The sequence below is a fragment of the Thunnus maccoyii genome, chromosome 4, assembly GCF_910596095.1.
Source record: "Thunnus maccoyii chromosome 4, fThuMac1.1, whole genome shotgun sequence".
In the NCBI taxonomy this organism is placed as follows: domain Eukaryota; kingdom Metazoa; phylum Chordata; class Actinopteri; order Scombriformes; family Scombridae; genus Thunnus; species Thunnus maccoyii.
Window position 1 is genome coordinate 10,782,484 of NC_056536.1, and position 144,179 is coordinate 10,926,662.

At 39.7% G+C, this 144,179-nt stretch overlaps 6 protein-coding genes and 5 non-coding genes across 20 annotated transcripts in view; 4 read left to right on the forward strand and 7 right to left on the reverse strand.

Moving 5' to 3' along the window:
• The first annotated feature begins 2,359 nt into the window (after nucleotides 1-2,359).
• On the forward strand, nucleotides 2,360-4,951 carry LOC121895323 (nuclear matrix constituent protein 1a-like). The gene is made up of 4 exons (XM_042408358.1): nucleotides 2,360-2,603; nucleotides 3,377-4,252; nucleotides 4,375-4,404; nucleotides 4,931-4,951. Exons 1-4 carry the CDS (start codon nucleotides 2,574-2,576, stop codon nucleotides 4,949-4,951), a joined length of 957 nt encoding a protein of 318 aa, XP_042264292.1. The 5' UTR covers nucleotides 2,360-2,573.
• Nucleotides 4,952-11,708: 6,757 nt separating this feature from the next.
• LOC121895324 (cytospin-B-like) lies at nucleotides 11,709-20,166 on the forward strand. The gene is made up of 3 exons (XM_042408359.1): nucleotides 11,709-11,938; nucleotides 12,712-13,587; nucleotides 20,107-20,166. Exons 1-3 carry the CDS (start codon nucleotides 11,909-11,911, stop codon nucleotides 20,164-20,166), a joined length of 966 nt encoding a protein of 321 aa, XP_042264293.1. The 5' UTR covers nucleotides 11,709-11,908.
• On the forward strand, nucleotides 18,620-84,245 carry sema3h (sema domain, immunoglobulin domain (Ig), short basic domain, secreted, (semaphorin) 3H). Of its 6 annotated transcripts, XR_006095882.1 has the most exons (22): nucleotides 18,621-18,917; nucleotides 20,107-20,206; nucleotides 20,456-20,697; nucleotides 23,262-23,371; nucleotides 44,558-44,712; nucleotides 49,412-49,474; nucleotides 50,080-50,199; nucleotides 51,801-51,894; nucleotides 52,290-52,409; nucleotides 53,285-53,430; nucleotides 54,018-54,132; nucleotides 70,786-70,855; nucleotides 73,395-73,539; nucleotides 73,825-73,914; nucleotides 74,157-74,286; nucleotides 74,398-74,486; nucleotides 75,981-76,022; nucleotides 76,717-76,874; nucleotides 77,469-77,530; nucleotides 77,926-78,068; nucleotides 78,268-79,175; nucleotides 80,820-84,245. XR_006095882.1 is itself a non-coding variant. In XM_042409517.1 (21 exons), the coding sequence occupies exons 4-21, from the start codon at nucleotides 23,272-23,274 to the stop codon at nucleotides 78,727-78,729; spliced, it is 2,304 nt and encodes a 767-aa protein (XP_042265451.1). In that variant the 5' UTR covers nucleotides 18,620-18,917; nucleotides 20,107-20,206; nucleotides 20,473-20,697; nucleotides 23,262-23,271; the 3' UTR covers nucleotides 78,730-84,245. The 6 variants fall into 6 exon arrangements, 5 of the variants coding, with proteins under 5 accessions (XP_042265451.1, XP_042265452.1, XP_042265448.1 ...); XM_042409517.1 differs by having other exon boundaries at nucleotides 18,620-18,917; nucleotides 20,473-20,697; nucleotides 78,268-84,245; XM_042409518.1 differs by having other exon boundaries at nucleotides 18,620-18,917; nucleotides 20,654-20,697; nucleotides 78,268-84,245.
• On the reverse strand, nucleotides 55,164-55,236 carry trnar-ccu. The gene has a single exon. It is a non-coding gene; the product is annotated as a tRNA-Arg (tRNA).
• trnar-ccu lies at nucleotides 55,693-55,765 on the reverse strand. Its single transcript has one exon. It is a non-coding gene; the product is annotated as a tRNA-Arg (tRNA).
• Nucleotides 56,751-56,823, reverse strand: trnar-ccu. The gene has a single exon. It is a non-coding gene; the product is annotated as a tRNA-Arg (tRNA).
• trnar-ccu lies at nucleotides 57,120-57,192 on the reverse strand. The gene has a single exon. It is a non-coding gene; the product is annotated as a tRNA-Arg (tRNA).
• Nucleotides 57,709-57,781, reverse strand: trnar-ccu. The gene has a single exon. It is a non-coding gene; the product is annotated as a tRNA-Arg (tRNA).
• Nucleotides 84,246-92,020: 7,775 nt separating the features above from the next.
• The window catches only part of borcs6 (BLOC-1 related complex subunit 6), a 72,658-nt gene continuing 20,499 nt past the window's right edge, over nucleotides 92,021-144,179 (forward strand). Inside the window, exons 1-8 of one of the 5 annotated variants that reach the window (XR_006095785.1) lie at nucleotides 92,021-92,094; nucleotides 93,791-94,413; nucleotides 94,709-94,892; nucleotides 95,089-95,271; nucleotides 97,857-98,020; nucleotides 98,250-98,333; nucleotides 99,671-99,894; nucleotides 113,340-113,431. Coding sequence is in view for 2 of the 5 variants with exons in the window: in XM_042408662.1 (XP_042264596.1) it covers nucleotides 93,802-94,413; nucleotides 94,709-94,892; nucleotides 95,089-95,271; nucleotides 97,857-98,020; nucleotides 98,250-98,333; nucleotides 99,671-99,796 (1,353 nt within the window). In the remaining 3 variants the exon portion in view is untranslated. Of the gene's footprint in view, nucleotides 92,095-93,787; nucleotides 94,414-94,708; nucleotides 94,893-95,088; nucleotides 95,272-97,856; nucleotides 98,021-98,249; nucleotides 98,334-99,670; nucleotides 100,733-105,110; nucleotides 105,127-113,339; nucleotides 113,432-144,179 lie in introns of those variants that run through there. The other 4 variants (XR_006095787.1, XR_006095786.1, XM_042408662.1 and 1 more) reach the window with 4 other exon arrangements.
• si:dkey-72l14.3 (Glyco_hydro_56 domain-containing protein) lies at nucleotides 102,311-109,534 on the reverse strand. The gene is made up of 6 exons (XM_042408664.1): nucleotides 108,820-109,534; nucleotides 107,321-107,569; nucleotides 106,538-106,684; nucleotides 105,520-105,606; nucleotides 105,080-105,274; nucleotides 102,311-103,947 (listed from the first exon to the last, which is right to left on the reverse strand). Exons 1-6 carry the CDS (start codon nucleotides 109,435-109,437, stop codon nucleotides 103,573-103,575), a joined length of 1,671 nt encoding a protein of 556 aa, XP_042264598.1. The 5' UTR covers nucleotides 109,438-109,534; the 3' UTR covers nucleotides 102,311-103,572.
• LOC121895325 (deoxyribonuclease-2-beta-like) lies at nucleotides 135,574-144,119 on the reverse strand. Its single transcript, XM_042408360.1, has 7 exons — nucleotides 144,028-144,119; nucleotides 143,126-143,288; nucleotides 140,920-140,998; nucleotides 138,240-138,413; nucleotides 137,967-138,152; nucleotides 137,522-137,599; nucleotides 135,574-135,581 (listed from the first exon to the last, which is right to left on the reverse strand). Exons 1-7 carry the CDS (start codon nucleotides 144,117-144,119, stop codon nucleotides 135,574-135,576), a joined length of 780 nt encoding a protein of 259 aa, XP_042264294.1.

A 144,179-nucleotide genomic window follows, 5' to 3' on the forward strand; every position in this document is an offset into this window, starting at 1 on the left:
TAGTGGTTTTAATTTTTACTAGATTTTCATGAATGACTCTTCTTTTGTTTACTTTGGATTTAATTGATTTATGTGGTCGGGGGACAGACACAGTCTCTATGTGGTTTTGGGTGGGTAACTGCTCTAATGGAAGCGCAGAGAAGCGTGTAGGACTGCAGCTCTGCCTCCTGGTCTCAACTCTGGGTTGTCATGGTTTTGGTCTACTAATAAACTTGGCCATATTTCTAGATATGAGAGCAGCTCCATCCAAAGTGGGATGTATGCCGTCTCTCCTAATCAGACCAGGTCTTCCACAGAAAGTCTGCCAATTATCTATGAAGCCCACATCGTTTGCTGGACACCACCTCGACAACCAGCGGTTGAATTGTGACATGCGGCTGTACATGTCATCACTGGTCAGATTAGGCAGCGGTCCAGAGAAAATTACGGAGTCTGACATTGTTTTTGCAAATGTACACATCGACTCAACATTAATTTTGGTGACCTCCGATCGGCGTAATCGGGAGTCGTTGCCGCCGACATGGATGACAATCGTACCATATTTACGTTTATTCTTAGCCAGCAGTTTTAAATTTGACAATGTCAATGTCGCCTGCTCTGGCCCCAGGAATACATTTAACTATGGCTGCTGGTGTCGCTAACTTCACGTTTCTGACTATGGAGCTGCCAATAATCAGAGTTTGTTTCTCAGCGGGTGTGTCACTGAGTGGGGAGAACCTGTTAGAAACATGAACTGGTTGGTGGTGAACCGTGGGCTTCTGCTTAGGGCTTTGCTTCCTTCGGACAGTCACCCAGCCGCCCTTGCTTCCCGGCTGCTCGGGAGCTACCGGGGGAGTGGGAGCTATGCTAGGTCAGCCCACACCGGATACTGGGGGCTGGCTAACTACATTAGCTGCTGATTGTTTTTCCGTGGTGCGGAGCCGCGCTTCCAATTCACTAAGCCTTGCCTCCAGTACTGCAAATAAACTACACTTATTACACGTACCACTATCACTAAAGGAGGCAGAGGAATAACTAAACATTTGACACACCGAGCAAGAGAGAGCAGGAGAACGAGAGGGAGAGAGAGAGGCCATCGCTAACTGCTTAGTTTACGTTAGCTGCTAATGCTAGCTGCAGAGCTAAAATTCTGCTTTTTATCATCTCAAAAATATGAAATGAATAAATTGAATACAACAGCTCAACCCTAAATTATTTTTCAAATAATATATTTATTGTTTGTTGCCATGGTGAATACTGTTCAGCCTAGAGTCAATAGTAACTTGAAACTTATACAGTATAAATGGCTCATGCATACATGCATAACTCCTGTTAAATTGCATATGTTTAATGATAACATTCATGATACTTGTGTCAAGTGTAATGAGGCAAGAAGGACATTGCACCACTGTGTATGGGAATGTGTGAGAGTGAAATTCTTTTGGCAAGATATTATTAATATGATTGATCAAATGTGATCAAAGACATTACCACTGGATCCTAAGCTTCTCGTTCTGGGTTTATATCCTACCAACCTAAACTTACAAAGTAAAGAGCTCACATTCGTAGACATGCGTATATTACAAGCTAAATGTATAATTGCTATTAATTGGAAAAATGCTGATGGGCCAAGAATCGGAAAGTGGATTAAAGAAATGGCATCAAACATGTCAATGGAAAAGATAACGTACATTATTAGACGTAAACAAAATGTCTTTATATTTGGAGACCTTTTATGTACTTCTTAAGACATGATGTTAATGTTGGTAATCTGCTTCAGCAGGAACAAACTCTGAGGGAGTAAGGTAGCATAACAATCTTGTACACAGACTTGAGGAACACACTTTATTTATTTTAATTTATGTGATTATTATTATTATTACTATTTTGTTTATTTGTTTGTTTGTATGTATGTATTCAGTTGAAAGGGATGGAGGATCCGGGGGGGACAGGGTGAAAAATGTTTGCTATGTTCTATATAACTGCTACAATTTGATGTGTAATGCAAACTGAAAACCAATAAATATATTACTTTCAAAAAAAGTAGACTGCTCCTCTCATATTTCCCACTGAAATGTTATTTTTTTCTCATAATATTAGGAGTTTATTCTCATAGAGCAATGAACCTTTTCAAAGCAATGATATTATTTCCTCAAAATCTCAAAACTATTATATTATCAAAATATTTTTTTCCCCTCATTGTGTCCCTAATACTCCGTTATCATTCAAAATGCCATGTTGGGCTGCACTTGTGTTTTGTGTGCTTTTATTTTTTAAATCGAAAGCATCCAGTCTTGCATTTTATGATGAAAGGTTTAATCTGACCATGTCACATGACAATAAAAAGGTCTAATGATGACATCACATTCTGAATTCCAGTGATGACTCTGTCATGTGTCCTTTGAGATGTCATACAGAATGTTTACATCGTAAAGGACAAACTCAGCCTGTTGCAACTTGGACTCAAACAGAGAGACATCTCTCAGTACAAACAGAGCGCCCACTGAAGAAACGACAGTTCAAGTAGTACGAAAACTGAACTAGCACATCTCCACAAGCAACAAATATCGCTACACTATTTGTGTTAAAGCGTCATGCAGAAAAGCAACATGTCAAGAGTTGAGGTAAGAATTTTTCAGCAAGAAATGCTTTCAGGCAAACTTTTTTCAATTGCTATCTGCTTCATCTTTTATCTAAAGCTCAGACAAAAATCCTTGTGAACATTTCTTGACACAAGGGATTTTTAATAAACAACTCACGTTGCTAGCCTGATGTTCTACTATACACTTGTGTGTTGAGGATATTTAACTTCACTATTGAGTGAGTGTATTTAAGTGAAATACAGAAACTATATTTTAGTGTACTTTGTCACAAGAATGTGAGTGCTTTGGTCAAGGCTTTGGCACATGCATTTAATGTTTTGAGTGACTAATGGCCATTTGCAGCTTAAATGAAGTGCTGTACTGTCATGTGATAATTACACTTAATATTTTGATCATTTTAATGGAAAGAGATAATGAACTGATGGAAGAAAGTGTATCTTGAAAATCATTTACTTGTAGTTGTTAAGGCTTTAGATAAAATATGAAGACTTGAGAGAAATGCTCCATATACATATACTGTGCAGTGCATGTACATGCTGTTGTGAGAATAATGATTATCATTCAGGGCAGCAAATAAAAACAAGTGTAAAGCCATTTCTCACATCCTGTTAGATATATTCAGATATATTTTCACTTACATTTTCTCTTAGGCCAATGAAACAGATTTTTTTATGGCTACAGTACATTCAACTGTATTGATAAATATAATGATGAAAGACCTCTTGTCTTTTTGTATGTATCCAAAGTAAGGATGGGACAGTATTTTTACCTGCATGTACATTTCTGTGTTTCAGACACCTTTCCAAGTGCTGCACCAAGACTCTGCCAGTGGTCCAGACCATGTAAGCCAAGCTGAAACGGCGGAGCAGAACCAGCACACTCCCGGTAGAGTCCTGCAGGCCCTGCGGCGAGCCCTGTTGGACTCCAAAACAGTAAACCAGCAGTTGGCCGCAGAAAATTCTGCTCTGAAGGAGCAGATGGCCTGCAGAGAGATCGACTGGGAGCACAAGTATCAGGAACTGCTGGATGAAAAAGCCATTTTGGTGAAGACTGCCAACAAAAATCACCAGCAGTTTGATGACCATTGCAGGAAGATGGACATGAAACTGAGAGGAAAGGAGGAGGAAGTCCACTCCCTTAGGAAAGATCTGCATCACCATAAAGTAGAGATCAGGAGGGTCATCAAGTATTGGCAGCAAGAATATGAAAAGGTGACGGCCTTCTGGAAGAGCGAAAATGATAAGATATCAAAAGTCTGCCAGGAGGAAAAGGCAGAGCTGGAATGCTCATCCAACAAGACTGTCACTGAGTTGAAGGCAACATGGGAAAGCAAGTGGTCTCAACAGGAGAAGGTCCTCGCTGAACAAAAAACTCTGCAGGAGGACTTAGAGAGGAAGTTGAGCCAAGTCACCCATGAAAAGCAAGACCTGATCTCCGTAGTAAGGGAGAAAAAGAAGGCTCTTGTAGAGAATATGTTCCAGCTGAGCCAAAGAGAAGTAGCCAGCAAACAAAGTGAGGCAGCGTGGAGAAGAAAATATGAATCTCTAGAAGATGGATTCAAAATGGAGATGCAGAGACAAAGACAGCAACTGGAAGAAGAGTGGCGCCATAAGGCCAGCCAGATGGAAGAGGAGATAAAGCTCCTGAATGAAGAAAATGCCCAACTTCAGGTACGTCACATCAGCTGATCATTTTGATTTGAATAATAACCTGTTGGATTTTGTTTCAGTTTGTTTGAGATTGAACCTTCGGACGCAGAAAACACTGAATTGTATGTTGTCTGTCTTTTCAGGAGCTGGCCAAGAAAACAGATAAAGAAAGGGCAAGAATGAAAAAGGAGGAAAAGAAGGCGCAGAAAGAAATAGAGAAGAGACTGAAGAGGGAGAGAAAAGAGGAGGAGGAGAGAATGAAGAAAGAAAAAGCAGAACATGAGAAGATGGAGAAGGAAAGATTGAAGAAAGCAAAGAAAGAGGAGGAGGAGAGGGAGAAGAAAGAGAAGAAGGAGAGGAAGGAGAGGGAAAAAAGAGAGAAAAAAGAAAAGAAAGAGGAGGAGAAGAAGGAGAAGAAGGAGAGGAAGGAGAGGGAAAAAAGAGAGAAGGAAAGGAGAGATGAGTGACATCCTTTCTCCCTTCCTAACCGCCCCCCTTCCCCAACCTCTTCTCTTTCACCCCTACCCGACAAACCATCCCAACCCCTCTACCCCTTTACCCCATAAACCTCTCCCATCTCTTTTCTTCCCGTCCAGACTCTCCCTCGCCTCCCTCTCTCAGGAAATTCTCTCTCTCATCTCGTCTCATCCATCCATCCACCAATTCAGCCTATGTCACCCTCCTTCTCTCCTCTACAAGGGCAACACGGTGGTCCAGTAATTACGTTTGCAGCTTCACAAGAAGAAGAAGCCACTCAGCTTCTTCTTCCTGTGAAGCTTAGTACTGTACTATCAATAAAAAATTAACAGAAAAGGTTTTCAATATCTATCTTATATGACTCTCTGTAAACTGATGATGACTCTTCATTTTCACCCTAACACAATGTAAAAGTAGTTGACACTATAAATTTAGATGACAATGAACTTTTGGTTTTGGTACTTGATTTGCCATTAATGCAGTTGCTCACAAATTTATTTTACACAGACTGAAAGAACACATTGTAGTGTCTGGAAATGTTTTGAACTGGTTTGCCTCTTATCTCTCTGACAGAGAGCTCTTTGCCACAAGTAATGATCATTTCTGATAACACTCTTAAATAATTTGTGGAGTTTCCCAGGGATCAGTGTTGGGGCCACTAATTTTTAATGTATGTATGTTGTCTCAGAAGTAAACTTTAGGGGTCATGTGGGGTCATCAATTCTGCTTTTTATCATCTCAAAAATATGAAATGAATAAATTGAATACAACAGCTCAACCCTAAATTATTTTTCAAATAATATATTTATTGTTTGTTGCCTTGGTGAATACTGTTCAGCTTAGAGTCAACAGTAGCTTGAAACTTATACAGTATAAATGGCTCATGCATACATGCATAACTCCTGTTAAATTGCATATGTTTAATGATAACATTCCTGATACTTGTGTCAAGTGTAATGAGGCAAGAAGGACATTGTACCACTGTGTATGGGAATGTGTGAAAGTGAAATTCTTTTTGCAAGATATTATTAATATGATTGATCACATATTATCAAAGACATTACCACTGGATCCTAAGCTTCTCGTTCTGGGTTTATATCCTACCAACCTAAACTTACAAAGTAAATCAATCAATCAATCAGTCAATTTTTATTTATATAGCGCCATATCACAACAAAAGTCATCTCAAGGCACTTTTCACATAGAGCAGGTCAAGACCGTACTCTTTAATTTACAGAGACCCAACAATTCCCCCATGAGCAAGTACTTGGCGACAGCGGTAAGGAAAAACTCCCCTTTAACGGGTAGAAACCTCAAGCAGACCCCGGCTCTTGGTGGGCGGCCATCTGCTTTGACCGGTTGGGTTGAGAGAGAGAAAGAGAGAGGGAGAGGGGGAGGGGGGACAGAAGAACAACAATCATAACAACAACAATAAGTATAAGTATCAATAGCCAGGGAAGGATGCCATCAGGACTGTGAAGGACCGCGAAGGCTCGGCCCAGGACCCGGGGTTCCTGTGAGATGAGAAAGCACAAAAAACTCCGGGGAAGAAGCAAAGTTAGTGACATGCATTGATGTTACATGAATGCATACAGATGGAGAGGAGGAGGAGGAGAGAGGAGCTCAGTGCATCATGGGGAGTCCCCCAGCAGTCTAGGCCTATAGCAGCATAACTAAGGGCTGATCCAAGGCGAGCCTGGTCGGCCCTAACTATAAGCTTTATCAAAAAGGAAAGTTTTAAGCCTACTCTTAAACATAGAGAGGGTGTCTGCACCCCAGACCGAATCTGGTAGATGGTTCCATAGAAGAGGAGCCTGATAGCTGAAGGCTCTGCCTCCCATTCTACTTTTAAAGACTGTTGGGACCACCAGTAAGCCTGCATACTGGGAGCGCAGTGTTCTAGTGGGATAATACGGTATTATGAGCTCTTCAAGATATGATGGTGCCTGACCGTTAAGGGCTTTGTAAGTTAGGAGAAGGATTTTAAATTCTATTCTAGATTTTACAGGAAGCCAATGTAGCGAAGCTAAAATGGGAGAAATGTGATCTCTTTTTCTAGTTTTAGTCAGTACACGTGCAGCTGCATTCTGGACCAGCTGGAGAGTCTTTACAGACTTGTTTGAGCAGCCTGATAATAAGGAATTGCAATAATCCAGCCTAGAAGTAACAAATGCGTGAACTAGTTTTTCTGCATCTTTTAGGGACAGGATGTGCCTGATTTTTGCGATATTACGTTAGTGAAAAAAGGCCTTTTGAGATTTGTCCTTGAGATTTGATTTATGTGGGAGTTAAAGGACATATCCTGATCAAAGATAACTCCCAGATTCCTTACGGTGGTGCTGGAGGCCAGGGTAATGCCATCCAGAGTAGCTATATCATTAGATAATGTGTTTCTAAGGTGTTTAGGGCCAAGCACAATAACTTCAGTTTTATCTGAATTTAGTAGTAGAAAATTGCAGGGTCATCCAGGTCTTTATGTCGTTAAGGCATGCTTGGAGTTTGTTTAACTGATTGGGTTCATCTGGCTTCATTGATAAATATAATTGGGTGTCATCTGCATAACAATGAAAATTTATGGAGTGTTTCCTAATAATATTACCTAAAGGAAGCATATACAAGGTGAATAGAATTGGTCCAAGTACAGAACCTTGTGGAACTCCGTGTCTAACCCTTGCCTTCACGGAGGATTCATCATTAACATGTACAAACTGAAATCGGTCTGATAAATAGGACTTAAACCAGCTTAATGCAGTTCCTTTAATGCCAATTAAATGTTCCAGTCTCTGCAAAAGGATTTGATGGTCAATTGTGTCGAATGCAGCACTAAGATCTAACAAGACAAGTACAGAGAGAAGTCCTTTGTCCGATGCAATCAGGAGGTCATTTGTGAGTTTCACCAGTGCTGTCTCTGTGCTATGATGCGCTCTAAATCCTGACTGAAAATCCTCAAATAAACTATTGTTATGTAGAAAGTCACATAACTGATTAGAGACTGCTTTCTCAAGGATCTTAGATAGAAAAGGAAGGTTAGATATAGGTCTATAATTGGCTAAAACACCTGAATCAATAGTAGGCTTCTTAAGAAGAGGTTTAATTACAGCTACTTTAAAGGACTGTGGTACATAGCCTGTTACTAAAGACAGATTGATCATATCTAGTAAAGAAGCGCTAACCAAGGGTAAGGCTTCCTTAAGCAGCCTAGTTGGGATGGGGTCTAAGAGACAGGTTGATGGTTTAGCTGAACAAATCATTGAAGTTAGTTCAGGAAAGTCTACTGGAGAAAAACAGTCCAAATATATGTCAGGATTTACAGCTGTTTCTAAGGTGCCTGTGTTTGGGGAGAGAATGGTGCCTGTTTAGGGCAGGAGGTGGTTAATTTTGTCTCTAATAGTTAGAATTTTATCATTAAAGAAGCTCATAAAGTCGTTACTACTGAGAGCTATAGGAATACATGGATCAGTAGAGTTATGACTCTTTGTCAGCCTGGCCAAAGTGCTGAAAAGGAACCTAGGGCTGTTTTTATTCTCTTCTATTAATGCTGAGTAATAGGCGGCTCTGGCATTACAGAGGGCCTTCCTATATGTTATAAGACTATCTTGCCAGACTAAGCGAGATTCTTCTACTTTGGTGGAACGCCAAATCCTTTCCAATTTTCGCGATGTTTGCTTTAATTTGCGGGTTTGGGAGTTATACAATGGAGCTAACCTCTTATGTTTTATTATCTTCTTTTTTAAGGAGGCGATGGAGTCGAGTGTTTTTCTTAATGAGCCTGCAGCACTATCAACAAGATTATCAATTTGGGAGGGACTAAAGTTAACATAAGAGTCCTCTGTAGTATTGAGACATGGCAGTGAATTCAGTACTGATGGAATTGCTTTCTTAAATTTATCTATAACACTATCAGAGAGACATCTAGTGAGGACATTTTTGTCTAATGGTGTGTAGTCCAGTAATAGGAATTCAAAAGTTATTAAAAATGATCTGATAGAATAGGATTTTGTGGAAAAGTTATTAAATGTTCAATTTCAATCCCATAAGTCAGAACAAGGTCTAGGGTGTGGTTAAGACGGTGAGTGGGATTATTTACACACTGAGAGAAGCCAATTGAGTCTAATAATGAGATAAATGCAGTGCTGAGACTGTCACTATCAACGTCCACATGAATATTAAAATCACCTACTATAATTACTTTATCTGTACTAAGGACTAAATACGACAAAAACTCTGAGAATTCAGATAGGAATTCATAGTACGGGCCAGGAGGGCGGTACACTATAACAAATAGAACTGGCTGTAAAGTTTTCCAGGTTGGCTGAGAGAGGCTAAGAACAAGGCTTTCGAATGAGTTATAATTAAATTTAGGTCTAGGGTTGACGACCAGGCTTGAGTTGAAAATGGCTGCAACTCCTCCTCCTCGGCCAGTGTCTCGAGGAATATGAGTATTAATATGACTGGGGGGAGTGGATTCATTTAGGCTGACATATTCTTCATGACACAGCCAGGTTTCAGTGAGACAAAATAAATCAATATGATGATCTGAGATTAAATCGTTTACTAAAACAGCTTTAGATGATAGAGATCTAATGTTCAAGAGTCCACATTTAATTATCTTATTTTGTTGTACTATTGCAGTAGTGGTTTTAATTTTTACTAGATTTTCATGAATGACTCTTCTTTTGTTTACTTTGGATTTAATTGATTTATGTGGTCGGGGGACAGACACAGTCTCTATGTGGTTTTGGGTGGGTAACTGCTCTAATGGAAGCGCAGAGAAGCGTGTAGGACTGCAGCTCTGCCTCCTGGTCTCAACTCTGGGTTGTCATGGTTTTGGTCTACTAATAAACTTGGTCATATTTCTAGATATGAGAGCAGCTCCATCCAAAGTGGGATGTATGCCGTCTCTCCTAATCAGACCAGGTCTTCCCCAGAAAGTCTGCCAATTATCTATGAAGCCCACATCGTTTGCTGGACACCACCTCGACAACCAGCGGTTGAATTGTGACATGCGGCTGTACATGTCATCACTGGTCAGATTAGGCAGTGGTCCAGAGAAAATTACGGAGTCCGACATTGTTTTTGCAAATGTACACACCGACTCAACATTAATTTTGGTGACCTCCGATCGGCGTAATCGGGAGTCGTTGCCGCCGACATGGATGACAATCGTACCATATTTACGTTTATTCTTAGCCAGCAGTTTTAAATTTGACTCAATGTCGCCCGCTCTGGCCCCAGGAATACATTTAACTATGGCTGCTGGTGTCGCTAACTTCACGTTTCTGACTATGGAGCTGCCAATAATCAGAGTTTGTTTCTCAGCGGGTGTGTCACTGAGTGGGGAGAACCTGTTAGAAACATGAACTGGTTGGTGGTGAACCGTGGGCTTCTGCGTAGGGCTATGCTTCCTTCGGACAGTCACCCAGCCGCCCTGGCTTCCCGGCTGCTCGGGAGCTACCGGGGGAGTGGGAGCTATGCTAGGTCGGCCCGCACCGGATACTGGGGGCTGGCTAACTACATTAGCTGCTGATTGTTTTTCCGTGGTGCGGAGCCGCGCTTCCAATTCACTAAGCCTTGCCTCCAGTACTGCAAATAAACTACACTTATTACACGTACCACTATCACTAAAGGAGGCAGAGGAATAACTAAACATTTGACACACCGAGCAAGAGAGAGCAGGAGAACGAGAGGGAGAGAGAGAAGCCATCGCTAACTGCTTAGTTTACGTTAGCTGCTAATGCTAGCTGCAGAGCTAAAATTCTGCTTTTTATCATCTCAAAAATATGAAATGAATAAATTGAATACAATAGCTCAACCCTAAATTATTTTTCAAATAATATATTTATTGTTTGTTGCCTTGGTGAATACTGTTAAGCCTAGAGTCAACAGTAGCTTGAAACTTATACAGTATCAATGGCTCATGCATACATGCATAACTCCTGTTAAATTGCATATGTTTAATGATAACATTCATGATACTTGTGTCAAGTGTAATGAGGCAAGAAGGACATTGTACCACTGTGTATGGGAATGTGTGAGAGTGAAATTCTTTTGGCAAGATATTATTAATATGATTGATCAAATGTGATCAAAGACATTACCACTGGATCCTAAGCTTCTCGTTCTGGGTTTATATCCTACCAACCTAAACTTACAAAGTAAAGAGCTTACATTCGTAGACATGCGTATATTACAAGCTAAATGTATAATTGCTATTAATTGGAAAAATACTGATGGGCCAAGAATCGGAATGTGGATTAAAGAAATGGCATCAAACATGTCAATGGAAAAGATAACGTACATTATTAGACGTAAACAAAATGTCTTTATATTTGGAGAGCTTTTATGTACTTCTTAAGACATGACGTTAATGTTGGTAATCTGCTTCAGCAGGAACAAACTCTGAGGGAGTAAGGTAGCATAACAATCTTGTACACAGACTTGAGGAACACACTTTATTTATTTTAATTTATGTGATTATTATTATTATTACTATTTTGTTTATTTGTTTGTTTGTATGTATGTATTCAGTTGAAAGGGATGGAGGATCCGGGGGGGACAGGGTGAAAAATGTTTGCTATGTTCTATATTACTGCTACAATTTGATGTGTAATGCAAACTGAAAACCAATAAATATATTACTTTCAAAAAAAGTAGACTGCTCCTCTCATATTTCCCACTGAAATGTTATTTTTTTCTCATAATATTAGGAGTTTATTCTCATAGAGCAATGAACCTTTTCAAAGCAATGATATTATTTCCTCAAAATCTCAAAACTATTATATTATCAAAATATTTTTTTCCCTCATTGTGTCCCTAATACTCCGTTATCATTCAAAATGCCATGTTGGGCTGCACTTGTGTTTTGTGTGCTTTTATTTTTTAAATCGAAAGCATCCAGTCTTGCATTTTATGATGAAAGGTTTAATCTGACCATGTCACATGACAATAAAAAGGTCTAATGATGACATCACATTCTGAACTCCAGTGATGACTCTGTCATGTGTCCTTTGAGATGTCATACAGAATGTTTACATCGTAAAGGACAAACTCAGCCTGTTGCAACTTGGACTCAAACAGAGAGACATCTCTCAGTACAAACAGAGCGCCCACTGAAGAAACGACAGTTCAAGTAGTACCAAAACTGAACTAGCACATCTCCACAAGCAACAAATATCGCTACACTATTTGTGTTAAAGCGTCATGCAGAAAAGCAACATGTCAAGAGTTGAGGTAAGAATTTTTCAGCAAGAAATGCTTTCAGGCAAACTTTTTTCAATTGCTATCTGCTTCATCTTTTATCTAAAGCTCAGACAAAAATCCTTGTGAACATTTCTTGACACAAGGGATTTTTAATAAACAACTCACGTTGCTAGCCTGATGTTCTACTATACATTTGTGTGTTGAGGATATTTAACTTCACTATTGAGTGAGTGTATTTAAGTGAAATACAGAAACTATATTTTAGTGTACTTTGTCACAAGAATGTGAGTGTTTTGGTCAAGGCTTTGGCACATGCATTTAATGTTTTGAGTGACTAATGGCCATTTGCAGCTTAAATGAAGTGCTGTGCTGTCATGTGATAATTACACTTAATATTTTGATCATTTTAATGGAAAGAGATAATGAAGTGATGGAAGAAAGTGTATCTTGAAAATCATTTCCTTGTAGTTGTTAAGGCTTTAGATAAAATATGAAGACTTGAGAGAAATGCTCCATATACATATACTGTGCAGTGCATATACATGCAGTTGTGAGAATAATGATTATCATTCAGGGCAGCAAATAAGAACAAGTGTAAAGCCATTTCTCACATCCTGTTAGATATATTCAGATATATTTTCACTTACATTTTCTCTTAGGCCAATGAAACAGATTTTTTTATGGCTACAGTACATTCAACTGTATTGATAAATATAATGATGAAAGACCTCTTGTCTTTTTGTATGTATCCAAAGTAAGGATGGGACAGTATTTTTACCTGCATGTACATTTCTGTGTTTCAGACACCTTTCCAAGTGCTGCACCAAGACTCTGCCAGTGGTCCAGACCATGTAAGCCAAGCTGAAACGGCGGAGCAGAACCAGCACACTCCCGGTAGAGTCCTGCAGGCCCTGCGGCGAGCCCTGTTGGACTCCAAAACAGTAAACCAGCAGTTGGCCGCAGAAAATTCTGCTCTGAAGGAGCAGATGGCCTGCAGAGAGATCGACTGGGAGCACAAGTATCAGGAACTGCTGGATGAAAAAGCCGTTTTGCTGAAGACCGCCAACAAAAATCACCAGCAGTTTGATGATCATTGCAGGAAGATGGACATGAAACTGAGAGGAAAGGAGGAGGAAGTCCACTCCCTTAGGAAAGATCTGCATCACCATAAAGTAGAGATCAGGAGGGTCATCAAGTATTGGCAGCAAGAATATGAAAAGGTGACGGCCTTCTGGAAGAGCGAAAATGATAAGATATCAAAAGTCTGCCAGGAGGAAAAGGCAGAGCTGGAATGCTCATCCAACAAGACTGTCACTGAGTTGAAGGCAACATGGGAAAGCAAGTGGTCTCAACAGGAGAAGGTCCTCGCTGAACTAAAAACTCTGCAGGAGGACTTAGAGAGGAAGTTGAGCCAAGTCACCCATGAAAAGCAAGACCTGATCTCCGTAGTAAGGGAGAAAAAGAAGGCTCTTGTAGAGAATATGTTCCAGCTGAGCCAAAGAGAAGTAGCCAGCAAACAAAGTGAGGCAGCGTGGAGAAGAAAATATGAATCTCTAGAAGATGGATTGAAAATGGAGATGCAGAGACAAAGACAGCAACTGGAAGACGAGTGGCGCCATAAGGCCAGCCAGATGGAAGAGGAGATAAAGCTCCTGAATGAAGAAAATGCCCAACTTCAGGTACGTCACATCAGCTGATCATTTTGATTTGAATAATAACCTGTTGGATTTTGTTTCAGTTTGTTTGAGATTGAACCTTCGGACGCAGAAAACACTGAATTGTATGTTGTCTGTCTTTTCAGGAGCTGGCCAAGAAAACAGATAAAGAAAAGGCAAGAATGAAAAAGGAGGAAAAGAAGGCGCAGAAAGAAATAGAGAAGAGACTGAAGAGGGAGAGAAAAGAGGAGGAGGAGAGAATGAAGAAAGAAAAAGCAGAACATGAGAAGATGGAGAAGGAAAGATTGAAGAAAGCAAAGAAAGAGGAGGAGGAGAGGGAGAAGAAAGAGAAGAAGGAGAGGAAGGAGAGGGAAAAAAGAGAGAAAAAAGAAAAGAAAGAGGAGGAGAAGAAGGAGAAGGAGAGGAAGGAGAGGGAAAAAAGAGAGAAGGAAAGGAGAGATGAGTGACATCCTTTCTCCCTTCCTAACCGCCCCCTTTCCCCAACCTCTTCTCTTTCACCCCTACCCGACAAACCATCCCAACCCCTCTACCCCTTTACCCCATAAACCTCTCCCATCTCTTTTCCTCCCGTCCAGACTCTCCCCCGCCTCCCTCTCTCAGGAAATTCTCTCTCTCATCTCGTCTCATCCATCCATCCACCAATTCAGCCTATGTCACCCTCCTTCTCTCCTCTACAAGGGCAACACGGTGGTCCAGTAATTACGTTTGCAGCTTCACAAGAAGAAGAAGCCACTCAGCTTCTTCTTCCTGTGAAGCTTAGTACTGTACTATCAATAAAAAAATAACAGAAAAGGTTTTCAATATCTATCTTATATGACTCTCTGTAAACTGATGATGACTCTTCATTTTCACCCTAACACAATGTAAAAGTAGTTGACTGTATAAATTTAGATGACAATGAACTTTTGGTTTTGGTACTTGATTTGCCATCAATGCAGTTGCTCACAAATTTATTTTACACAGACTGAAGGAACACATTGTAGTGTCTGGAAATGTTTTTAACTGGTTTGCCTCTTATCTCTCTGACAGAGAGCTCTTTGCCACAAGTAATGATCATTTCTGATAACACTCTTAAATAATTTGTGGGGTTTCCCAGGGATCAGTGTTGGGGCCACTAATTTTTAATGTACATATGTTGTCTCAGAAGTAAACTTTAGGGGTCATGTGGGGTCATCAATTCTGCTTTTTATCATCTCAAAAATATGAAATGAATAAAATGAATACAACAGCTCAACCCTAAATTATTTTTCAAATAATATATTTATTGTTTGTTCCCTTGGTGAATACATAGGTACAAAAGAGTGAAGCTGTGTAAAAAGACAAACAAAAACTACATATAACACTAAGAATAAGTTGTTTTATATCAGTAATTCCTAGAAAATACACACTTCTAATTTGAAAATAGATTATCAGTTTAATTGATTGCACTCAGTTACTGTCACAAGAGCTCACTCAAAATATTAGTCAAGGTTCACATCAAGAAGAATTCATCCCTCTTCCTCTTGATCATTTATCAGGTTCATACAGGTCACAAAAGTAAAGTAAAAGTAAAAATGGTCCTCAAACCTTTTCAAACACATCTTGTTTTCCTTTTGATATATAAGTATTTTTTCTAATGGAAGACTTGATAGCATCTGCCCACTGTGTAATAATTGGTGTGCTCGTCTTTTTCTAGATCAGTGCAATCGGTCTTTTGGCATGCAGAAATGCAAATACTTATCATTATTTGCAATATTTTAGTAAGTTTAAAGTTCCTTGACTATAATACCTGCCCTTTTAACACAGTTTAGTTAAAGTGGCTAATTTTAGCCAAAGTGTGAAGTCCAGGGTAGTGGGGCAAGTTTCCAGAGTGTGAAAGGCAACACCACGCACTCCTTATTTGGACAGTCGTACCTCCAAACAGAAAAATTGGCACTGACCATAACCAGCAACTCGAGGCTTCAAACCAGCTCCATTACAAACCACTGAGTGACATCACACCTCGTTACATCCATCTATATATCACGCAGCACAGCTTGAGGTTGAAACCAATGAGGAAGTACCTTAAAGTGCAATGTCGCCAATGGCTGCTAGATACTGGAGTGCTGCAGCCAATTTCACCTTCAAAATCTCAGTTATATTGTGTGTATGGTCCCATATGAGTTGGGGAAACACATAGTTGACAATGTAGTGAGGCACAGTCACACTAGTGTTGGATCAACACTCAATAGCTAGTACGAAACAAAACAAAACATTAAGTTGAGTCAGTTTCTCACACTCCAGTCCCAATAAGGTCTGGTAAAAAAAAAAAAAAAGACTTCCTTGACTGGCCACCACTTCTCAAACGTTTATAAGATATTTTGTAGAGAACTTCGTGCAAAAGACAAATACAAATGCTTTTGCAATATGTAATTTATGAAGAATGCTAAACGCATGATAGATCCTGTGTACAACATAGAGGTGTGCCTTAATGTTGTTTGCGGTGACTTTATTTGTGGTGAGACTTTATAGACTGTTTAAACATTTAGACGGAAGCATTTTTGATCAGTAAGTGCTGAGAAAAAAAACTAAATCCACAGGTCCACTGTGTGCTGCAGCAAAGAGGATACAATGAGAGTGACGCCTCTCGCCTTGTGCAAGTCATCTTTAAAATAGACGATCTTTGGTGATGACTTTGGACGGACTGGTGGGACTGGTCTCTGTCTGTCTGGTGTACTTTCTCGCTGGACCGCAACATCCGAGTCAGCCCCACAAACGCGTCTGTCCGTGACTGACGTGAGTCATGAAGTTACAGCATTTGTTGGAGTTTCCCCATCGGCCGTTGCTCTTTCAAAAATGCATCGGCGCGAACAGTTTTCTATTACGTCCTAACGTGACGTTTAGCGATTCATTGACTGCAGCTCATTCCCAAATTTATCGCACAGGAGCGCCCTGCAGCCGAGCCAGCAGATGTCCTACCTCGGTCTACACCTGGACTCCTGATTGAGCGACCGTAATGACCCGGCGCGTGAGGTCCGCGGCCTCAAAGCCGGCGGGGAGCGTCATGTTTCTCCTCGGTATGATGTCGGCAGCTCACCCGGTGACGGTGCGCCTGGGGCTGCTGCATATGAGAAACCTCCATGTGGAGAGAAAACAGCTCTCCATGCGCCGGGAGGCATGAGGGAGCGCACAGTTAAAGCACCTCAAATAACCATCAATACAGAGTGAAAAATTAGAGACATCCGCAGAATGAAACAGATGACAGAGCAGAGGGAGTTAACAGATAGCCTAATTAGAATAGATATAATCAGAATTAATAATTATAAGAATTAAAGTTCCCTTTCAAATTAAACATCCCAAGATATGAGTGGAAAGTATTGTTCTTGCAGCTGCATTTATAACCTTTTTTTGATTCAGGCGTAGCTTAACCATGTCATGTGATGCTGCTCCAGTACACTCTGTCAACAAATATCACTGGGACCACGACAGAAAATTGCAAATGAACATTTAATATACAGGAATTCACATTATAGACACAACTACTGACTATCCCTGTAAGAAACTGGCTACAATTTTACACATTGACCATACACGGTCCAGCCAAGGCTCTGACGAGGATTGCCCCATGACTGTGAGTCATCCATACACCCACCTATTCTGTTGTTTCCCAAAGTTTTATTTTTAGCACAGAAACACAACGCCCAGTCACCGTCTGTGTCTGATTCTGCGGCGGGACAGGAGTTTATCTCTATGACACATTTTGCTCAAAAGAAACGCTACCGGCTGGTGCTTCCCACAGTTTGACACATGAATCAACAGTTTAAAAATGTTTACATATCGGCCTCACTGCTCAACCACAGAGCAAACCAGAGGATCCACCTCTGGCTGTTTAGCACCAAGCGCGCTCCCGTCAGCCGCGCCCCCACACAAAAGGTTCCAACACATCATGACGGGTGCGCGCACCACCATCAGACCCACTCCCTCCAAAATACCCAGTCCACCCTGTCATAAACTCCATCACATCTGTTTAAGAGTTTAAATTCAAACGATTTTCTGGGATTGAACCTGATTGGCCAATACTTTTAACATAAGTATTTTAATTACTATAGGAGATTAAAAGCATATATACCTAATTAAATTCACTGCTTGGACCCATAAACGCTTGTCAGTAGTTTCGATAGGGTGGATTAATATGTCATTAGAGAGATATTTTCTTTCTTTAAAAATATTTTGAGCGAGAATGTTGTAGGATTTTAATTATCATCATATAATAATAATAATCATAATAATAATAATAATCATAATAACCTCTATTTATATAGCACTTTTCAAAAACAAGTTTACAAAGTGCTTCACAGACATAAAAACAGAAAATACACAGTATAATTACAAATTAGAATATGTTCAATGCAATCAAGAAATAGAAAGAATGAAAAATATTGAGTATAAATAAATGAGTAACACAACAAAACAAAAAGAAAGACTCCAATTAAAAGCTATTTTACAAGGACGAGTCTTTATAAGAGAGCTTATATAATGTTATATGTTTGTAATTGTATTAGTTAATAATATTATATCAAAATATAATTCGGAGCTCTAAATGTCTATATGTTACCTTTAGTGAAATCTTAGTTTCGGCCTGTGTGATTCACTGCAGGTAGGGAGCCAAAAGTGGGTCATGGGAGGAATAAATTAAGACCTCGGATTAACTCAGGAGATGCTGGTATCAAAAAATTAATTCTAACAGACCTTGTGATGCACCAGTCGCAACTCCGGGCTGAACTGCAGCGTTTTTAATCATTTTTACTCAGTGCTTACATTCTGCTGATGAATATCATTTTTCACATTCAGCTGCAGTTATTTTTTGTTGATACATATTTTGAAATGTCTTTAAACATAGTCTGACTTGATGTAACGTATATGTTTTCTCTCCAACAAGGACAGTATACTAAATTTTACACAATCTCACACTGAGCTCTAGTGGTACAAATATGTCATTACATCATCGGTGCATTGACTCAAATCAGCCAATCAGAGTTTAAAACGGTTGCCTGTCTTTTTCTTTGACGCTGTGTGTTGTCAGGAAAAAAGCTCTTGTTCACGTTTGGACGTGGAAAAAGCTTTAACTTTAAAAGCTTTTAAATTTAATCCGATCACTTTATTTACGAACGAGTCTCGTTAGAAGATTGTTCTCCCCTGCAAAGTCTCGCGGGACTTTGAAGTTTCAGAAGCACGAGATCCCAATTAAGTAAGCAGCGAGCAGAAACGTAAGATGGCAGCAGTGTCCTACCTGTGTGGTGCAAACCCGCCTGTGAGATTCCCAGTCAGTTCTCCACTAAGATGCACAACGAGCCGCGGACCATTACAAGATTTTGGTACGATTTTATGTGTTTGGGGTATTTTTGGTTAACCTAAACGTCTCTCACGACCTCAGTGTGACACTAGAAAATATGAAAAAACAGTTAAGTTACACTCAAACACCTCTGTATTAGTTAACTGTTACAGTAATAGTCTCACCACCGGCCCAAATTATGACTATTTCATGTTTTGTTTTAAAGTAATACGTTATTTATGTGCTGTAAACAGCTACTGCGTCAGTTAGCTCTTTATTAAGCAAGATAAAAATGTTAAAGCACAAAAATACAGCTTCAGCTTCAATGCTGTCTGTGAAGGAGGTGTTGCTGTCACTCCCAGCTCAAATCAAACATGACTTTTAGTGGATTTTGAAGCTTTTAATTGTTCGAAATCTTCACTTTTATTTTAAAGGACCTAGGTTGGGTGGGCTCAAGCTAATCATTACATATAAATCACTTGTTGCTTTGTATGTGAAACTCATGAGGATCTTGTGATATATGAAATAAATAATCCTCTGTCTCTGTTTCCTCCCCGCTTGACAGAGGCTTCAGTTTTGACCTCCAATCCATGAATCTTTAGTATTGAAAAAAAAACCTAATTTATGTTTTGAGAAACAGCTGAATTGACGCTGGTTTCTCTTTATATCTCTTAGTCATATCAGTCATATATCAGTCTGACATGTGTAGCTATGATGGACACTTTGAATTAGTGACATCAAGGTTTCACATCAGCCTTAAAAGGGGACATAAACCTCATGAAACAAAACGAACAGAACATTACAATGAACGCTCATTAACTGTGAGAGAGGATTCTCACTCAACTCATGAAACAGAGGGAATGTGCATGAGTTAATGAGTATGAGTGTCTATGTGGTTTATACAGAATGGCGGCGGTACGTTCTGAGACCAGTAACGATCTCAGCAGCCAGAGCTCACACGCTAATTGACTAATTGATGTCAAAGAGAAATCAGAGGCCTTGTGTTCAAGCTAGCTGGGCGGTCATTACTTGTAATTAAGAGGCCGACTGATCAGCTGAAGAGGAGCCTCAAATTATCTCGTCTTAATGACCCGAGAGTTTAGAAGATCCTACTAAGTGGGTTTTATGGTGAGAGCTTCAAGTGACAAAGGTGGAAGTGACATTTTCAAACTGACAATACCGCGCTTCATCCGCTTCTGTGTCTCTCTGTCACCTCTTGTTTTTTTCTTCAGGGATATGGTGCCCATGGCAACTTCAGCAACATGAGCCCCTTTTGGTTTGATGGCTGTTGATCCGACCCCTCAACCCCCCCAAGAAGAACCTGTATCTGAGGTTTGTGCTTGGGTTTGTACCACAGGATGTTGCTGACAGATCAAATGAAAGATTTATAAGAATCTTACACAATTGCAACTCTTAGTTATTATCCAGTTGATTGAAGAACATGATTCAAGAGGAAGTGAATGGTGATTCATTGACTCACATGTTTAAATGATGACTTCGCTGTCTGCTGTTTCCTGCCTTGTAAAGTTTAAGTGCAAAATGTTGCGTTAAACTGAACTTTTACACTTTTAACCTTTACAGATTTTCCTAATCTGTAGAATCCCCGCAGCCGTTTGGACACAAGAGAAAAGCAAACATCAACAATTTTAAAGAACTTTTGTAGTTCCTAGATTTTATAGCTTCTGAAAGGTCGTCTGTCGTGCAAAATTGATACAGAAAAAGACCTACAGGACCAGGAAACTCAGAGTCACGATACTACCTGCCCTGTTTGATTGACAGGCGATCCCGGGATGACCTGAACACAGACGCCACAGCAATGAGAGGTAACCAGTAAAGATGGAGAAGGACAACTGGCTCATTAAATCATAAAAAAAACATTCCGCCTTTAGGCTATGTTGATGGTTTTCCTGAGCTGCAGAACAGCATTTTGTCGAATGATTAAAAACAACTGAAACATTTAATGTTAATTATTAAAACATGAAGCTTCAGTAGCATCTTCCTCAAGGTCAGTCCAGATGGGCGTAGTGCCATCACAGGAGGAGGTTTATTGAGTCTCTAACTTCTTCTTTTGTTGAACGATTAGATAACTTAATTAACGAGCGTGTTTGTCCAGCTTTGCTCTCAACCAATTAAAAGCGGTTGTGAGGTTGTGTAAACAGCGGGTTACAGGACTTTTAATCATATAATTTAACTAAGCGCTGGGTCATATTAAAAAAAAGATCTCCACTAATTATGCTATAGCAAACAAGTGAGAATAAATCTTTTACGAATCAGAAATCCTTAGAGGGAGTATATACTGTACTTGTTCATTTGCGCGCAACCTAAATTCATTATTTATCTCAGAGAATGAATAAATTGTCCCCGCTAGCCTGTGATTGAACTTGAGCTGGTGAAAAATTCAGCCCTCGCTGCCGTACCCCAGTGAGCAGCTATCTAATGAAAATAACAGAGCAAGAAAGAAGGCGCAGGCTTTAATGATTGCATTTGGGTTAGGAGAGGAAACAGAGAAAATAATGAGAAAGAGGAGAGAGACTTTGGTTTATAGAGAAAGAGAAGGTTTGTTGTAGAATTGATTGTAAGATCTCACTCATTACTTTTAATGACGTAAGAATAAAAGGGGGGCAAAGGGGGACACCTCAAGTCAATGATATGCCTGACTAACTCAGATTTGCAACATCAGTAATTAATTTTAAACTGCCTCTGAAAAACCACTGTCATTGACATTACATAATTACATTTAAACTGGCTAATACATGTTCATGTGTGTGTGTGTGTGTGTGGTGGAAGCCTGGCCAGACGGTCAACGAAGCCGATAAGTAACAGACTCACAAGACTATGTCATTAATACCGTGCCACCAGATCACATTTAACAAAAATGAAAAGAAAACAACAAACAGCTAATTTGGCTGAACTGTTGGAAAACTCAACTCTTACTCAAAGTAACATCAACAATACAAAAAAAACCCACTTAAATATTTCTCACTTTATTGCCAAGAGACCTGCTAGAAACAAACATAGTGATTAACATAACATATTCAACCCCACACCAACCCCCCCCCCCCCCCCCCTTTACCTAGTTCAAGGTGAGTGGGATAGGAAGCGTTTGCAATGCTACAAATAAAGGTGCGGTTGTAGCTAATCAAACAAACCTTTCTGTTTGTTTGATTTGTCAGAACCGCACCTTTATTTGTAGCACTGCAAACGCTTCCTATCCCAGATTTGTGTCTGTTTCTTCCATCCTCACCTTGAACCAGGTAAAGGGGGGGTTGGTGTGGGGTTGAATATGGTATGTTAATCAGTATGTTTGGTCAGAAATACATGAGGTGTAAATGGTACAAATAGTGTGCTCTCACTGACTTTGTCATAGCATATGCTTAAGTTTTGTGGTCCTTCTTATTATTTTTTTATAATCATAGTTTTTCTTCATTTTTGGTCTTTCTAAATGATCTACATTGTTACTTTTTACTTAGTTTGTTTTATTGAATCATTGTGTAAAGTTCTGTGTAATCACTGGGTTTGAAAAGTGCTGAACTTTATCATTATTATTATTATTATCATTAAAAAGAAAAAGAGTGTGAGAGTAAGTGCAAATGGAAAAAGCAGGGAGGAGAAGAGAGGAAGTGAGAGAAAGAGAAAATGAGAGAGAGAGAGATGAGAATAAAGATGATCATTTCCATGTTAACTAGGATCTCCAGTGAATAGCTGTGTGTGTGTGTGTGTCTGTTTTTGTGTGTGTGTGTGTGTGTGCAGGGTGGCCACAATGATTTGGGATTGTGTTCCCTCCGCCTCACGGACAGGGAGACAGAGAAAGAGAGAGAGAGAGGTTAGAGAGAGAGAGAGAGAGAGACAGAGAAAGAGAGAGAGAGAGGTTAGAGAGAGAGAGAGAGAGACAGAGAGAGAGGTTAAAGAGAGAGAGAGAGAGCGCAGTCACATGCGGAGAGGAGCTGGGACGAGAGACAGAACAGAAGAGAGCTGTCAAGCTGAGAGGAGGCAGCGGAGAGACTACTTAGTTTTTCTTGGAATACATTTTCCCTACCATTTCTGAAGCCCACACACACTAAAAAAAACACATAAACACACAAACACACAGATGGTAAAAGTGCGTGTGTGAGTGCTGTCTTGCGAGGAGCAGTGAATTATTTTCAGGATCTGGACTTTCTCAAGCCCTACACACCACTTGGACTGTAAGAGTGTTTGGATTCAGCATCTCTGTGACTTGGACTTACTCTGTAATTTGATTCAGATTGTGTTTTTTAACAGTGCAACACTTTGGACTAAGAGTGTGTGCAGAACTAATACAACCTGAATACAACACTGAGCTTTTGACTCAAACTGTTTGGACACTCACACTCGAGTTCAGTGTGTGTTTGTTTGTGTGTGTTTGGAGGAGGAGGAAGATGTGTTGGCCGGTGACAGCGGTCCTGCTAGCCCACCTCGGGGCCACCTTAACAGGGGCATGGAGAGCATCTCAACCAAGACTGCAGTTCACACACTCTGGTAAGAGACAACATTTCATTTCTTCCCTGTTTTCAGTTTCTTTCCAGTGTTTTAAGTTTTTAATCACTCTTACTGTCTAATACATCTGTCGCTTTCACTCTTTCTTCACACCCACTCACACACACACACGCACAGACGCAGGTGACGAAATCAGACACAGCTTCTTATTTTTCACTTTTCTTTCTTTCCTCCCTCTGTTAAAGCCCACACACTGTTAAACGATATGTGTAGCACAATTATATCTTTATTATATATAATAATTATATGCCTTTTTACCTCTCCACCTGTCCATATCTGCCGTTTTGTCTTTCTTTCCCACACTGTCTCACTTCCTCTGCGTCTGTAATCACCTGTATGATCTAGTTTGGGTGTGAAAGACTCGTCTTAAACTCCTGCCCATCTCACTTTCTCCTCTTACTGTGAGATCTGTTAATAGGTGGCATCATTTAAGTGCTAATTTAGTCTCACCAGCACAGTTGTAAAGTCAGAAATAGAGTAAATGATATAATTAAAAAATGCTTGCAGCATATTCACAGCTGTGGTCAACTTTATAAGACGCCTTAAAGAAAGACTAGTTTATTATAACTTGGGGCTTATTTTCATAGTTTTAAGATAGCAGCAAGAAAGCTGTCAAATGCATATAAGAAGCCATTGTATTGCCTTTAGATTTACTTTATATAGGAATCTCTCGCCATCATCTTGGAAACAATTTACCAATTCATCTTCACACCCAAAGACATCCTCCCTGTTACAAACTGACTCCTTGACAGCACAAACACCCCCTCGGGATTTTCAATCAAGTGTCCATGTCTATTGGTTTCAGCATGTCTAACAAAGAAATAATTATCTGATGGCAGGAATCCCAGATCCAGATCACCACCAAATTGATCATTTCTTGGCCTCAGGCTGATCTGTCCACCACTGTCAAATCCATACAGAGGTTGCTGGAAAAAGCTGAAGACAGGCACAACAAAAATCTCCTTAAAAGGGGAAAGGAAATGCCATAACTCTTATAAACTAAAATATGACATTTCAGCTATTTAATAAGCATGCAGATGTGGAAAGCTGAATCGTTCATCGCTCCGCTAGTGTCTTTTTCTCCAAGCTCTTGTGCCACAGTGTGCATGTTGCGTAAACACATGTTGTTGAATCAACATGCCAGCGTTGAACAAGAGCGCAGACTGTGCTGTCAGTAGGTTGATGAATGGTTGAATTGGAGTCGACGGCTCCCCTTAACGTGTGCGACGGTGCTGCACAAACCTCTAATAGTTGTTGGCGTTTGTTTTAACCTCGTGGGCGCAGCAGAGGGGTGAGGGTTTTGGCTCACTTGAGAGAAGAAGCGAGATTCGATGGTGTTTGTTTGACAGAGAATGTATTTGATGCTCTCTGAGTTGTGCTGAAGCCTTCAGCCCCACCCGTCTGCACCTACAATGCAGGAGGAGAGGATTTAACACTTCCACCCATGTTGTGTGGTTTAAGGATAACAAACAAACGTGACGGTCAAAAGTAATGAGAAAACAAAGATCTGCATCTTCTAATTAAAACCAGATTCGCATTTCGATCTTTTGCCCTCTCAGCTCTATTTATGGTGAATCACCTTTATAATTAAAAGCCTTTTTTGGGGCGTCCTGGCCTTTAGTTACAGCGAGATAAACTCATCTCCCTTTAATCATGTTTACCAGAGACACTGTAGAATAAGAAACCAAGTGATTACACGTTCTTACATAAGCCAAAAACACAAAGGGTCTGTGAAGTAGATGTGATAAAGCAGGAGTCGACCAATCGTGACCTAGAAAGTACAGCAAGAGGGAGAAGGAAAACCTTGCTGGATTCTCCCAGGTGGGAATTTAACTCTAATGAAATCTGAATGTGAAAGTGTGAAGAGCTACTAAAGTAGCCCCGTGTGTGTATGTGTGTCTTCATGAGGAAAGGCACTCATGGACTGTATGCCCGTGCATGTGTGTCCTTGAGTACGTGCGTGTGCTTTATGTGGTTGCATGTGTGTTTGGAGTGCATGAAAGTATGTGTGAGTGTTGGTGCACATCTGCGTAGTTCTGTTTATGTCACTTTGAAGATATGAGCTCGTGTGCATGCACTTAAATAGAGCTGTTTCAGTTCCAGGATCTCTGCCCACCTTTCTCTTTGTTGTGTATTCTGCTGAGTGAACCCTCATGCCTTTGAACAGCAGAGGTTTATGTGTGTGTGTGTGTGTGTGTGTGTGTGTGTGTGTTACTGTGTATGTTTTATATCTACAGTGGCCGGTATGCTCGTCCTTTGGAAAGAAAACAATAAAAAATGTGTGATGTGATGTGTGGAGGGATTTTGATGTTCACCACCGTGTGTGCTTGTGCTGTTTTCTCCCTCTCTGTGGGAGCTTCATGCTGTGGTTCTCCCCTTCTCATCACCACTGAGGTTTTTCACAGACAGATGGAGGAGATTTTCACCATGGAATCACTGTAATTAGAAAAAGATCTCAGCTCCACTTAAACACTTTGACACCGAGGTTGTTTGGCAGTTCAGAGACGCTGTACACTTTGATTTTTCTTCATCTGTGTAAGTCATAGCTAAAAACTAATTGAAAAAGCAGCAGAGTCTGACATTTAAGTGAAGTATTTCACCCCACGCTTGAAGAAAATTGGCTTCTGTAAAGAGCTATGAAGCAGAAACCCAACACATCCTGGTGATTTGACGGGAGTGTTGCAGCAGCAAAATAATGATAGAGAAGAGCAAGAAAAATAGACAACAAGAAAAGATGAAAAAAATGAAACCGAGTTAATATTAGAATCTACCAACCAAATGATAGAGAATACTGTATATGCAGATTTAATCATTGTCATTCAGTAGACCTGTTAATATACAAGTGCAAGTAAAGAATAGAATATAAATAAAAAGAAAATCTGAAGCCTGAATTACCTGTTAATGTTTTATAAACGGAACAATTTAGCAAGCAAAGATGCTAATCTGACTCAAAACTGTAACAGTGCTCATTTGCTGCCATAGTAGCAACATTTATTTATGTGTGATATTGGAAGAAAACCAGCTGTGCGCCTGTACACTTCTGCAGACTAAAAACCTAGTAATTTAGATGATTTTCATATTTTAATTTCCTCTGCTGGCTGAGAAACTACTCCAGCCACTACGCTTTTGAAACATGTTCAAAACCACACTTGGAGAAACTCTGAAATCCATCAAGCTGAAAATGAGACAGAATGATTTCACCTGGCAGCAGCAGTCAACTATTTTACTCAACCCAACAGTTGGAACGGTAGGTTCTCATCAGACTGAAGCTGAACTACAAACTGTTTCTGACTGGGCTTTGCTTGTACATAGTGCATCTCTGCTTTAGATGGATGCTTTTGGCCCACAATGCAATGCACATGGGGGAGCAATGTTTTGCTTTTTTAAAGAAATTGTGCATGGTGGTGAGGAAAAAAGACTGCAAAACAGATCTTGGAAAACAAAAGATGAAGTACTAAATCTTGAGGAAAACATTTTCTTTTTCTTTATCTACAGTACACAGCAAGAAATATTTCCATCTGCTGGCCTTTAAGAGAGTGTGAACTGTGGTCTGGGTGATGGTTAAAATACTTAAATCACAGCCAGACTGTCCATCTGAAAATCCAAAATACTCCAATTTTAGCACCGTTAGTCCTTTCACTGCCTGAGAGTTTTGTCCTGATTGGTGGAGCGTAATCAGACTGACTGACCAGACAGCTTCATGTGTCTGAAAAAAAAACAGCTTTAAATACTTAAACACATGCCTGATTACCTCCTAACCCCACATCTCGCTCTTAATGACTAAATTATTCCAGTAATTCACTCAAACTTCATGTCGCCCAAATGCAGGAGTGGGCTAAAACACACATGCACATACACACACACACACACACACACACACACACACACACACACACACACACACTTGAGTGTAATGAGTACATTATCCCAGCCATTCACTGAATGGTAGTGTGATTTTCTAAATGATAGATGGCAGTTAGAGATACCATTTCTGTACCACACACACACACACACACACACACACACACACACACACACACACACACAAAAGGGACATGTTCCTGCGCACACACAAGCACTGTATACCTGAACAAACACAACCACACAGAAGCAAGATCATTCAAACGACTGAAGTTACACACACAAACACACGCAGAGAGATATGCAAGTATGTTACAGTAACATTTTTGAGGAAGTCCTTTACCTTTGTGTGCTCAGTACACACATACTGTACACACAAATTCACACAGCCACCATAGCTGCTGTCATACATACATCTGCAACTTCTTTCAAACTCATAACTGTCACACGAGAATTAATCGTTACAATCACAGAATAAAACTCCATCAATGCTTCAGAGGAGGGTTGGAAGATTTATTAAGTCAGTGTGAATCTATTTCCTCACATGCAGAGTAGGAGAGGATTCAGAATCATGTTTTATTCATACAGCATTCACTTAGTAAATTGCTTTGCTGTAGACATTTAATGTTAAACAGTAACTGGAGAATATTCAGTTGAATCATATGAGTTTGTTTGGTATGATTGAGGACATCGGCTTTGACCTTTGACCCCTGTACTTCTGATTGCATTCAAACTGATCCTGCTGTTTCTTCCTGGACAAATGCCCGAATTGTAATGTAAATGTAAATGAGTCCTTTCAGTAATTCCATGCTATTAGCATGCAAATTGCTTGGTTATAATACAAGGAAGATTAGTTCATCAGTGTCCAGATGCATGTTTGTTCATGCGTGTTTGTAAAAATCAATTTAGGTTTCTCCAGAGAAACATATGTGTAGCACAAATGAAAGCTGCAGTTACAATATATCCTTGAATACTTCAGTTTTTATCTTTATGTTGTGTATGTTCATTATTTTTATGAAGGTGAAAATCAGTATTTCTAAAACACAATGTAGGTGTTGCCCAATGATCCACACTGACAAAAATGCTGAAGAAATTCAAGGAATCCTAAACAGCTGCTTTCATACAAAACCCAGACAGGCTGGCTGTTTTCAGTAAAGTAGAGGGATGTTATGTAGCAGCATCGTCTGTGACAGAGACAAGCCGACAGACACACAAACCAGCAGCTGTCTATGTAGTCTGTGTCAACACAACATTTTTGCTGTTCTGGTTTGTTACAGCATCTTGGGTTAGTTAGCTAAAACGTACCTTCAGCGACAAAAAACTCTTATATTTGAAGACGGAGCTCAGAGAAACAGGACCTTGTGGTTTCTTTTCCTGAGAAAATAATCTTTCTTTGAGCAATATTTGTTAGCAATATCTAATTTAACAACTTAAACTAGCAATTTAGCAACTTTTTAAGCAATGCTTTGCTGAAGTTAAAGATGTATTTTGTGGTTTGTGAACAACACTAAAAGCAATATTAACTTGACAGGCCATTCCTTCTCATTTTATGTAGAAAAGTAGAAACTTTCATCTTTCCATCATCACAGGAATGCAGCATTATGTCTTCTCACAATCACTTACTGTAATTATACAGTATTTAAGATTGACTAATTTAAAGATCTTTTTTGTTTCCTAGTCTAGGAATAAGTCAGAGATGTTTGTTGTGACTCACTTAAGTTTCCTGCACTCAGGTGAAACTAAAATCTTTGGTGAAATTCTTAATAGATGAAAGGTGCATGATGTCTATATTAAGCCCAAGTTTTATTTGATCAGTTTCATTGTGGTTTTCAGAGGAGAAACCTGGCTCTTGGTGTACAGTCAAAAGTTTGGACACATTTCCTCTTTCAAGTGAATAGTAAGGTGTGTTCAAACTTTTGACTGGTACTGTATGTTACACATCTTCCTCCTCTTTCTCCACTTTCTCACCTTTCTCATCCCTCTGTGCTCTAACAAAGCACAAAAGCCTTCACAGCGATATTAAAAATCAAGAGATATTTCATTATTCATTTATTCTTTCAGATCTGTTTCTATCTAGGCCAGAGCTTTCCAGGCTCTGGGCTGGGGATGTTGCTGAGATGTGGATTTCACTGGGACGGTTATCTGGCACAGAATCAGGCTATTCTCCATTATTAATTTTAATGGAAGCAGTCCCCAACGGTGACGCTACCACTGCTTGTCACTAATCAAGTCAAACGCAGCTGTTTGCTCGTCCCACACTTCAGAAAAGACTCCTGTCAGGCAGACGTTTTCTCTGGAAGCCCTCCACGTAAAGGAGACCTGATTTTTCAGGTTGTTTGCATGTTTAATTCTTGTCAGGTTCTTGAAAAGGCCCCAGAATATATGAAGGACTCCATTAAATTTTCTTGCAGCCAAACTTTAAGTCCTTCCTAGGACATTAAAAGCCCTGATTAAGGGTCTCGATGCTTGAGGGTTTTCTGCTCTCTTTGGACAGAGGCACTGAAAGGAGTCTAATTACACCCTTGCTTTGGCAACAACAGCCCCTGACAACAGTGGACATGCTGTAAATTTACCCTCGAGAGGTTTCTGGCGTTAATATCAGAGGCTATCTTTAGCCTGAAGCCTGTAATTAAGCTAAAAAACCCACAAGTTTCATATTTCTTCCATTTCCCTCAAGTATTAATTTGCTCCAATCTGCCCTTCTGTCAATAATCTAGAGCAGAGTCTCTCACCTCTCCTCCCTGGTTCTTACTGTATATCAGCATTTCTTTCCTATATATCATTCAAGAAATGCAATAAAAGTTTTACTCATAGTACTCAGGTGCTGTGCACAAGTGACCAGGGGATTTAACTGTAGTCTACTGTTCTCTGTAAGTCGAACTCTATGAAAATTTAAGTATAAATGCAAAACTGAAACCAGAAAAAGAAGCCAACAGCTCTTTTAAAGATCTGAGGCCGATATATTCATATTTTTTGTCATATTGGCTGGAAAAAGTTTTAGTTATCCTCGTCTGCGTGGGTTGTTTCTTTCTTTCAGCTTTGTATGAACATGTTTTCTGACAGCATTCCTTCTACTTTAGCTCCATGAGGGAATTTAATCCACAAAGTCACACTTGACTTGTTGGTCAGCGGGAAGCCAGAAGCGAACAGGATCAACAGTGCTAAGAGCAACTCGAACGAGTTTACCTCATTAGCTGTAGATTAGGGCAGGCTGGAGGGCCAGCAGAGTAGTAGTGGATACTCAGTGAGTCATTTTCACATGAAATATCAAGCTGTCACTTCTATAATAACTGTTCCAAGGAAAGTCAATCATAGCACATGTCTACTTTTGGACATTTGTATTCAAAATATATGTATTTCTGAGGGTAAAGTCATTTTGGGAGGTTGATTAGTGATCAAGACAGTTTACCTTTTCTACTAACAAGTACATTCAATAATTACTTTAATGACATATTGCCCTTAGTGGACAACACAAAAGAGACAGATTAAAAAAGAGAGATGACATTTTGAAGTTCCAAACCTGTGATCTCTGTTAGTAGATTAAATTTCTTTCTCAAAAGCACTTCTGCTGAGTTTATTGTTCCTGTCACTGGGGTTTGAATCTTGTTGAATGGCAGTTTTTTTTTAAACTAAAAGCCAACAAATGCCCTTCCACTTTACAGCAGAATAAATTCCTGATTTGACTGTGAAGAAAGTGAACTAATGGATTATAAAATGACTTTAAAGAAAATGGCAGGTAGGAGAATCCAGTCAAGCCTCAGATTAATGTACATCGCCACAAAACATCTGATCTTTAACCCTTGGCGTTACCGATCTGACATTCCCATGGCTGCGTAAACAAGACGAAACCACAAGAATTTGATTCTCCCTCTTTTGTCAGTGATGGGAAGATCAGACAAGTGCCACAAAAGGTTGGAAGTCGGACTTCCTTTTCCTGTTTAAACAGAGCCGGGACTTATCAGAAAATAGGGTGTACAGTGACAGATAGTGTTTTTTTTATCTTCTGGGATTCATCATAAATGAAACCCTGAAAGCTGATTGTAAAGTCAAAGCAGACTAGACTACCCATAATCTCCATGAGGAAGCTACCTTTTTTATGGCCGCTCATTTTTAAGATGTAGAGATATGAGCCATTTGCGCAAAGCAAATATCCATGAAACATTCAGCCTGTCCAGCGTGCTTTGAGGCTGAGCCAAGAAGTAGAAACCACAGACAATTTAAAGACTGCAGTGATTTTTCACTCTGATGGGTGTGGACATACATAATCTGTAGCTAAGTGTTGACTGCATAGAGTAGTCACAAGTCTGTGGAGGGAACATTGGGGGGATTTATGTTTTACACTTTTTCATTATAAATGGATTTCAATGAAACATGGTGGACACATTTTTTAAGGAATAGGGACATGACTTTAAATCCTAAATTAAATACAAAAAATACATTTTTTTGAACTGCGGTTTTTGTCTGGGGAGGTTTTTGCTCTCAGCGCAACAAGTCGTCATACCTAAATGAGAAAGTAGCATGAAAAATGACCTCCATGGTTTAAGGAAACCAGCGTTGACTATGAGTAGGAGTCTTTTCTCCTTGTGGTTTTCTTTAGGATTATGACTACATATTTTATCTTGCAAATTGTTTTGGAGGATCAGGATAAGAAAAGGTGACTCCCTGTGGCTTTCACTGGTAAAGGTTTAGCCAACATTGTTCTGCACTGGGCAGCTCCCACACGAGACTGTGTGTAACTGTGTGAAGCAGAGAAAATAGTGAATGTTCTCAGTGAACCTTCTCTTAGAGAAACAAAGATGAAAAAATAAATTAGATTAAAAAGTAAACAGCGAATTGGCTCTAATGTGTTTATGTAGCAGCACGGCGACCCGGCCGAACAGTCTGATGATGATGAATAATCATACGAGCTGAGGTCGAAGGTCAAGCTGTCCACGTGGGTCTGGTCTTTCTTTGACACAGTCCAGACGTAGTGTGTGTGTGTGTGCGTTTGGTTATAATTTTGCTTTGGTATGTGTGTTTGTGTGTGTGGGCGCATATATTTAAATGTGTGAGAAGATTTTAGCCCATGTGGAACAGTAGGAAACAGGGAGTAAAGAATTAGTTTGTGTGGCGTGACTGATGAATGAATTAATGTATGTCTATGTTTATTTTATAGGGACAGATACTTCATCAGTCTCCACATTATCGTCTCAATTTGATCTACAGACATGGGGCGTCTGGAATGAAAATTAGCAGTGGGCATGACAAATTTTCGTTTTATCCTGTGTGACGTAGCGGTAGACATCTAATTCTGCATCTAGTACATCTCATGAGGCCCTGATGGAAAAACAAGCATGTCAGTCTGTCTCTGTCCCCTCCTGCCCGATCACCTTTTTCATATTACGAAAGTTGTGAAAGACCACAAGCTATGATCGGTCAGGTTCAGTGTGTATTCTGACATGTCTCACGGCCAAGCACGGCAGGAATTTAAGGCACCAACACACCTGATCTGACGTAGCGATCATGTCCAAATACATAAATGTAGTAGGACAGGCAGACAATGAGATTTTATAACTGCTTCATGCATGTGTTAGAAATGATTTTACGCGTGTGCATGTTTTCACATGAGTGCCCATCTGTGTGCCTGTAGGCTTTGTTCCCAGGCTTCTGCAGGCCTCCCGTTGTAATTGCACCAGTAATTGGTGAAGTGATAACCCCATTTCCACAGGAAATGTGCCCCGGTTTCCTCGCCCCCGCCACCACCACTCCCCTGTGGTGGCGCAGCCAACAAAGTCCTCCCCCAGGGAGTGTTGCACCAGACAACTAAAGTTCCCTGGGGCTCAGCGAGTAGACGAACAGACGGACAAAGACAATCACAGACACAGAGACAAAACCACACGTATGTGTAGCTTATAAAAACACTCACATGGACAATGCTGTAGGCTGTGAGAGAGTAATTTGACAGATTAATGATTAGTGCAGCTTGTGTGTGTGTGTGTGTGTGTGTGTGTAGAATCAAGGTGAACTCACTGTAAAACACCAGGAAAATAACAAAGTTTGACTCCCATGTGTGATAATTGAAAGAGACTTCTTTCATCATTCTTTCTTTTATATGAATCTTAGATGTCACTCAAATTTCAGTGTGCCAACTCCTGCAAGACTTACACAACTATTCTTATATTTCACTTTTTAAAGTTATCATTTCTATTGAAGTGGAGAAATGTTCTGCAAGTCCTCCACTCAGTTGGGAAGTTTCCTCCCTAAAATTTTTCACTGTTCATAAACTGTGGTATTCCTCAGTTTATCAACAGTGACTGCTTGCTTGCTTACCAAATTAGGAAACATCCCTCTTGTCTAGCAGCGTACAGGTCAGGTCGTCATCTCAGCCCTGATGTCTTCTTGTGATGCCAGCATGGAAAAGCAGTGCTGACGTTCACTGTACGCTTAATGGATTCTCAGCTGAGTCGTTCTGTCTCGCTGCTTTCCCACATTGTTGCTGTGACGTCCCTGCAGCTTGGCCGCCAGCCTCACCTTGACAGTCAGAGCTGAGCTCAAAGCTGGTTTGGCCACAGGAAGATATCTCAAACATCGCTGAAAGAAAGATCTTGAAGCCAACTGAGTGGAACTGGAACACACACAGCGTTTGGTGCATATTCAATTCAGAAGTTGTTATTTCTGGGTAATAAACCTGCTGCTTCACGTGCCAAGAATTCACATTTTTGCAAACACTTTGTAAATACAACAGCAAACACCAAAATTACTTGCTGTAACTTATGGAAGTAGCACAAACCTAATTGTAGGAAAGAGTGCACATTTGTTCTATGAATATCCAAAATTTGTGGCATCCCACAGCCAATAACCATTTTAGTGAGAATCTTTGCTTTCTCTTTAGTGCTGTTGCTATGGTTACTTGCAGCCTAATATAGGCTGAGCACTGATTTAAAACTTTGATGAAACTGTTGACTGGAACTATGTTTGAGGCCTATTGACAAACAATATTAGGAACCTCTTGCTAGCCAACAGCTGCAAATGTATTTTAATAGCGAGATCTTATTTATTAGACCAGCAGTTACCTTTAATTGAAATGAGGAAATATTTTAAACACATTTATCAAGATGAATCTGTTCTTTGTCTGTCAGTGACTTCCCCATCAGAGCCGCTGGTGTTTACAAACTGAGATTCAACTTCATTGTGTCTGAAATGATCCTTACAGTGTAGCCATGAATCTGTAGATGTTAAACTAATTATGTAAATTAAATTAGCATGTAATTGATTTATTTGAAATGTCACTGTTTAGTATCATATGATTAATGTATTCACAACATGCCGTGTAGTAATTGTGATAATGCACACAACGCTGATCATTCATTTCATTCATTTAATCAGTCTTGGTTTTCCAAATCAGGGTATAATCTGAGATAATGACAAGTCTGCTGTATGTTTTCCTGTTGGTAGAAAAGTGTCAATGTGAAAATGTTTTTACTGCAAGGCTTCAAACTGGGAGTAACTGCCTTGTGACTTAAAGACAAGAGACAAAGACGACACAAAACAGAAATTTCATCTTGGATTGGCGTCCAGGAGCGTTTACCTACATCCTTGTACCTTTTTTGCTTGTGTGCATGAGAATACCGGCACACAGATGCATTACATCGCGTACATGTGTATGGGTTTGCGTGTATGTGTGTGTGTCTGAGTGAATGTGGTGCAATGCAGGAATGTTCTTAGCTGTATCACACGCCACACATTTGCTCTAATCACATCGAGGTCCATCAGAGCTCCCATGACCAGCAGCCTTTAATCTAATGTTCACCATGGATAAAAATACCTACCACTGACACACACACACAGATAAATGCGCAAGCGCTATATAAACAAAAACAGACACTCTCAGAGATAAATATGGACATGCAGACGCTGGCACTTATATAAAGGAACCATTCATCCGGGGACATTTTCGCTGTGTGTGTCCGTGTGTGTCCGTGTGTGTGCTTGCGTGCACCGGTAGGATTATGTCTCAGCGTTTCTGTTCTTTTGCATCTTAACTTTTTCTGTCTTTGATTCCCAGTGACAGGAGTCAGAGGCCAATTGGCTCGGGTCGGAGGTCATGACCCTCGTTGACCCCCGCTGTCAACTTGATGCTGATAAGAATGTCCGCACTCAGTAGGCGTGTGTGTGTGTGTGTGTGTGCGTGTGCGTGTACTGTAAGTGTGTGTGTGGAGAATGAGCAGATGGCGTTGCTTTCATAGAACAAACAAGTTCTTTTCTCTGTTAAATATACTTATTTTATACTTTTTATCAAGCTAAACATGCAAGTCAGTGAATGATACAGAGGTTTTTTTTTTTGACTGTGACAAAATAAAATTAAAATTCAGGCTACAGGATAGTTTGAGGATGAAATTGTCGTAGTTCTGAAGAAATATTGGAAAGTAAAGTAGCCACATTTCACCCAGCCTCTTTGTAGAACGCGATTATAGTCGATATTTAATCTTAAACCAGCTTTAACCACGTTATATAGTAGCTACTGTTATTGTCCTGATATTCTTTGCTTCACGTCTCTCTGTGCCACAGCGTGATCAACTCCCCCGTTTTGGTATCAGGTTGTTCTTCCAGCTTCCAATGTAATTTGAAGGCATCTGGGAGCTGAGGGTCATTTAAAAAATCAATTTTAATTCAGAGTTTCTGAAAAGACTGCAGACTTGAGGAACAGATTGCCTCTGGGTCGATAGTCATCACAAACCGCCACAGATGAATGCTGAAAACTTTCACCAGCACTTTCACTTCTCAAAGCATCTATTCAGAAGTTATGGTAGACTGTGAGGTGGATTGGTTGACCTTTCGTGACCATGTTGGATTGATAATGGTAGAGGATTTAATTTAGTGTTGGCAGGTGTGTGTGTGTGTGTGTGTGTGTGTGTGTGTGTGTGTTAACATCCTGTTGAATGTTGGCAGTGACAGATAGGCTGCATGGCACATTTGACTCTTTTCGTATCTTTGAATATCTGTAAATGTGTTGATGGTATGTGTGTGTGTGTGTGTGTGTGCCCTCCCATTAACTAAATGGCTTTGATGTCTTGGAAAATCACCCCATTATTCCAAACTGCCCTCTGTGTTTTAGCCAAACTGTTGATGAGAGGTGAGGGCCAAATCATTCATCTCAGCTGTGTGTGTGTGTGTGTGTGTGTGTGTGTGTGTTTGACGTTGGGGAGGTGGGGAGGCAAGGCCAACAGACACCCCTCGACCCACCACACATACACACACCCTCACAAATTATGTCGGCATGGTTGCTGTTGCCAAGGCAACTGTCCCAAGTGTAAGGGCGGGGTGGGTGCAGCTGGTGTTTCACGACTGAGTCAGGGGTGTGTGTGTGTGTGTATGTGTGTGTGTGTGTGGGGTGGAGAAAAGAATGTGGGTTTTTTTTCATACTGAATACGAGCCATTCATCATTATGAGCTTAAAATGGGACATTTGATGGGTAGAATTTTTTAAAAATTCTGAGCATGCGTGTGTGTGACGGTGTGTTTAGGATAAAGAAAGCCACACGGTTTGTAACCAAACAGAAAGATTGAGTTGGTGTGTGTGTGTGTGTGTGTGTGCATGTGGTCGTTAAATCTAAATTTGTTGCAATATTGCACATGTGCTGCTGACTCACTGATTACACCCACTTTCTATCTTTGCACATGTATATATATCTGAATATATACGCGCGTGTGAGTATGTGTGAGTGTGAGTGTGTGTGTGTGTGTGTGTGTGTGTGTGTTGACAAAGCCACTCTCACTTCCCTCTAATGCATATGAGTGTCATCCTCTTTGCCACAATGCTGATATAATGAACTCCAAAGTGAGGATGTGAGCTGGATTTCAGCCTGTCTGACACAATACAGATCTTGTGACGGTAACAGATGCTGAATGTCGTTGGTGTTTCCACTGCAGAGGTGGTGTCACATTCAATTACACTGAGGTTTTCCTTTTATATTGAATTAAGCAAAGTCATGACACTCTTGCGGCACACACACTGTAACTCAGAAGTGCCGGATGCTTGAGTAGGCGGAGCGAGGCATGAATTCAACCAGACTTAGATTCCCTGTGAAGAGGGTGACTCTCAATCAGGGCCACATGTTGAAACACAATATGATGGGACACTTCGGTTAGTTTAAACCATGAAAACATTGTTAGGCAGCAAACAGCAGAAATCACCTTGTTCAAGTTTCATGGAATGAGTGATTTAGTGTTCACGATTCAATACAATGACACCAAAAGCCACATCAGCTGGTCATTCAAATGGAAAACAGTAAATACAACCTTACTTGAAAACACCATAGATTTTCATTACAGACATTTTATTGTGTTTTTAATGACAGTGATTATCTCTGCATTCAAATTATTCGTACTGTTTCGGAGCCTGGTATTGTGCATGCTGGCTCACTGGGACACCTAAATGGAATGGAGCCATCATTAATGTAATTAGTTACACCTGCAATTTTCCAGCTGTAACATCACAACATTTCTGTGATGAGAAGGTCTATTGTAGCATATGTTAATGTTGGATGACAATAATTTTCCATTCCAGGATGGTAAACTATTAGTAATAAGATATGAATGACAGTGATGTTAAGAAGAAAGTCAATGGACCGTAAGTATGAACAGCAAATCCATGGCAGTTATACTGCAGGGTGCACAGCAGAGAGGCCCCGGTGGAAACAGTGAACCAGGTGAAGTGAAAGATTACGTTTTGCCAGAGTTAATGACAACTTCACAAGTAAAAAGTCAATATGTTTTTTTTTTATCAAAACATCTGTTCAACAAGCATTAACATGTAGAAAAGTGATATTTTCATCTCCTTTGTCCGCAGTCTCCCATCCATCGCCGACATGTTTTACACGACCACAACACAATCGTTAGGCTAATGGTGAAGTGTTATGAACGAGCTAAAAAGCTAGAAAGCTGTCTGTATGTAGCCCAACTGTCTGTTTAGCTTAGTTTCTAACATATATTCAAATTATTCAAATTCTTGTAAACTTAGCCACTGCCCCCCCCCCCTCACGTTTCCTCTACCAGCAGTACCTGCAGGCAGTGAATCACATCAGCAGCAGAGGGAGGAAGGCAGAGGACAAGATGAATGACTGATACTGACTGATGTCTGTGTTCTTCATTCTTTCTAATCTTCACTCAGCATCATCTCAGAAATATTATTCATTTTATTGACATTTTAGATTTGTTTCCAGTGAGATATTATTGAGTTTATATAGCGACTTTCTGAGGTAAAGGTTACTGTTGCCGCTGTAGAAACAATGTTTTGTCATATTTAAAATAGAAATTTATTCTAATCCTAATCTGAATTTATTTTATTTTTGGATAGTAATTTAAAAAAACACAATTCTTTAGTATTGAAAAAGAAGCAGTAAGAGTATTGATAAAGAACTGGACCGTGGGAGTATGGATAAGATGAAGATAACATTCTAGTCATACCCGTCCTGCTGGTTAGTGGCTGCAGCCTGACCATGGGAGGGTGAGAAAATTGCACTTCAAACAGCTTCACTGTAAGCCTGTTTTACTAATGTTATTTTGTGATTTTTTTTTCAAATACAATAAGATTTTCTTTGATGAGGACCCCCAAACCCACCGATCAAACAATCCCCCCCCAATACCACCACCACAGCACCTAAACCCTCCAGAAACCTGGGAAAACCCTGAACTGTACCAACATGTTGTAGCATACACTTCCTCAGGGCAAATTCGCAATTTTAACCAAAATGGTAGCTAATATGTTTAGCTTAGCTTGCATAGAATAGCATATTAGCTAGTTTGAACAGGCACAATCTTCAATCAATGTTCCTGATTGCCTTCAGTTACTTGGCTTGAGTTAATGAACACATCCTCCCATTTGATTTCTCTGGCAAGTATCCGTGTTATGATTGATATATACTTAGTAGAGGAAACCTTTGTCGAAATAGGTCTTTGCATCGTAGCATTCCCTGGAAACTCAAAAGTAGTTTTATCATTGTTAAAATTCATTGCTAAGATGAGGGAACGTGCTGATCCTGTTGCTTTACTCAGAGGTGAAAACAGAGGTGACCTCTCTTTGTAAAGTGTCCAGTATTTCATGTTTGACGCACTGCTGCTGCAGTAATTGCCTGGAAAAATATTTCACATGAATTATTTGGACCTGAGTCTCACTATATCCAAACCTTGAACAAGACGAAAAGAAAAGCCACAATTCTGTTGAATTTATTGTGCTGCTGATGCACCCACTGTGATTAATGAAGCCAAGAGCAGTGTGAAGCAAAAACAATTTACCTCTCCGGCCATTTGCTGAATACTAACAAAGCACCTGGTGAGATTTCCGTCTGAGCTAAAGTATAAGTTTCTATCTGTCTTTCCTCTCCTACTGTGACTGTTTCTCTGTTTCAGATTATCTCTCCATTTCCATGGAGTCACGTCTTCCTCTGTTTTTTCTGCTCATTTCCTCTCTGCTCATCCATCTTTTTGTCTTTTCGCCCGACTGTCAGCATGTTGTGGTTCCTCTCATTTCTGCCTTCAGCATCAGTCTTTCTTTCTCCTCCTCCTCCTCCTTTTTTTTCACCTTCGCTCTGCTCTCTTAGCCTTTTTTCTCTGTTTCCATGAGTCTTCACCTTTCATTTTTTTTCCATTTCTGTCTTTGCCATTATTTTACTCTTCTGTTCTCCCGCAGTCTCTCTGTCTTCCCTGCTCTTTCTCTCACCCGTCATCCATCCAATCATCATTTTTCAGCCTGTCATCATATCATTTTTTCTCTCTCTCTCTCATCTCGCCTTTTGCCTTTTTTCATCTGCCTTTCTCACCCCTCCTCCTCCTCCTCCTACTCAATCCATCTATCTATCCATCATTTTTTACTCTGTTATTACACTATAATATTCCCTCACGCTTTTGCCTACTCTTCCGCTTCATCCTCCTTTCTCACTTGGTTCAACTTCCTCTTCAATCCACCCATCTGCCCATCATTCCCCCATCCTGTCATCACTACATGATTTTTACTGGCGCTCTCTCTTCTACCCTCATCAACCTTTTTCTGCCCAATCACCGCCTGTCTTTTCCCATATCTCTTCTTCCCCCTCATTCCCATCCATCAATATTTATTAATTTCTTCCATCAGGATTTCTTTCACTCTGCTCCCCTCCTCCTTCCTCTTGCCTCACCTCCTCATCTGTCTATCATGGTGTCATGTTTTGACATTTTTCCCATTCTCATCTCGTAACTGTCTTCACCCATCAGGCCGTTTTCATCTTGTTGTCACTTTGCCATGTCATTTTTCTTATCTTTTCTCTCTGCTGCTCCTCCTCCCCATCACCTCCTCCTCTTTTTTTGACTTTATGTGCTATTTTACCTTCTCACATTTACTGTGTGGTTTATGAGCACAGTGAGAAATACAGATGTGAAGTGTTTTTAAAATGCAGCAATGAAATACAACCATCAATTCAACAAATTCCTCATTTTTGTACAATCACACGAGATCCAAAATAGAAGTTGACTCATGAATTTTTTTTAAATATTTGGCTCTGTTAGGATGACATAATGACATGGCAGCCAGTAACTGTAAACAAAAGTCGCATGAGCTCACAGCGTGTAGCTTGTTAATTGGACAGAGTTGTGGAAATCTGTCATCCCGCCATGTTAGACATTTTGATGACTTTGGACAGGGTCCAGACAAATCCGATTAAAGTTCCTGCAAACTTAGTTAAGCATGATGGACTTCTCTTTGTCTGGTTGTGCATACTAGTTAAAAGCACATTAAAAAATAGCTCAATATAAAAAAAAAATATGTCGTTGTAGCACCTGTGATGTCACACGAAGGTTTCTGTAGAGACGTCTGAAGCGTGGGGTCGACTGCTCACCGGCGTCTTTAGTTAATAGAGCGAGAAAATCCTAATTTGTGCGACTGTGTGGAGCTAAAATAGGTTGAGTAAGCAGCACCTGCCGTGCCTGAGTATGATAGATGGAGCGAGTTGTTAATCAAGCAACCCCGTCACTGTCCGGCCTGCAGGACGCCGGCACTTTGCGGAACCTTTGCAGACTCTCATCTTTCTTTTCATTGAGGTGTTTTAAGAAATCAAAAACGAAATGAACACTCTATAAAGGTAGGTGCAGGATGAGCCCAGGCGTCCGTCTACCCAGCTGTATCTTCCAGCTCTTCCTGGGGGATCCAGAGGCGTTTCCAAATCAATATATAATCCCTCCTGTATTCTCTGGGTCTGCCCCGAGGTTTCCTTCTAGTTAGATGTGCCCAGAATGTCTTCACAGGACAGATTTTTTGGGAGTCATCCTGTTCAAATACAACTGAGAAAGACAACTGACAACTTAATTGGAAACAGCGTCTCATGGCCATTAGAATTTCATCACCTCTTCTGTATTTCTTTTAATATTTTGCTACTCGGGGCCGACTGTTCTTTAAGTAAGTTTCAGCTAGTTTGGCATCATGAGGAACTGTTGGCTTTCAGACGTCAACATCCATCATCCAAAAGTTTGTATTGCAGAGATGTTTTCCACAGTTTGTTGAGATTACATTCTCAGTCCTAACAAAGACTACCACAGTTATCTCAAAAAAAGGACAAAAACCTAATGGTCTCGTTTTCACTTGAACAAACAAATCATAATTTGAGCAAGCTGCTACACGAATACGACCTGTCTCTCACCCCAGTCTGCCGCTCGCCATCTCTTCATCTATCCTCGCATTTAATATCCAGTCTGTCATCATTTCGTGGCCTTTCTCAGTCTCATTTCTTTCTCAGTGGTTCGGATCGATCTCGCCCATTTCCACGGTGTCTGTCAGTCTCTCCATTTGTCTTTCCTCATTCACTTCCCCTCTTCACTCTTCAACACATTTCATTCGTCTATAATGAAGTCTTTTCATCTTTTCCTTACTTCTCAAACCACTTATTTTTTTTCTCTCTTTTTCCGTTAAACCCAAATACCAACTAATATGATGTATAGCAACTAAATAACAGATACAGCAGTGTTGACGGTATTCAGAGTCATTCATCACGTCTATCTTAGATCTCACATCTGCTCCAGTCTCCTGTAGTTTAGATAATTGGCATGTGTTTCGAGAGCCACGGCTATTTTGGCAATTTTTAAAGATTAACGGGCAGGCACAGTAATGTGTCAGCAAATGGATTGATGTTTTGATGGATATATTTACATTTGTGGGGTTTTTTTGGAGTGTGAATGTGGTGGGCACAGTAGATGTACTGATTCCAAGGTTTTGCTTATAGGACAGTATAAATCATAAACTTTCCACCAGGCTTTTTACTGTTTTATCTTTGTTTTTTGTCCTACAACAAGATGCACTGCTCAAATTACACCTTCTTTATCATTTCTATCCAAAACACACCTGAGAACACCTCAAATTAACAAAACAGATGGTGACATAAGAAGTAGGAAGAAGTAAAACAGGTTTTGATCAGATTGGATTGAAATCTGATCGAGACAGATGCGTCAACCGTCATGTCTGTGCAAACAAAAAAACATTTGTTGTTGATACTTACCAATATTGACATTAGTAGAAAAACTGTGTCTCCTGAGTGATTCAGGTAGGTGTTGCGCACTAAAACCGCCAGGTTTGAATGATTAATTCTCACAGAAGCTGCCCGTGCTGGGAGTTAACACCCTCGTGATCCTGTAAGGAATATTAAGAAGATTATATTCTGCATGATACACTTCAGATCTCTGTGTCAGTTCAGATTCAGCTGCTTGAAGAAACACAGACTGTGTTGAGAGGTGTTATCCATCACTGCAGAGGAAGAAGCACTACATTAACGCTCACCACTCGTACAATCCAAAAACTATACAAGTTGTTTTTCTTTAATAAGAGTTTGCTGAGTTTGCTGCTGCCATGAAAGACGGTAAATTATTCATTTCTTCTTTAAATCTTCCCCTGGGTGAACCGATATTGTGTGTTAAAGCTACAGTGGGAAACAATTCATGTTAATCAGAAGCTGTATTACTATCCTATGTGTCCTATTTCTCTGTAGGGCTTGATATATATACTTAGATTGGAAAGTTTGCTCTTCTGATTCTTGTCCTTTTGGTATCATTTGGTACCAAGCATCACCGATTGGCTAAACAAGAGTATGCTGTGTACAGTTTACTAACTTTATGGGCTCCATTTTCTGGGTTTTGAAGTTCACACAGTTTTTTTAATAAGCCGTCTCTGCCTCTCACTGCTATATGGAGCTGCCAGTGTGTGAAGCCATGCCTGGTGCTGCTTTAAAGCCTATATGTTTATGCGTTTAGCTTGTGAATCGACGCCAAGTCCAGTCCGCCGAGGAACACTTGGCAGCCGAAATAGGAAAGTTAACACAAGACAGACGGACGTGCGATTCTTGTCCTCGCTCAGTTATCGGCTGATCTGCCACACCATAGTTCTCATAGTTTACATGGCGCAAGAATGTAATCATTTAAAAAACATTGAATCCGTACGCTCGTTATCTGGAGTTTCATAATCGCTCGCTATCTGAAAACAATCTGTCTGGAGATGTAGTTCAGGTACAGTGTGTCTGTGTGTAGGTGTGTGTGTGTCACTGTTTGTTTATTCACAAATGATACACTACAGTTTCTTTGTTTGACCCAAGTGTCCAGTGTGATAAGAGAAATGAAGATACAAGACAAACAACTGACAATTGCGTGTGATAGATAGATGACAGGTGTGGGAACTTTTGTGTCTTTGTCCTTCATCTCAGTTTATCTGATTTTTCCTGTTAAGAAAATAATTCGCTTCATTTCTGGCCTCAAAAACTTTGACCATCTGTCACTTTCACAGATCCCAATGGTTAGGCCAGCACCTGGCATTGTAGCTTGCTGCTACTGGTGTGTGAGTGTGTTTGTGCATGGGTGAAAGGAGGCCCGCTGTGAAGCACCTTTTATAAAAGTGCTATAGAAATGTGGTCCAATTAATATTTACCCATTATTTCCCTTTATTTCTCATTGGTTAAGGAGGAAATGTATTATGGATGTCAGGTTTGTTAAGATCATTTGAAAAAAGAAAACAACAGAAAATTTTATTTATTTATAGAATATTTTTGTTAAATGGTCAAACCCTTAATAGCTGAAGGGAAATTCCTTCTTTGTGATCACTGATTGGGAAGTAAAAATTTCAACATTTCAACCGTTTCACGTGTGTGTGCACTTTTGCAACTGAAGCCAAATTATCCTTTTCACCTAACTTCACCTCTAATTTCTTTCTCTTCCTCTTCTCTCCTCATACATTTTCAAAACCACACCAGCCATTTGTAAATCTCCAGGGACTCGAATCCCTAATGTCATTTTTTATTTTCCTTCTCCTCCTCCTCTTGGTCAGAACTGATCCAGAACGGCCGCCTGCTGATGCTGCCTCTAGTGGCGGGAGACCTGCACTCCCTGCTGCCTGACGAAGACGGGAGGCGTCTGTACGTGGCCATGAAAGATAACCTGCTGTCTACCAGTCTGGACGACATAACGCAGAACCCACGCAAGGTTAGAACTGGAGGAGACACACAAACACATTCACGTACCATCCGAGGCAAGATGCGATATAAACATACCGCAGACACACACATAGAGACACACACAGTCAAATGACAGCAGACTGAGATAACAAATGTATCAGAGCTTTGATGGGACTAATTAGTGATGACATGCGGAAGAGGGAAGTCACGACCCACTGACTAATATCTGTGATTGCCTATCTTACTCTAATTCCTCACTCTCATTATAGAAACACGCATCTTTTTTTCTTCCCTGGTCAGTAGTTTAGTCGTACTCTGCTTTCTACCTCCATAAACTCTCTTTTAATCTCCAATCTTCCACATAGACAGGAACACAATAAAATTACAGTTTCCTTCACAGTTTCATCTTTCCACTGTGTTCCAACTTGGCTGCCGCTCAGTTTAAGCTGCAGTATTGCTGCTGTTTGATAAAACATCACCTTTTCAGGAAAAAGGGACATTTGGCCTGATGACAGAGCATTCTTTCGTGTATCCAGTGATGTTTGGAAAGTTTTCAAAGCCTGAAGGCCTGTGTTAGTTGTAGAACTTAAGGCTGATATGTGCTGTAAAAAAGTGCTATTTGGACAACCTGGAAGTGGTAAAAAAGCTCATTTGTTGCCAAAGCTTTCTAACTTTTTCCAAAACAGACAAACAGATAACAACATAATGAGTTCTAGTCAGGCCACAAATAATTTCTTTAAAATTTCTCACATTCCTTCTTTCTTCACTGTCCATGTTAGCAGCTCAACTGCACCAATAACCTCTGTATTGGCTGTGGAAATGTGGTGTGGGAACATCTGCAGAAAGAGATCTGTGCTGATATGTGGCCTCTCCCTTCACCTCCACTCCTTCTTTTTGACTCATCAGGAAACACGGCTACCTGCGTGCAGCCTGTAAATGCAGTGTTTCACTTTCTACAGCCTAGTTATTGTCTCCTTGTATCAGTGAGTGCTTCTCTTACTCTTTTTGAGTTTATTTGAACATTTTAAAGACCAAGATTTCCACATGACATCAGTGATATGAAACTCGACACCCTGAGGCAGAAGTGTACCATCAGCTGCGTGCTTTCCTGATTCAGCTGGTCAAGTTCCCACCCTGACACATTTCACTCATCCTAGTGAGGCTGAACTAAAATGTATGTCACCACGCACCAAGTTTATGTTATGGTACAAACCAGTGGTGCAAACAACAAAATGTGTCCCACATCAGTAATAAAGTAAACTGTAAAAAAAACAGTATTCATACTCAAAGCAAACCAAGATTTGCAGCGAGAAACACGACATCTTTTGGTTCAGTTTAAACTGATCTTTTCACAAGCAGTAAACGATGACTGTTAGACAACAGTTACGGGTTTGTTAGAGTATCTATAGCTTTAACATCCAGACAGACATGCTGATGATTTGCCAGCCAGTCAGCTTGAGTTTAGGTTCACCGCAAGGACAGCGACAGGGCTGCCTTTTCATAACTCTTCCCTGCCGGAACAAATCAATACTTTCATCAGTCAGATGTAAAAACAAGCTATCACAGAGCCAAACAGGTAGGTAAGCAGACAAACAACCAGTGAGAAAGACAGACAGACAGCAGTCAAGCTGGCCAGCCACCCACTCAGCCAGGCAGTCAGCCAACAAAAGGATAGATAGTCATAGTCAACTCATAACTCAGCTCCATGCTGGCTGTAAAGTCATATATTTGTACATACAGTATTTATAGTCTGTTTATACCGTTCCAGCTTGTGTGCAGTTTTTTCCCATGGTGTTAAAACCACTCACAGTGCCATATTCTCTACATTTCTGTTTATTTTCTCTGCTACTGACATCCAGGGCTTCTTATCAGCTCAGGCCCGATTCCTACTTTTATTTATTTTTTCTTTCCACCACTTGTGCAATCTTACTAGTTCATAAAAAATGATTTTGATACAAAGAGATGGACATGTACCCAATTAATCCAGTCCATCTCTGTTCAGGGCAAAGTGCCCAATGTGACGCTGTTGCCTTCAGATGCATTTTTCCTTGTTCAGGCTGAAACCCTCGAGGCATTCCTTCTGTGTGAGTCTACAGCTGGTAACCCACATTACACAAAGGGTCACCAAGGCTTTGAGTGACTTTTTCTTGCATTGTGCTCTTTATTCATTCTCACTACCTCCATTGTTTCCATTGTTTCTTTCTTTCCTTTTCAGCACTGGTATTCAGTATCACTACAAAAGTACAGAAATGTCACACTATCAACATTTATTTTCCCCAGTTTGATCGTGTAGTTCCCTTTTTGCATAAACCCACATTCTCCTTTTATGTTATACAAGCTGACAACCAGCAAGCTTTTCACACAGAAGTAAATTTCCATTAAATGAAATCTTTACCTGGTGAAAATCCTTTAGTGGTGGTCCATGTTCCTGTCAGTGTGTGGTATTTCGAGATAAGGGGGACCGCGGTCTCTAATCTAATCTGATCATCTCGGCTCCCCACCGGGCTCTGCGGGAATGACTGCATCAGGGAACTATTACTGAGCATCCAGAGATTGTTTCCTGAAAGCATCATCATTTGTCATTAATCACTTTCAAATAGTTGGTGTCACATTTTCTAGATTGAAGCAAATTCAGATTTACAAGGCAAATAAACAGCAGCTCAGTAATTTTCTGTTAAGGCCGCGGTCGAGAGTTTGTTTTAAGTGTTCATCCCTGAAAAGCCACAAATGAACAGAACAACAAATGCTGGTTTCAAGCTAATTCCTGCAGCATGTTCAAAGTAGCCATATATTCTCAATATTTACTACAATCTGTCAACTCTGCACAGAAAACTAAAATGTTTTTGACATATTGTTCCCGAAGTTCAAGAATAACATCCATGCAAATCATTTTATTTTATGTCTTTCATTATTATCTTTGTAAAATTAGAGAGAATCAATAATATTTTACCATTTTCGTCCCAAACTGATGTGAACTTAAAAACATAAGTAAAGATCCTTCAGTTTCTTCAGTAAACTGTGCAGTTTTGCAATATGTAGAGATAAGAAGACGATCACTTATCGTACCAATTCAATCTCAGCTTCGCCGCTCTGGTCTCTGAGGAAATGACAGACTCAAGGAAATATTTAGATTAGTCATGTAGCTGCCATCTGATACCATGCCTCACCTCTCGCTCTCTCGATTTCTATGACTCTATTATTTCCTCTCCTATTGGCTTCACATGAAAGCCATGAAATACTCCCCACTTTGCCAGTGTATTTATTATACACTGATTACGTTTATATGCACACAAACAATGCAGCTATAAATTAATTAAGACGGCAGATACGAGACTCATATAAACACACTTGTTTTGATTATATTACTTCCATTGAGCTATTAGTCTGTTTTTGAGAAGTTACTCCACCGGTGAAGTCATTTATTTTCTGCTTAGAAGTGTCTTTTCATGGGTGATTATTTTCTCTGAACCCAAGATGAACTCATCCACTTAAAGAACCCACAGAACCAAACCTGAAGACCTGAACCTGAAGAGGTCCGATTCTGACCCAATTCTGAGGAAACTTGTGATTTTATGCAGATATCGTGATTTAGACTCAAGTTTTAAATTGGATAAACACTTAGCATTTGTTCTGGCTTCAATTCGTTTCAGGCTCCCACAAAATAATGACATGTTACATTCTTCATATCTGCCCCTGCAGCAAAGTCAGAACAATTTTCACTTTGCTTCTAATATTTCACAGGTTCTTCTGCTTGGAAAAAGAATGAAAAAAAAGTCTATTTTGTTGCAAGTGTGATTCATTTTCTTCTATGATGGTGATGCACGCGATAGAGAGCCTACATTACACCATGAAGAACAGAACTTGTAATATAGTGAACTGGCCTGTGGGCTGACTGATGTCAGAAAAACACACCAGACTTCTGTGTGGGCAAACTCTCCAACCAAAACAAATTAGCAACATATTTGCTTTCTAGCCAGCTTTTCTTTTATAATAACAGGGACACAATTTCTTCTTAGCAGCTGTCGGGTCCAATAAAAACTCAATCTCCATTAGACGCACTTGAAACTTCTGGCAAAGACAGAGCAGAAAAAAAACAAACAAAAACGGACATGACCTAGAACCAAGTTAGAGGAGCAAATCTAGAGCTGGAGTCTTGCTTGGGTCAGGTCGGGTCCTTTGATGGTCAACGGGTGCTCTCACATGTTCTCTTTGACCAGGAATACATAGCTTCATAACCATAAAGTCTTCAGTATCACCACCCTATATCATATGATTAGATTATACAGTTAGAGGAAATACTACCAGCTGTGTGTTAATTAAAGCAACAAACCTGATTGTTTATTCAAATTAACAACAATAGTTGCATTATCGTGCACATGTATCTGTAACCAGTGACTCTACAGTCATAAACAGTAGATTAATTAGTCATGTAGGCACCAACACTGCTGCTCTGACAGCTTGGCTCATCGCCAGGACTCAGCGGTGCTGCCAGTTGGTTTTTATTTTCTCCTCCCTGAAGCCGCCTCACGTGAGATATTAAATTCTGTCTCCTCTCCTCCTGCCGTCTTTCTTCTAGTCTCGTTATGCTGACTCTCCCTTCCTCGCTGCCTCGTAAAGCACCTGCTAATGCCGAAAGCCTTTTATCAGAAATGTAGAGTGAGCAATAAAAACTTTTGAATCTCTTTCTCTCCCTCTTTGTTTTTCTTTATCTCTCTCTCTCTTTGTAGCTTTATTGGCCAGCCAGTCCAGACCGTGTCCAAGAATGCCTCATGGCTGGGAAGGATCCAGAGGTGATTCAACACACAAACACGCACACACAGAGACACAAACGCACACTAGATTGCATAAGCAAAGCAACATGTATCAAAGTAACTACTGTGTGTTACCGTGAATGGAGGTAATTGGTTTGAAAGTCACACAGGGAATAAAGAACATTTACACATTAAATGCTCCACAGATATGGATCAGTGGCTTAAAGATCAGGGTCATTTCTGCTTTTTTTAGCCTTTCCTTTTAATTTTATATGACCAAACATGAAACTGTCTAAAGACGTCTGTAATGATTAAGCAAGACAGATGCTCGAGAGATTACAATCTCAAGTGGAACTAAAGTTGAATGAATCTGATTCATTTGGGAACAGTAAACAAACGAGAGCTGCGATGCTGACAGAGATATCAAGATTCAGGTTAGCAACATTTATTCAGATAGAAAAACAACATGTGAACTACTGTCGGTGTAGATGGCAGCAGGATGGTCATTGATGTAATTTTAATAAAATTCAACTTGGCTTATTTGCTGCTTTCCCAATATTCATAATGTAACCACTGCCTTATATATAAACAGAAGAGACTCACTATTTCTCACATTGTGCCCCCCTACCTCTCTCTCTGTCCAGCTTGAGTGTGCTAACTTCCTGCGAGTTCTGCAGCCTTATAACCAGACTCACCTGTACGTGTGTGGCACCGGGGCTTTCAACCCTCGATGTGCCTTCATAGCTACCAACGTCTTCCAACAGGTACTGCTGCAAACACTCAAACACACATTTTCCTTTTGTGTAGCCACATAACCAGCTAGAAAGTTCTGTCACAGTGACTGGCAGGGAAATTACTGTATACAAATCATTGCATGTCTATTCTGTCTTCTCTATTGTATTTAACCTTTGCAAATTACACCTGTGGCCAATTAGACATAATTTTTGTTTACTGTCAGTGAAGAATAAGAATAGGCATCAACACAAGCAAAGAAATGATAGATGGTAAAGTGAACCAGACCAACTCAAATGCAGCTGGTGTAATGGTTTCATTATAAACTAATCATGTGTGGTTCTAAAATCTTTAATATTTCTGCTGTAGACTCACCTCCTAATTGAAATTTTTTTATGCATAATGGTTTTTATCTCCCTAAGTACACTTCCCAATATAAGATTTGTGCAGTAGGATTTCCCATCAGATGTAATTTTTTAAATGAGAACCCAGTTTTGAACCCCATACACTCCATCACATCCAAACTATACTACTACTACTAAGCTATAGCCCCTTAACTAGCTAGCTTCCAGCTGGTTTCAAACTTTCTCAGACATATGATCATACAGTATTATATATATATTGACCAAATTTAAATGAATAAAATGATAAAATACAGAAAAATCTCTATGCAATCAAGTTGACCAGAGCACACTTTTTTTAATAGGGAAGCGATATGCTGTTACTACCACACACCATACTGTGTGTGTTCTGAACCTCCAGTCCCAACCCCTATACACGGGCCTATCAGCGTGTGGTGTCTGCCCCTATACCCATATATCTACAAGGTTTTCTCCTGTCTCATCTGTCTGTAATATATACAATGTACCTTTTGTCATTTTGGCTGCACTCTGGGGGCTACTGGACACTGACGATTTTTTATTTGACATTTGTATGTCAAATATAATGTAAATATAAAGTTAGAGCCCCAGTGTGTCTCCTTTTTTTCTTTTCATATGTCTGCACTGGCTGGTTGGGAACATTTCATATTTAAGACACATGTGGGTTATCGTCTCGCCAGAAATAGGTTATTGGTTCTAAATTCTCTCAGTTATGGGTGTCTGTGTGTGTGTTTCTGTGTGCATGTATGTGAGGTTTAAACCTATGTCAGTTGTGTGGGTGTGGGTATGTGCATTCCTGCATTTGTGTTTTTTTTAGGTTAAATGCATGCCTTTCAGCAGTGTGTGAGTGTGTGTGTCAGGGACCAGCTAATCCCATGAAAGGCCATGAAAGATCTGAGCAAAGGTTCAGACGTGGTGCTTAGAGGAGCCGGTGGTGCTGACTGGTTTAAGATTGGACTTCACACATTTTAAAATCCCTCCACTTAGCCCGATAACCTTCAATTAGCCACTCACTGTGTGTGTGTGTGTGTGTGTGTGTGTGTGTGTGTGTGTGTGTGTGTGTGTGTGTGTGTGGCAGACTAGTTCAGCAGTCTGAAAAAGTGTTTCTGCTGATTTGACTGAATCAGTGGATGAATAAAAGAATCAGTGAATGCAAGAATAAATTAAGTCTGTTTTACTTATTCTCTCCCATCTGTCCAGCTGATTTTCTCTCTTTCTATCAAAGTGACCTCTGTCTCTGTTTTCTTCACCAGTCAGAGCATCAGACTCTCTCCTACAGCCAGACAGAGTGTGGGAAGGGGAAATGTCCCTACGATCCATTCCAAAAAACGGCGTCAGCTGTTGTTGGTAATTTGACCGTTGTTTCCTCAAATGACATAATCATCAAGAAACTATTAGAACACCACTGACCAAAATTTCAGGAACATATGTGAGGAAGGATTTGGTCGTCACATTGAATTTATAGTTATTGTCCCAGTAGAAGTAATGTAAATTCTTGGCATGATATGTTATGAATCATATGTACTCAAACAGGCAGAATTTTGGCTTAAAACTAATTGTAACTATGACCAAAACCTATTTTAACCATCACCTAAATAAGTATTGTCACAGGGAATGTGTAAATTATTTACAGTATGCCTGCAATAAAAGACTCATATTAAATATCTCTAAACCTAAAATCCATCAAAAACATCATCCATTCTGTCTTACAAAGTATCTAAACTTTTTGTTATTCTGTGTAGATGGAGAGCTGTATGCTGGCATCACCTCAGACTTCATGAGCCGGGACTCGGCCTTTTTCCGTAGTCTTGGTAAACGTCATGTCATCCGCACCGAACAGTACGACTCCACCTGGCTGCAGGGTAAGTGCAAAGAAATGTCAAAGAAAACCAGAAACAACTGTAAAACTCCTTACTTTTGAAAACCGATCTCTAACCTGCAGTAGGTGGATGTCAGGCATCTGCTTTTGTTCAGTTTTAGTACTGCAGGATTTACTGGTGTGGAGTCCTTTTAGAAATCTGCAAAATCTGGAATTTCATTTGATATCTGAGAAATGTTTCAAATAATACAGTGAGTATGCTACCCAGCTACTCAGTGTCACTTTTAGAGTGAACAAACCTCATATTAGAGATTTGTCTTGCTTGTCTTATGTTAATGCTATCAAATCACTGATGTAATGCATTCATGGTCTCCCAGTTAACCAGCTAACATGCAAACAGTAAGTTTCCACTGACTCTTGTGGAAAAAAAATCAAATAAAGATATATCACAAGTAACATTTAAATTTCTATACAAAGCATCTATGTTTCTATTCTCTACTTATATACTTATATACTTAGTCTCTTTGGTGTCAAGTCATTAGGCTACTATAAATACATACTTTAAACAGCTATTCTCTTCACTTCTTGCTTTGTAAACTGCATAACCAGAGTTACACTGAACATCTTTTGCTCTAAATCAACATCACTGAAACCATCTCCAGAACGCCCGGTTGGTGTTTTATCAGGACAGCGTGTCGACGTCTGCTGCTGATAACAACGTGATACATGTTGACTCTCTCTGCTGTTTGTAAACTCAATTGTACATCTATCGTCCCTCTGCTTCGCTCTATCTCTACTCCTCGTACGCTCTTACATGCACGTTACGTGCTTCTCAGCAGAGATGGATTGCGTTACTGTGATTTATGATTTACCTATCTTTCTTTTTCACTCTGTCTCTCCCTCTCCCTCGCTCTCCAGATGCCCAGTTTGTGCGGGTTGCGCCGCTGTCTGAAACTGATAATCCAGAAGACGATAAGGTCTACGTGTTCTTCACCGAGCGCGCTCAGGAGGCAGAGGGGGCTGCTGGGAAGGTGCTCTACTCCCGAGTGGCACGTGTGTGCAAGGTATGGAGTGTGTTTGTTAGAGACAGATAGGGACCAGGTTTGTGTCCTTGTATCAGACCTCAGAACTGTCTGGATGTAGCTTATGTAAGCATGTTCGCCTGCACAGGTAGAGTACGTGCCGGTCAGCGCGTGTGTGTGTGTGTGTGTCTGAGCCTGCAGACGTGTGTGTTTATGTAAGAAGTGACCGTGTGATTGGATGTTCCTGTCGCCTCATATAGATAAGCATTTTGAGGTCTGTGTATAAGGGGATGTTTATTTTTGTCACTATCACTGTGTCTTCTGCTCCACTGTGATAGACTGTGAATGTTTGTGTTTGTTTGTATTTATTGATACTGTGTGCCTTTTGTGTGTATAGACAGTTATAGTGCTGCATGACTGTGTGTGTGTTTCATCAAGGATTTGTATATTAAATGATGTTTTGAATTTCACAATTCAGTTGTGAGATAAAATTGAACTAATTTGAGGTATCATAATCATTGCAAATTATAGCCACCTTGACTAATTTAGTCAAATTACAATATAACTAAATAAAATTAACCTAAAATTGGAAATAGTTTTTATTTAGATTTTTTTCTGTGTGTGTGTAGAATGACATTGGAGGCCAGAGGAGTTTAGTCAATAAGTGGAGCACCTTCCAGAAGGCTCGTATGGTGTGTTCAGTCCCAGGACCAGATGGCCTACAGACACATTTCGACCAACTGCGTGAGTACACACACAAACATCACGACACGATAACCCGCCTAACACATTATATGCACAGTAAAACTAATCACATTAGACAGGCCTGAACCACTGGTCTCATCAACAGCTGGAGCACTGCCACTGAATGCTTCCTAAAAGAGAAATTAAGTTCAGATACTCAGTCGGTATGTGTGCGCTTGTGTTTATGAGTGCGAAACATGAGGAGTTGGAACTTCTTGTTCAAATATTTTGAGGTGACGAAGGGGAGTTTGCAGACAGAGGAAACTTAGAAGTGCTCACCCACAGCCTTGGTGTATGTATGTGTCTGAATGGTTCCACCGTTACCACGGTGATCAACAGCCCTGACGGTCACCTTGGGTTCGTCTTCGTGCCTCAGCCTTGGTAACCACGGCAACTGGCCTCAACATTCAGTTGCTGTGGGTTTATACATTATTAAGGATGTACTCTGGTTGGCTCAGTGTGTGTATGTGTTCAGGAGCAGGTCTATGTTGGCGTGCATCTGTATTTTGAATGAAGCAGGATGTTAGCCTCTGTTCGCTCTCTGTGTTGGTACGTCTGGACTTGATTTTGCAGATGTACATGTCACAAGATTTTTCTGCATTGAACTGTGAACTAGTGGCGTTGTCTTCGAAATTAGTAACCTCCTACATCAGTGGTGAATATACTGTTAATGTACGAAGGGCAATGTATTGTTGTGTAGCATTTGAAAGGCCCTGCACACCCACACAGGTATCTTTAGTTACTGTATGCAGGGAATTATGTGAGTTCACCAAATGTCCGGTATTAATAAAAATGACTGCCTCATTTTGTACCAGGATTTTATATAGCTGGTTCACACTGACCCAGGGAGCTATGCTGATGTGGAACACATAGTAAGAGCTTTGTGGGTTATCTAAAATCCAGTGCATTTGGAGCACTTCTTTAAGGCCAACCAGCCATCAAAAAAATAATATTAGCAGAGGATGGTTTCGATCCATCGACCTCTGGGTTATGGGCCCAGCACGCTTCCGCTGCGCCACTCTGCTGTAAATCACCCCAGATGGGACTCGAACCCACAATCCCTGGCTTAGGAGGCCAGTGCCTTATCCATTAGGCCACTGGGGCTTCATTGATGTCACCTCTAGATACACAATATAGAGAGGGACATAAATATATAATAAATATCAAAACAAAGCAGTGAAAACACGAGGAAAACAAGACAAAAGCAGTGATTCAGTAATCCTGTAGTTGGTGCAAATGGTCTACAAGTAGAGTTTGTGTGGACCCTTGCTGCCATGGGTAGATTATGACCCTTCAGCTGTGCTGACATGTAGCACATACTTTAACATTCATGGGAATTGCAACATCCAGTGTTTTTGGAGGTTGAACCATGAGGACTGATACTGAGGATATCTGTCTTCTATCTTTATGGAAACTAAATTGCTAGAGTACTTTAATAACTGACATGTGTTTACAGCCAACTAGCTTCCACTAAAACAATGTTAGCAGAGGATGGTTTCGATCCATCGACCTCTGGGTTATGGGCCCAGCACGCTTCCGCTGCGCCACTCTGCTGTCAATCACCCCAGATGGGACTCGAACCCACAATCCCTGGCTTAGGAGGCCAGTGCCTTATCCATTAGGCCACTGGGGCTTTGCATCATAGGGCTGACCAGTGTGATTGACTAGACACAACAACAATGGGGAAAGCACAAACATTGGTTTTAAGTAATGCAGCAATGGCCGGTGAGTTCATCATAGCAGTGCATTGCAAATTGGCGGCGTGCAGTTTGAAAGACATGGATTTTTACCCGATAGAGAGGGTCTAATGAAAAGATGCTATCTGGTTGTATCAAATGCTAGAAGAACTCCAAAGCTGATGTAGTTGAAGACAACAGGGCAGACAGCTGATGGACATGCAGACTAAATTGCTGAAGTACCTCTCTAAATAACGGACATGTCCTTAATGCCAACTAGCTGCTACTAAATGACTGATAGCAGAGGATGGTTTCGATCCATCGACCTCTGGGTTATGGGCCCAGCACGCTTCAGCTGCGCCACTCTGCTGTCAGTCACCCCAGATGGGACTCGAACCAACAATCCCTGGCTTAGGAGGCCAGTGCCTCATCCATTAGGCCACTGGGGCTTTGCATCCTAGGGTTGACCAGTGTTATTGACTAGACACAACAACAATGTGAAAAGCACAAACATTGGTTTTAAATAAGCTAACGCAGCAATGGCCGGTGAGTTCATTGTAGCAGTAACAGAGAGACAACATTAAATTCTGATAAAATGATTGCAGTGATGTCATAAAGGTTGTGTTGGCCTCAGCTCGAGTTGCAAATTGGGGTCATGGAGTTTGAAAGACATGCATTTTTACCTGACAGAGAGGGTCTAATGAAAAGATGCTATCCGGTTGTATTAAAGGCTGGAAGGACTCAAAAGCTGACATAGTTGACAATAGGGCAGACAGCTGATGGACGTGCAGACTAAATCGCTGAAGTGCCTCTCTAAATAACTGACTTGTCTTTAAGGCCAACCAGCCACCCTGAAAACAGTGTTAGCAGAGGATGGTTTCGATCCATCGACCTCTGGGTTATGGGCCCAGCACGCTTCCGCTGCGCCACTCTGCTGTAAATCACCCCAGATGGGACTCGAACCCACAATCCCTGGCTTAGGAGGCCAGTGCCTTATCCATTAGGCCACTGGGGCTTTAGTGATGTCACCTGCGGATGGACAATCTAGAGAGGTACATAAATATGGAGAAAACATTTATGGGAATTGCATCATCCAGTGTTTTTGGAGGTTGGCCCAGGAGGACTGAAACTCAAGATATCTGTCTTCCAACCATATGGAAACTAAATTGCTGAAGTACCTCTCTAAATAACGGACATGTCCTTAATGCCAACTAGCTGCTACTAAATGACTGATAGCAGAGGATGGTTTCGATCCATCGACCTCTGGGTTATGGGCCCAGCACGCTTCCGCTGCGCCACTCTGCTGTCAGTCACCCCAGATGGGACTCGAACCCACAATCCCTGGCTTAGGAGGCCAGTGCCTTATCCATTAGGCCACTGGGGCTTCACACATTAGATGCTGACCAGTGTGATTGACTAGACAGCAACAATGTGAAAAGCACAAACATTGGTTTTAAATAATGCAGCAATGGCTGGTGAGTTCATCCTAGCAGTAACAGAGAGACAATATTAAACTCTGATAAAATAAATGCAGTGATGTAACAAGGGTTGTGTTGGCCTCGGCTCGAGACTACAAAACTTTAACCAAATGCACGTTGCAAATCGGAGGTGTGGAGTATGAAAGACATGGATTTTTACCTGACAGAGAGGGCCTAATGAAAAGATGCTATCTGGTTGTCTTAAAGGCTGGAAGGACTACAGAGATGACAAAGTTGAAGACAACAGGGCAGACAGCTGATGGACATGCAGACTAAATCGCTGAAGTACCTCTCTAAATAACGGACATGTCTTTAAGGCCAACCAGCCACCCTGAAAACAATGTTAGCAGAGGATGGTTTCGATCCATCGACCTCTGGGTTATGGGCCCAGCACGCTTCCGCTGCGCCACTCTGCTGTCAGTCACCCCAGATGGGACTCGAACCCACAATCCCTGGCTTAGGAGGCCAGTGCCTTATCCATTAGGCCACTGGGGCTTCACACACTAGTTGCTGACCAGTGTGATTGACTAGACACAACATCGATGGGGAAAGCACAAACATTGGTTTTAAATAATGCAGCAATGGCCGGTGAGTTCATCATAGCAGTGTGTTGCAAATTGGCGGTGTGGAGTTTGAAAGACATGGATTTTTACCTGACAGAGAGGGTCTAATGAAAAGATGCTCTCTGGTTGTATTATTGTCTTCCAACTTTATGGAAACTAAATTGCTGGAGTACTTCTTTAATAACTGACAATGTAGAGAGGGACATAAAAAGGGAGTATGCTGGGTTATTGGCCCAGTAAGCTTCCAGTCATGTAGTGAACCATCAATACTTGTGTTCAGCAGTCTTTGTCTGCAGCACAGTCTGTTTTCCTTACATCTACTGTCTGTTGCTGACATCCCCAATTCATGACAAACAAAAAAAAAACTGCTGTAACTACTGTAAGTAATAGTTTACAGAAAGAAGAAACAATATATATCCTTACCCCCTCTAAAAGTCTTATACAGTGCATTACCATAAATGTCAGGAATATAGCTTATTATCCATTCAGTTAAATAGGTCATGAAAAATATAGATCAATAGATTATCTATTGATCTGCTGCTCTGTTATCAGAGACATCAGAAGAGGCTTGATCTCGTAATGTTTAGGAGGCCAGTGCCTTATTTATTAGGCCATCGAGGAATCAGATTTTGCACTAAAAAATGCATTGGAGCCATGCAGATAGAGAACATAGAAACAGGGAGAGCATTGTCGAGACACGACTGGTTTCTTATCTGCTGTTTTCGTAAACTGAAGATTCTCGGAGTAAACGACATGATTGCTCTGTTTGCTGAACACACACACACACACACAATTATCATTTGTGTGAACACACACATGCACAGCTTTTGAGCTGTTACACACGTACTCTAGCCTCAGCCTGTCTGTGTACACAGGACAGTTGTGACTTGTCAAGAGCATAAATATTTCTACCCAGCATGCCTGTGGCCACGTTTTACACATCTGATAAGGGTGCCTACAGATTTGTTTGTGAATACACTTCTGCAACACACACACACACACACACACACAGAGAAAACCACAAACCCATATACAGGAGATTAAGCCATCAGGTTAAGAATGCTGTCAGTGTTGTGTTTATGCCACGCTTCGCCACACAGAAACACTACAAATCCCATAAAACCTTGAGGGTGTACGGGTCCCTCATGGCAGCAGGGCAGTGGATACCACCTGGCTGTGTGTGTGTATGAGTATGTGTGTGTTTGTGTCTGTTTATGTGAGAGTTTTAACTATATTTGTAGTTTTTGAGGTAAAGAAAACACTAGAAAGAAAGAAATCAATCAACTGCATTCAAAAGAAACCTGAGTGAGTCTTCTCTTTTTCAGCAGTAAAGAAGCAGCAATATTTGGGTTCAGCTCCTGTCTGCTGTGACACTGTTGTTGTTTTTCCAGGTGAAAAGGATTCAATACTATGTGGGACAAATCCATCTTAGTGGATGTCACAGCATGGTGAAAAATAACAATAAACATCTTCAAATAAAATGTGATAAATATACTTTTAAAATACTAAACATTGAATAACTATTTATCATTAGTAATGTCAATATGTTAATGCTGTGTATGTTAAAAGAATATGTTATAGTAACCCAAAAACTTAAAGCTAACATATGTAGGAATTGAAAAATTCTTACTTTGGTGCCATCCAGTGGTAGTATGAAGAATTGCACTGTTTCAGACAGCCATGCACACTTTGTTTTTTCTTTTTACACAAAAGGTAACACAGCACAGCAAGCAGGTCGTGAGTTTGAATCCTGTGGTTGGCTACAACTTTTCTATGTCGAGTTCTCTGATTTCTCCCCACAGCCCAAAGGCATACCGATCAGGTTAACTGATAACTTCAAATTATTCACAGATCTGAATTTGAGCATGAATGTTTGTCTGGGTTTCAGAGCTGCAACTAACAACTATTTTCATTATCAATTAAACTGCGGGTTATTTTTGCAATCAATCGACTGATTGTTTAGTCCATGAAAGGTCAGAAAGATGTGAAAAATGCTCCTCACAACTCTCAGAGCCCAAAGTGAAGTTTTTTTTATCCGACCAAAATCAAAGAATATTTAATATACTATCATGTATGATTAAAAAACAAGCAGCACATCCTCATCGTTGAGAAGCTGAAAGCAGAAAATACATGGCATTTTTGTTGGAAAATAGACTGACATGATGAATCGATTATCAAAATAGTTTCCAAAGAATTTTCTTTGGATTGACTAATTGTTTCAGCTCTGCTGGGTTTTTGTGTCAACCTATCCCCCATCCAAGACTGTGATAATATGTACAACGGAACCCGAACATTTCAGTCTTGGAGCGGTTTATAAAATTTCTTACATGAAGAAAGTTAAAAATATCAACTCACCTGATAGCAAATCTTCTAAGCAACCTATAATTTGGAAAAAAACGCTGTTAGTCGGGTAATCCCACCAAGAAAGGTCTCTTCTATAATGTACAACAGTGAAATCAAGATAGCGATGCAGGACCGTAACACATAGTATGATGGACCTGGATGTAGAGCCCTCTGATAGACTGGCGACATGTCCAGGGTTCCCAGATTAAGTGAGTGTAGATAACAGATGGATGGATGTTCACACAATTCCAGGCATTTCATTAAATAGTTTCAGTCACCTCTGTTTCCTTTAGTGTATTTTAGTAGTTGTTGACTCACATATATAAGTTTTTGAACGCCCTCACTGTTGGCATTGTTTTGAATAGAGCATCTGGTCTGAGATCACCACACTGACTGACTCATGAGACGGGATTGCTGTGAGTTTATTGTTCAGTTGTTTTTTTGTCTGGAGACGCAGAGGTTGCGTTCTATGTCATAAGATTTACTGTTAATATGTCCTGCTGTTGTTGTTGATGTCACTTGTGTCAACTTGGGAGTCAAGCCTCATTGAACCATAATTATTCTAAAAGCAAACAGTCGGGTGGAAGTGGTTCATGTTTACTGTTTTCTCTCTCAAGGAAGACCTGCTGTCTTTTCAAACTGAAACAGCTCCTTCTGGTGAACATTTTCAGAGCCCAGCACACAGGAAAGATTCTCTGCTGTTTACTGCTGATGTCCCTGTTGTGGTTGTCGTTGTTGTGGCGGAGAGTCATTCCATGAGGTTTTAGAGTTTGAGACAGACAGCCCTCTGTGGCTGGACTCAGTGTCATGACACCAGAGGTATTTTCAGACATTTTCCGTCATCATTTTTTTGCTGTGTGTGAGAGATTCAGTGTTCCAGACAAAAGACAGCACCCATATTCCTGTCACTACATCACCCACTATGCTGGAAAGGAAGTTTGGAAAGTCTTCCCTGGAACAGTCTGTAGATAGGGCTGAGAGTTTGAGCTGAATAAAACAGAGGTCAAGACAAAGGAGAAGAAGACAAAATTAAATGTTTTAGAGTCCAAAGGACAAATATGACAGATGGGGGGAGAAGAGAAAAAAACTCATATTGACAAACTCTTAGTATGATGAGGAGAAGTTTGCGGCCAGAAAGAAAGAATTTAGTAAAACAATTGAAAAAGAGCGTGCAGTGAGGAAGGAGGAAAGACTGGTTAGGAAACACGGGGGTTACAGACGGCGGAAGAGAGACAAAAATAAAATTAACTAGGTACCTAAATTTGTTTTGTCTCAAGAAATTAACTCATCGCCAGAAGATGCCTGAAAGTAGGATGTAGGAAGTAAGAAAGCAAAATTAGGTTTGAAAGCTGAATGTGATACAAAGCTGAGTTGAGATCAACAATGAGAGAAATAGAAGAGATTTTCAATAATTGATTAGTATCGGGCATGTTCTTGTTGTTCAGTGTCAGTAATGTCCACATATTTCATTTATTTCAAATTAAATGCACTCGGTAGAACTCCAATGCTCCAACTATTGACCTTACTTCCCTGATGAATGGGGGTAAATTTGAGGGACAGCTGTTGTGACATTTCTGGGGGGCATCAGTTGCCATTTTATAGGCAACATTTTCATCCAAAGCCACTTTTGAACCATTTTAGCTGAGAATGAACCTTTCTTTGGGTCGATTGTATCTTCTTTGGGACCCCTTGTCTTTGTTGGATGATGGAGAGACATAAAAAGGTCAAGAGAGGGAGCAGAGGGGGAGTCAAATGTCCATATATGAACCGAGACCAGAACAGTTATGTATATGACTGACCCACCACGACGCCTTATCCTGCCAGATGCATTTTCAACACTATTTACTGCTTAATTACCTCACCAACAAAAATCCTGTCCGGGTGAGAGTGTAAGAAAACATGTTTTGTTATACTGAGGCAAATTAATCATGTTTTGAGGCCTCTATTCAGCTTTTCTAATCCATCACTGTTCGTGTGAAAGTACTTGAATTGACGCCCAGTTTATCAGAAGGAGAAACAGAGGGGCAAGATAGAGGAGGAGAGGAGGGAGGAGAGGGGCTGCTGGCCAGAGGAGGATGTGGTAAACCATCAGGCTTCAAAAGAGGGGGAGAGGGAGAAGATAAAGTAGGACAAGTAGGAAGAGGGCAGAGGGTATAGTACGAGGTGTTGGCCGGACAAGTGGTGAGAGGGAGGAAGATGAGGAGGAGAGTAAGTTGTTGTTTAGGGGAGGAATAGCTGATTAGGAGGAGGATTGGAAATAAAATTTGGCTTGAGAATTAGAAGGGGAGGGATGGAGGATGAAGAAGTGGGTGATGAATAAAGGATGGCCAAAAGAAAGATGTTCCTCAGAAGGAGCAGAAAAAGCGAGAACAGGATAAATTAAGAGAATATTTTAGATGTGCGTGGTATTTAAAGGTTATTTATTAACATCTAAAGGCTGAGTGGAAATAGCATAGGCATAGAATTTCCCTGCTGCTATGTGTCTGCATATGTGTATGTGGCCTGAAAGTGACACAAGAGAGGTGACATTTTCACTATACAGAGTGGAATAAGATAGCTAGTTGGTGCAGGAATACAGGAGAGAAGGCATGAAAAAGTTTGGAAAGTAAAAAAGATCCTCACTGATCATCAGCGGTCCTTTTTTCTTACATCTTTACAGTGTATGTTTAGTTTAAGAGCTGCTGCTTCCAAGAATGTAAAATTTAAAAAAAAACTGAATGCAATGGATAGACAGAAAAGGAGGAGAAGGACCAAATCAGCAGGAGAGATAAGAGATAGGGGAGATACTAACGTACCAGGATATACTATAGCCCAGGCAGAAGGTGTTTTTCCTCAAAGGACACGGAGGGGATGAATGAGGTGAAGTGAAGCTAAAAGGGTGTGAGGGTTGATGGGAGGGAGGGAGGGAGGAAGGGAAGGAGGGGAACTAGGTTAATAGGGAAGGATGGAGCAGACAGTAAGGTGCGAAAGTGAGGGGAGGGAAGGGGAGGAAGGAGGAAATACTTGGCGAAGGAGAAAACGACTCATGCACTGCTGAGTTAACAGCAAAAACGTAAAGCAGATAGTAAGACTTTCAGTTGATTCTATCCTTTAAAAAAGGACATATTTTATGTCTGGACCTAACTATTAAAATTGAGAGAGACATCAAGATGAGGATAACAGCAGTCGCTGGAGGGGAAAAAATTGCGTCATGGAGAAACATGATGGATCGAAGGAAGGAGCACGGCCAATAGCCCAGGGGGTTAAAGGACTAGACAAGATGGAAGCAAGGTTATTAGTGGCAAATTAAGACGGCGAGGAGGAAATAAAGACCGGGAGTGCAGTCAGAAAGGTGACGAGGGGGAGGAGGTGGATGTTGGCATTCAGGGTCACTGGGCAGGGAGGGAGGGAAAGAGGGAACAGCAGAGAAATAAGGAGGATAGGGGTGTTTGTCCGGGGGGCTATGGCTAGACAATTAGGAGGAGGAGGAGGAAGATAGGGGCTGAAGCTGAACGTCTGCGGGCTAGACAAGACTATCTTCCCTCAGGGGGAAAGAACCTCTTTTTGTTTAGAGAAGAAGACACAAGAACAATCATCTGGGGAAAATAGGCCAGACAGACAGATGGACGGGGAGATGGAGGGATGGAGAGATAGCAGGAGGGAGGGATGGAGACTAAGAGGGACGGCGAAAGTGAAAAACAAAGAGATTGAGAGCCGCCCAGAGGGATCCTGGGAAGCCCAGGTGGATTTGAACAGAAAGGGAGGGGAAGATGAGCACCTGATGAAAAGATAAAGAGACAAAGAAAAGGAGAGAGGATTCAGAAAGAAGAAAGAAAAGCAGCTCAGAACGAGGGATTATTGTTTGTATAAGATGGTGGCTGACTGTCTGACACCAAAAAAGGAAGAAGAGAAAAGAAAAAACGACATAAAGATGTTTCCTATGAGAGCGACATGATTAAATGCAACATTTAACATGTTTTAAAACTTTAAGTCAGCTCTCCTTCCTGCTTCAACTTGAAAAATGATCAGACATTAACCTTCACTCAACTGGTCAGATAATTACATATACATATAACATAATTACATATAACAGACTGACCTAATATTTTGTGCACTGCACTTTTTCTGTGTTTGTGATGAATGTGTGTGTGTTTTGCTTTCCCTCCCCTGTTAAAGATTGATGACATTAAATCCACTACAGTTTAATAAATCAGACGAGAGATGCAGAAGCAAGGTAGAACGGCACTAAATCAACTTTGACTTAAACTTGTCGCAGAGCGATAACAGGGAATTTTTGCCAAGCCGAGCTGTAAATAACAGACGTCATCTTCAAAGTCTGAAAAAGAGAAATGTTCTGGCTTTGTCTTCCTAAGTTTAACTAAGTTTTATGTGAAGCTGAATGCACAGCGAGGTGCTGAGAAGAAAGAGACTGACTTTGAAGCAGAAGGAAGGGATTCAGAGTTTTTCCTTACAGGGATTACCAAAGTTTGTATTAAGTTTAAACAGTATTTTTTCAGTATTAAACTGTCTATGTTTACTTTGACATGGCCTCCTTCCACCAGGCTTTAAAATATATCTGTGTTATACACAATAAAATGAGATTTCTTATTCCCTTGCCTTACTGCCCTTATTTCCAGGTGGTGGACCTTTACATCCACACCTGGTTCTTACTTGTATTTTTAAACAGACAATCCACTACTTTTACACATGAAAATCAGTTTAGTCATCACAGGGAGTATAGTCTCTTAATGGCCTGGAGGAGCTTAAGTCTGACAACAACCCGATGATGTCACAGTGATGTCATTAGGGTTATCTCAGTTTGGGCTCGGAGACTATAAATTTTTAACCAAAAGCCTGCGTGTGCATTTACAGGTAGGGAGGGTCTCATGAAAAATGCACTGTGGAGTTATGGAAAGTGTAGGATGCAACATTTTTGGAGTTTGACCCATACTAGGGACTAAGACCATCACCGCACTAAGCCAGCTAAACGCATCTTTTTCTCTCCGTTTTGGCCCTCCGTCCAGACATTTTTCTTTTCCAAAACGGCTTCGCGGGTTTTCTGCGGCTGACTTGCCCGCCTGTCCTCCATGCCTAGTGGGAGGAGAATTACCGGTTTTGGGATTTTAATGTGGACGGAGGTATTTGCAAAAAACATGCTGAAACTCCTGTTGTTATTTTTGTATGAAAACAGTTTTAGAATTTAGCCGGCTTAATGCAGACATAGTCTGAAAGTCTGGATATCTGAGCCTCTGCTGTTGTAATTTTTAATCTATATCTTGCAAGTGCCCTAATATTATGGAAATGCTAAATACTAATCCTAAATCACTGCAGTACCCCTTTTAATGTTTTTGCACATATTAAAGTTTTGTCTGCAAATTCCTTACGTTCAAGGTTTTGATGAACCAGAATATGAAGAAATCAAAATATTGTGGCCTGTAAATACCTTGTAGAGTTTTACTGGTGCATGTGTATCTTTTAGGAGACATATAGGAGGAGACAGGAGACATGTAGCCTTGTAGTCTAGTAAACACAACAGTGCTCAGAAGTGCAACAGTGTAAAGCTTTGCAGAAGGAGACATTTTTCTATAAAAAAAACAAACAAACTTAAAGACATTCCCATAAATGAAACACTGGAAAAACTTAGAGTGATAAAGAATCTGAATTTGATGTTCCTGTGATGGAAAAGTAAATGACTTTGTGGCTTATAAAGGAGAAAGATTGGACTGTCTGCTCTATAGGTTTGTACGTGATAGATTACAGGACTGAAGGTAGATTTCCTACCTTGTACTGTAGACTAGACCAGGTCATGGTGGAAAGGTTTAAAGAACTACAAAAAAAAACATAGCTAAAAGGGTTTTCCTGCAACTTGGTGGTCCAAGGTGCATACCATGTGATCACAACCTCCCTGACTCGGAGCTGGAGACCTCTGCGTGTCACCCCTCCCCCCGAGAGTCCTGGATTTCTCTGCCATCAGACAAAGGCATAAAAGCACCCCATAAAATAGTTCTTATCAAAGCTACTTTTGATCATTTTATGCTGTATTAGCTGTAAAGTTGTCACCACATGCTGACCCCCGTAGAAGATGCTGGTAACAATGTTTACTGGTTCACGCAACGTCTCGTGTGAATATCAGGTGCTGAAAATGTTCAGATACAGTATAAGACTCATAATTGTGATGTTTTGTTCAGTAACATTTGGAACTGTTTTGCTTTACAGTAATTGGGGTCACTTATCTAACAGTAATGTGATTTTGTCTTAGAAAAGGCTTTGTTCTATTGAGTAAACTGTGACTATCTTTTGTGTACTTTTCAGTGGAGGTCTGCCGTGGAGAATCAGTTAAAGCTTCTAATTTTATAGTGACATAAAATTGACTTCAGATAATCTCTAGAATGGTTTGATTTTCATGATGTTTTGCACCTAGACATCTTAAAAAACGTCCAGTTTTCAAACATATGTAGCCCAGTTTTAAGCCATATATCAAGATTTATTTTGGCCTTCAAATCACAAATTCACTGCTTACTTGGCTGTAAAGCGTTTCTGGAAAATTTGCATTCCTTTACAGCAAACACCTTTGTTCTGTTTATTACCTTATGGCTGTTTATGTCACAGTTTACTCTACAAGTATCTGTCTAAACAGGCCGCCACTTGTTGACCTGTGTTGTTATTTACCATTCCGCAGTTCAAGCATGTAGAAAATAAACACGAACAGTGTTGTTAACATGGCCAAATATGAACACCTCTGCAGATCCAACTTGGCTTATCAGAGGTTGAGTGCATATTTGGGTGCACTTCCAAATGGATTTCATCTGTTCTTTTCTCTATCTCATCACCACCCAATCACCCAGTAAACATGTTCCCACCAGGTTTAAAGAGAGTCTGTCTTTCATCTGAACTGAAATGGCTTCCACCGGGCTGACTGGGTGGCTATAAAAGTCAGCTGTGCAGGTTTAGATATAAATCATCCGCTGCCCTTCTTTTGACTCTGGCTCATCCCCTCTTTGAGGAAACTTTGAGGTAGTCTGGATGAAAGCGTCCACCCATAACATATATATATATCATCCAGACTAATAAAGCAGAACTGCCATAAGAAAAACTTTAAGACAAGTAGAAAGGGTAGAGAAAGAAAAGAAACTGGAGAGATGATAAAAGATTTGATTAATGAAAGAAGGAAAGGGTATACTTTGGAAGATGTGAGCATAAAAGAAAATGAGTAACTAGCTAGAGATAATGAGAAAAGTGGGAAGCAGGAGTGAGAGAAGATGCAGGGATGATATCCAGTATGAGTAAAATATTGTGAGGAGGAATTGAGGTCAGGAAGAGAAGAAAAAAGATGGACAACTGCTCAAACAAGACGTCTGCATCGTGATTTAAGCTGAAAGGGAAAAATGCTAAAGAAAACTTATTAATGAAGGATATGTTAAATAAAGGATGGAGGGAGTGAGCAATGTGTACGCCGCAGGCTGCAGACTACCCATAGTCCTCCCTGCTCTCCCCCGAGGGGCCTACTGATTGTGTGTGTCTGTGTGTGAGCAACTTTGTGTCCCTGCAGTTTTACATTTGAGTGTGTGGGTGCACGCATGCTTTTATTTCTCTCTCTTTGATGCGTATGTGCTCCTGAGTCAGTCACTGTGTGTGGCAAGTGTGTGTGCGTGTGTGTGCGTGTGTGTGCGTGTGTGTGTGATGAGATGAGATTAGACGTCCTGCAGGGCTGTAGTTCCGCGGAGGCCACCTGAAGCAGCAGGAACGACAGGAATGTGGGAACAGTGATACGCTTCGTTGTCTCCATCACCACAACAACATCTCTGCCTCACCATGGGAGAGGAGGAAAAATGAGAGGAGGGGAGAGGAGAGGAGAGGAGAGGGAGAAATGAAAGGAGAGGAGCAGAGAGGAGAAGAAGAAATAACATAAGAGCTGAGGAGAGGAGCGGAGAAGAAGAAATAGAAGAGAGTAGAGGAAACAGAGAGAGGAGGGGGATGACAGGAGAGGAGAGGAAATGAAGAAAGAGGAGAGGAAAGCAAACATTATTTCAAACAAGTAATCCAGCCTTTATTGCTGCAAAGATTGCTAAACTCTTTGTGTCCCAACATCACGACATCAGCCGGAGTTCTTTTAGGGTAAAACTTTTTATAGACCGACCGTACCCTCGGAGCCAAGTCAAGTCACGTATTTATAGATTATCACAGCAAGCCACCCAGAAAACAAAAGGGTCTATTCTCTACAGTTGTGATAGGATGATAAAAAAACATTCTTAAGTTTTATCTTAGACTAAAGAGCAAAACAGAAAACCTTTGATTTATTGTGATTTAAACACACTGAGAAAACCAAGGCCTTGTTTTGTCTTGTCCGTTGACAACTGAATTATAAAATGATGAACGAGTCATGAAATATGGCTGCAAAAATGTTGGAAATATGGTTTATTTTAATGAGCATGAGCCAAAAATCCAACTGTTGAATATTATGCATCAGTGTAATGTTTTTAAACACAAGTGAAAGTTGGACCAGTGGTGTCGGATATATCACACAGTTAAAGAGCCTCCGTTTAAACAATCAGTGGGTTTTGTGGACTTGAAAGAAAGAAATGATTCCTTTTCAAAGTCAGGCACTTCGAAGGTACCCTGTGGTGTTTTCTTTTAAACAAACAGTTACATATGTTGAACAATTTTTATTCAGTAATTTATTTTGTTTTTTGGGATTTTCGCATTAAATTGATTAAATTATTTTTTTTGACATTTTCAGAATTACATTGATTGGCCTAAGGCTTGATGTTCCTCCTTTAGCAGAGTACACTATTTGGTCTCATGACTCTTGCCATCTGTTTCTTTGTTTGTCTGTTTTTCTTTAAATCTGCGTGGCATGCTATTGTGATTAGGGATTGAGAGTGATTAGAGACATAATTTGCTGTTTATATGGAACAGCAGCTTTGTTTGTTGTCTGTTCCTTTTATTACACACAATATCTCAGATGCCCCTTAAAACATTTTACAGAACTTGGAAACACTACAACCAGTGTTGTAGTTGATGCTGGCCTTCAGTGCTGCGTGTTGCTATTTTGCCAAGTTATTACAAAGAGCTTTGATGGGCCAGTCAGTCATTTTTCCAAGCTACAATGAAAAGATGCACTATCATCTCTCTCCGTTGAAAGATCAGAAAAATGATGTGTTGTGTACGGTTTGTGTATTCATCCCGAACCATTCGATACAGGATGTTTGCTTCAGTACGCAACTTTTCTTGGTTCGGTGACCCAAACAATTGCTGTCAAAATAGTTTAATAATCCACTTACTCCGATGTGCAGAACAATAATTCTCACGCTTGAGTTCCACCCAGAAAATCACTTAGATGTAGCATGCGCGTTGTTTTTTTCCCACCCACTTTCCGCAAAGACCCACTTCCTCTGATTGGCTCTGACCCTGATGTTTTTTTCTAACCCTAACCGTCTCACTCCTCATCAACCAAACCGATGACGGAAACAAACACTAGCCAATCAGAGGCAGAGTAGGGCGGGTCTTTACAGAATGCAGGTGGGGAAGAAAATCAAGTGTAGCAAGCTAGCTGGCTTAGCCAAGTTAGCCGGTTACCCTGGTTACCCTGGTTACCATCGCTCATGTAATGTCGCTGCCATCATTATTATTAATATATGTGCCGTTAACAATATCATGTCTCCCCCTCCCCTCTCTGTGACGGTCAGCTTTTCACTCCACCTTTGAGTGAAGTCAGAATGACTACAAACACATTTGATTTCTGACGTGGTCAGACAGCACGTCATGAGAACCAGTTCTGAGCAACCATAAATCATCATAAAACGGCTGTCAGCAGCTGTCATGACTCCTTGCAAGAAACAGAAAGGCTGTTTTCCTTTTCCACTACGGCACAACCAAACTGTTTCAGTAATAGTTACAAATTTTGTGTGCACGCCTATGTCCAATTGATCTTGTTCAAATTAAAAACTTCCCCGCTGAGCCAAATCTGTGCACATTTTCAAACGCTAGAACAGGATAAAAATGTCTGTTATTACTAAGCTTTGTCAAAATCGGACCAGTGGTGTCTGAGATATCAGGTTTTAAAGCCAGACAGATGGAATGAGCGAAAATCCACACTACACCTGATTGCGCCGCATGAGGGACAACAGTCGGAGCAACACCAGAGTGAGAAAAACATCAAATCTTGCGATCCGCTGTGTTTGAAATGAAGAGCGAACACTGATGCATGGTGTTAGTTGTGTGTGACAGCAGGTGTTGTTCTCCTGTGGTGGACCCAGCGCTTAGCTCTCCCACTGTGGCTGGTTATTAATGGCTACAGATTCATTACAAGCAACCAGTCAGCCATGCTGCCAGCACGCCTGACGCCATTAGTCACACAGTCAGACCGATAGATGCACACACAGGCCTTCACATAATGAATACCAAATACCAACCACACAAACAAACACACACACACACATAAACAGTTTCACACACACGCGTACATCCAAACACACAGTTTACACAAACTTGTCCAGTAATTAAGACACTGTTCTGAGTTTTACCTCAGTATAACAAATGTTTATCTCTTTCTCTCTTTCTTTTTCCCCTCCCTTCTCATCTCTTGATCTCTCCTTTCTTGTTCTCTCAATCCAGAGGACATCTTTATCCTCCAAGGGAAAGACAAGAAAAACCCTCTCATCTACGGCCTGTTTACTACTTCAAGGTATGTACAGCTGAGCAACAGAAAACATGGGAGTAGCTTTAAAAGGTATTTTGTAATCTGCCAACCCTTTTTAAGCCGTTGAGAATGCCAGCATGCTGGTGGATGAGAGGCGCTGGGAAATTACACTGGGTGGGGAGGTTTTGGTTGCAGTGAGTCATTGATATTGATCAATCCCAGCAGATATATATTTAGGCTCAGCTGTTTTGTGCTACAGTACAAAGCAGCAAAAACCTTCAATATTTTGAGAGTCAAGTAAAGGAAAGAAATGTAGAGTGCAGGAGAATGGAAACGAAGAGGTGGGAAGTTAGAAAAATCGACTCCTCATTTGATTTTATATTCAAACACATTCAAATACTTTATCTTGCACATGATGTGATTTACTGTGGGAGTCACCCAGGCAGCAGGGTCTTATGCCACTCTGACTCATGAATGAAACACAGTCATTCATGTCAAGAAAATGGAGACTCAGAGGCTCATATGAGTCTTCATCATCATAACATCATCATCATTCTAGCTGTGACACAGCAAGTGTTTTGTGTGTATCAGCTTCTAATTGAGATCACTTCTTAAAGAGACTTCAACCAATTTTGAGACCTCAAAAAATAAAATCATAAAGGGAAAATACATATAAAAATATAGTTGACTTATGTTCCAGAGGTCAATCCAGAACAGCAACATGCTGTACAGCTTCAAACTTTATTAAAAACTATGACAAAACATCATGGAAAATGTGAAGCAACACTGAAATGTGTTTGATTACAGCCCATAGACAATATGCTTTGTGTTAGTGTCTACAGAATGGTAATTTGCTCGCATGTGAGTAAAACACAGTCATAACAGAGAGCAAGAAAAAACATCTATCTGCTCCTTCTGGGACAAAGCGATGACACAATCACATAAAACTTCAGACACTTAAAGACACACAGACGGATGAGAGAGAAGGCCGATACGAGACAGGCTATCATAAAGAAAGACACTCTGAAAGACTGATAACAGGTGAACAGCTACAGAACGCAGACCAGACACTGGCTGAAAAAAGTATGTGACAAAAAAGTGAAGAAAATCCAGACCAAATGAGCGAGTGAGTAACAGACTAAAAAAGCTTCTGACGGCACCACACGTTCTGAGAATAAACTGGTTTCTGAGGTGGACGCCCGAGCTCTACAGTAGCAGCCGAAGTATGACAACATTTGGCACGGCGGAGCAGGGAGTTGGTCTGGTTCTGGGTTTCGGAAAAAGTGTCTGGAATCTCAGCGGGGAACGGACAGGATTCCAAAGCATCACTCAGGGTGGGGTCCCAACCACAGAACTGCAGAGCGCAGAAAGGTCATTCCTGCTGAATGGAAAACGTCTCTCCCTTGGAGCTCTCATGCTTGCACACACAGAGGTTTTTGTCCCCTGTGATGAAGTCTGTGCATCAGTCTTCTGTTCTCTGCTTTTATTATTCGGCTTTTCTTTTTTTTTTTTCATTTCGTAATTCAATTGTCCATCCAGCACATGCAGTATATCACACAGAGCTGATCTGGTCTCCTTCCAACTGTTTATTTCTTTCTTTGTTGGCTTGTTTGTTCATTCATTCTTTCATATTTATGTTGCTTTGTTAATTTACATGCTTATTCATTCATACATCCTCATACCCTTCTTTCGTTCGTTAGGAGTTTTATGGAGTAGCAGCTAAATTCTTGACCTCCTTTTGTCCACATGTTGGTTCTTGCTCGTGGCACATGGCCACCAGTGATACTTCTACCAAAAATGAAGATCTGGCTGCTGTGTTTTGTAACTTCAGACACAACTGAGGAGAAAAAATGCAGCATTGTTTGGCATTTTCAAAAAAAAAAACACACTGATACTACAGTATATTGCATTTTGTAAAATTGGCATGTGGGTTTCTCGTGTTCATTGACTCCACATTCACCAGGATTTCATAGTGAGTAAGCTGCTTTAGTGGGAGCACCAGGGCTTTAAGCTGAACAACTTTGGCCCCACTGAAGTGCCCTTAAGCAAGACACTAAACACCACAGCAGCTACAGGGACTCTGTGAAGGAGAGAAAAGAGAACTTCCCTCCAGAGGAAGTTGACTAAACATACTGTATGTGTCAACCATCTGAACTGAAGGAAACCACCCTGATCCATCACAGCGCGGCCTTTCTAGCTGTTCTGGTTCTAGCTGCTGGAATCTTAAGCTCTGATAAACTTTGCCAAAAATTTTAACCATGATCTTAACTGCAGTGCAAGAGACATGTTGTGGTGAGGACTGGTGTGCTGAAAGCAGAGCATTCATCCAAGCTGGACTTTGTGGTAGGAGCACATTTAGTGAATTGATGCGTTTAAGCTGAAAACCCACAATGACTCACAGCTCCACATACAGTACATCTCTTTTTTTATTTAATCTACTGCTTAAAGACCATCAGAACTCATTGAGTGAAACCATCAAAGCCGTACTCAGCTTATGTTTTTATTCATGAAGGCTGATGGAAGAAGATTATCTGAATCTGCGATGAATGACAGTTTTCTTTCTCTCTCTCTCCCCTGTCCTCAGTGATATTCTGAATGGTTCAGCAGTCTGCGTTTACCGAATGGAGGATGTGGTTCGGGCTTTTAAGGGAAACTTCCTACATAAGGAAGGGCCTCTGTACAAGTGGGCAGAGTTTACGGGCAAAGTGCCCTACCCGCGACCTGGCACCGTAAGTTAATGCCCAAAACCCTTTTCCTTCTGGCAAATGTTTCCGTTTTCTAAATTAGTAATCATGCTCACAATCTAGTGAGGTGACTGTGTGTAGTTAAACAGTATTAAAGGAATAGTTCACAAAAAACAAGAGGCATAAAGGATACCTTATTTTCATACCACCATGAGGATGAAAAGTTATTTTTTAAGTTAAATGACAAGGATTTAATAAAGATCTGTGTCTTCTAAACATTCTCACTTCATTCTTTCCTTTTCTATTTCTTCATTTCTCTCTCTCTCTCAGTGTCCCAGCAGTACATATGGAAGCTACAGCTCGACCAGAGAGTATCCTGACGACGTCATCTTCTTCAGCAGGACTCACCCACTGCTGCAGGTTCAGCTGATATTCACTTTATTCAATTACATCAATCTAATTCAGTTAGATTTAACTATTTAACAGTATTCCTTTATTTTTATCTGAAATCTTAAGTGAGAAATTAAATTAGCCAACAGCTCTCACCAAAGGGACGCCACTCCAACACTGAGAGCGTCAATATATCAATGATGAACAACATGATTAACACCATTGCGTTTTTGTGATAAAATGCAAAACCCTAAAAGTTCACATTGTTTCAGGAGAACGTGCTGCCACTGGGGGAGCGTCCCCTTCTTGTCCGAGTGGGCGTTCACTACAAGTTCAGCAAACTGCTGGTGGACAGAGTGGAGGCCATCGACGGCACCTACGACGTCCTGTTCATCGGCACAGGTAGAGCGTCTGCTTAGAACCATTTCTTAACTGTAGAACTGGGTCATTGGCTTGCTAAGCTCCATGTTTTTTTCTCAATTCATTTCTTTAAATGTACTGTTTTTGCTGCAGACTCTGGTCTGGTGCTGAAGGCCATCCATCTGCCCAGAGAACACGGTCAGAGTCAGGAGGTCACTTTAGAGCAGCTGCAGGTCTTCCAGGTACAGCAAACGGTTACTGTACAAATACATGATGTCATCTTAAAGGTTCATGTTTCAGTGCATTTATTACAATTCAAGTACTGTGTACTTTGCATTACAGCTGATCATTATACCAATTAAGTGGTTGGGTTTCAAATTTTAAGATGTATTTTTTTGCAGTTTGAGAATCAAATAACACACTCTTCAAACTTGATTTAAGAGTTATTATTGTATGTAAGAGGTAATGCAGCACAGACTTTGCAAATCAGTCCGCACTTACAACAACAAAAGGGAACTTTGACAAAAATAAATGCAGACACGATGTTGATGATGATCTGCAGCGAGTTTTTCATTCATTCCGTCATACATAAAAGATTGGAAAGCAGTGGCTTAAACAATCTGAAAAACAACAGCAGGCATTTAATGAAAATTCATTTGAAAATGTCAGCAGTAACATAAAGCATGCATGGTTCTTGCAGTTAAGGAGATACGAGTGTCAAAAAAAAGACCAGCTCTAGACATATTTTAATATGAATATAAAACATATAAAAAATACATTTTTAATAATAATTTGTGAATAACAATAATATTTTTTCCACAACAAAGTTCACTTACATGGTTAGAAATTCTTAAAATTAAATAGACTTAAAATCACTTCCACTCATTTTCCCTTATTGAAAAACATTTAATATCTAAATATGCAAAAGTTGAACTACTTAGACACAAGATGTCTCCTACTTCACTGAAAAGTCTTTACTCAGTGTTTGTGCACTGCAGGCTTCAAGTTTCCACATAACACTTGTGTAAGTTGTATCCTGGACCACGATTGGCTCGAAACTAGTTGTGATGTCACAAATAACGCTCGTATGTACGTGCCTTAAACTCAGATGAACGTGAAAACAGCCTTCTAGTGTCAAACTCTGCAAATACATCATCCTGCACACAGTGAATGTCAAACAGCCAACTTCCATAACAATAAACAAAACACATGTTTGAGTTGAGGAGGACTTTAATCACCTCACATATGTGCTGTATAAATTACACATTAAATATAGTAAATGTTTTTATCCAAAGCCCATTACTGTAGCATGACTCTAAACACATTAACACAATAACTACTGCAGCTGCACATAGTTATCAGACTGTAAAAAAGCCTTTTCATCCAACCACAGTTCATGATATCAACAATTCAGCCCAATAAAAGCTGTAAAGCTGTTATCTGTTCTGTGTCTGACACAGTGTTATGAGCTTCCCTGTATGCTGTACCGAAGGTCATTAAATGATTGATTGATTGATTGATATTAATTCCACTGGAGGCTCAAATTCAAAATGCAAAAATAACTCTGTATTCAGTCTGATTGGTTTAGTTGAGATCTATCTATCTATCTATCTATCTATCTGTCTATCTATCTATCTATCTATCTATCTATCTATCTAGTGCAATGGTTTCTTTTTCTGTCTTTTTCTGTTTGTCTCAATTTAAACTCGATGTTTTCCTTTCTGTCTTCTTCACAGCACAAATCACCTGTGACAGCTCTGACACTCTCAAAGAAAAAGGTAACAAATGAGAAAGACAGAAACTCACTTTCAAACTTCCAAACTCCTCTTCACACACACACACACCCACACACACACACACTTATCACTCATCTCTCCACCTTGTATCTCCAAGGACAGCTTCATCACCAGTTGCTATGGTTACCCGACCTCAGTCACAGCTATAATGAAGAGATACCCTATACGCACACACACACACACACACACACACAGCGAGAGAAATACATCTTGCATTATTAAAATAGTCTGGGTTTCATGAAAAAAAAATCCGAAGCCTGCTTACACAACCAGACACACATTCACACAGACTTTAAAAACCGAGCATCATCATGTTTCTCGCTCTCTCTCTCACCAACACACACACACACACACACACTCCCTGTGGCCACTCAGTGACATTGTTACACTGTGAGTTGGATGTGTTATTGAGTGAAGATGAGTCTGGTTTAACTGTTGATTGTCAAAGTGTCTCTCTCTGTCTTACGGGAGAAAACTGAATGCCCTCTCTCTCTCTCTCTATCTCTCTCTCTCTCTCTCTGCTCTCCTTCAATTATTACTCTCTTCTCCTTCCATTCCCCTTTCCTTCTTCCCTCGCCCCGTTGTCAACATTGTTTTCTCCCTCATCTTGTTTTCTCCCTCTGTCTATTTCTATCTTTCTTTCACTCCCCCCCCCCCCCTCCTCTTCCTCCTCCAGCAGTGGTTGTTTGTGGGCTCCAGTGAGGGTGTGTCCCAGCTGGCTCTGTACCAGTGTGAGCTATACGGTCAGGCCTGCGCTGAGTGCTGCCTGGCCAGAGATCCCTACTGTACCTGGGACGGACACGCCTGCAGCCCCTACATGCCCACCGTGCGCAGGTATGGACGATGAATTAGATCTTTATATGTTTATCCAAACAACACTAATCTAATTATTACATTCAAGTAGGATACTTTTTCTGAACACCAAAGGAGAAGCACATGGAACTAATCTTCTCAAATCAGACTTAAACCACATTTGTTGATAGTTTGAAATGTGGCTCAAATTATATCTCGACTCTGATTCAATTTTCAGCATTTTTTCACTTGACCAACACATGGTTCCATTAAAAATGGACAGATTTCCATGACATTTTCAACTATTAATATTTTGGGTGACCATTTGACCTTTCCTCTACTGCCGCCATCATCACACAAAATCTAATAATGCAAACAAGCAATTGCCGTAAAATTTGCTGAGCAAACTGATGCTCTCAAGTGGATTAACCCTGTTTATTCCAATGTCCCCATGGTCTTTCCTCTAGCACCACCCTTAGGACAAAAATTGTTAGCCCCACTCCTGTTCAAGTAAAACTGTCAGCACATCGTTTGTTACGTCTAACACTTTCACATTACAGGCTGAAATGAGTTGTGGCCTCTTAGAGCGACTAGGAGAATGTAATTCTTTTCTTCATTTCATGACTTTCTCTACAGGAGGAATGCACGTCATTTAGGGGAGGACGAGGACCCGTTAACTCAGTGTGTCAGACAAGGAGGTGAGGAGTTATATCATCCACCACACATATGATTTGTTTATTTGAAGGACAGACAGAAACACAGTGGTGAAACATTTGGCAGGCAGTTAACACATGAGCTTTAATAATGCTTTAGCTATAGTAGGTTTACTCATGTATTATTGCATGTCATATATATGCTTTATATTTTGTAAATTTGGTATAAATATGCAGTATTTTATGTTTTAATAAAGTATTATACAGATAAAGTTTCACTCTTTGACTCTAAAATAAACCTAAAACCTTAAATATGAATAGTACATGGTGTCATTTCTTTTGGTTTAGATACAAATATAAACTGAATAAAAATATTTAATAATAGTAAAAAAAAACAACAGATCTTTAACTTTTTACATCTTTTCCTTGATCTCTTTTAGCCGGGCTGCAGGTGGAGGCAGAGCAGAGGGTGATGATGGTTGCCGAGGGTAACAGCACCTACCTGGAGTGTCTGCCCCGATCCAGACATGCTGCTGTCACCTGGTACAAACAGGCCGGAGAGAACAGTCCTGAACTAAACCAGGTACACACATTCATTTTACCCTTTTATTGATGTTCTCATTTTTAAAATATTACAAAGGAATAAAAATACTGGAAGATGTAAACTTTGCCTGGCACTTAAACATTGTGTCAAGTTTCCAGTACCACCCTCAACTTCAATTACCCAGAATTCCCAGTATGAACACAAGTCTTGAGCATCTGATCTCTCTCTCTCTCTCCAGCTGGTAACAGGTGACCAGCTGATTGTGATCGAGCGGGGTGTCCTGATTCGTCGAGCCGAGCTGTCTCACGGCGGTGTCTACCACTGCCAGGTGGAAGAGCATGGCTACCACTGGACCGCCGTCACCATCCGCCTCGCCGTCTGGAGCCCCTCGGCCAACCGCCTCCTCGCTTCCTGGTCCAGCCCGTCCTATCAGAGCCCGGGAACGCAGCCCTGGTCCGAAGACGTGATGCCGCTGATTAATCCGAGAAACCTCGGCCAGCACTGCCGCTCTCTGGGATATCGGCCCCCGCGCAACCACCGTCGCCACGGTGATATCATGGTGGAGCCTAACAAGGAGAAAGAGAAGGGGGAGAGGCACAAGCATGGAGGAGGAAGAGGAGGAGGAGGAGGAGGGGGAGCAAGAGCAGCGGGCAGGAAGAGCAGGAGCAAGCCGCAGCAGAGAGCACCGAGGAGCGCTTGAATGTGTCGTAGAGCAGGAGGGCGGATTTTCAGTGACTTTAACACTCACACACACACATTTATGATAACATACACACTAAGACACACACACACATACACACACACTTAACTTATACACTGAGACACACACATACTGTATGTACAGAGACTTAGACATGCGCATGCACTTATATACAAACAAAAAAAAAAGCATCCTTTAATTACATTATAGTGACAAACTAAGCTACACATGAACAACTGAAGTATGTACAGTACAGGAGGATGTGGACAGCAAGGACTGTTTCACCTGGACAAAAGACTTTGTGAATAAAAAAGCGAAAGCAGAAAATCTTAGGTTGCAAAGCATGTTGAATGAAGGAAGAACGGCATGTCCAGATCACTCAGTTTGACTGACTCTGTGTCGTAACAGGGACATTTTGAATTTGGAGTTTCTGCAGAGAAAAAAATGTGAGTCTCTTTCCAAAAAGTAGACATTCAGAATTTTTTGAAAAAGCATTCAACCCCTGTGAAATGATTGCTGCCTCAAGGATCATTTCTGTAGCTGTGCATGTTTTTGCCCATTAACTACAAATCCTGCATACAATATTTTACATCACTGACAATAATCCTCCAAAGCAGAACGGATGTTTTTAGATTGATTTCCTACCTTCCAGGCGGACACCGGTTTCCATTAATTTCAGTACACTGTGAAAATCATTTTGCAGGAACATGAAATATGTTGCCTTTTTTTTCAAAGTTATGCTATTACAGTAGCAAGCAGCATTTTTCAAACTTTTCCTTGATGATGTGTTCACATTTCAAGGACACTCCATCCTTGGCCTTCTGAGAATTGAGGTTGAACTGCTCAAATTTCATTGACAATGTGCTATGTTGTCTAAAAGTAAGAAACAAGAAAGCAAACAAGCAATCATAAATGCGGTGAAAGGGATTCGGTTGCCGTTTGGCAGCCTGTTGTCAAATCGCAGATGTTGGAGCACCCTCGAACACATCTGCAGAGAAAGCCTGTGTTTTTAACAGCTAAACTTAGACAAAAAAAGAAATATATACTCTCTGTGATGGAGTACCTATCAATCTAAAAACCTATGCTATGCTTTGGAATATAATCAGTGATGATAGTTACTTAAAGGGCTAAAACATTCAAAGCCAACTTACAAACAGTAAATCTCTTACAGTAAACTACTGCAGCAGCAGCTTTGAGGAGTAATGACAGGCAGGAAGTAGCACTGAAGAGTTTTATGCATCTTTCCCCCACATGAATCTATAACATGTTGGGATGTAATCCTTCAAACAGTTCACCTGCAGTGAGAGTTTTGTTGGTTTCTTCAGAAAGGTGGGGTCTGACCGCGAGATGATGACTGACCATGACCACAAAGATGAAAGGCAGAGAAAAGCTCGAGCATCGCTTTGATGAGGTTTCAGATCTACTTTTTCAGGACGTTAGCGTTCTGTGTTGCAGCTGTACAGCCACACTGCAGGAGATTTTTCCATTATGTTCTCCTCAAAGTTTGGTTCAGTAATGTTAGCTGGTAAAGTTCACAGGCATATCTGGCACTGATGTTATGCCACAACGACAGAGCAGCACGGACAGCTGTTTAGTATAGGTGTGGGAAAAACAGAAACAAGACACAGTGGGTCTGGTGCATTTTATAATGTCTAGTTTGGAGTGTTTGTTCGGTTTTTCTGGTGTCTCACATGAGTGCAGTGTACAGATTTACGGAATATGTTTTTACGTAGGAAAAAAAGACAACATCTCCACATCAACTCCAGTTTGCAGACAAATGTCATTTTTGTTACCACTGGGATAAAATTGTTTTGCTGCTATGAGATGAGGCTCAATCGAGCCTTTCAGTAACTAAACGAAAAAACAACTTTAAATTTCCTCTTGACATGATTAAATGGGTTTAATGAGTCTGAGGGTTATAACCTGGGTCAGTACTACCAGACATTTTTGGAAAAACACAGAGGGATTTCAATTGATAGTATTCAAAATCATATTTCAAGCAAGTTAAAACTTTAAGTGTTTGGTAAATTGTAAGGTTGTGTATCTATTGGACAAAAAATGATTTTTTATGATAACTCTTGTCATGACAGTGAACTCAGCACGCCGAACTGTGGAAAATATAAAGATGCATCTAAAAAGTGGTGTTTGATGAAACATGGAGAAGAAAACAAGTTTCGAAGAGGACGTGACTATGGACTGAACTGCCAAGAGACTCTGTACAGAAAAATGCATGTTTCTCAAACTACAGCTCTGGACCCAAAATGGGCCATCTAGTGACTTTCAGTGCGTTCCAGCCAACAAAAGAAGTAATATATTGCTGGTCCTGCAGCTCCAGCTGGAAATGAAATCTGGCTGTAAATTATGAAGCAGGCCCAACGTAAAATAAAGAAGTCTTTATCATACGATGTTGGAACTTGAGAGAGTACTGAACAGGACTGGCGTCAAGTGGACTCTGGTCTGCAGGAGTTGAGTGACTTTAGTGACTTTGCAAGGCAGTAAATTGTGATTTGTTCTTACTATTAAGATGTTAAACCAACACAGTTTATTCCATTTCTATTTAACTTTCTTCTTAGTAGTATTTATTTGTTTTATCTGGAGTGAAACTGCTTGTTTCGTAAGTTGTGTGATATTTTTGGGAAAGGCTTTATGCTCTTCCTTAGGTCCTCTTCACTAGTCTCACATACTGGACGCTTATTTGACATGTGAGTGTGTCTGTTGGTCTGTCTTTGTATGCATGTACTGTATGTTTGTGTGCTCACACATAGAGATCCGCACAGAACTTTCTTTTTCTCTTGTCTTCTCTTTCTTTATTTATGGAAAGATTTTCAATTGTTATCATCCAAATCTGTTGATGCACATCCCCACTCCCAACCAAGGAAATTCAAATCACTCCTGCCTGTGGCTATTTTGTTTTTTAGAAATGCTAATAAAGTCACCAACTCATTAATATGACATGCTTAGAAGACTTAAATAAATGTAAAAGTAAAAACTGCTTCAGCTCGCGGCAGTGAGAACTAAAGGTATATTAAAAGTACAATGTTTTGTTTTCCTCTTTCTCCTGAACAAGAGACACAAACTAAATGTTGCGACATCGGACTTGAGCTCAGTAGCGATAATACTGTTGTTTACAGAGCAGATTGCATTTGGGATGAACTACCATTTAAACTAAATTCATGCAAGATGATGGCGTGAGTGAAGGAGAGAGCCAGACAGACCAACTGAATTAAAACTTAATATTATTTTGTAAGGCTTGCAAGAAGAAGATACATGCATCATTAAGTCCAATAACATAATAACAGCCTCTCATATTTTCATATATTTAATTTCATCCCACAATGATGATTCTGAGCACGCAATCCTGTCTATATCAGAGTAGATACCGTACATCCAATGCTTGGTCTTGCAGAATCCCTTTGCTCTTCTGGCTGAATGTGTTTCTGTATGTGTGTGTGTGTGTGCTTGTTCAGTACAGATCTATGTGTGTTTGTCACTCAGATCAGAGTGAGAGGAGATGAAACAAAAGTTCAGAGGCCAAACCAGTAAATCTGCTTAATGGGAAACTCAGCAACAGATCGGAGACACTTTTGATGCTGTAAGTAAAACAAACTGTCCGACTGAGAGAAGGCAGAGCTTAGAGAAAATTAACATGCGGTTGGCCTCTTATGGCTTCTTGGCTTTGGCCACATGACAGAACTAACCAGCGTTGATCTACTTCTGAATGTGTGTGTTTGAGTAAAAAGTAAGAAGGAGAGATTGTGTGTGACTCTGAGCTGAGCTGTTTTGTGTCTGCTGGCATGTGAATGTACAAAGTGTGTAAGTGTCGGATACACGTCTTAAAAATGAAATGATGTGTGGGTGAGTGTGAAGCCGGCAGTGTAATCCAAATGAAATCAGATTTGGCCTGTTCGCAGACTGCTGTCAGATACGACACTCAGGGTAAATACATCTAAACAGTGTGACTGCAGGTGTGCTTATGAGGTTCACACACCAGATGAAGCCTGTGAGTCAACAAGTTCATGTTTAGAGGGCTTGATGTCTTTCTAAAAAGCTGAAACGTGGTCCTGAAGTTTTCACTTCATGTTTGATGCTGAATTTAAACTTTGAACACCAACATTTATGATCATCTTACGATATAGCGACTGGCAAACTGTTGAAGTCTCATGGAAGCTGTTGAATGCTAACAACACAATCATTGCTACATTTTGTTGTTATGTATTTATAGTCCTACAGTATTTTAAGTACACACTTAAAAATATATAGAAAGTCAAAGTCCAGCCCCCTACTAGCATTTGTAACTTAACAGGTTTTTTCATAGTATCCTTCTGAAGGCTGAAACATGATGCTGGTGTTTTCTGTCCATAATATAAGATGTCTACCCATTAGTGTAAGAAAACATGAACACGTCATTTTATCCAAGCTAAAATAACAGTTACTTTGTTAGCATTCAATACAGCATGAATCCCAGAGTTTAGCCCATCACATGGTCTCATGAAAGCTGTGAAATGCTAACCAAATTATTGCTGTTATATCCTGGTGGTGAATGATGAAGCTACAGTGGCTACCACAGTGGTAGATACATAACTAGCCTAAAATAGTTGGACATTTTGGGAAATACCCTGATTGGCTTTCTTTTAGATGATTCATAGATTAAGAGACTCTCATGTCTGTATCCGGTGAAACACCGCCAGCATCTGGTTAGCTTAAAAGTGAAAACAGAGAATGCAGCTAGTATGTGGAACTATTCCTTTAAAAGCTGATATAAAACCTCAAGAGCATTTAAGTTTTTTAGAAAAGCAGATAAAAGAAACCTTCTAGCCTTTGCATTAAGCTGTTAAGAAGCTTAGAGACGGCAAGGAGAGGTGACAAGACTTCATCTCTCTATGTGGCCCAACACCAATCAAACCAATATGACATTGTTAACCAGTTTTCAGGCAAGTGTTGGTGAGTTTAAAATGCAGGCTGTGCAAAACCTCAGGCAAACAAGCTAAATCTAACGCCTCTTTTAAGTCTCTAAACTTCATTTTGCCTGTGAAAGGACGCCAACTTTGGAGAAATTTGGATTATGGTGCCAGTTTTAACAGCACTTTGCCCTTTTTTGCTCTCACGGAAATATGATCCAATAACCTAATAAATAGGCTATGAAAATAATCAAGCTGTATGGACTCCGGCTTGTGGATGTTGTGTGTATGAGTGTGTAATGTGTGTATATTTGTGTCAGATCCAAACACCACACAAGTCGGAGGCAGAACTCCTACAAGACATTTTTATGGTGGACCGTTTTAAACATTTAGTGTTTCCCTCAAAGATTGTGGTGCAGAGCTGCTCCTCATTCATTGCAAAAGCCTCGTGTGTTTCACTCTGTTATGCTATATTTACATCTCAGTGCCAATGCTTTTGTGATTTTTCCAGAACGACTTCTTTGCAGACGGAATGAAACTGTCTTCAGCTGATCTCCTCTCGTGTATGGAGACATTTTTCTTTTTGTAAATATGTATAAAGGTCTGCTTTCAAATGAGTGTGTGTGTATTTTGTGGCTTATTTTGCCAATTAGAAATATATGCAGACACTGAACACTAACACACATACATAGAGACACATTCACTGACATAAAGCCAGTGTCCAGTGAAAACCATATTGTATTATTACTTTTTTTTGTTAAGTTGAAGTATTACATGTATTAAGACAAAACTTTACCTTTAAAATTTTACCTTGTTAAAATCCTTAAAATGATATCTACTCCTTTCCCCTCATCAATAAAAACAGGATCTGTGAATTTGCAAATATTATTCATTTCAAAAGTTTTCCTACTGGACGCGAGAGTAAGCTGCAAACTGAAACATGATTGGCTTCCAAACTACTTGTGATGTCACAAATAATGCTCATAGTTACGCATCTTCAAGTCAGATTTATGGTGAGCACAGAGACACTTTTCTCCTTCAGCAGATGAATTTGAAAACATCCTTGTAGTGTCAAACTCTGCACATACATACATCATTCTGCACAGTGAAGGTCAAAGATCCAACTTAACAATAAACAAAACATTTTTGAGTGGAGGGAGACTTAAACCTCTTAACATCCACCGGTTTGCCGGCAACCTGTTTACGCCAGTTGTAAGTGGAAGCATCACACAGTAATTGGCACAATTTGACCAATTGGAGATAATTGGAGAGGTTCGGGACACCAGTGACACCACAAACTAAAAACTCCCTAGCTCCCATAAGGTTTGGCCTAGAGGTCTGGCATTTTATACAGGGTGACAAGATGTAGAAGGTATGTGGTGATTTGCATGGTTCTGGCATAAAGCATGTCCTAATTATTGTTATTCAAATATGACTCATTGTAAACGAGGACCAAAAACATGAGCCTTATTTGAACTGATGTAGTTTTGTTTGTGTTTTAGCCACATGCTAAACAAACACATTTCCAGAAACTAGAAGATGTCACTTGTCAAATGAAGCCTAATACATTCGCATCGTAGCCTTACAGTTCTTCTGTTATAAGCTTTTCCATTTGGGTGTGCCAAATAGGTGAAAATTCTATAAAAAGGGTGGATGTTAAAAGGTTAAGAATGTGAAATCACCAAGTATCTTTTTTATATTTAGGAGCATTTTATGCCTTTACAAAAGAACTGATAGTAGACATATGACAGGAAATGAGAGAGATGGGGAATGATATGCAAGAAAGTTAACCAGCTAGAGGAACATTGCAGTTCATGCTCGACTTAACCCTGAGGCCACCAGGGTGCTGAACAAGCAGCGCCCTTTTGTGTGCACAAGCCTGACAATGACATACCCAAAATGAAAAGGTTGAACCATATCGGTCATGATCTTGGTCTCTTCTGGAGGGTAACTCTTTGTAGTTCATTGTCAAAAGGTCAGAATTAGTGATACTGGACCAAATTTGGGCACAAACATGGTAAAAATGCAGGATTTTTCTCTATTTCGTATGTGACTATTCTGTTTTGTATGCACTCATGTTGCAAGATAAGCAACTGATGTTGCAGTGATATTAGGATCTTAAAATGATTTATACAGACTCATCTGCTTTCAAAGGATGAGTAGTTTGTCGTGGTGAAGATTCAATAATGCCAAATAGTGTAAACCCTCTCCCAGCTCATAGTCAGGGCTTTTTTTTAGTATAAAACAACATTTTGGAGATACATGGTTTTCAGCGAGGTAGACCATCTCATATATCCAACATTTATATTTCTACACACACAAATGCACACAACCAGGTTTGGACACACATCATTGCACAGTTGTATTCCAGGGATTCACTCCATTCCAGCTACATTATTCTTCATGCACACTGTCCATCACTGTCTTCACTCCATAACAGTTACATACCATACAAACCACCATCTGTCTCTGCCAAAGTGACCACATGCAGTACTTTCTCATTAAATGTCAAACAACTGGTATGTTTTGCTGAGCAATGTGATGGTTGAAAGATACGTTCCAATCGTGCCGGATACCCGACAACCTTCACTTTACATGCTTCACTGTTTCCAAACCCTTGAGGTAACGAGAGCGTCTGCAGTTATTATACTGCTCTTTGTTTATATTGCTATGAATGTGCGCTACGATACTTTCCAATCGGGACAGACTCCGGTCAAGCTAGCAACAGTGGCTTTAAGTTTTTCTTTTTTTTATATACCTCTGAGATGCACTTTGTAAGCATAATCATGGACAAGCATCTCCTTGAGGGGATGATTGGTCAGAATATCAGAGCAAAAAAGAAAACCATGCATTAAAAGTAAATTAGTGTTTTGCTGTGGTGTATTTTGTTAGGAATGAGACATCCCTTCTCCAGTGTTTCCTACAAGCTTCTGCTGTCCAACAAAGTAAAGATGGGATTCCATAATTATAATTATAATGTATAGACTTTCCCATTATACTGTAATATGACCCATGGGTACGACCCAGCTCTGCAAACTCATTTCAATAAATACACTGTCTTTTTGATTGATTGGCCAACTGAGGCCATGCAAAATATATAAAATACTCTGGAAGTTTTAGAGTAGTGGAAACTTGTTCTAAGCATTAACATTCACATGCTCGCCACAGACGGAAACATTTTGATGTTCTTGTATGTACTGACAAAAATGAAGAAAATCCTCTGGTTTATAGAGGATTTTCTAAAATAAATTGTGAATAAATTGTAAATTAAGTTTGGGTTTCAAAATGTCTGTGCCTTGTGTGTAAGTAATGAGAACACAGATGTAAAAATCATTAAAGTGCACAGTTTGGTTCCCTGACTTAAAGGATTTATCTGACAATTTTCTATATTTTTCTTACTGTCAACAATCTTGTGTACAGAGCCAAACCAAAAATGAACTGATCCTACCTAAAAGTATTGTGTGTGATTCCAAAGCCTGATATATTTTATTCCTCTGTGGCCTCAACTGCTGTTTTTTCCCCCAAAAAACTACTAAAAACATGTCAATGAGCCACACTGTTGCTCTAGTTGATGTTTGTTCACCACAAAGATTACAGCTGTTAAAATAGTTTGTTTACAAATGGCTCCAGAGACTAATAGCAGCGATTTTCGGTCTCTGGACAGTAGTTCAGTGTAAGGCAGATGCCACTGCACTTGTGCAGGAACGCTATTCTGTTTACAGAGCTTTGCAAGCTTGTTGAACATATCACAACTTCTTGACTTGTACTGAAGTTCTTTAATGAATTAACAATGTAGCACAATGTCAAGAGGTTGTAATATATATACATATATGTATATATATATATAAACATCCTGCTGACACACTAAACTAATAAGGTGAACATGTTAAACATCAGCATGTTTACCGAGTATTTAGCTCAGTGCACCGCTGCGTCCAAGTACAGCCGCTAGCAAGGATAAAGACTCTTCATCTTGTTTTTTAGGTGAAGCATGACACAACAAAATCACTTGACACACGTAGTGTTATCACTAGTCTTGCAGGGCCAGTCATATACAATTTAATTTCAATTCAATTCAATTTTATTTATATAGCACCAAATCATAACAAAAGTTATCTCAGGGCACTTTTCACACGGAGCAGGTCAAGACCATACTCTTTGATTTACAGAGACCCAAATATACAGTGTGGGTAGTCTGAGGACTGCTGTGGTGAGTTTGGGTGCAAACAACTAAATGGAAAGCTAGTTTGAAATTTCTACATCAATCTTTCACCTCATGAAGATGATGAGGGAGTGAGTCAAACCACAAATTGCAATGAAATTTGAATGAAACCCTAAAGAGCCTGAAACTGTCAGTAGTGAGAAAGTCTGTCATTTGTTGTGGTGGAGTAAACATCAACTCTGGTGTCACCTCAGGATCTCTGATCTCGCATGACGTCTCAGTTGGCTGAAGATTTGGTGATTGGGAGGGCCGCGATAAATAGTTTATGGTTTTTTTTAATGATCATCAAACTGATCTGCTATTAGCTCTGCTCTGGGGTTGAAGGTCTTCTCATTCTGGAAGATTTCACTCAAAGCGGGAAAGAAATACTTCAACAAGTAAACATGGTGACTCAAAATGGCGTTATATTTATGGGCATTTTCCGTTCCCTCTGAAAGACTCAAAGGAAAAGAAACACATACAGCATGTTAGTAAAATGCCCCAAACACCATCACAGAGCTGCCAAACACTTTAGCGTAGGAAACAAGCACTCAGGAAGAGACGCTTTTGGCATTTGCCACAGAATGACTCATCTACCCATTTGACTTTTTTTCCCACTGCTCAGTAGACCAGAAAGTCTTATTTTCACCAATTTGCTTATAAAAGCGCCTTTTAGGTGTAATAAAAGGTTTCAGGGCTTCACCACAGTGTCCCTTTCAGTAAAATTCTCATACTGGATTAAGCGGCCTGCTCAGGTTTAAGATCATTTACAGCTAACTGCCCCAGACACTTCTCTGATTCTTAAACTAATCTCAGGAAATCATAGCTGTTGTACATGCATGTATCCCAACAGATGCTTTTCCCTCATGATGTCTTGCCTCTGACTTCTAACCACTGGATCTTCCGGTTGAGCATCCTGGATGAAAACATTTTCTTCTAAACCTGCTGCAACAATTTTTCAGACATTTCAAAGCCCATCATTTTCTCCTTGACGTAAGCACAAGACTGTAAATATCTAAAAATATAAATGATGAAGCATGTCTTGGTTTTCGAAATACCCACAGAAGTATATTTTTATAAAACCAAATCTCGGAGTTCCAATCAAAATAAAATAAGATAATATATTAAAATAAACTAGTAGCTATGACTGTGAGGGCCAAAGCAGACTTCAGTCTAGTCTAGTTGAGTCTAATCTAATCTAGTCTTGTCTATTCTTGTCTAGTCGAGTGAAAAATTACTTTGAGGCAATGAGAAAGCCAGTTGTTAATGAGAGAAACATAATTCCTACTGTTTATTGGCAGCCTGAACATGTTCATTGCATGAACTTTACTATTGAAAGATATGTTTGGATTTCTTTTTTCAAGTCTCTCATAATACAATACTCACATGCCTTACTCATGATGAAAGTTATTGATTACTCTGATCATTCTTCCTCTCCATACTGACCTGAAGAGATACCTTTGTAGTGTGACTCCAATATAAACAATAGTGGATAAAATCCACAGTCCTTGTTCCACACAAATATACTTTTTAAAGTTAATATGAGGCTTAAATAATCTGAGTTAGACAAATCGAGAAGCACACAAATGTAGCATCACTTCTGGTTTCTGTGAAGATAAACTGTCTCATTTGAGGAGGAAGAGAGGGCTTTTGTTCAGCTCATGTCCTCTGAAGCACACGGCCGACCTGCTACTGAACTGGGATACAAGTCACATACAGTATGTGATTTATCGGGGTGCTCGTTGTCATTTTGGTTGCCAGTGTGCATCATGAAGTCACCAGCTTTTACGATCAAAAAACCACATCTGTATGGAGGCACGTGCTTTCAATTTGCTTTGTATCCTTCATTTTCCTAAATGTTGCCTTTATCGTGGCAGTTACTTGTCATTTAAAATAACTTCTCTCTGACAGTAATCTCCTTAGAAAGAAAAGGAAAATATGGTGAGGGTCATGGTGGTTATTGAGTCCTCTATTGGGATACTGTGGAAACTACTGGCTTACTTCAGAGGTCTAATTGTCTTTAGGTAAATGTCTCAGGCTTTGATGTTTGGCAGAGAGTTGGAGGGGGAACAAATGAGATAAAACAGCCGATTCCCCAACGAGAGAGAGGGAGCAGCTGGCCTGGAAGGCTGGCGTAGATTAGAGATTTTACACAATCTTTAGATGTGGTGATGGTGTGGTTTTGAATCCTCTCTCCTCCTCTGCAGCAGTGTTTGTCATTTACTGACCACATTCAAGGGTTTTAAAAGCCACAGACGCTGGCCCGGCTTCCACTGTAGAGGCAATGTTATACCGAGGCCTTCTCATTATTTAAGCCTCCTCTCTAGTCCTTTCACCATCAGTTTAAATAATTTCCAAAACACATTTTCTCAAATTAATTCATGAGTCAAAAGAGGAACAGCAGCTCAGCAGCTAATTAAAACAGACACAAGTGTGTGAATCTTGTCCTGATTTCAATTTTGCACACACATTTATTTAGACGAGGACTGGAAATGATGGCAATTATGAGTCAACAGTCGGAGTCAACAATCTGACGATGATAATGTCAAAAGAAGGGATCTTATGTTTATATCACTATCATTCAGATCATTATCCTTCCCCAAACCAAAAACTGTGGGAAATTGATTGATATCATGTTGCCAACAGAACTGATTCACTAGTTTGTTTACGGAGTATTTCATGGCTTGAACCTTGCCATAATTACATTTGAATGTCCATAAAAACTTTGGATAATTGTTGTTATTTATATTTATATTGATTCTAAGGCAACTGATGCATTTTGCAGAATTGCAGTTTTGTTTAATCGTAACTTCAATGCCTCGTACTTAAGTGTCTGAATTTAATTCTGAACATGTGCTTGTTTTATTAGTTTTATTAGTGAAATTTCGTTTTGTCATCCTAAAAGACTGATAAATAGCAAAAAAACAAACAAATCTAAAACAAAACAATGTAATCACTGAGACCTCAAAGTTGAGCACAAGAATGATTGGTGTGTGCAGTATTATTAAGTGAAACAAATAGTTTTCCATCCAGAGATTCCATTGTTTTCTGATGTTCAGATGAAATACCACTATTTTATAACAAAGTGCAAAGTGGCTGCATGAGGCCAATAAAGATTATACACAAAGTCAAACCACCGCACTCTGACTCTTGGGTCTTATGTGGTTTCTGTAAAAGTTGTACAAAAGAAACAGCTTCTAGTCAAACTGTGTTTTTATTTAACATGAAAGACAGAGAATATCTCCAACGTTGACAAACACTTACAGTATTTCATGACTTGTTTGAGGAAATTCTTCTGTTGCCTTTTCATTCTCCTACCAGGAGGTCAGAGGTCAGACTCAGCTGCCTGCCTGAAAGGGGTTTAGTGTCTAGCTCAAGGAACCCTTCAGGCTTGCCTGCTACCAAGGGGTCCTGAACCCTGATCATCCTGTGTCTTTGCCCACCAGGATGCTCTGCCTCCACCAGAATGCAACTTGTATTCATCTTTATAGCCTAAGGGGCTGCGGTGTTTGTCTCCATCTGTGGGAGAACAGAGATACATGCAGCATGGACTGTGATGATGTAAGTGGAGAAAAAAACAATCAATCAGCTCAATATGCAGAAAGCAAAAACCATAAAGTTCAATGGTCTGTCAATCTATTAATTTCACTGGGAAAATTTAATATCCATAAAAAGTTCTAGTGTGAACTTTTGATGACTGAATTTAGAAAGAATTTTGAGTCTTATTTTAGTCAACTTATAAACAATAAGAAATGTGCACAAACAGTTAGTATGCTCCAAGATTTAAAAAAAAAATCTGATTTATTGCCTGTCTTTTATTTTTCTATTTATTTATTATTATTAGCTTTGCACTTTGTCCAGTTACCACGTTGACGGTATCAACAAACTGAAAGTGAAGTCATGTCCTTTATGTTATCTTTATTTCATTATGATGCCTAATTGTTTTCTGTTATTGTATTATTGTCACACATGTTATAAGTGACGATTTCTATATGTTGGTTATAGTTATAATACAAACAGCATGCACTGTTTTCAAATTTAAAAAAAACGAGCAACAAGGAGTTTTTTTTAAACTTATTTAAATACATCTATTGCTCTATTACATATCATTATGTCATCAGAGAAAAGCTCATTAATGTTTTTAGTAACTTATCTTGAGACGATTTTATTTTTGCAATGCGGAACTTTTCTGTTGGGTTTCGCACGGAAGGATTTTCAGGTCGGACTCGGTTGTTGCTTGCATCTTTCAGGACAGAAACTGCACTGGTGAGTGTTTCTTTCATAAATTTGAGCTCAATAACACCTTTAATGTGAATCTATCAGTAGATGAGTATATATATGACATTAAATAGCCTTCGTGAAGTAACCGTGTCACAGCATAAAACGCATTGTGAGCCAGAGGCCTGGATGCTAACGTTAGCCTGCTGCGCTAACATCAGTCAACAAGGCGGCTAATGACAAGACCACATCCACTTCCTCAACGCTGACAAGCAGTTATTTATCTATTCTTCATTTCTTTTTATGCTGTTTGTCTCTTTTATGCAGCGTACTCTGTGTTCACGGACTTCTGCATCAAGTCTTGTGACTACAAGCTAGCGCTAACAAAGTTAGCCAAGTGTTGAAGCTAGTGTTAACCTAATATTACGTCATTTCACGCTTTAGGAAAAATAACAATAACAATAAATATCACAGCTGTCCCATACAACAGCAGATATTATGAGCTCAATAGCAAATATTTTCGAAAGATACAAAGGCTTGTACTGAGTACATATTTAGCTTCAATTACAGTCTTCACATTAACACCCTCAAGGTGAAGACTTCAGGTTCAGATGTGGAGACTGAGGATGAAACATTCAAATTCAATATCCAGATCTTCATATGAGGCTGTGAAATTGAGTTGTACATCTGCTTTACAATCATTTTTGAGCCCAGTCAACTCCTTTAAGAGACATCCACAGTATTCTTGTTTGTTGATGGTTTGATGAGAAATTAGATATCCGTGGTTAGGGTTGGGCAACAGATAATAAACATTTGTAATGAAATAATATACCACAGTAGTTCTCCCTTTAACATCTCTGCTTGTAATATTCAACTATAGTTGGAAATGTTGCATATCAGTGAGCAGGACTGCTTCATGGTAAAAATGGATTTACAGGATTTTTGCATCAATGTGAAGATGTACCTCACCGAGGGCTCTGTATTAAATCCCAATACCTGAGTATCAGTACTTTGTTATTAGAGTACTGATTATTAAATGTTTGCATTGAATGCAAACAAATTATATTCTTCTGATCTAAATCAGGAAAACATTCTAACTTTAAAGCCCCCAAAATGCTGTTTAAAATACATCGGAGGTGTAATATTCTCTATAATATTTACTATCCATCCCAAAATGTTTTAAACCAAAGTTTGGAAAAAAGTTAAATCCTGATGCACAGACATTTGTGGGTTGAAGGAGAGCAATTAACACACATCACAGATCTTCATCAGGTCAAATGGATAGGACAGAAATGTGTCCTAACTGATTACATTTTGTGGCTTGGAATAAACGTGCAGCATTTCTACTTATTTCATTAATGCACGTACGTTTGTGACATCACTTTTTTTTCCAGTGGAGCCCCACCTACCCACTCAAACCAGTCTGAGCACAGACAAAAACAAAAAGTTCAACATTTCTCATGTGAAATTATGAAAACCTTTTGAATGTTGGCAGAATTTTTTATTTTCATGTCAACCTGATATCTCATTGTAAGAAGAAAGTTTTCAGGGTCTGAAGATATATATTTTATTAAGGGCAAAGTTCCTTATTAAACATAGTTTCATCTATAGTAAGCAGTAGTATATGTTAAAACCCTGTGGGTATATGATGAAACAGTCTAAATTAATGAAGGATTAAATATGGGTTTAGAAAGAGTCACTTCCTCTAATAGGTTTCCTGTAACATCCTCTCTTCCTTCAGCAGCAGGTGGAGGGATGAGTCTCTCCCCTGTGATTGGCACAGAAGTGCCAGAAACAGCTAACGGGCTTGTGACACCCGTCTCCTCGGAAAACGGCCCTCACGTTCCAGTCTCAGTTAAATGTGGGGGGAGCAGAGTGCCCTGTCCTGGGGAGGCATCAGAGGACGAGTCCCTCGGACACACAGAGAACCATGTAGGCGGGGAAAACAGAGTTTACGATGGCGAAGGCTGCTTGGACACAGACATGGACAATAATGAGAGAACAACTAGTTTATCATCACACACCCCTTGTGTGACAGACCCCTCCCTCCCTGCAGCTACATGCACAGCAGACTCTGAATCAGGCTCCAAAGACACAGACTTTCCTGAGGCCTCTAACACTGTCGAGCCTCCTGGTGCAGCTCTGCTGTGGGACTCACCACACCAAGCACACGCCAAAGACCTATCTCAGCAAGGGGGCCCTGCCGCCGCATACAGGCAGCTGACAGAAGCGGAGATTCAGGATGGAGGCACTGAAAGCCGAGATGATGAGGAAGATGGAGAGAAGGAGAAACAAGATGAGGAGGAGGATGAGAAGAATGAAAAAAAGTGGAGGCATCAGCATGCAGAAGGGAGAAAAGAGGTGGAGGTGAGAGGACAGTAAACATTATTAGCTTTATTAGGCTGTATTTATAGTAGAAGGCGTGATGGGAATAACCGTGTTCAGACAGAACGCAAGGCATATTTTAGAGGCAGCAGGATTGCATACAAAGTCAACGGAGAGACGATGCGAATGACGTAAAGATACGACACCCAAGTTGATGAGCTCTCAGGCTGGTTTCATAATGATTTGTTGATATGATTGAATAAGCAGTAATTTAACCTCTCCTCTTCCCTTCATCTTCTCCCCCATTCTTCATTCACCCCCTCACCTACTTTTTTAGTCTTTACGACACTACTCCTCCTCAGCGCCAGGTCCCAGCACCTCCTCTTCCTCTCCTCTACCTCCTCTTCTTCCCTCAGATGACGCCCCCTGCCCTCCCCATGTCATGGCCCAGGTTTGGGTCCGCAACGTCCGAGGGATGCAGGACAGCAAAAGCCTGGATGAAATCAGCCAAGCATGTGGAGGTCGAACAGATTTTTATTGCAGTTTGTCTCATTCGTCCTCTCCTTTCTTGCCTGAATTGATAAATACACATAATATGTAAAGTAATAAAAAAATGAATTGTATCTACATAAAGGAGGACCTCCATATTTAAATTGTCAGTAATCACTGGCAGTATTTTATGACCTTATTTAGCTGATGTTGCCATGCTCTCCACAGGTGGTTCGGGGGCCCGGGGAGGGGGCAGAGGAGGCCAATCAGAGGGTCGACGGGCCACAATCTCCTCCGCTCTGGAGCTAGAGGGGACGGTCAGCCACGAGGGAGACCTGACTAACTTCATCACCAAGAACCTGGAGCAGAAGATCAAGATGAGCTCTAAGCCCAGTCTGGACTGCAGTGACTGTGAGTAAGAAGTTGAAGCAAACTTCAACATATCAATTGAATTTTCTTTTATAAATACTGCAAGTCACGACACGATGAGTAGAAGTTTCACTCAACATTTAAAGTGAAATTTACCACAGTCCTTAACTGGATTTGTGTGTGTGTGTGTGTGTGTTTTTGTGTGTGCTGATACAGAGTATGTGCAAACAGAGTGCATCCATGTAGACTGCTTTCGTGACTGCGTTATATTTGAGGGTCAGGACGCTCTAACAGATGGGCTGTTTGTATTTTTCCTCTGCATGAAGAGGTTTAGGAATTTCAGCAGGTTAGTAGCCTTGTTATGTGCAGTGGTGGTGAAACTGCAGTGCAAGCTGTCTGACTCGCAGTCAGATTCACAGCCAGTTTTTCCCCTGCAGAGGCTAACGGGCCCAGACAGCCGCTACTCATCATTTATGCATAGCTTCGGTCATGTCCAAATAAAAAGTAATGGAGTGCACTATCTTTAGCAAATTAATTGCTTTGTCTGTTGTTCTATGATGAACTGATGGAAGCTTTCATACGTCATCTAACAACCTGCAGTTTTACTCTGATCTGGGCAAGATTCACTTTATTTTATTTAAGTTTAAAATAGTTTTTCATCTGATTTTTCTCATTTCGTGTTTATCCATTTCTACTGTTTGTGGTTTCATTTGTGTTTTAATAGTTTCACAGCTTAAGTTGACTATATAATATATTAATACAGTATATTTTAACTTGATTACAGTTTATGTTTGTAGTGAGGACAAGTCGGATTCTTTAATTTCTTTGATTTCTTTATTGTAGCATGTGGAAGCTCTGAAAACATGATTAACATAAATAATTGTGGTACAAGTCAAGTTTATCATATTTTGTCATTGTTTCATCATTATTTGGTTGAATATATTGAAGGAAAATGACTCTTAAGGTTTTTAGTTCAGTTGTTGCTGCAGCAAATAATAGCATACGAAGATATAAAATAGTGATAATGTAAATGGCAGTGTAAACATAATGCAACCAGTAGTTTCAACACTACTACTTAATGAACATATAGTTCATGATATATAAACACAATATCCAAGTTTCTGAACTGCGTCTTTTATCTGCTCAGGAATCGGTCACACAAGGGACGTAGCAGTCGGCCACAAAAGCAAAAATGCTGATCAGCAACCTTTTCAATAGCTATCTGACAGGTTATCTGGTGTCATGTTTGCTCTCAATCCAATCTTTTTCTTGCTGTTCTGGTTTTAGTTTTAACTCTCATTTTGCAAAGACTGGTTGCGGAGCCACTGTTGTAGTAAAGCTACATTATAATCACGGCTATATTTCTGTTTCCCTACATCATTATTTTTAAAATGAGCTGATTTTCCCGTATAGTGCGGTGCACTTTGGAGGATGTGTGAAGGTGAATTAGAAAGTCACAGGTATGTTCACTGAATCCCAACCAGCTGTCTCATTTCTCTCCGGGTGAGATTTTTAAATAATTAAAATGTGATGAAGACTCACACTTTGGCTCTGTCCATCGTCCAACTCGTTCACGGCTGATTAAATTAACCTCAGACTCAGACAGTGTTTTAACGACACAGCAGAGACTTTGCTGAAAGACCCCACTGAAACTGAAATAGAGCTCTTTTCTTAAAGGTTACATGAATACAACTATTAAAGAAAGTAAATCATCTCTTAAAGTTCAGCAGGGTGACCTAATCCATCCAAGAAAAACAACGTCCAGTGTTTGCATTGGCAGCCATCTGTCTTGCCAAATTTTCCTGAACTGCTGCTGTTCACTCAAGAGATAAACCCCTCCGGATTACAGTGTCAGCTAAACTGGCAACTCAATTTAAACACAGGAACAGAGTCAATACGCCCTTTGTGGCAGCTCATTCCCTCTACCTGCTGATTCAATTAGGATGGATGACTCACAGACTTTGTTTAGACTGAAAGAATTTATAACTGAGGTCCTGCTGCAGCTTAACAGGAATCATTTTCAGAGATGGAAACTTGTTTCTTTTGGACCACCAGCCAGCCGTCTTTTGTATATTTCAAGATTTAATGACTTGAGGCACAAGTGTGCTTTTGGTGAAGTGCCATAATTTGTTTAAATTTGTGCAGACTGTCTTTTTAATGGAGGACGTGTTTCTTCAAATGAGAATAATTCTTCAGTTACTCTTGTATATATTGTGTGTTTTATTTAGTTTGCTTTCTTCTTTTCACAATTACCACAGTTTCTTAGCTTGTGCATAAAGAGCAAAGTTTGCATCACTCTGACTGTTTGGGTGGTCTGTCTGAACATGTGTGTGTTTGTTGGTGCTCAAATAGTTTGTCTTTTAGTCATTGCACAGAAAACCAACCATTTTGACGACTCATTTCTCATTAATCAAGAAAAAATACAAACATTAGCTGGTTCCAGTTTCTCAAATGTGAATATTTGCTGCTTTATCCGTTTTAAATTATTTAAATATAATCTATGCACTTTGTTTAATGTATTATACTATTAATAGATTAACCAGAAGAATAATCAATAGAAAATAACCATTAGTTGCAGCCTTACTATTATATATTATCCATCTAATCTCAGAAGTATTTCTTGCCAGCGGACTGTTCAGGTCCCATCTACGGTGGCCGGGGGTTGTCACGGAGACCAGCGGATATCCCACCCATTGATCCTGCCGTCCTATTGGACCTTCAGAGACACACCCAGGAAGTGGCGCACAGTGTGGAGATGATGATGCGGAGCCTCAATGGGACCATCCAGAATGTGAGTCTTGAATCAGTTCTTTCTGTTTTTAACTGCCACAGTTTATGATCCACGTTCAGGTGTATCATGTCACTGAGCGCATTATGCTGATGTAAATGCATGTATGCACACACCACCTCTTACTGTCTGACACTAGCAGTCTCTTCTTGCTCTCTTGCTGTCTCTCTCACTTCCACTGTTTTACTCACCCATATTTTATTATTCTCTGTCCATCTGTCCATTCATCCAGATGACAGCTCTGAGTGTGGGCTACATCCAGACCTACAGAGACTCAGTTGACAGTCTGGGAGAGTCTGTGGACATGAGTATAAAGGTGACACCTGTGTGTGTGTGTGTTTGTGTTCCTTTGACAGCAACAAGTTCATGTCCATTCTCTGGACGTTGTTGGTGGTAATTCTGGGAAATGTAGGAAATCATAAAACATTAAGAGCAGGTTACGTGAGCCCACCAGAACATGAATTAGAAACTTCTACCTGAACATGGGTTACAGATTCCACTTTTCAGTTTGTCCAAATTTTGTGTTTTGTGTCAACTATAACATCCTCTTGGATACATATATTACCTTAAAGTTTGTCTACTACAGCATACATATCTGCTCTGTAACTCACTGTTCTGTGTTCTCCTTTCAGAAAAAATCAGAAACCAAAATGGAGAAATGTATATTTTAAATTCTTTGATTTCATGATTGTGCCCCCTAGTCCAATATTTCGATGAAATACCGTTCCTTCATCCACTCAGGTAGATGGAGTCCTTGTGAGATACGGCAAATCAAATCTTGAATAAAGCAATAACAGAGCGTTCTATCATAGGCCGAACAGCTGGTCACACTGAGCCTGACAGCATCCTGCTACACAACACAAGAGCAACAGACTCTGAACAACAACCCATATTAGCTTTCCTGCTAAAGTCTCCTTCTTATCTAACTTACAAACATGAGCACACATCTTGTCCTGCACCTCAGCTTGTTGAACGAGCCACCAAACAAACATTCACGGGGGGAAAGTGCACCGCTAACGTCAGATAGCAGGCTAGATAGCTAATTAGCTGTTCAGCTGCAGCACATTAAGCTGCATGTAATACCTGAAAATGTCACTTCAGTCTGGTTAGATGCTGGTTTGATCGTTGCTCTTCAAAATCCCTGTTAGTGACACACTATCTGTTCATGACTTATAGCTACAGCAGTTTGTTTACTTCATCTCCGTCCTGCATGATGTAGCACCAGTAGCCTGCCAGCTAATGTCAATCAAACAAACCTCCGACAAAAAGGAGTATTTGTGATATTTGTGACCACTTTTCTTCATTCTAATAATACAAAACTATTGACAATACATTTAAAAACATTATTTTTGACTTTTTGATTAAATGTGATTTCAGTTGGACTTTGATTATTTTGAATATTATAATCATTTTATGAAGGGGTAATTTTACTGGAATACAAGCTACCAGAATGTGTTTCACAACTTGTAAACTTGAAACCAGACTGTTAACACTTTGTAGAAAAAACCAAAGCATTTCAGCTAGATTATGAGAAGAAATCTTGCATCAAGGCCACAGTGGGCTTATCATATCATATTATTTATTCACCTCTTACTTAGCCGAGGTCCATATGATCAGCTTTTTCAGTGCCTGCCTTATATTTTTCTCTCACAGGGCATGTACACACTCATGGCTCGTTGCGAGGAGTTGGATCGTTCCATGCAGCCCATACACACCCTGGCTGCACAAATCCGTGACATCAAACGAACCCTGGATGCTCTGGAGGCGATCTGCAAGTAACCCCGGCTTTGCGGTACGAACACACATCCCAGCTGCAAAGATCCGACATCAAGCACATCCCACGAGGCTGTCTGCAAGTAAACCCCACCCTTCTGCAGGTAGCGCACACACACTGCAGCGAAGATTAAGTGCACCTCCGGATTCCTGGAAACATTGCGACTAGGCATGCTGGGTGATTGGCGCTCATAGTCCCTCTGCTTGTTCATCATCTGAAGATGACCGTGTTTGTGTAGTGAGATCTCAGATTAATTGCGCTTGATTCGCTCTCGGGGCTGAGCTTGTTTTTTTTTTTTTTTTTTAAAGCAATCTCACTTCCTCTAATGAAGTTGTCGTGTAATAAAATCTCACAGATTAACTCTTTTTGGAGACACTTGGTCAAGTGCCCCGAACACACAGACACACACAGATCTCCGACGGTGTCAATAGACGCCCTCTTCTTCTACTTTGCAGACAAAGGAGGAAATGTGTGGTGTTATCCGTCCAGCCCGCTTGGTTCAGATTGCACTAATCTCTCCTCACCACATGTGGGCGATGTTTCTCTCTCTGTCTCTCTCTTCGCTTATGGAGCTGTCTGTATGAACTGCTCAGAAGATGGTGACTTTTGGACAGGAACAGAAAGTCTATTTTTTAATCTTATGCAACAAAGATCAGATTCTTTCACTGCAGGCTAAACGAGGGGACGGGAGAATCGTGTGTCAGTCTGTCTGTCTTTTTTTGTGTTTATTTATTTCATTTTTGCAGCATGCATACATTCTGCGTCACTGGGAACTGACCTGTACAACCAGATTTTTGGTCACCGAATAGTTTAAGCACAATGTTTACAAGTTTAAACATGTTGCTCAAATGCTGCTTGAAGGTACTTGTTGAAGGAAATTGGAGTGTTTCACTTTTTCTACTCTTTCAGACTGTCCATCAATTTAAAATTTCAAACTTTCACTCACAGGTCTGCTTCTCTACTTTTATTTCTCTACCATCAGCCATGCGTTATTCAGGCTAAAATCTCACTTGCTTCCTCTGTGTCAGTGCAGTCCAAGATGTTGTCGAGAAAATGGTTTAATTTCCAGGCATGTAAGTAGCAGACAAACTGCTCAAAGTGTCATTAAATGGATTGTTTTGGTTCTGTTTCTGTTCAGCATATTTAAAGAAATGAAATCTGTATTACACGGACTCAGTTTAAAAACATATTATGAATCCATTAAACTATTCTAGAAGAACAGTTGTTGGCATTTTGCCAGCAGAGGACTTAAGAGAGCTGCTAATCTTCAACCACACATGAATATATTCAAGGTCCTGGTTGTAAATGTAAATATTACTCTTGGGAAATGGTGGATACCGTAATTTAGAACAAAACTCTTCACTTATTCTGCATTGACTACATTCCTTCCTGGAGGAGAAAAATCCTCTAAATTGGATCCAAATAAGTTAAGGTTTGCTTCTCAGAGAAATTACACAGTTAACAGTTAAATTGCTGTGCAGCATGTCCTCGTTTTTCTGCCTTCATCATGAAAAAGATTGGACACTTTGTATAAACCGAGGAGAATTAAATCTGGGAGACATTGCTGGATGCACTCTGCCCTTGGATGTGAACTGAGGTGGACTCATACAACATTTAATTGATGATGAAGCGAGTATTTATTAATTTACTGAAGAGTAAAAGCACCAAACACTGAATGACTGCAGTGTAACTTGATACCAACCTAAAGCCATTTGCTCTCATGGAGCATTTTACTTAATTTAATGAGGAGACTGTGGTACTACTGTTGTTGCACTGGTGGGTAGCCTTGTAGTAGATCATTGTACGTGTACTAGATTTTTATGCTATTACCCGTACATGTACCTATTACTGACGGCAGGCAATATGTTAGTAGGCTTGAGTAGTGTTGATGGTGTTGTGATCTGTTTCTTGATTCGGACACTTCAGACTTGTCCAGCACTCTATTTTATGATACATCCAAACCAACTACTGAAGTGGATTTTGAGATATTTTGTCTGGAGCAATACTGCAAGCAGTTAAGTACAAATTTTAATTTTGGCTGCAATATTGATGCTTAAATCTGATATAAAGTTTTTAAAAGTCTTTTGAAAGTATCATCTGGCAGTAGTGTGTAATTGTAATGATTCTGGTCCCCGTGGTGATACTGAACTTTACTTGTACTTTTACATGGCTGAAAAGGGTTAAATACTCTTTTAGGGATGAATTTGGCCTCACATTTCCAAACAACAAACATTTGGGAGTCTTGGTAGATTGTCGAGGTAAGGAAGGATCCTCGACATGGAGATATGAGAGGAAATGTCACTTTGTTGTTCATAATATATATAATTGTTTGATTCATTTTCTGTTGTACAATCAGATGCACCTGTGTACATACGATCTCTTTCTGTAACTAAAAAATGATTTAGATACCCTTCGTCTTGAGTGTATATTTTAATGAAAAATAACAAATAAATTTACATCAGCTGCAAATACGAACATTTCAGTCTTTTTTCTTTTTCTTTTTTTTTTTTTTTTTTACAGTATACTGCCTCAAGGAGGACTGAAGTAGTTGGACAGGGAAAAAAGCAAATATAAACCACATTGACTTATAAAAATGCCTATCATGGACCAAAGTACTGTGTTCTCTGAACACGTTTCTTCAGAGTCATTTGAATGAGCTCATGTTCAACAGTGCAGTTTACCCGGGACACAGGTAGAGGGTACCAGAGAGCTCAGACACAATGTGCTCTAGTTCAGTAGATATGCTTTTTGAAGGATGATATTAACATTTTGGATAGAAGACATCAATGTAAATCCTGGATTTCTTTGCCAGTAAGCAATGTGTATGCCAAACAAAAATCTCAGAGATCACAAGTATTCAAAGTTTGTCCCAAAACTGTATTCTCAGCATGTCCGAAATAACATTTATATGATGTTATTCTAAAACTTTTAACTGAGACTGATTAATAAAAAGTAACTTTACAGTCAACAGCTCTTTAAGGCAGATTAAAGAGTCGGTCCACCCACATTACAAAAAAATAAAAAACAGTTAGATACCACTACTGGTATCTAACCATACGGAGGTATTTGTTTTGTTTAATGTTGATTCATTCATGGTGCTCACAGCATTGAAAAATTACATCTCGTTCCACAAAGTGTCCTGCTTACTCTGAGTAATCAACTTCACTGTCAACAATTTTCATTGAAACTAGTTTCTACTGAAATAGTAACCATGAATTTGCTATTTCTGTAATTTGGGTAAACCGACACTTTAACCCAAATGCAAATATTTAATGGAAGGGGAAACTTTTGGGTTCATTAGGCCTTCAAATAAAGAAGTAATTTCCACAAAACAAAGCACTGACAAGTAAATGACTAAACAAAATGTGCAAAAAAAACAAACCTCATTGCAGGTTTTACAAACTGATTTTCTGGAACCTCTATAGTATGGTTTGTGCTGTCTTTTCTGTTCTTTTAAAGCTCACTCTTAAAAGGTTTAAACACAGCCAGTAGAAACTGAAAAAGTGACAAGTGTTTGTACCGCTGTCTCTTGGCACATCCAGTGAAAAGTTTTGGACTTCCAGTGCTGGAAATAGTTTGTTGTCCTGTCTTTTTCTCTGATACTCCATTGATCCCCACATGACAGTATGTTCATAAGGAGGTCAAAGGTCATGTTCAGCTACAGAGCAGCACTCCCACAAGCTAGCAGGGATTCAATGTCTTGCTCAAGGGCACTTCAGTAGGGTGCATAACTGCAGTTATAGGTCCGACCTTGCAGGTGAAGGCTGGTTTAGCTCATATTTTAAGGTTCCAGGCAGAAACTTGCAGCCATCAGCAACAGCAGGACAGTTAGGTTTGGGGAACTCAGCAGACTTGTAGCACAGTCTGTAGGTACTGCCAGTGTAGGCGTTGGACTTCCCCTCAACTCAGTCCCAGAGGCACCTTTAGTCATTGAAGCTATTGTAGAGGCTGTTGTAGTCCCCACTACATCACCAGCATTTTCTTCTACTGTTCCCCCAACAGAAGCCCCGTCCTTGGGGGACTGCTGATCTGAAGCGTCCCTGTCTGCAGTCTTGTACCACTGGCACTGGAAGTCTTTCTTCCAGATCTCAGCTGGGTCTGGTTCAGCTGGTTTGGCATCTGTGTCCGGCTGATCTGTGGCTTTTGCTGCCTCTGCCTGAGAGGGAAGAAAATAATGTTGATATTGACAAATGCTGTTGTCTTAATTTTCATAGGATATATTAAAACAATTTATAATATCAGTTTGAAAACTTCAGATTAGATAATATTGCTAAAATTCAAACTGTTGCTGTTAACAGCATCAAACAGTGTTTTTTGTACTTTTATACGACATCTAAATATTACCAAAGCCCCATACTGAGATTTGCAAAAACTAATGAGTGTTTCCAGAGAAGCACAGCGTTCCTGTGTACACTGGCAGAGGATCAAACTCCACTGGATCCCTCTCTGTTGTGTCTTAACTATAGTTTTCCTCTCTGCTTTCTTGCTGTCTAAACACAGAAGATCCTCAGGCAACTGGACTCCATGCTGTTTTCTTTTCTTTCCTGTTTTATAAAGTCACACCTGGTTGTCTTTATCAGTCATGACTCAAACTGAGTTGTTCTCTTTTCAACTTTCCACACAGAGAAATCATAAGTTGAGAACTTTTGTGAATCAGTAGCAGAAAAGGGGGAAAGTCAAAGAGGCAATCAGACAAGTTTTGCAGAGCATTGATCTTTTCAGCCCACCGTAGGAGCCTTTTATATCTCAACAGTCTCACTTGTTTATTAACCTTTCTACAAGCATGTACATCTTGTTTCTCAGATAATGCACACATACACATAGCTAAAACCTCAGTTTTGTTCAATTTATGTCAATGAGAGTATATATTTTAAAGGTGCCAGAAACACCAGCCTCCAAAATGAGGATTAAGCTGAATCAACACCTATCAAAAGCAGAACCAAAGTTAAACATTATAATCCTCATGAAGGGTAGGATGTGTTGCAGGGCAGTTGTGTTAGACTGCATTAGTTTTAGCCAGGTGTACCTAATAAAATGATAAGTTAGACCTGTGTCATCTGTCCCTACATTCTTCAGGCTTTGCATTATGACTAAAAGCTGTTTTGATGATGTTGAGATTGCTAGATGAAGGACAGAACAAGTCCTTCTGACCAAGGTTAAACAGGTTTATTTATGGTTAATAGTAGAAGTGGTTGTGCTGTTGCACAATAATTTTGTAATAATAACAGTAAAACACTAAATCCAGCACATATGAATCTTGATATCTACTTAAAATTACATTCTCTCACCTTTTCTGTCACCTTCTCCACCACTTCTGAGGGGGGCGGGAGGTGGAGGTAGGCAGAACTTCCTGGATTTTGACGGACACATCGACCTTTTCCCTGGCACAGGGAGGCTGAGCAGAGTCGAGTTGCCGTGGTTACGTTGATGGAGTAAGGTCCCAGGACTTTACGGACAAACTCTGCCAGATCCTGACACTCCCGCTGTGAAATGGACAGACAGTATGATATAAAATAGACAGTTTACATTTCCTTTGTAAAGTTAAGATGACGCTTTTCTTTCTTATGTTGAAGAAGAAAATGTTTTCCATCATAAACTAACATTTTGAGATTTAATCAGGGCCAGAAAGTAAAATAATAAGCTATGTTTATAAAGTAAAAAAAGTGTGATTAAATGTGCAGACTGATTCATGGGTGTAGGCAATTTATGCAAATTTATAGCTGTGTACCTCTGTCTTAGTTTCACTTCTCTCCCAGATGACAACTCCGGCTGTTCCCATGGCAGCACTCTCTCCGATGGTGCTGACCAGGTCTGCCTGTAAATAGATAATGTACAAAGAAAGTATAAAAAAGTGATCATTGTTTTTGAAGGTGTCTCTTGATGTGTCTCATAGTATGATACAATATACACTATTACAATTTTTATATGAAACCTCGGTATGTTTCACCACAAATCATACATCTGATCGTGCAAACGTGGACCGAGCAGTAGCAAGAAAAACACATTTCAACCTTTATAATTATTCCCTTCTCCGAATAAAACCTCAAAATAAGACTTAGGAACTAGGATATAATCAGTGCTAAAATACAACAAGAGCTCTTTCAGTCTCTTCTGTCTTTCCTCTTTGCTTGTTATACCTTATCATCAAGTCTTTTCAACATTTTTAAGATGTAATGATAAAAATAAGAAAAACTCCGGCACACTGTCTCACTTACTGCTGGAATATTTATTAGTTTACGATCTTTCAGTCTGTCCGATCTTCAACTATATGCTATGAGCTAACCCAAAGCATTCGCATTGCAATACAGGTTAGTAACTGAAGAAAACATAGTGAAAGATTAAAAAAATAGAAAATGACACAAGAGCAAAAATGCTAATTCATCATAAATCTTACAATGTTGTCATACATAAAATATTATAGTCACATCCATATTGCCCCAAACTATCAGAAGGTCAAAAATAGAAAATGACAACAAGTAAATTTAAGGCAAAAGTACTGATGTATCATAAGTCTCACACTATTTTCATAGATATTTCAGCAAAAACCTTAGTACCCCCAAACTATCAACAATTCAAAAATGGAAAAAGTTAATAAAGGAAAAAATGTGCCAATTTATTTTTAATTTAACTATTATTGTACATTAAACATTATAGGTACATCCACATTGTACCAGTCTGTCATTTCTAAGTTGAAATATGTTTGTAATACATCTAACTGGAATACCAGACATATGTTTATATCTCACCTGTGACAGGAAAGTATTAGTTGAGGTGTAGACGCTCTTGACCAGTGGGAACACAGGAAGATCAAATGCTGTTCCAGCCAGAGATGATACTCGTTGTGCTTCTCTGATTTGACTGGACAAATAAAGCCTGGCGCCAGAGGTTCCACCCTGTAAAAATACCAACTCTGTTTGGTTTACAGTGAAGTGCTACAATCAACTCATTATTTTTTTGTACTTTGAAGCAACTTGAAACAGAATTTAAACTGGATTTTCTGTCAGATACAAGCAACTCTGTTGTTTTTTTTGGATGTTTTGTAACTTTTAACTAACTTAACTTTTAACTTTTTGTTTTGTAACTACTAAACCAGACATGGCATTTTTCATTTCACTTGATTTTCAGTGTTAAACTGAGAGTTGTTTTCCTGCAGTTTTGTAGATGTTGTGAGCTGCTCAAGGGACAAGCTTGAGTTTGACAATACTTTTCACAACTTTCTGTGATTTGATCTCACTTTCCTCAGCACAGTTTCAGTTTCTGTTTATATCCTGCTAAGTACTTTTGAGGACATTGACTTTTAAAAAGACCATTTTTTCTTTGTCTTATGATTGGTTTACTATTCTCCCAATGTAGCTATATTAGTATAGTAGGTTTAGCTTTATTTTATTTGCACAAATTAATTATGATAAACAGAAGAAGGTGTAGGGTATGGACAGATGATACAGTTAAGGCAAACTCTTAGAATGCTTATAACCCAAAACAAAAATGTGAAAAGAAACACGAAAGAACAACAGATTGGCGTAACTCACCTGCAGCTTCTCCAGCGTGAGGAGAGGGTAGAGGGCAGAGCATCGTTTCCATAGCCACAGGAGCTCATCGTTAAGGGCCATCTCTGCAGCAGGGCACTGGCCGGTGTAATTGGCTAACATGGTTTGGGTGGGGTCGCCGGTGTAGCAGCTGGGGTAAGGGGAGACGCCCCATAATGCTTTGGGCCTTAACCTTTTGACCTCCCTTAGAGTCTCCATCATTACTGACTGGGCTGCCGCCTCAAAGTCCACCTGTGATGAGATCAATAGGTCAGCTTTCAGTCCCCCCCGAACATTTCTTATTTCTGTGATCTAAAAACCTGAAATTTTCAGTGAATAGTTTATGTATTGACCAAATAATCACACTTGGGGAATATAACGATAGTGAGAGAGTAAGTGAGCTCTGGTTAAAATGACACCATTGGGAATATTGTGACAAATCAGTGAGCAGGGCTTCACTGACAGGCACTATGTAGAGCTACAATTAGTTGATTAATTGATTAGTCGATTGAAAGAAAATTAATCTGCAACTATTTTCATAATCAATTAATCATTTAAGCAAATTTAAAGCAAAAATGCCAAACATTTGAAGCTTCCAGGTTTTCAAACGTGATAATTTACTGCTTTTCTTGGTCTTACATTATAGTGAGGTATGTCAGGTATGTAACGCACGGCATTAGTTGAAACCAGACATTACTATCTGGTTATTTTATCTATAAATGTTTTCTCAACTGAATTTTCCCACAAATTATATACAATAGATATCCATGCCCATATCCTGAGATAGAAGATTTTATTCATATTCCACACCTGTACTTTAGTGTAACACAGTCCAATCAAATCGCAAATCAACAATCTCTGTTTATCTTGGCCCTCTTATTCCATCTCTTCCAAATCACCTGAATTCACATTTATCATCAGTTTTGTGTTTGCATACTATACATATACTGTATATAACTCTTCTTGTTCCTCACCCTCTGCTGTAGAGTCCTCATATTCCCCCTGCCTGCCATACTGCTTCCTTATTTTCCCGCCACCTATTTCTTCCTTTGGTACCTCTCTAAATATGCTCATGTCATAACTTCTAAATATCGTTGGCAATATACTATAAGTACTATTTTTTTGATGTAATACTTCAAAGTAAATGGGACCATAGTGGTGCTTTTAGTGATCACATTTAAGTCCTTGTAAAAAGTGGATATTTGCATTTACCATCAAAGATTTTCTCTTGACTAAAGAAGAAAAACATTTTAGAAGTGTTTTTTCCCCTTCAGCACCTTGTGCACTCCACCATCTGTCAGCAACTTTGAAAGTTTTCTTTCCATCTCATCCATGCTCCCTCAACCTTTCCCTTATCCCCCTCTCCTTTTCATGTTTGGTCATTTATCTTCTTTCTTTTAATTTCTTGCAGACTTGTTTTCTCCCTTGTTTCTTCTTCCATAGCTGTTCTTTCCTGCTACCATCTACCTTGTTTATCCCCTCTATCCCTGAACCTTTCTTACCTGTGACCACTTCTCCACCTCTTCCGGGGTCCAGCTAGGAAAGAAAGCCTTCAGCAGGTTCCTTGATGCCTCAAGATACATCGCCTGCTTCTCTCGGTTTCTTGACCACTGGGGGACCCACTCTGACCAGCGTAGGACCCCTAACCCAAGGTACCTTGGGGCAGGTAAAGCTGTCTCCAAGTCCTGCTGCGTCTTCTGAAGGTGGCTCTCCAGCCGTGTGTGCTGTGGTAGACCCCTATTGACTGCTGTGTCTCGGTCTACAAAATATGGGTAGTTCCCCAGTGTGTCCTCATAAAAGACCATCACACGGCCCTCCCGTTCCATCCCAAAAGATCCAGGATCAGGCCGACTGGAGCAGGAAGAGTCAGGAATACCCCAGAAGATGATAAAAGGCTGTCCAGACAGGAGAGGGGGGCGAGCTGGTTGTGGTGGACCAGCTGTACCAAGGTCAGCAAAGGCAGCAAATAGAAGGAGGAGGAGGGGAAGTAAAACCGGAGGGTGGGCTTTAATACTGGCTGATGAAAAAGTTGTGGCTGATGTGTGAGTCCTGAGATTATAAAGTGTCAGTTTTGGTTCTGGATTTGGGTGTGGATGCGGCCGTGGCTTGGTCCACGCCATTGGAGCAGCCACCTCTCAGGCTCTCACCCCTTCAGGCCTTCACAGCCAATCATGTTCCTGAAAAAAAACAGCAGGAATCAAAACCTCATCGGTCTGTTATGTGATATGGTCCAAGTCATGATCAAGGGTATATAATTTGCTGCTGATGTCATTTAACAAAACATCAAGAGGTCAGTACATATAATTACAAAAACATATTTTCTCATTTTGTGCTCATTGGAGCCACTTTCTAATGAAGAAATGGTCCTTATGTAAACTTTTTAGCATGAAGTGTGTGGATTATCCTGAGTTACTGGGATATTGTATCTCAAAAAACCACCACAAACAAAATTCAAACAAAAGCCCCATGATTTAGTTTGCCATTGTTTTACTGTAAGCCTGCAAGAGTTAATTAGAGTCTCCTGATAATTTACTCTTTTACTCAACCAGACTCTGTTTTGTCATTTCACTGTCTTTTTTAAAAGCTTAAAATTCTTTCTTAAAATGTTCTTATCTTCTCTACCAGCCTTCAGCGGGTGTAGATCACTGATTTCTCATGGGTTCCCTCGGTCGCACATTTCATGAAGAAAGCTGGTGTAGTTATGAATATTTGATACACTCAGTGATGCACGATACGGACGACGCAGTTGAGGTCGGGGTTTTTAAATGGTTATGGATTGTTTACAGGGCTGTACACAATAGTAAAGATAGATGTTTTAATGCTAATCATCATTTGTAAGCCTTCATCTAAGGCAAATACAAATAGTTTCATATGTTGTCAGAGAAAGAAACACATCAATATTCTCCTTGTTTTTCTCAGTACCAGCCACTTCTTGGCAGTTTTTCTGTGTCGCACTAAACCATAGGGAGTAGATGAAGAAATGACTCACAGTGGATTTTAGGAGTTTAAACAAAACAACAATTAGTTAGACCACCTACAACTTTAAAATACTGCCTCAGGTTGCATCAATAATTTAACACCCAATTACATCAGCAGAGGCAGGAAAACTGACAGAGAGGCACTTTGAAGATGATTTGTGAAGTTTATTCCACTGCGGATCATCCAACTTTAATTTAGAGATGATGGAAAACATGCAAATTGGGGGATAACAGTATCAAGGCACTGCAGAAGGGGTTTAGTTTTGAAGAATAATAAAAATAATAAAAACAATAATAAAATTGAGAATGTCAGGGTATATTTTTGATGTGTTACATGCAACGGACAGGTACCTAACATTGTAAGAGAAAAGAAGACGAAAATATTATCTCTTGTAGCCTTTTGTTAAGTTTGAATAAATCATAGACTGAAAAAACTTCTGACATATCAACTTATTTATTCAGATTAGGAGTTTGGCCATTTTGTGTCGTTGCCTGTATTATTATTCGGCTCGTTTCATTGCAGGGGTTTTTTTTTAGCTAAGAATTTTCAGCCTAAATAAGAAGTCTTCCTAACAGAGAAACAGCAGTTAAAGGCTAATTTAACCAACAGACTAGTCTCATAGACTCATCTAAATTCATGGTGTAAGACCTTGAACTGTAGTGTAACATATGAAAACCGAAACATAAATCCTGCTGTCCCCATCTCACTCTGACAGACACACAGATCCACTGATATCTACAGATGGGTGACAACTTAAAGGAAGAACGTCAACAACATCAGTGCTCCTAGGCATAGATCCTCCAAGTCTTTGAACCCAGCTGGATGCATGAACACCATTTTTCCAAAAGATATTCCTCATTTGGTATTTTTATCATGGCAGTAAAAGAGCACTGTCCATTACTAGGCTCCAAAATCTACTCATACTCTTCAGTGACCCTATGTGCCCTGTTTGGAAGTGTCTGTGTTTTTTATGTTTCTCAGCTTGTTTTTTCAGTTTTTCTTTTTCTGTGCATCTCATCTTCTTTACAGATTACATTATTACTTTTTGTAGATTGATTACAGTCGTATTTACTACTGTATCATATTGTTTCACATTCCTCTGGTGTTAACAAGGGGCTGTAGCATTCATGTTTTCCAAAAAAAAAGTCCAGCAATTGCTTGTTAGCAGTGGCAACTGATCTAAACAGCAGAGATAGCTGCATGCGCTCTAACAAGCCATTAAAAGTTGCGCTATGTGAAGTGTCCAGTGTCTGGTGGAGACAAAGTACAATTCAAAATGGAGAGGGATTCATATAACACTGAATAGACTAAAATACACAACTGTGAAAAGACATTTAACCACCATAAACAAGGGCAACATAACTGACAGGAGAAAGACGGATGTCAATGAAATGTCCTCTGTACACGCCCACGCAGTCCTGAGAAGATTTCTAATCAGGCACCAGTGAAGTGAAAACACCAGCGTGGGTGGAGCATGGATGTGCAGAGACATTCAATTTAAACAAATAACATGCTGATAAAGTTTGACACATGAACTGCCAGTGACTACAATAGAACTACAATATGTAAACAAGACAGACTATTTCACACAACAATTTGATTTAAATGTTCATTTAAATTTAGTTAATTTGCCTTGTGACATAACATCGAGACAGAGGGATAAAACATGTCAGAGTAATTATGAGTCCTACATAAAAAGTCATCTCAAATAAGAGCTATTTAACTCTAATTATATCTTAATACATGAACGACTCATTGACTGTAACACAGCCTGAGTGATATTGATTACTTTTCCCATTCCCTCTGAAATCTGTCAGAAAACATTAGAGATACCTGCCACCTTCAACTTCCACATTTAACAACTTCAACCAGACTGTTGAGGTTTTCAAAGAGGAAAACGACTTTCTCCACTCTGTAAATTCACATTCATCCATCAGACTGCTACCTCAGTTAATTTTAAGCATTGAACTGATGTTCTTATGCACAGTGTGTTCCCAGGAGCAGCTGAATAAGCTCCCAGATCACCAACATTATAAGCCACTAATACTAAGGAGGTCAAAGGTCACAGAATGCACAGTGTCCTGCTAATATCACTGTGTTTCTAAGAAGATCACAAAGCACATGCGCACGAAATAAAGGGGAAAAATGCTGTTGATGCTGGCAGAATACATTTCATATACTTCAGCTCTTATTTGTACAATAAGGTGATTTATAGCTTATAATCTTATTTCTGTATTTGCCATCATGTTTAAGCAGAGAATCAACGTTATTGTCCACTCAGTTAGAAATGGAAGTTGGCCTCAAAGAAAATTTTAATATACAAGAAAGAGGTGAGTCAAAATCTATTGTTGCGTAGAAAAATTACACTAAAATATAATGATGCTTTTAAAACTTGGGTCCCAAAAGTCAAAAAGAAGTAGAGAACATGTGAAGTCCAAGTCCTATAAATCTTATTTTAAATCTCCAGTTAGTTATTTCATTTTCTTAATAGTGTCTGTAATCTGATTTCTGGTCTTTAATTAACAATTACCTTTTTATTTCAGTAGCTGTTATCCCTCAAACTGTATGTAATCCCTCACTACACTGGTAGTAGTGAATGGTAAACGTGATAGGTGACTAATCTGTTCAGACTAAGCCTCCGGTCTGTGTTTACTTGTCTGTCTGGGCAGAGGCTGATCCTGAGCCCACCGCCTCCGCAGCTCCGCAAATAAAGACATCATTATATTAGGAAGCCTGTATGTGTCTCCCTGTATGTCACACATTCATTAAGAGGTTAACTTTTTTTAAAAATCTGTTAATTGAATAAAAGTTTATGAAAAAAAAGGTAAAAGAAATATTAAGTTCACATTTAGTTGATTGTTAACACAATTAGGAAAATGTTAATTACATGTATCCATAATTCATTTCATTACTATGCCCTTCAGCCAAGAAGGGATTAATTAATAATTAGAAGCATTTCTAATTTTTTATCTTTTTTTATCTAATGGTTTTTTCTCTTCATTTTTATCTCGCAGTTCGTTTTTCTGCTTCTCTCCCATGACAGCCACCACGCTGTGCCAATTACACAAGGAGAGGAAATCTGTTATTTTAACCTGCTGGGACTCTGATTTGATCTCATCATCAAACAGAGTTAAAAAGTCGGATTTTTGCACTGGAGGAGAAACGTTTCCATTACAGTGAGAAAACCCTGCTTATTATGTTAAATTTAAACCTGCTGCTTTCTATCGTTGACATTGACTACCGAACGCCGGTACATTACAGAGCAACAGGTTTTCTTCTTCTATTTTATATTTAGTAGAATTCTTGAACCAGAGACTGTCTTGAGGTATTTCCAGACATTTCTAGAGTGAGATTTGGGGAAACACTTTCATGTTTCCAGTAAATGAAGCTGCTCTTTGTGCTGCTCAATGAACGACAAGGAAACTCTGGTAGGATCCAATCAGGAGGGGAAATCAGCTGAGATTAGGACGATACATGCGTCACTTCAATCTGATGCCCAGAAAAGAAGCAGCACAGCCATCCTACAGCAAGTCACTGTTCAACATCACATACCGCAGGTGGCTTAAGTGTTTAGGAGTTATAGTGCATTTATCATCATAGTCAAGTCCAAAATATGCTTGTCTAAAGTTTTTGTTTGGGACTCGTTTGTATCTTTTACATGTCATCCGGCAAAGCTGTTGCTGCTGGAGGTTTTGCCCGTCCTTTTTTCAGCAGCTCTGACACAAAGCAGCAGTCTTCCTGAACAGTGTATGGAGAGTATCTGTATTATATGCTCATGTTAACTCCATTGTTAAACCGTTTGGACATAGTTAGGCAGGTGATAGTTGCTTCTGTTTACTCAGAATAAGAGTGACTGTCAAAATATTAGGAATCACTATTGTTCCTACTTTCACTCACTGAAACTATGTTTTTGCACAGAGGAGCCAAAGAACGACGATGTCAGTCGATGTGTCAGTCGGGTCACCGTCATCTCATAATTTCTCTTTGTCTAGCACTTTGAGCTTTGACAAGCTGCTGCAGTTTCCCTGGTTTCCACAGACCCCTGACCTCTCCTGAGCTGTCACCACCAGGAGGACACATTTTTCCACACATCAAAATCATTTTCATACCACAAAGTTTATATCCGATATAGAACTGCAACGATTAGTCAATTAATTGATAAGTCGATGGACAGAAAATTTATCGCAACTATTTTGATAGTCCGTGGTTGCAGCTTCTCAGATGTGAGAATCTTTTCTGTGTCAATTATGATAGTAAACTGACTATGTTCGGATTTTGGACTATTCTGTTGATCTGACAAGACAAAAAACATTTGAAGACGTCACCTTGAGCTTTATGAAATTATAACAGATATTTTTCTCTATTTCCTGACATTTTATAGACAAAGCAATCGATTCATAAATAAAATAATCATCAGATTAATCTATAAAGAAAATAATCATTAGTTTATCAAATATTTGTGACTATTGTTCTCCATTATTTTTTTAGAATTGTTTTCCCACCTGTATACTCCCAGCTGTCATCCTGATATCAACAACATGTTGTGGTGTTATAAAAGATTCAATACCAAACATGTTTTATGGTTTCAATCATATTTTTACACAATTCAATAAAACAACATCACAAAATATTGCCTCAAACATAACCAGAGTTAAATCAAAACTCTTTTGACCTGTTCTGAATAAAAATATAACATTATAAAATTCACACAAGGTGTCATCATCTTTGATGAATCAGACGTGTCGGTTGTGTCTGCAAATTTTGCAAATCACTGGAAAACAATTTCCAACATTTTCAGAACTGCCTGCTGTAGCTACAGAAAAGGTTTCATGTCAAAATATTCTGCAGTTACATACATGCCTTCATTTTCAATATTTAGTACTTCAGTATCTGTAAATAATTATGTCAAATATTATGCAATATTTTGAAGAAATATTCACATTCATTTCATTAAAAATGAATGATTTGCTTTAATTAATTATGATTTTTTGTATCTATTTCCAAATATTGAACTTGACTAACAACAAATGCCAAAAGTATCTTTAACATTTCAGTAAGTTGTGATGAACAGTATCTATTTACATAAACATGGTGTTTGTCTCTGCATCAGAGGGTAATTGTCAAAAAGTAAAAATAAATGTATAATTTCCCGCAAACTCCTACTGCTATCCATATCCATGCACAGTGTTTAAGTTTTATATGCTGAGGTTTTAAAATGTTCGCAGCTGTCTCACACAACAATGGAGGTAAATAGAATTTCATGGATGCTCAAAGCAGTGAACCCCGTCTGTTTATTGGCTAAACATGCAAAATTTAGCTTTTTTCTTGAGCCATAACAACTCATCCAGCTACCAGTTATATTTTAGGATTAGTATTTTAGGATTTTTATACAGTTATGTGCAATTATAGTCTCAGGACTTGAGAAATCTTCTTTTTCCATGTTGGAGACAATAATTACTGATTTCTTTAGAAAAAAAGAAAAAAGAAAAGGGATTTTTCCATTCTTCCCTTTTTATTAATAGCACTGACTGGCCTGATTCCAGACCTCTGAACTGCTGACTCTATATCACATTTCCTCAGTGAATAATGGTGTGAAATAAAATGGTAATTCAGTTGAATTATCAGGCTAGTCCTTGACCAGACGTCATGAATAAAACAGAACAACAATACCATCGTGTTTGATTTAATTAGAGAGATCCATTCTGTTGTTTTGTCATCAACAACTAATTAAATTGTAAATCTATTGAGTGTCTACCTATTAACATTGTATTTTGTACTTTATACTTACTTATGCTGAATATACAGTATTTGTCTTTTCTTTATCACTTATTTTATTCACTGACTCTATTACTTATACTGCTTATAAATGCTAAATAGGTTTAAATTTATACTTATATATATTTTCACTGTGTGAATGAAATTAAACCAAACAAAAAAATGACTCAAATTGAATTAATATTATATTAACTACTGCCATACCAGTCAGGACAATCAAACTTACCGAGGCCGAGGTTGCTCCTGTATCTACTCCTCACAGTCTGGACATTATCAGAGTTTCTGCTCCTGATATTAAGATATTTTATTCCTCTGTCTTCTGTTTTATTCTTTACTCTTCCAGACAGAAAAATATAGGAATCCTCCTGGATTTGCGAGGACATGGATAAGCTGAGCATGTATAACATGCAGCGAGAAGGAGCCTAACATCCGGAAGAGAGAGATAGAGAAAGAGAGGGAGGGAGGGAGATGAAGAGACAGAAATAGATGAGAGACTTAAAAAGAGAGATGAAGGCTGACAAAAAGAGAGAAAGAGTGGGAAAGTTGGGAAGAAAAGAGGGAAAAGGCAGAAAAAAAGGCTTAAAAAGGTGGCTAAAGTGAGATAGAGGAGGCGTCTAAAGTCTGTCCAGGAGATAGAAAGATGGGTGGGCAGGTGTGTGTGTCTGTGTGGGAGGGTGTGGGGGGGGTGACCTTACCTTCACAGCCAAGCTAAGCTTCCTTACTGTGAGAAGGTAAGCGGGGTCAGTGTCGACCACGCCAGCTCACATGACCAACGACACTGACCGTAATCCCATAATCCTCTGCTCTACCACTGCTGCTCTTATCTAAACAAACACCCAAGCTGTGGAGGATCACACCTGTCCTCCTCTTCCTCCTCCTCCTCCTCCTCCTCCAGCCTCTCTCTTCCTCCTCTTTTGTTTCCTCTCATCTTCCTCTGCGTCTCAGTCACCTCTCTTCCCATCGCTTATCTCTAATATTTTAAATTAGCTGTAATTTTTTTAATTCTTCATTTTAAGTCCCTTTTCCTCATCTTTGCCCTCCTCCCCCTTCTGCTCCTTTCCTCCCTCCCAAATCCCTCTCTCCTTAATCTCTTTTCTTTCACACCTGACTCTCCGTTGTTTTCTTTTTGACCTTTCTTTCAAGGATTCAGCCACAAAAAACACCAGCGTCGACTGGCTTGACTGTTCCCTCTTTATCCTTATTCTTTTTCTCCTTCTGCTCTCTTCTTTTACACTCATCTATCCTTCATTTTTCCTTGTTGTTGGATCACCAGTACGTTTTTCTGCATAGCTTCCTGTCCCTCCTATATTACTTTCTTGAATACTTTTCTGATATACAGTATGTTAGTTTTCTATCTTGTTTAAAATAACAATTAACCAGGTTTGCAACAGTTTTGGCTCTTCAGTCACCATCCGAATCTACCAAGTATTAAAATAACTGAAAGATTAGACACAGGATCATAACTTTTTATTTCACTGTCTTTAATCCTGCTCTGTGCTGCAGAATGTTTGCACAATATGTTTGTTGTTATGTTTGCTGTTCAGCTTGAGCGCCGTGTGACCTGTAGAGCACAACAACCTGAAACTGAAATATTAGATTTATTAAAGTGCCCCTCTAGTCAAAAATGTGTTTTTCTTCTTGGTCCTACAGTCGGATGTCTGAGCTTCAATGTGCAGAATGATGTATGTGCAGAGTTTGACACTAAAAGACTTTATTCACATTCATCTGCTAAAGGGGGAAAGTTTCTCTGTGCTAATTGAAAATCTGATTTTTAAGGGAGGCTTGAGCCTGATTTGTGACATCACAACTAGTATGGAGCCAATCCTGGACCAAAATTCAACTTACACAAGTGTGATGTAGAAACCTGAAACCTCCCGTGCACAAACACTGAGAATGGACTTTACAGTTAAGTAGGAGACATGTTGTGTCCAGCAATTAAACTTCTGAAATTAAAAATATTTACATATTCACAGATTCTTGAATTTTTGATAAGGGAGAAGTAGTGGATGATTATGGAATTTAAAGTGGTAATTATACTTTTTTGTGTGTGTAAAAACCATATCAGACACACATTACTGTTCCAAGCAGAGTATTTTATGTGTATTAATCGATGTCTGGCAGGGATCTTTAACTTAAAGCTGTTGTAGCTAAGTTTAGTTGGGCAGTAATGTATTCATCAGTGATTTTTTTTTTTTTTTTACCAGAACACACTATTCCATCACCAATACTGAGAAAGTGCCTGATAATTTATTTAACAGGACATTACTTTTGTTTTATATTGACAAAAATATTTTATCAAAATTAACTCCACAGTTGTCACAAATTCTTATATTTTTACTTTTATCATGTTCATGGCCTACTGTCACTCAGCATAACTCTACAGTGTTATGTTATATTTGTGTTGGGTAAAACTTAAATATTGTTCGTACATTATATTTGTCTCAGAGGCTGGTAAAACTTACACTTGTGAATATAGAAAAATACAAATATGCAGCTTCACCATGTCTGGCTTCTGTGCAACAAATTACATATTTATATTCTCAATCTACAGCACTCATTTCTGCCCATATTCTATTCCTCACTACATCATCTTTACCTTCATTGTTTTTGTCTTTTTTCATTTTGTCTCTTATATTTCCACCCCAGTGCTGTATTTTGTCTCCATACCTTTCACATTCAATCTCTCTCCGTTAAGTTCCTTGTCATTTTTCCCATTAGAGCTGTCTCTGCACACAATAGCTAATAACATGGTCAAAGAATCACACCTGTGCTCTCGTGCTTTTTTTCTATAAATTCCCTCTTTTTTCCCCTTTTGTCACCGCTGTGTTTTCTTTAGATTTTTACCTTGTAGCCGTTACAGTCTTGTTTCTCAAAATTAAGACCTTTGTTGTGACTGTCTCTGTCTGTTTTAGGTTATAATAACAATATAATGTGGCAATGGTTTACTACAGTTAAAATGTTACATATGTAGTCTTTTATATTGAGCATCCTTTCTTTGTTCCCCATGTGTGTCAGCTGTTCAATATTCATATCTGTGTGTACTTTTTCGGAGTTTGGTGCATTCCTCACAGTATCCGCATCTGACTAATGCTCATGTATCATTTTATGACCTCTTATTTTATTCCTGCTGAGGCCTTCTGCACTAAAATTAAATGCATCACAGCACTGCAGGGAGTTCATGATAAAAAGCATCCACCACATGCCACGTGGCTGTACACTGCATGAATACTGCATATCTTTATGTCTGTGTTTGTGTTGTATTTGTGTGCTTGTGTGTGTTTTCAAGTGTGTTTCCTCTGCACGCATCAGTGTTTTTGTACAGTATGTTTTGTATTGCAGTCCAGATGTATTTCATGTATCTCTTTGCATACCTTTGTGCATCCGGTTTATTTGCAGTTCTATTTGTTTCCTGGTAATGACCAGACTAGATGCTACACACTGTAGGGTAAAGTCCCTGCATGTTTCGAAGGCAGACAGCATAAGCCTCAAACAACCAACCAGCTCCTCCTTCAATGCCCCAGGAATGCTGGCCAATAATATATAACTAAGAGTCCCAAACTCCTCACTGACCAGACCGTCTAAACAACCTTGTGGAAACAAAGGATCAGATAAGGAACCCCTCTCTCCTGCATGGTCACCAAACCAGACCACTGATACAAAACCACCTTTGATCCTTCAAGCTACAAGAGCCAGCAAGATGGGAAGACCAATTCACACCCCAGTGTGAATTGATAGTACCATTTGTATGAATGACCCCGACCACTGGCTATTATAACTCACCTTTAAGAGCCAGTCACACACAGAGACAAGCTGGCACCAACTTTAATCCCACTGTGGATTTTGACTTTCAGGACTTGAATGACCAACCCAAGAGCTGATCACTGGGCAAACCAGCATAAGGCACAAGACATGCTGCACAATATGCCGTGCTCCAGTGACATACAGACACTCGTAGACATTTACCTGGACACACACAATCAAATGGCATGGACCCCTACCGTTTACAGTCAGAGCAAAGAGAACAGAGGACTGTAAAACCCATGGACTTACAAATGTAGTTTTAGATTTTGTCTAAGGACAATTAATATTGCAGGTTGTGTATATCACAATTTGTGTTGTTATGTACTTTGATTATACTTTTATTCCACTGCCTCAAAGCCAAGAAATGTACCACTAACATAATCCCATCATCCATGATAACACATACTTGGATTAAAAGAATAACCACATTCAGGAAATGTACCCATCTGTCCGTGGACAGGAGGGGACTGACTCTGCTCCCCCAGAACTCTGCAACGCCTGGATGCACCTTCTGGGCAGGCAGACCGAAACTTTAAAACAGTGTCTTATCTGAGACTCTGAGCTGCTTTTTTGGGCTGCTGCTTGCTTTTGCCTTCTTGCTTTCTGCCATGCCGGTGGAAAACTTGCATTTTGCTAGTTTGAAGATGTGATTCAGAACAATTGGAGCTGAAACCTCAAAAGTCTAGAGTCATGAGTTGAGGATCAAGCCTAGAAGAGCACGAACCAGCTCTCCTCCAATGGGAACTTTTCAACTCCGGATCAGCCGACTTACTCATCATTACAAGATCTAGACTCCAGCTTCTCACCCCAGCACATCGGACTCCATTCTCCACAAGAAGTCACCCCAGGGAGCAAGCAAGTTTGTACAAAACCTTCATTGTCTTACTTAAACCCTGGTGCTTTCATAATTTGTAACTTCAATTGGCAATTCAGAACTAAGCCGTTGTACCATTGATTTGACTCACTGCTTCTCAGGTAACATCTCATCTGTTTATCAGGTTTCTCATACCAACTACCCAATAGATAACTCTGCATCATGCATTCGAATCATTCACTAGTCATAGCCTTGTGTACCAGTTTCCCTTTCCCTCTTGTGTCTTGTTTGTAAAATGTTGTAGTGTTTAGTACTTGTAGCTGTAGTATTAGAAATAAATGTGTATGTAATTAAAGTGGACTTGTTTGTTTTTTCTTGTGCTTACATCTAAGTCACTTAACCTCAAAAGATCTGTACCCTCGGAAAATCATAATTACAATTAATAACAATCATAATTTTAATTGACCTCTCTTGTGTTGCCAACAAGGAGGACTATTTCCCTATAATTATACCTACTCTAATATGAGTTATGTAGCTGGACAAATAATTTAATGTTGGAGTTGTGCATATTAATAACTCATAAAATCATAAAGTTATTTGAATGCATAAGTTCCTACAACACTCAAACAGCTTCACACATTCACACCTGGAAGCTGCTCAGTACAGCCACTGTGTGATATTCTGGCCACTGATCAGCTGCACTGGAGCAGGTGGAGGTTAGGTGTCTTGCCCAAGGGCACTACAGCAGCAGTAATGAGGAAATGCATTTGTTCCTTATAAAAGAAACATGTGAAATTCAGGTATTTACAAGTAAAATGTTATTATTTCAATGTGAAATTGAAATAAAAGACCACATGTGCCTATATGTGGGTTTTTAACACGTTCCACATGCAATAAATATGTGAAATGTGTTTCACAAATGCTTTTTTCAAAATTGACGATTAAACCAGCGGTGACCTTCACATATGAAAACATTCAACACTCATTCCGTACTTGAGTTATTATTTATTATACTGTAGGTGATCTTTATGTGTGAACTTGCATGCATGTATCCGTGTGTTTGCTTGTGTATAAATAGTGTATAAATGGTCTGGTGTGTTGCTGGTTGAGGTGTTTTTCCTTGTACTGCATTTTGAACACACCTGTGTTATGTTGGCGTGAGGAGGTCTTCTGCCCTCTTCAAGGCAGAGCAGACGGAGCACATGGAGTACGCGGATTATACAGAGGTCACCAACAATACTTTCAGGTTAAACACACATGTACAATTAGAGGCACACATACACACCAGTGCATCAGTCAGATTAAATGTATTCAGTACCTCCAGGTCATCCGCTTTGGTCTGACACCATGTCTACCTGGAAATGGATCAGCAGGGGATGATGATGATGGTGATATCAAAAGTAGTAACATATAGACTCACAGACTCCGTTTCAGTTTCACGTCAATTTCAGGGATCTGTTCGGCCCCAGCATGTCAGTGTGAGGTTGCCTCAAAGCAACATGTCCATGTTTCCCCCTTCAATCCCCCAAACCACTTCAATATACAGAACATTTAGTTACATGTTTTACTTTTCTACTTCACTACAATTCAGAAATAAATATTGTACTTTTTACTCCCTTACATTTTTGACAACTGTAGTTATTGGAAACTTTACAGATTTCAGATTTTATGCACAAAACATGTGTTGATCTTATAAAATATGATGCATTGTTATAGATTTGATTGGTCAACAGTGTATTAAAAAATCAAAATGAATTCCACCTCAATCAGCTGCGACATTAAAATGCATACAGTCTAAAGCAGCTATACCTTTGATATTTAACCACATTTTGCTGTTAATACCTCTTAATAATACACATCAATTCATCAGTAATAATCCAATAATACATAATAGTGGATGACTGAAAGGAGAAATTCTTCTTCATTATCATTACCTCTACATTTGATTACCCACTCAAAATACCTTTTACTTTCTACTTACAGTTTACTTACTTACAATAATAATTAGATTTTAAATGCTAAATGTATGAATTTGACTTGTAACAGAATATTTTTATATGGCGCTATTAGGCGCTGCCTTACAGGCTAAAGTCAGGGAACAATAGTCTCCTTTTCGCCATCAACACATGAAAGACTGTTGCATCACATGATGTGCACTGATATGTATCTGGAGCTATTTTTACTGTAGATATAAAGTAAATCTCCTTGTCCAGACTACAGTATGTATCACCACTGTACTACATATCAGAAACATACTGTACGTACATATTAGACGTTCATAAAATATGTAAAGAATGTTGAAAATATCAACTCAAACAGAAAGCAGTGCAGCCTCGTGTTTGTGTCTCATCTGGAGACACTTTTCTTTTTAAATTTACAACAATGGACGATGGCATTTCCATGCACTGCACTCTGGGAAAACGCAGTGGATAAAATTGTCTTTATGAGTCTCCTATGAAATTTATGAACCTCCCCTATGTTCTTGACAAAGTGTGGGCCTCCAGTAAGTTGGTGAAATCCCAGTGGATGTTTCTGGAGGCTCAAAACAGCAAAGCATTTACAGAAATAGTGCAGTATGGAGACACATTCATTTACAGTAAAAATTACTATTAAAAGTTACTATTAGAATTGTAATAGTATGCTGTAATTTATGCTCAGTGTGAATGCTCTCTTTTATTTCAGTTACTTACTTTTGTAGTGCTCAATACAACCGCAGTGTTAGTGTGTTCAGTGATTAGCAGGCACTTCATGCGTAGTGGTTGTGGGAGGTGATTGCAGGGCTAAAATGCAGCTATTAGACCTCAGTTCTTGGTTCAGCCATTATTGGATGTTGGTTCTTACAGGATGTAAAATGTGACATAAACTGAACTTTTGACTGACTTGATTAAAAAGAGAACCTCTGCATTGGGTCAGTCTGTTCACTCCACTTTCCCTGCACAGATTTCAGTCTTACGCCCTTTTCAGACACACTGTTCATCCTGAGATTTAATGTGCATCATGTGTCCTCAGAGATAATTAAATAACAATTAAATTTGTCTTTTATCATCATCATCTAAACAATCTAAACAATCCCTGAAATATTGGAAATTTAAAGTTGTACAGGAGATTCTTCTCATGTCAGATCTGTGTATAAAAATGTCTTTTCATTTATTTATTTCCTGCTTGCAGTGTGGCACAAAAGAATGAAAAAACCCTTGTAAAGCCAAAAATAATCATCAGATTATCAGTCACCCTTTCAGCTTTCAGTCATGCCAACTGCTTACAGTATAAATATCCAGCAAACATACATAGCATACATACAGCATGTGAGCAAATATGCAATAAATGAGAGTCACAACCTAACATCTTGTTATTTTTAACTATGTTTGGTTACTGTTGGATTGTCAGTTAATAGGGAACAGAAAATTCTCTGTATCATCTCATAAATGATGGCAGTGATATGAAAATTTATCACTGATGTGCAATGCTGATGAGACTTCTGAGTAGCGGTGGTCCCTCATACTGATGATGGTCATTAATTAAGCTATAAACAGTCGTTGAACTGCAGCGGTTTTGAAGCCATCACTGTTGCAAACTGTCAGACAGCAGAAAACATTCTTCTTCCTTTTGTATCATTATTTTTGATCTCGCCACTGTTTTCCAGCAGTGCTGCAAGTCCCTCATGTGCATTAGCTGCCAAATATTGTGCATCTAAGTCCATAATGGTCTTGTCATGTTTACATAGAGCCATCACAGACAGTTTGAATGCCAGTAAGCCATTTTAACTAAAGAAACCAGAATTGTTGCAGATTCTAGGTCTGAAAATGAAGTTTTTAAAGTCAGCTCACTCTTGAGCCTTTAGGCTGCTACATGCATACATTTTGCAGAACTGTAAAGACACACGATTTCATTTCTGAGATGACATTCAGGTGTATCACATGGAGTGATCTGGTTGCATGAGAGCTCCCTCTGATGGACAGAGAGAGCAAATGGAGGAGCAGGGACACACACACACACACACAAACACAAACACACACACACGCACACACAAACACACCAGAGTGAGTGGTATTACAGTTTGGCTGATGTTGCGGCTCTGAACTAAAAGATTTGCAGTGTGAAAGCACCTCTATTGTGCTCTTTAGCGTGACAGTATCGAGTAGGAATGTGAAGCTAACTGGTCTTTTTACACACAATAGATACCAGCGAGTTCAGCGGGGACACCAGCTGCACAGTTTAGAGCCGATGTACAAAAAAAAAAAAAAAAAACCTAGAAAAGAGAGAAACTGGAGGGTGGAAATTGCAAATTGTGTGTTTTTATCTCAACCAACAAGAATCAAGATTCGAGACAAAAAACTGTACTGACTACAGTTCCATGGCAGCAGGTTTTATTTCAAATGAGACACTCGCTGAATATATTTTTGCTTGAAGGTTTCTGCCACAATGAAATGATTGTGTGTTTTCCATTAAAATCTTCAGTAATTCAAGATTGGTTTTGAGGAGGACAAAAAGCTTACTTTTTAATTCAACTTGAATTAAATCTGCAAACCATAATTGCAAAAAAACCAAAAAAAAAAAACAGATTGCAGATTGAAAGGTGATAACTCGAAGGCAAATATCTTAAACTCTTAATCCCTGATGAGTTAAATTTTACTGTTGGATATATATGCTGTAACAGTAAATCTCTCTTTTGTCACATCTCATCTTGTAAGTAAACTCTGAGGGTGCAATCTGTGTATTATGTGTGTGGTGGGGGGGTTTCTTCCGAAGAGTTAAAGAGAAAAAGCTCTTGACACTGTTTGAACTGGCCCGTTAATCCTCAGCACTCTTCAGGTGGCTCGTCCCCATGGAAGCAGTGTGTGCACTTCTGTGTGTGCGTGCGTGTGTGTGTGTTGTTACTTCTTAAAGTAAGGTTAAGGTTAGGGTTTGTCTTAGGCTGTCCACAATGAATGGAAGTCAATGCAATGACCTAACAAGGATAGCTACACAAACTTGTGTGTGTTTGTGTGTGTGTGTCTGTCTGTCATGGAGGTAGGGCTGCTGTGGAGCTGAATGACAATGGAGGCGGATGTGGACACAATGTGAAACTGGAACACAGCTCTTCAAAAAGAAAGAAAGGAAGCAAAAGAAGGAAAGGAGGAGAAGAAATTAAAGAAAAAAGAAAATGAGAGCAAGATGGCAAAAAAGAGAGGAAGAAGAAAAGAGGTAGAAGTGAAAGAAAAAGAGGAAGGGTGGAAGGAGGAAGAGGAGGGAGGAAAAACCGTTAAGGTACATTTACAGAATTGGAGGAGTGAAAGCAAGATGGAGGGAGGGAACAGAGGAGGAGCCAGTGAAATGGTCTTTGATCTCTCTCTCGTTTAAGGGGAAAAAGGAAAGGAATTAGTGTGTGTGTATGTGTGTATGTGTGTGTGGCGGGATAATTATGTTTGCCACATAAGATTAAGTGATTGTATGAGTTCAGTTCTGCAATACACGCCAACTTTTATTGCAATTAATGCAGGAAGTAATGATATTAATATGGCAGAATAAAAAGTATAATTGTGGATGAACGATTCTCATTCACATCCCATCTCCTACCAGCAGTCAGTGTTGGCTTTTCTAAAAAATATTTAACCATGAAATAATTTAGTAACCTTTGCCTAAACCCAACTATTCTGTAGTTGCCCTGCATGGGTTTTGTAAGAATAATCCATTGTACAATATTATCAAAGAACATAGTAACCCCTTGGTTTATAGGTTTAATGGCTGCTGTGTGGAAAACAAAGCAAACATTCTACATTATTTTGAACAGGTCTACTGCAATGAGACTGCTGCTATTGTCACTGTGACTTCAATCGTTGAGTCCAGTCAAGTACATTTTTATTACATAGCCCAAAATCAAAACTTAAAGAGAGGGCTGTGCAAATTTGTACAGCATAACCCTAGACCCTTCAGTTTGGATAAATACTCCCCCAAGAGGGTTAAAAATATGTAATCCTTTGATGTTAGATGTGTATACATGTCTATGCTAGTAGTCCCATGAAGCTGTAATGCTTATGTACACCACAGAACATAATAGCTTGTTGGATGGAAAATGGAGAGACGACTTTGTTATTCTTAGATTTTTTCAAAAAAGTTAAAGTTTGGCCTGAACGCCAGAGGAACAGCCATGTTGTTACCTAAATCAAAACAGTTAATCCTCTGTACGGTGGCCATTTTAAGTCTTAGCTCTAGACTTAGCTTGTCAGGCTCAGCTCTAAATAGTTTTTAATTTGTCCTCGTTGTCTTTGTGTGACAATTTAGTTAATAATTTTAATCTTTCAGTGACACACATTTTAGATGATATTGCACCTGTAAAAACCAAGATAATTTCTGGTAAATCTAAAGCACCTTGGAGGAATGTGGAAAGAGTGAAGGCACTAAAAAGAACCTGCCGTAAATCTGAGCGCAAATGGCGTAAAACCAAATTACAGGCTGATTATATTCTCTATAAAGACCTGCTCAGTAAATATAAAAAAGAAATAAAAACATCTAGACAGCATTACTTTTCTCAAATTATTAGTGAAAATCTCAATAACTATAAGTTTCTGTTCAGCACAATTGATAAACTGGTCAATCCCTTCAGACCAATACCTGCTGAACTCCACTCTTCACAAAAATGCAACGAATTTGCCTCATATTTTAAATCCAAGATTATTAACCTTCGAAACAAAATCATGGCTTCTGCTGGTGTGAGTGACTTCTCTTCTTCCACTCAGTGCCATTCTGCCATCACCCTCTCCAACTTCGCTCCCATTCAAAGTTATGAACTGCAAGAAGTAGTACAACAGTTAAGCTCTGCTACATGTGCTCTTGACCCAATGCCCACCAAGTTGTTTAAAAGTCTTCTCAACTGTTTGGTTAATGATGTCCTTGAAATTGTTAATACCTCTCTACTCTCTGGAATCTTCCCCACAGCTCTCAAACATGCTATTGTTTCACCACTGTTAAAGAAGAGCAATCTTGATCCATTTGTCCTTGAGAACTATAGACCAATCTCAAACCTACCATTCCTGGGGAAAATTCTTGAAAAGGTTGTATATCAACAATTACACATGTATCTGTCATAACAATTTCTTTGATGTTTATCAGTCTGGTTTTAGAGTTAACCACAGTGCAGAAACGGCCCTGGTCAGAGTTGTGAATGATCTTAAAATTAGCTCTGACAACTACAAAGTTACTGTCTTAGTACTTCTCGACCTCAGTGCAGCCTTTGATACGGTTGACCATGTGATACTTCTTAAGCGCCTTGAACTGTTTAGGCCTTAGAGGCACTGTTCTTAACTGGCTTTCCTCTTACCTTATGGTAGGTCTTTTTCTGTTGCTGTTGGTAACTCTGAATCAGATGTAGTCAGCGTTCCATATGGAGTCCCTCAAGGGTCAATTCTTGGCCCTCTACTGTTTAATTTGTATATGCTCCCATTTGGGTCCATCATTCAACAATACAACATATCATATCACTTCTATGCTGACGACACACAGTTATACATATCTGTTTCTGCCAACCACCTTAACCCAGTTAAATATTGGATGGCCAAAAATTTCTTGCAGTTAAATGAAGACAAAACGGAGATTCTTTCAGCAGGTCCGAAGGCTTTGAGGCACCAGATTAACTCTTTGTTAACTCCCCTATCAGTAAAACCCTGTGATCATGTCAAAAACTTGGGTGTGATCTTGGATGCTGATCTTAACTTTCAGAAGCACATTTCCAGTATCTCTAAGACTGATTTTTATCATCTTAGAAATATATCCAAAATTAGATCTTTCCTGTCACAGTCTGATTCTGAAAAGTTGGTTCATGCACTCATTTCCAGTCGACTAGACTATTGTAATGGACTCTTTGCTGGACTGGCAAAGCAAATAAACTCCAGCTTATCCAGAATGCTGCAGCCAGAGTATTAACCAAAATCACAAGGTGTGAACCCATCACTCCTGTTTTAATCTCTCTTCACTGGCTCCCAGTAAAGCAAAGAATTGATTTTAAAATACTTCTTATGGTTTTTAAAGCTATGAACGGCCTAGCTCCCACCTACGTTGTTGACATGCTCTCCGAATACATGCCAGATAGACGCTTGAGATCATCAAATAAAGGTCTCCTCACCATACCTAGAATAAATACTAAATCAGCTCATGGTGCCTTCAGCCATTATGGTCCTAGTCTTTGGAATTCTCTACCACATGAACTCAGGTCTGTTACAACAGTGTCTTACTTTAAAAGCAGACTAAAAACATATCTTTTTTCACAAGCTTTTAGTTAGGTTAATGGGTGAAACCTTCTTCTTTTTCTTTTTATTTATACTGTCTTGTATGTTTTTATGTTTTTATTTATGTAACATCTTATTTTATGTTTTATCTTATTTGTTTTATATATGTAATGTTAATGTAATATATTTGTTATGTATGATCTTTATTTGTTTTTAAGCACATTGAGTTTACGCTTGCCGCATGAAATGTGCTATATAAATAAATTTGACTTGACTTGACTTAAATAATTCAAACAATGAGTAAAACACCTTTTCTTTGTTGCTGTAGAGAACATAGGCTTAAATGAGGAAATGTAAGAACTTGTGAGCATCAGAGCTTTCACAGGGTTTCCCATTTTGTGTCAAGGGGTTTCCTCAAAAGCTACCTATCAGATCAGCGACCACTTGTCAGTCAGTCAGACAGTACAGATGGCAGAGTGAGGTGGATGGTAGGGAGAAAGAACCACCACTCCACGCTGTGCGTGTCTTGGGTAGGACATGTGCAGGTAAGTGGTGCTGCTAATAACGCCATCCCAACCCATAGTGGCGATTTGATGTTGTTGTGGAAGCAAAGCAAAGCCGTCCCTGTTCCCCCACATGTTGCCCCAGTGAGTAAAAAGCCCAAGTTGAGTCGTTAACAGCCCTGCTTACACTGTTAGCTCTGTTAGCACTGCCAGTGCTGGTAGCTGCCGCCATTTTGACTCTGCCCCAACTCAAGATGGCATCCTAACACAAAATGGCAACCAAGACACTACAGCAGCCGGGCAGGTTTCAGAGCGAACCTGTCTGTGGCCTAGAACAGTGGCTGCTTCCTCAGCAAGTGATTACAGGGGGACAGCGGTGTGCCAGACCTGCTCAGCCAATAGGATATTCAAGGCACATTGGCTGGCTGTCCGCCACCGTTCCTCACATACGTGAGCACCATGTTGGCCCAGCCATTCCTGTCACTGTGTGTGACACAGGAGGTGAGGACCGGGTACATCGTATCCTGGCTAACCTTACAGCTCCAAGGAAAGATGGTAAAAATAATTGTGGCAGTGATTTTCTGGTCAAAACACCCCGCAGGTGAGTATTTTTTCTTCTATGAGTTCTACGAGAAGTGAAGGTCTTGCCTAGCCCCAACAGGAAGTTTTCCCTGCCATCCTCCGCTATCGGCTCACTGCAGGACGAAGCAAGGGATGCGGTGGCATCGCTGCTAGCACTAGCCACTTCCCAGTCCTTTTCGGAAGGGCGATGGGCTTGGCCGCTTGACTTATTCTGACCAAACCACTTGAGGGCTTTCTTCCCCCCTCCTCACGTCAATGGGGAGGAGGAGCGTCTTCATAATCTGTGTCCTGTGCACAAGCTCAGCTATTATGTGGAGCACACAGCGGTTTTCAGGAAGTCCGACCAGCTATTTGTCTGCCACATGTCTGTGACCGGTGGAGTGATGAAGCAGTGGACCACCCTCCCCCAGCGGGCTTGATGGCATACTCCACTGGGGGTGTCGCATCCTCGATGGTGTAGTTCGGGGGTGTCTGAGTGAGGACATCTGTCTGGCTGCCTTCTGGTCTTCAACTTTGACCTTTGTGCAGTTGTGTCTCAGGGACATGACTGCTGGTTCGATGTCTCATTCAGTGCTTGGTGCACTGTCAGGGGGAACTCATCTGGAGCAGACTACTGTGGTACTTTTAATAATGTCCTGCTCTTACTGGCTTTTGCAGTCCAGCGTGAGACCCTCCAGCAGGCGGTGCTTGACCGTTGAACTGCTGCTGTTTTTTGGTGTGGCTGGGTTCAGACTAACGTTAGTTTGGGCCCAGTACATCTGATCCCTAACAGCCTTCACCTTAGGTTTTAACAAATAGCGAAGCCCATTAGAGGGCGGACCACGTATGACAAAGAAATGGTAGTTATCTGGATGTAACTCCAGTTCGATGAGTGCATGTGTAGCCCTCTAACTACAAGCCAAGCTGGCCCCAGTTCTTTGCTGCTGAGTTTCAAAGGGAGCTGAGCAGCAAGTGTGCTAGGGTTTTGTAGAGGGAGGGCGCTATGCGCCTGCTAGCCCCTGATTGGGCAGTGAGTAAAGATCTTTTCTCAGGGTGTCGAGGCGGAGCCTCGGAGGGTAAACCAATAGCAAAGCCTGTTAGAGGGCTACGCAGGTACTCACAGAACTGGTATTACATCCAGGTAACTACTATTTCAAACGGGAGGCACATCAATAAGATACAAACATGCACATGCATCCAAACACATTAGAGCACGTTAGAGCAGTGTGGTGTGAAATGTTGGTGGCATGGCTGCGTGTCATGGTAACCATGTGAATCGTGGTTGAAACCTAAATGTAGTGGAAAGACGCTGGGAAAATAGTGAGTGAATTTCTTGCTTGAACTTCTGATTTTGTGCTCGGGTGAGCGTGTCTGGAGGCGGAGACATGTGTGTAAGGTTGTGTGTGTGTATGTCTGCGTGTGTTAAACCACGACTCGCAAAAAGATTTGGATGTTTTTTGATACAGAAATGGCAGCACAGCAGTGCATGTTGGTTAACTCATGCTCCGTGCTGTGTTTAACACACACACACACACACTCACGAAAACATACACAAACAGCAAGGCGCCTGCATGTGGCAGCTTCAGTTGAGTCACAGTTGTCTTGTCACCCCTCCTTGCTATGAACCTATTTGACCCAGCCACACACACCTACACAGACAAAAAACACACTCAACCACATTCACCAGATGCAAACATGTATTTGTAGTCTTCAAAGGAAGTAAAAAAAGATTAAATAATACACACTCTATGCCTCTTTTTCATTCTGACACACACCTCTTTTCTTACCTTCTGTAGACATTCATATCTCTTGGTGACTCTGACAACAGGGCTCATCTGTCATCACACACACACACACACACACACACACTCACACACACACACACACACATACAACAGAGGGAGAGAAAATAATGACCAGTGTATATATGTGTGTGCATTTGTTTGTGTGCATGTGTGTGTGTGTGCATGTGTTTGTATGCACGTGTGTGCGTGTGTGTGCAAACAGCATGCACATTCCTGGAACCGCTGACCCGGGCTCTGTGGGTAACCATGACGACCACTGCTTCACCATGGAGACAACCGTTACTCCCTTTACTCGCCCTCCTCCCCTCTCTTACTCCCTTCTCCCCTCCACCCCACCTCGCTCTCCTCCCTCAGTGTCTCTCTCTCCGTTCACCAATGATATCAGTCGGTCCTCAAAAGACGATCAGGTGGACTCTCCATCACTCTCATCCTCTTGTCTTCCTCTCCACCTCCTCCCCTTAACTGTTTCTCACATTCCTCTTCCTTCTTTTTCTCTCCCCTTTTTTATTTTATTTTGTTTATTTTTTTATTAATACTTAATTACTAGGACAACACAGGGACTGGGTACACAGGTGATAAAGCTGGTTATTTCAGATATAAAATGTACAAATGAGATAGAGATTGTGGCACATTATGTTGTACAAAGATTTACAGTTTTGAGTGTGTTATACTGTAGGGCACAGTTGCCGTGTTTGCCAAGCAGCCCGGGTTTGATTCCCGACCCAGCAACCACCAGTTCCACTTTTTTGTTGGCCAGTTGGTTTTGTTCAACACTTTAGAGTTAAAAAGAAAAATGTAAAATTACAGGTTACATTAGTATTCAAATGGTTGCTTATGAAAAGCAAAATAAATTCATACATATAGATAAGGTCTCCTGTTTTGGGCTCTTTTTTTTTGGTGAGCCAAGTTGCTTCTTTTGGGCTTGTTTCCATAGACCTGCTTGTTTCTCCTGCAAGATCTGGCAACACTGCTGTACGGCTGACAGCGTGAGATAAGATTATAATTCTTCAAGACAGGAATGTTCTGTTAGTATGTTAAGAACATTTTCATCCTGTCTTTCCATTTCAACAGTATGGTCTTCTTTGCAGCAGTTAAAGCTACAAGCATAAAGGGTTGCAGTTGTGTCAGCATTTGTCCTATTGGAGCAAACCAGAGGAGCAGAGGAGGATGCTGAGGTCAATACTCATCTAATGTAATGTGTGCATGTGTTGGTGTCAGAGAAGCCCTTTTGATAGAGTTTGTGGGTAGTAAGCAGAAGTTGGTACTCTATCAGTTGAGTTTTAGAGTTGCATGCTGTAGAGCAGATATTACTGTAGTTTTTGATAGTTGTCATCAGAGTGCTGTCCACAGATCTTTGTTCCATTTGTCTGAAGACAGTGAGATTGAGGTGTGTTGTGAGAAGCGAATTTTATACATTTATCATGACATCTACTCTTAAGCAGACAGGCCACACACTCCACATCACCTGAGCGGCAGGTGACCTTAGCACATCTCGGTACCTCTCCAGCAGCTCAAGTAGAGGGTCAGCCTTGGTAATGAAGCTTTAACTCACACTTTACTATTCTGCATGTGTGATACTGTTCTGTCTTCTGTGTAATACAACTACAGCTCACCACTATCTCTGTGTGAAGAGTTGTTCTCCGGTGTAACTTATAGTCTAAGGTGATAATAGCACTTTATATGAGCATCTCACGATATGTTTAGTGCCAGTAATAATATGCCAGTACTTTAGTATTAAGTATTTTCAGTAATTTATTAAGACTTTTTGCTAATTAACAACTAGGAACCCAAATATAGTGAGTTTGTACTTATCAGCTAAACCAACTTAACACTTTTTTCCATTAAAAAATTTTTTTTTAACAAATTGCACCACCCTCTCTGTAAAATGTGCTAGAAATTAACCATGAAATACCTGCAAATTACTCTGAACATTTCAAGGAAATTGTTACCACAGTAATTTACTGTGTTTCTGCACAGTTTATTACTGTGAATATTCTTACAGTACAATAATGTGATTAGGCCTAAAAACACATTAATCAACATGATACTGTAGAAAAATACAGCAGTGCACACACTCGTCTTTCTAGTGAAGTTTAATTATGTAAAATGGTGTAATTCTTGTAACTTCGTGTAACATTAATCATGTCATGTTTTATGCAATATGTATTTTTATTGTCATGCCCTTTGTAAAATGTTCACTTTGAAAAAATGAAAACTGTGAAAATTAGTCATGTGACTCAGATGTATCACACCGACGAATACTCATGCAGTTGTACTGAGCGAACCTGAAGAAGCTACAGGCGAAACGCGTTGTTCGCTCCTAATGAAGTCAAAGTAAAGCCATCTCAGTGTGCCGTGGTTAATTTTGATTTTCACCTTACATGTTCCTGCAACCGACCAGCAGCTGACTGAAAATACTGGCTGTGCATGGAGAGCTCCGTCCTTTTATATTATATATATATTTATATCAAGTTCAGTGATATGATTTTTTTTTTAAGTTGTAGTGGGCTTAAGAAGTGACATCAGTATTATTTTTCGTGAGGACTTGTTTAACTGTGGCTGCAGATTTAAACAAGCTTTTTACATATTGGATTTTTAACTTTGTCTTTGTAATATTCACTAATTTTTGTAATATATACAGTTTAAAACTTTGTGACAGAATGATATTTAGAGGACAGACATGGTAGAATGTTTTCAGAAATCATAAGAAACACTGAAAAGAAAATATTCTAATTTACTATATTCTTATTTACTGTGTTAAATTAAGCTGTGTTAAGTAAGCTCATGCAGTCCTATTTCCTGCTGTTGCTACTTCACATTAAAAGCTTCTCACTGGTGTACCACTGCATGGCTTTTATTATGAAGCATGTACAAGAAATGCAAAACAGACTGCACTATTGGTCACTAAACATTGGTCTACACAGCAAAATGTTTTGTACTGTTTGGTCAGCAGATCAGTTTTATATATTGCAAAGGAGGATGTGTAAAAGAGGAAACAGCCACAGTGAGCTCGTAAGAGCTGCAGGCACCAGGCTCTTTTACTACAGTTTATATCATTAAGGGTAAACAACTTATTTTGTTCTGCTGTCTTGTCTGAAAAAAAACCATCTGCACTGTGAACCACTGATATTATTGCTGTAGTTCACTATTCAGTGCGGGTATTTCTGCAATATGGAAGAGGGCCATTAGATTTCTGTAAACATGGTGCACAATCCCTGCGCACAATTAAAACAAGTAATAAGTAAAATGTAGTAGTCGCTGTTCAACAGTTAATAAATAATTGTCATTTAAAGAGTTGGTTCTGCACTCATTTAATGAAATTTAAACGTGTGGTTTGAAAGTTTACAGCATTACATAAATAACTGTAATCTAATTTACCACAAAACATCTGGTGCTATAACCCAATACACAGCAACAGAAAATTACTGTATTTTATTTTACAGCTGCTTACAGCTACTGTAATAGTAGATACAGTATCATTATATTACTGTTTCATTTTACAGTTATGATTTCCTTACTGTGATTTTAAGTACAGTACCATTAAATTACTGTGTTTCATTTTACAGTTACAATATTGCTACTGTAAACAAAAATACAGTAAACTTACTGTGATTTATTTTACAGTAAATTTACTGTGTTTTTATTTATAGTTATTAACTGGCAGCAATTGACAAGTAACTTACTGTACAATAAATTACAGTAAGTTACTTGTCAATTGTTGCCAGCTAATTACTGTAAAAATCACAGTAAGGTTTTTACAGTGTAAATAGCAGAATAAACAACAACAGAACATAAGGATTAACACATTGTCACATCATCACATGCCTGAACAGAAACAGATTAACAAAACGAAAACATACATTGAATCCTCCGGCGCCGAGTGCACTGTATAACTGGCATAATAGCCTTGATCTCACGAGTAGGAAAATATTTTATAACTTATTAAAATAATAGCAAATTGTAGCCAGACTTTCTAATGTATGAACAGATTAACAAACAAAAAACACTCATTGAATCCTCTGGTGGTGAGAGCCTTGAAACGAAAACCTCCTCCTCCTCCTCTGCTCCCGGCTTATTCATGATCAAAAACAGCCAACAGGTTAACAAAACGGAAAGTTGTGGTCACATTTTTCAGACCTCAACCTCGAAGTTTGTGTGACGCTCAAAGCAATTTATCCACCATTTTACAGCCACAACAGTAGGTTATGGCCAGTGGTGTATTAGCCATCTGGTATACTGGGACAAATCCCATGTTTTTGGGCCGGTGGACTGTCAAAACATATCCGCTCTTACCAGCCCTCTCTGTGTGTCTATTATTCAGCGTGCACATAAGAGTGAGCTGCATGCCTGTCTCAGCCAATCACAGACAAGCACCATCTTTTACTCTCACTGCCAGAAGGGGGAGACAAAAGTTCTGCACTCCAGTTTTAATTGTTTAACTGATAGTATTAATGGGTCAAAATTAAATAAATAATAATAAAGTAATTAAGAACATCCCTAACGGTTTACACTCTAATAATGTGTGTGTGTATTGATTACTGATGGTGGCTGGTCAGGATGATTATCAGCTAATTGTACTCAGTTTCTAACAGCAGTATGCAGTAGATGGTTGCCTTTTGTGTGCGTGTTTTAAAACTAAATTCCTAATTAAACATGATATGCTTGATGGTCGCGATGAAACTTTAAAGCTCATGACATGACCTCCCCTTTCTGTCAGCTGCTGTGTGTCTGCAGTGTATTTACTACTTTTTTACACGTGGTTTCAGGCCAGTTGGAGCAGTTAAACCTGTAACTTTCTGCCTTTGTATAATTATCCAGACTGCTGCTGTTTCTACTGTATTTCATGCAGTTTGCGGGGTTTTCAAACAGAAATACTCCAACATACAGCAGCTGAAAGTGCTCTGTTCATTTTTCAAGTACAGGACGACACCTTTTGAAATGTGATTGTCTTAGCTGATATGATCTAAGAAACGTTACCTACACACCACTTGGAAAATAAAAAGGTTGTTTAATGAAAATGAGTTAATAACAGGAACAATCAGCGTGTAGTGTCTGTTGTTTCTCTTCACAGTTGTTGTTCAGTAATAACTGAATGAATTAATTTACATTTTCTTTTTGGCTGGTTTTTCAGAACAAACCACTGTACACACGAGGGCAGCTTCTGTTTATAAATTTCACCAGGAGCAGGATGGGAAAAATGAATTTAGCTGTAGTCTTGCAAATAGTGACCCTGCAAGATCCCCAGTCTTTGCAAAATCTTAGTCTGTAACTAAACTCAGTGACTTATGACACATTGTTTTGTTTTAGACATGAGAGGGAGTCAGACTTAAGTCTTTTAAAAGTCTTTTCAAAGTCTTCTAGTGTATAAATCTAATGGCTTGGTGACTCAGCTGGGAAGCCCTCCCCTCCCTCCTTCCAACCTTGGTACAGATTGCCCCCACGGCAAACCTCTTGTTCCACAGGAAGCACTGTGTCACACATACTGGTGTCAACCAGTATGCCCATCGTTCTGTCTCGTGCGCAACTCTCAAATTTTTCAATAAGATTTTGAAATATGTCTTTTGTCTGATCTTTTTTAAAGCACAGTGCGCCCCCACCCCTCTTGTACTGTGTCTTTGCTCTGTTTACATCAGCGATGCAGATCCACGGCAGATTATTATCTGTAGCTACACACCACTTGGAATGATCATTTGTAGTGTCCCAGCCAGTCACAGCTATAATATTGAGCACTTGATATTGATTCTTTTTGCAGTAGGAAACATCACAGTCTTTCTGGCAGCCCCACGTCTGGGCCTTCAAATTACTGTGGACTTCCTTTGCAATAGTGACGTACAGATCTCCAACTGCAAGAACAACAACACAGCAGCCATGTTACACAGACAGTCCACTGACATCACACACCACACAAGAGCTGCAACCACTGACAAAATTAATCAGCATCTGTTTTGATAATTGAATAATTGTTTTGGTCATTTTACAGGCATAAAATGTCAAACATTTGCTGCTTCCAGCTTCTCAAATATGATGATGTTATGGTTTTCTTTGTCTTCTTTGGTGGTAACTGAATCTCTTTGTGCTTTGGACAGTTGGTCACACAAAACAAGACATTTGAAGCGGTCTCTCTGGGTCAAACTGACATTAACTTTGCTTTGGGACATATGATTTTCTACATTAGCTAAAGTGATTGAAGCCATCATGCAGATATCTCACCTTCTGGATCCTCTGACTTTTGTTTAGCAAAGCTGTAAAACTCTTGACCTCCTCTTGATTTCAGTGGCTGCGAGGGCTTGGGCGGAGTAACTTGAACCCAGTTTGTAGCGTCTATAAGTTCTTGATGAAAGTCTGATGGAATATAATATTCAAATGGGAAAGCTCCGATGTACTGCAGGTGTTTACCTGAAAATATAACACAACATGTTTAAAATAATATTTAGTTCATCCAATAAGATTGCAAACATGAAGTTTTAAGTTGGAGATCATTACCTATAGATGCGAACTGGTTGTACTTGAACGTTACACACATAAACGTCTGAGCGTGTTTTTCTCCATTTGGAGGCCAGAAATTATTTTGATCTCTTCTGAAAGGGAACTGAGGTGTGCTGTGGAGGAGCCAGACTCCAGGGGCTTCAGTACTGGTTTTATCCACCATCACAACTCCTGTTGAACATAAACAGTTAGACAGCAGCTCATCTGAACCTCATCCCCATTAATCCAAACAGAAGCTGACGGTCCAGGCCAACACAACGCTCTGAGCATAAGAAAACCATTCGCTGATGTCTTTGAATTAATAAATTCTTGTACTGAACTTTCCTGAACTATAATTTATTCTTCCACACATCTGTCAGAGGGCTCCTGCTCTGTTTACATCACATCTCATCCCGCTCTCTTACAAATCACATTTATTTACAACTCATTTGTTTCCCCAGCTGGTGTCACTAAAACGCTTCATCATGGAAGTATATTGATGACAAAAGATTTGAGAGAGCACAAAACAAATCTGATCACTATTCAGTGTCCCAGAAGTCAGGAGGAGTTTTTAAGCTGCTTTGGGATTCTCCTGCTCGCAGTTATCAGATCTGTGTAAATCCTCTGAGCTCAAACTCACACTGAAAGCACTTCATCTTCTGTAAGACCTCTGCTTCTACTTTTAGACAAAGAGCAGGATTCATTGTCTCTATTATCTTAAAAATCTGAATGCTTTGACACTGAATAAGTAAAATCATATTCAGTTTGTTGGCAAACAATCCTTTTTTTTACAATTAATGGCAGTTAACTTAATTTAATAATAGTTTCTAGCTGTATATCAAACTGAACTCTAACCCTCCTGTCATTTTCTGAACCAGATGTTTATTTTAGCAGATTAAGTTATTAGAAAACATCATGAATGAGGCTCATTGTTATCTTGGTTGACGTTGTCTGCAAGTTCAGATATTTTGGCATCAAATTAATGAAACAGTGAACATGTTATTGACTTTACATTTCCTCATTATGTTACTAGAAAATTTAAGATGCATTAAGTTTCATAATAAACATATTTAGTTGTTGTATATGAACATTATTAGAGCTGCAACAAATGATTATTATGAATATTATAGATTAATCTGCTGATACTTTTAAACCATTAATTAATCAGTTGTTTGGTGAATAAAACATCAGAAAATACTGAACAATGGTTGTGAAGAAAGGTGAAAACATTTCTAGAGCTCATGTGGAAGTCAAAGCATTAAATTAACTATAACGTAAGACAATTCTTCATCAAATCAAACATTTGTACTTGAAAGACAACTTTTATTATCCAAATATTTTTTAAAATTTCTGTCAATTCACCTATTGATTAAATCAGATACGTGGTTTGATCATATGACTCCAGAACAACACATAGGAGTGTTTTCTAATCTGGTGCCTCTATCAGCAGTAATCTGCACATCACTGTTAAACAATAATGATGTTTTATGATGTGACAACACTGTGGTTAAGGTCTGTGGGAAAGATCATGGTTTGGATTAAAATGATCACTCTGTCAAAGTTAGAGAAACAGGTGGTGTGGGTTAAAGTTACTACTTCCTTAAAGTTAGGCCACCTTCATTGTCATGGCAACAGTAAACACCACAACACTTGTAGTTACTGGAAGCCAGTAGCGGTCTTCTGCAACTAAGTCCACTTTTTGCAGTTAAGGTTAAACCATCCACCCAACCTGCCTCCTCCTGATATGGACATTTGTCACCTTATATAGACGTCATCTGAACATTGACTAACCTTTGTGGCTGTAAACAGAATTGTTTGAGAGGTGGATTGAAACTGGGCTGGAAGGTTCAGTAGTGTGGAATAGAGCCCGACCAATACTGGATTCTTCAGGCCGATGTTGATACTGATATTGGAGAGCATGGGCGTCGCAGCTATTAGATGAGGGTGGGACAACTTTTAAAATGATTAGACTAGACCCCCCCACACGTTTACTGTGTTTTTACCATGTTGAGAGTGCATCGGTCTATCCACTCAGCTCTCATTTCAGAGCACTGTGTCAGTGCTTCATTATCAAAACCAGTGTTTCCCATACATTCATTTCATGTCCAAAATGACATCAGTGCTCTGAAACAGTAAACTTCACTGGGAATTTAATAATTATAAATAAATATAAATAAAAAAACACAAATAGAACTAAATATATATATATATATAGGCCTATATATTAAACCTGAACTAAGAGAAAGGATCAATTACACATAAAATGCTGCCTATATAATAGGCATATAACGTTAAAAAATAAATAGAATATTGGTGCATATCAGACAACATATACCAATATGATATATCTGAGATGGGCCAATACTGCCCAATAATATCGGCCAACCAAAATATCTTTCGGGCTCTAGTTTTGAACATCACAAACACTCAGCTTCTTGTTTTAGTTCAGTTGAATTTAACACTGCTTACATGTGCTGTGTGACCTGATATAAACCGTCTGTTTCTAGATTTCCTCTATTTGTCATATTTAATGAACAAGCTGATAGAGAAGTTTGATTGTTTGATTTCATGACACCATGACTGATGTGTTTGAAGCCTGTTTGTTTCAGAAATATGATGTTCATTCCTCTGTGTTTGCTGAAGACATGATGAAACTCAAAGATATGTTCTCTGTGAGAGAGATGCTTTCTCTGCTTACCTTTACCGTGGCCAAACCTGGGGTTAGCGCTGCATCCTGGAGGTTGATCACTGTAGCTGATGAATCCAAATTTTTCTGGCTATGAAAGATGCGAAATGAAGAGAGGAAACATTTGAGAAACATGCTTTTCTTAGTATGTCAGGACTAAATTTACAACATGCAAGCTGCAACTAGCAATGTGACATCATTTCCTCTGGTGTTAATTTTGTGTTAAACTAATCAAAAGAAACCCCATAATTGTGACCCATGCATGAGCGTGCAACAGGACTGTAGGAGCTGTCAGATGTATCTGCAGGTTGTGAAAGAGGATGCTGGCAGTGTTTGTGATCTGTGTATCAGCAGCGCTCTCTGAAACTGGCTCCTGTGTGTCCTCACACAGTCAGCATTTAAATGAACTTACTCTACAAACATGTGTTACATTGTGAGGATGCATGCAGCCAATCTGAGGAGGGCAACAACACAGCATGTCATCTACTGTAGCCAGCAGTAAAATTCCAACAGTTTCTATTAAAATAAACACATTTTGCTTTTAGCTTGTTGCGTATATGTTTAGAAAGTTTGTAGTTTTTATTCACTGTCAGCTTTCTGTAGAACCACTGCAGGAGGGAGAGGAGCGTTTCTCTCCCTCTTCTTCTCTTGTGTTGCATAAATTCATGTGAAACATGATCACAGATGGCCTGATGATACTGCGACATTTTAAAGCCTACTTTACCACAAATAAAGAATCATGTTCAATATTTAACAAGGTTGTAAGGCAGCATGTTGTGGTGCTGACTGTGACTGTGATGTAATCCAGAGGTGGAAGAAGTACACAGATACTTTACTGCAGTAAAAGTACCAATACAGCAATATAAAAATACTCTATAACAAGTAAATCCTGCATGAAAAAATCCCACCACAGTAAAAGTACATAAGTATTATGTTCTTCATGTAGTCTTGATGTAGTATTGCAGTAAAAGTAGTGGTTTGGTTCCTCTGACTGATATATTATTATATATGACATTATTAGATTATTAATAGTGAAGCATCAGTGTTAGAGCAGCATGTTACTGTTGTAGCTGCTGGAGGTGGAGCTAGTTTCAACTACTTTATATACAGTTAGCTAGTTTAGTCCAGTGGTTCCCAACCTAGGGGTCGGGCCCCTCCAAAGGATCACCAGATAAATCTGAAGGGTCGTTAGATGATTAATGGGAGAGGAAAGAAGAAAAAACAAAGTTCTGATACACAAATCTGTTTTCAGTTTTTGGACTTTTTCCTCTAATCTTTGATTTTTGGTGAAATATTGGATCATTTGTACATTTATTGAAATGAAACCTTGTGAGAAGTTTTGGTGGAGCTGTTAACAACTCATAGACATCCGACTACACACTACTTTGAGATGTCAAAAGCCAAAAAGGTTGGAAACCACTAGTTTCATCTTTAACAATGTGTTGTATTTTAGAAGTTTGTTATATTATCCATTGTGTCAAATCTTCATCTGAAAAGTAACTAAAGCTGTCAAATAAATGTAGTGGAGTGGAAGTATAAAGTAGCATCAAATGGAAGTACTGAAGTACAGTACTTGAGTAAATGTACTTAGTTACTTTCCAGCACCGGTATATCTACACTAGACAGTATCTGTGTCAGAGTGTAACATCACCTGCTGCTCAGTTATTTTAATCTAGTCTCTCTCTGTATGTGGCTCATTTTTCATCTGGTTTAATTTTGTGTAGCTTAGTTCACAACTCTAAAATATAAATATTACATTTGTTTTCCATCACCATCCTGAATATGAAGCTTCCTGTGATGTCATTCAGACGTGTGAAATAAATATTTCAGCTGCAGTCCGAGAAGGGTGTTATATCTTTTTATGTTTTTCTCTTCTTTCCTTGTACGGGATTGTAACCGCAGCTGGAAACACTGGCGTGGAGGGAACCGATGTCTATACTGTGGACCGACTTTATGTGTTGTCAGTTTATATTATTGATGTGTTTTTCCACAGTAATTAACTTCTCATGTTTGTTTGTACTGCTCTGTGGTCCAGCTGCTGTGTGAAGAGCACAATGTGTTATTATGATGCCATTTTAAAAAGTCTTGATTGTGTCGTATTTACATCTTACGGTCAAAGACAACTCATTATCAGAACCAGACCATCAGATCTAAACAGTTCGGTTTCTTTTTCATGAAAACAGAGACAGAATTTCAGCAGTGTAAACATGATTCTCACCATTTTTCTGATGGGCATAAGGAGCGGCCGCAGGGTGTTTGCTATGACACCATTAGGGTCGTTGATGGCCTGCATTGGCTCCTGTCCAGCCGGATCAACGTAGAGATACTCCAGACCAGTAAACCCCTCCCTTTGCAGTCTGGGCACCTTGTATATAATGTACCTGATAATGAGTAGGGAAGAGAGAAATCAGTCTGCAGATCTGACATCACAGCTCCCATATTTCTGTCTGGCTCAGACATTGACATATAAAGATGGACGACACAAAAGTGAAGCCAAAATATCTCCTTTCTGGGACTGGCCATCTTGCTTGAATTACTGGCTGAAAACCAGCCAGTAATTCAACGTAAAAAAAAAAGAAAAATCTGTAAAAATACAGATTTCTCCTGTATATCAAAATACTGTACATTAAAATGTCAATAAAATTACTAAAATACACTGTGAATTCACGTCTTATGTAAAATAACATGAAAAATGTGTAATTGTGAATTACCATAAAATGTAAAATTTTCAACAGAAAATTTAGATTTTTTTTTTTTAATATAAAAAGACTGTTTTACAACAGTATTTTGAAAAGGTAAATCAAATATTTTATATGTGGTATATAATTTTATTACTTAAAATATAGATTAAATATACAATATTTTACATACAATGATGTAATTAAACTCAATTTATAATGATACATTTGTGTAATTTTAAAGGACCAGTGTGTAAGATTTAGTGGCATCTAGTGGTGAGGTTGCAGATTGCAACCAACTGACTCAGCTGTAATTTGTCCTCTCTAACACATGGTGGTATCGGTGTAATGCGGTCTGTCTAACCGCATCACAGTTGCAGATGAAGAAGACAAAGCTGCATCAGAGTCCTGACCGCAGTAACGTTTGAAGGCTTTCACTCACCAGTCCACTTCATCATTGTTTTGGTTCCGGCAGGTCACGGAGCCTTCAGAGCTGCAGCAGAGCAGAGCGACAGTCAGGACGATTGTCCACATGACTCCCTGAAACACACACAAACTGCACGTTAGATCACTTCCATTCTGATTTTCAAAGCA

What these genes read in the sequence shown, in the direction of transcription:
- si:dkey-72l14.3 (XM_042408664.1), bottom strand. Translation starts at nt 109,437, where the DNA reads ATGGCGTGGACCAAGCCACGGCCGCATCCACACCCAAATCCAGAACCA. An exon ending in CTAATACTTTCCTGTCACAG is followed by an intron (nt 105,607 to 106,537) that starts GTGAGATATAAA and finishes ATCTATTTACAG; the next exon opens with GCAGACCTGGTCAGCACCAT. An exon ending in GAAGTGAAACTAAGACAGAG is followed by an intron (nt 105,275 to 105,519) that starts GTACACAGCTAT and finishes TCCATTTCACAG; the next exon opens with CGGGAGTGTCAGGATCTGGC.
- LOC121895323 (XM_042408358.1), top strand. Translation starts at nt 2,574, where the DNA reads ATGCAGAAAAGCAACATGTCAAGAGTTGAG. An exon ending in GCAACATGTCAAGAGTTGAG is followed by an intron (nt 2,604 to 3,376) that starts GTAAGAATTTTT and finishes TCTGTGTTTCAG; the next exon opens with ACACCTTTCCAAGTGCTGCA. An exon ending in AGAAAACAGATAAAGAAAGG is followed by an intron (nt 4,405 to 4,930) that starts GCAAGAATGAAA and finishes CTCCTCTACAAG; the next exon opens with GGCAACACGGTGGTCCAGTA.
- LOC121895325 (XM_042408360.1), bottom strand. Translation starts at nt 144,119, where the DNA reads ATGTGGACAATCGTCCTGACTGTCGCTCTGCTCTGCTGCAGCTCTGAA. An exon ending in CAGGTTTGGCCACGGTAAAG is followed by an intron (nt 138,414 to 140,919) that starts GTAAGCAGAGAA and finishes TATGTTCAACAG; the next exon opens with GAGTTGTGATGGTGGATAAA. An exon ending in CAACCAGTTCGCATCTATAG is followed by an intron (nt 138,153 to 138,239) that starts GTAATGATCTCC and finishes TTATATTTTCAG; the next exon opens with GTAAACACCTGCAGTACATC.
- LOC121895324 (XM_042408359.1), top strand. Translation starts at nt 11,909, where the DNA reads ATGCAGAAAAGCAACATGTCAAGAGTTGAG. An exon ending in GCAACATGTCAAGAGTTGAG is followed by an intron (nt 11,939 to 12,711) that starts GTAAGAATTTTT and finishes TCTGTGTTTCAG; the next exon opens with ACACCTTTCCAAGTGCTGCA. An exon ending in AAGAAAATGCCCAACTTCAG is followed by an intron (nt 13,588 to 20,106) that starts GTACGTCACATC and finishes TTTTTTCTTCAG; the next exon opens with GGATATGGTGCCCATGGCAA.
- sema3h (XM_042409517.1), top strand. Translation starts at nt 23,272, where the DNA reads ATGTGTTGGCCGGTGACAGCGGTCCTGCTAGCCCACCTCGGGGCCACC. An exon ending in ACTGCAGTTCACACACTCTG is followed by an intron (nt 23,372 to 44,557) that starts GTAAGAGACAAC and finishes CCTCTTGGTCAG; the next exon opens with AACTGATCCAGAACGGCCGC. An exon ending in TGACACTCTCAAAGAAAAAG is followed by an intron (nt 76,023 to 76,716) that starts GTAACAAATGAG and finishes TTCCTCCTCCAG; the next exon opens with CAGTGGTTGTTTGTGGGCTC.